Source organism: Coenobita brevimanus, chromosome 98 (genome assembly GCF_032717465.1).
Source record: "Coenobita brevimanus isolate Jiangsu-jjx chromosome 98, ASM3271746v2, whole genome shotgun sequence".
NCBI classification, from domain to species: domain Eukaryota; kingdom Metazoa; phylum Arthropoda; class Malacostraca; order Decapoda; family Coenobitidae; genus Coenobita; species Coenobita brevimanus.
This window is the reverse complement of record NC_137051.1, coordinates 38,448,661-38,592,839: the sequence shown is the minus strand read 5'-3', so window position 1 is coordinate 38,592,839 and position 144,179 is coordinate 38,448,661. Positions and strand designations below refer to the sequence as shown.

At 41.7% G+C, this 144,179-nt stretch overlaps 2 protein-coding genes across 2 annotated transcripts; one reads left to right on the top strand and one right to left on the bottom strand.

The window, feature by feature from the left end:
• Positions 1–707: 707 nt before the first annotated feature.
• Positions 708–19,155, bottom strand: LOC145414039 (uncharacterized). The gene is made up of 10 exons (XM_080283603.1): positions 19,109–19,155; positions 17,311–18,832; positions 15,884–17,184; positions 7,386–7,542; positions 5,296–5,522; positions 4,826–4,908; positions 4,074–4,208; positions 3,521–3,697; positions 2,553–2,758; positions 708–920 (listed from the first exon to the last, which is right to left on the bottom strand). Exons 1-10 carry the CDS (start codon positions 19,153–19,155, stop codon positions 708–710), a joined length of 4,068 nt encoding a protein of 1,355 aa, XP_080139729.1.
• Positions 19,156–42,942: 23,787 nt separating this feature from the next.
• On the top strand, positions 42,943–138,195 carry Prp4k (Pre-mRNA processing factor 4 kinase). The gene is made up of 17 exons (XM_080283824.1): positions 42,943–43,001; positions 54,273–54,437; positions 58,024–58,276; positions 74,029–74,190; positions 75,571–75,821; positions 88,466–88,670; positions 94,139–94,407; positions 94,643–94,832; positions 96,481–96,581; positions 96,800–97,498; positions 98,976–99,092; positions 100,436–100,589; positions 101,327–101,464; positions 109,075–109,189; positions 111,418–111,524; positions 118,172–118,303; positions 134,580–138,195. The coding sequence occupies exons 1-17, from the start codon at positions 42,997–42,999 to the stop codon at positions 134,781–134,783; spliced, it is 3,267 nt and encodes a 1,088-aa protein (XP_080139950.1). The 5' UTR covers positions 42,943–42,996; the 3' UTR covers positions 134,784–138,195.
• Positions 138,196–144,179: the final 5,984 nt, after the last annotated feature.

Genomic DNA, 144,179 nt, shown 5'->3' with positions numbered 1-144,179 from the left:
GCTTCGTTCTGTCAGTTTCTCATATTTTTTTTTTATTTATACACCGTCTGTCACTTCACTTGCAACACCCCCCCCCCCCAAACGAAAAAGAAAGAAAGAAAAAAAAAATGTCAGTGTCAAAGGATGGCCTGCTGTCTCACGTTTGCTTAAACAACATTATCAGTGTTTTTTTCTTCGTAGTTAAGACCAGGGCACGCTTGCTTGGCCGACTGTGTGTATTTCCTAAGGTTTTGGCGGGAGAATCTTGCGTAACCTTGTGTGAGCTCCGTGCCATCAGATTTCACAGACTTTGCACCGTATAGAGGGTTAGAAAGCTTTGTAACACTTTTTCCTAGGCGATTTATTTTGTATATGGGACTTGATACCCTCCTTGGTAGGCTAATAATCCTAGCTTTTCAGTACGGGTAGAGTTAGTGAAAATATCAGAGATGAGAACATTGAACCTGTCATATGAAGAGATATAGAACTGTGGTAGAGAAGAAGTGCCTGAGAGCTTCCTCAAGTAAGGAGACGAGAGGACCCTTGTGTATGATAAAGACTCACTCTGTCTCTCTCCTGACCGGTCGTGGAGGGGCAAAACTTGGCCTGTTATACCCAAATGAACGTCCACTCTTCACGCGAACTATATGGGATGGTGAGGAAAATACGTTCAGCGTCTATCCACATTTTCTTTAGCTTCTTTGATGAATTTGCCTTGACACCTCTGTTTACATGGTGCCGTAGGTGGTCCAGTAGGAGATGTTGAGGACGAAGAAGGCGAAGGGGAAGAAGCCTCGTGAGAACTTGTCGATGTAGATGGCGATGTCCTTGCCCGTGCAGCGGTGGACCACGTACTGCGGCACCCCGGGGCTGTGGGACCTCACGCGGCTCCTGCTACGGCTCCGGCTGCGTGAGTACCCGTTGAGTCGCCCGTCTTCAGCCTGGATTTAAAATGCAGTGGAATATCAGGAAATTTTACTTTGGAATAGATAACTTTTACATGCTCAGCCTTTGTTTCTTTTATTTTGCATTAACAAGGTGAATACATTAGTTTTTCTAAAGGAAATTAGCGACGCAGATGTACTGAATAAAATCTATCTATCTGTCTGTCTGTCTATAGCCCGACGCCCTGATCCCGCAAAGGGTGACTGCAGACAAAACGCCTCCAAGTCGCTCTGTCACCCACCATTTGACAGCCCTCCCCAACTCACTCCCCCCTCCCTCATATACCTCTCAACTCCATTCCTCCACCTCATCCTCGGTCTTCCCCTTCCACCATTACTAAAATTTATCTAATAACTCCAACCAAACCTTAGTTCCTATCAATGAAATTTTTACTTCCCTCCCTCCCTCCCTCTCTCTCTCTCTCTCTCTCTCTCTCTCTCTCTCTCTTTTTACTTTTTCTCTCTGGAAATAAAGGATGTATAATTATATCCCAAATCCTAATTGTTCCTATTCAAACCTATTTCACATTTGAACTGAACATGGAATCATAAACACATTTCCGATCACTTCCATGCCGTACCGTAGAAGGACTAGGAGAGTTAGATTCTCCTTACGTCTTTTGCTCTTGCTATAGGATCAGATCTCGTTTATTTGAAAGACACTTATAACTTTGAAAGAACAAATAAGTGACAGTTCAGAAGCTTTCCATGTCTAATATATTAACTTCTACTTCTCACATTCCCATAGCTGGTTTATTTTCCTAGGCTGAGAAAGACTTAGGTTGGTATCGTCGGTTATGTAAAATCCCTAACACCTCTACACTAGCGATTTATTTTTCGATAGGGCTGGTTAATATCCTTTTGTACGTTATGCAGAGTATGGTGAGATTGCAAGGATTTACGTAACAGATGAGGACAGTGTGGCGAAACTGGAAGGATTTACGTAACACAGAAGAGGACAGTAATGAGTAATAAACAAAACTCGCTTAGGAAAAGGTGTTAAGGAGCTTCATCAGCCGATGGGACGGGCCTTAATATGTTTTTCTTGCCATAAATACGATGTTGTTTGATATACGGCATCGGGGCGGGAAGTGGCGGCCATGTTTAAACGGTAAAGCAGACGAAGTGGAACAACAAGCAAAGTTTTGTCCCTGTACCAAAAATTCCCCGCCATTTTCCTCCCGATTGTGGTGATGGGGGGTTTGAGATGACTTTTTTTTTTAATGTGATGGCAGTATGAAGCAACTAACATGACAGTATGAGAAGGGTATGAGAAGGAAAGTTACTGTCTGATGTCCAGGGAGGAATGAGCTATGTGAAAGGCAGGGCACAGTGTTGGTAGGAAATTGTCAACGTATATTTGCCCGCCATTGTACCCTCACCTCAATGCTGCCATAGAATCTCGCCTCCTGTTTTATGCTAATTTTATCGAAACTGTAGGCGCCAAAGTGTGAGCAAGCAATATGTATCTAACCTTTCTTTATTTTTGATGGCTACTCTCCGTAAAATGAGATGGAGGCTAATCACATCAAACATTTATAAAGTACATTAGTTTTCCATAAATCGCCGGAAAAACTGGGGGATTTGTTTACACCCTCGCGCGCCCAGTTTAAATTATTCTTGTTTTACCTTTTTCTCATCCAGATCCGTGAGGTCTTCGACGGAGTAGCCAGTCATGTCCTTACTCAGCGGCTCGGCGTCCATGAAGTAGTTGACGAGGCCGAACTGGAGCAGGGAGGCGAAGACGAACACGGTGCAAGAGGACATCCACACGTCTATGGCCTTGATGTAGGACACGGGCGGTAGCGAGGACTGGGACTGTTGGTTCTGCGTAGCTGGAGAGACGAGTACGAAGAGTTAGAACCAACGAACCACAACTACAATCAAGCTGGACTAACGAACCACAACTACAATCAAGCTGGACCAACGAACCACAGCTACAATCAAGCTGGACCAACGAACCACAACACCAATCAATTCACACCTCACGATTTCATAAACGATCAACAATTAGCTGCAAATTTAAGGAATCGGTTAATACTTTCAAGCTCCTATGGCTCTCTGGTGGTTTTGCGTCGCTGAAGAGGGCAAGGAAAGGGGTTGATGATGAAATGGTTAAGTATGGAACGGTTAATATTGGACCTAATGCATCCTTTTAAGCTCCTTTGGCTCACTGCTGGTTTTGGGTGGCTTAAGGAGAGTAAGAAGGGTTGATTATGGAATGGATTAGCACTCCCATTTCCATACCATTTATTTTGACCTTTTCATATCCCCATCTAGGTAAATATTGAACACCTATGGGGACATCACACACCCTAGTCACTCTCCAACTCATTCACCTACTCTCACACATGCTTCACTCTTTATAGCATTCGAGAGCTGTCCATCCACGTCAGAAAATATATCTAGTACCTTCTATAACCCCTCTCTCTTCATCCTGTCCCACAACTATATAGAAAATACCCACAAACTTCATAAAAAAAGTTACTGAAATGGAAGGTGCAGTTTACCAAATGCTCCCTAGCCTCCAGAAACAAGTATAAACCCTTTCCCGGCAATTACTGACGTCGACAACAACTTCGTGAGACGTTCAGTACCTAATGTGAGAAGTGAGGTGACGCCGAGGGTGACGCGGGCTGGGATAGCTTCGGGTTTGATCCAGAACGAGATCCAGGACATGACGACAGTGATGGCGGAGGGGACGTAGGTGTGGAACAAGTGGTACCCGAGGCGGCGACGTAAATTAAACACCACAGCCAAGCAGGTGAAGTTGCCTGAGAGAGAATTTCACCATTAGTACGGCAGAAATACAGATGAAATACAGATGAGATACTTACAGACGATCCTGGCATCTCGTAGCGAAAATATCAAACTTTGCTAACAGTATTTCAACCATACCAATACTGTAACACATTTTGATTTTTCATACTCTCTTTCATTTCGATGACGTCTTTTCATTTCGTTAGTGCTTTCTTTAGTTCATTATTGTTCTCAGAATGTAGGGGTTAAATACTTACAGCCTTTAACCCCTTCACCACGAGAGGGCGCTTCTAGGATGTATAAACTCTAGAAATGGCAAGCACAGACGAATAAAAGACGTCCTCTGGCTGAAAGAGTTAACGGCTACGTGGTAAAGGGTTTGACTGAGACCTGTGGAGTAGGTAAGGGTGCAGTCCTCGGTGTTGTTCCGGGAGATGTCCAGCTGAGGCAGTTCTATATCCGGGTTGACCACCAGCGGGTCCGTCTCGTTCCACTTAAAGACCAGGTCGTGGGTCGTGTGGGATACTGTACATCGTCACCAGCACAGAAAGGCAAAGTACAGCGTTTAAGTGTACAGAAAATTACTTACTCACATATATACTTTACATCAATGACAAAAGCCTTTATTGATAGTTTTTATGATGGTACAGCATTTATGAACACCGAAAATCACTCATATATACTTTACATCAATGCCAAAAGCCTTTATTGATAGTCTTTGTGGATGCTGAGTCTTGCTGAAGTATATATATTCAGTGTTTTGCTGTTATAAAGGAGATTGCTATAACATCATATACAGAACAATGATAGTATGAATTTGAAAAGGGTATATGGAAGCAAAAAGTGTGAGTAACGGTGAAGCAGAGGGCATGGAAAGGACAATGGGCAGTATGGAAGGGTGAGGATGGCAGCAGTATGGAAGAGTGAGGGTGGCTGCAGTATGGAAGGGTGAGGATGGCAGCAGTATGGAAGAGTGAGGAAGGCAGCAGAATGGAAGGGTGAGGGAGGCAGCAGTATGGAAGGGTGGGGGTGGCTGCAGTAAGGAAGGGTGAGGATGATGGCACTATGGAAGGGTGAGGGAGGCGGCAGTATGGAAGGGTGAGGGAGACAGCAAATGCAGTGAAAGTCTTCCTGCAACTCACGGCTCTCAATCATCATAGAACAGATTTGCGTGTCGTGGGGGTATGCCTCAAATTTCATAGCACACGACAACACCAACGTCAACCTGAAGGAGGGGGTAAAAGAAACTGTATTATCCTTCTGCTGTTTTAATACATTCGTTATCTTGTTGTTATAGACGGCCTGCAGCGACAGTATAGTTCCCAGACCCCTTATTTTTCAGTATATGTGATGATAACTAACCTCCCCCAATCCCGTGACGTTTTTTTACATTAATTTGGGGACTAAGATATTTTTGGTAAGATTAGGAAATATCTCTCGCACTGAAGGGGTTAATGAAAGCTATATCTCTAGTTCAAAAGCCTCTCCAAAGCTGGATAATATCTTCATAAGTCGCCACGAAATAAAATATGAATGAGATACTCGCGTTGAAAGGGGTAACATGGCAATTATGGCGGGAAAATGAACCAATATAGCCCAGAAGCAGACTAACTTTGCCATATAGAGGAGCGTCTTGTCGTGGTACAGCCAGAGGTAGTGGTTGGGCACGGACATCTCGTGGAAGGTGACTCTCTTGGCATTTTTGAAGAAGCAGTCCGGGCGCCAGATATTGTTGAGCCACTCCACGTCCAGGATGCGGTACTCCTCCGTCATGTTCTCCGGCAGACGCAGACGATGGTCCCGCCAACTCTGAGCCAGGAAGATGTCGGCAACGTAGGTCTGAAAGGAAATTAAATTCATATATTTAACACATGAAAGATTCGGTAGCATATACAACAAAGATTTACTGCTACACTCGAATGACTTTTTTCCTTTTATCCTATTTCTTTCTTTCTTATTTACTCTTCCTGCTTCTAGACGATCATATTCTGCTTAGTAAATACTTTTCGAAATGAAAGGGTGAAATACGGTCTTCGTTAACCCATTCAGTACGAAGTCTTTCTTAAACTGAAAAAAAAATAATAATAATTGCCAGGAAATAACAGAACTAAAATGGAAAAAAGCCGTCATTTTGAAAAGATCCATCTCTTAAATCCGGTGATGCATTTTTTGATGTTCTCGCTATCTCCTGGAGGTTGTATAAATTTTGGATAGACTTTTTGAACTGAAATATTTAGGTGGTATAGCCTCCATTAACTCCTCCATTGCACGGAATACACAACAAGTTAAATAAAATCGTTAGGTAGTGGCAGGAAATAGGGATGTTTGTCGACCTCGTGATCCCCTTCGCTCCATGAAACCACGAGAGAGAGAGAGAGAGAGAGAGAGAGAGAGAGAGAGAGAGAGAGAGAGAGAGAGAGAGAATGGTTGGACCGGCTGGAATGTTGGCAAATGTGGAGGTGAAGCAGGAAAGTAAACCCTGTGAAAACGGATGCTGCTCAGTGGTTTGAGTTCTGCGAAGGTTAATCTCAAAATATAATCTAAGAACAAATATCGTAGGACGCAAAGAAAGGCCAGGGAGGACAATAAATGGATGAGTGTTGATGGACTTGAGGTGGTGATGGGGGCGGTCATGATAGTATCCCCTGAAGAATGGGGTAATAAAAGAGATACAAGGTAGAGCAATGGATGTTGGAGCGGTCCTAATGAGAGTGGGCAGTGTTTGGAAACTCCCCGTACTGTTGTTTGCAGATGATACTGTGTTGTTAAGTGAAGACAAAGGGGAGCTGAGAGGCTTGGTGGATGAGTTTGGGAGAGTGTGTAAGAAACGGAATTTAAAGGTGAATGTAGGGAAGAGTATAGTCATGGTCTTCGAGAGAGGTGAAGTCAGTGAATGTACAGTGAGGTTGGATGGTGAGGAATTGGAAAATGTGAGTACGTTTCAGTACTTGGGTAGGGTGATGAGTAAGAATGGAAGTTTAGAGGGTGAAGTGCTTGAAAGGGTACAACAGGGAAGAGAGGTTGCTGGTTCCTTGAAAGCAATGATAAGAAACAGGGAAGTGAGCATGGAAGTGAAAAAGTTACTACATGACAGTATTGCGATACCAACTCTAACGTATGGAAGTGAAGCTTGGACCTTGTTGGAGGGACGGAAGTCAAGAGTGAGAGCAGTGGAAATGATTTATTTGAAAGGAGCATCTGGAGTCACATGGAGAGACAGACTGACAAATGAGGAAGTGCAGGAGCGTTGTGGTGCTGATGTGGATGTGATAGGAAGCGTTAGGAGAAACACATAAAGATGGTTTGGCCACGTGGAGAGGATGGAGAAAGAAAGACTGACGAGGAGAGTGTATGTGAGTGAGGTGAAGGGGGGGAGAGGGAGGGGGGGGCCAAGGATGAGATGGAGGGATGGAGTAGGGAGGTATATGAGAGAAGGGGGTGTGAACTGGGAGCAGGGCAGTGAAATGGCGGGGAGACATGGAGGCGATTTGTTTGTGGTCACCCCTTACGGGGTTAAGGCATCTGGCAATAGATAGATAGATAGAATTAAGGGTATGAGGGCTAACCGTAACAAAGAAGGTTAATTTCAAAGCCTTCTCCAACAACAAGAACAAGAAAAAGATAACCTCGCATTGCTCTCATGTGCCTGGCGTCTTGTGAGTGGAGAGGTCAAGGAAAACAGAATTTTTGGCTGCAGCTCACCATGGATTCCTCATTGATGGAGTCGACGGAGAGGACTGTGACGTGGAAGTACACGATGGTGGCGTGACCCTCGTATTTGGGCGGTCGGTTCTTGTCGTACTCCTTCAGGCCCAGGGGCAGGATGTCACGCAACACCAGCCCCGTCTGAGCTCGGACTCTGTGAACAAACACTCAAGGTATAAATAGCCTGATTCACAAACAAATTACGATCGCGCAGCACCAGCCACTCTGCGCGCGCACCCTGTAAACAAACATACGTCATCAGCAGCCAGATTCACAAATAAAATTACGATCGCGCAGCACCAGCCACTCTGCGCGCGCACCCTGTAAACAAACGCATGTCATCAGCAGCCAGATTCACAAACAAAATTACGATCGCGCAGCACCAGCCCAGTCCGCGCGCGCTCTCTGTACACAAACACACAGATTATTAGCAGCCAGATTCACAAACAAAATTACGATCTTGCAGCATCAGTCCAGTCTGCGATATGCAATAGTTCATCCATCTTAACTTGGGGGAGAGTTTCATTTTGCATCATATTTACCGTTGCTCAGTGACAGAAGAAGACAATGCTCACGGCACCACATCCACCCCATAGCACTTCTTCATGACTAGTACCGTATTCTAACGTTGATCCGTTGTTACAGTTCAGCTTTCAAGATGGAGAGCTGGCAGTTTAGACCATCTTAACCCTTTCATCCTGTGGCGTGCTTTGTTTTTTTATTTTTTCTCCCTCCAGACGATTTATGCAAACCCAATTAATGACAGTGTAATCAGGCGAAGCATAGGAATGGGGTGGAGGGATTTTGGTAATTAACTACATGAAGGAAAAGTAATTAGCGTTTAAAAGACTGTTTTATAATTAGTGTGTCCTTCCTTCTCTCTCTTATGAATCGAGAACGAAGGGAAATAGAAAGAGAGAGAGAGAGAGAGAGAGAGAGAGAGAGAGAGAGAGAGAGAGAGAGAGAGAGATTTTCTTTCGAATCTGTGAGTTTTCCCTAAATTTCTGAACTCTTGGTTCCCCTGAGTCGAATCGCCTCATCCATGCCTTACCCTCAACCCTCCCCCCAAGTTTGGTGTAAGTCGGATCGAATGTATTTAAGCTGACCTTGCCATGTGACTTTAGCTTTTGGCCTACTGTTCTAAAAAAAAAAAAAAAAAAAGAGAGAGAGAGAGCGAGAGATCAGCCCTTAGGAAGACCCTCAACTCGTCCACCAAGTCTGGTTTAAATCGGATTAATGCTGTCTCGGGTATTTTGTTTACGAACACACACACACACACACACACACACACACACACACACACACACACACACGCACACGTCTCTCGTTAGATATTCTTTACAATACAAAAAAAAATTATGTCCGTCTCAGAAACCTCACAGATGTACACAATACGATAAGGGTTTCACTAGGAGCATCTGGAAACCCATTTATAAAGGATCGAAACTCATTATTGTGATAAAAGAGTTTCCAGAGCACTTATTGTTGTGAGAAATCGTTTTGCTGTGTTTTTTGTTACATAATTGTTTGCTGTTGTTTGGTTGTGACGTGTTTGGGGTGTTTGGTAGTTGTGTGAGGTAAGGTGAAAACAGAATTATTGGTTTTGTTGTCTTTTGTACGCAATCGCTTGGTGTGCGTGTGTGTGTGTGTGTGTGTACGCGACTATTCATTCTTGGTTGAGTGTGAAGTGTTCGGTTGCTGTATGAATCAAGATTTATAAAAAGGTAAACAAACGTAACTCAGCCTCAAGGAAGATAATGAATATGAGGCCTATTTATAAAGGATCTTAACTATTTTCTAGGATAAATCTTCATACTAGTTCACTATTATAAGAGGTGAACATCCAGTCATTTGGTTATGGCTACCACCCAACGTAGTAAAATGGCTTCTTGGGTTGTGGGTACTCGTTTGGCTTATCACTCAATGCAGTCACCCCAAGGCAGTACAACATCAACTAAGTGGATAGTAGGCGCCCCCATCTACCATTATTTCCTGTTTTTCATTTATTATTCATTCTCGTGTGCTTTTTTTTTTCCTTTCTTTCTTTCTTTATGAGTGAAAACAAAGGCGTAAATTAACTTTGCCCTAACGCGCGTTCTATTTCTTGGCTTTGGAGACTTTGCAAGGTCTCTTCTCCGGCGATTTACTCCGCACATACACCTCAATATCCTCTTTTATGTTAATGATGCAAAGCTATATAAATATAAACACGATATAAACAGCATACAAGACAATGTTAAGGTGTAGTATGAAAATAAGTCGCCGAGGAAGAGTGCCGCGAAACCTCCAAAGTCACGTAAACAGAAAGTAGCAGAAAATAAAAAGAAGAAAGCCATTTAGAGGTGACGTTACAAAGGCAACTCCTCAACATCACATCACATCACATCGTTACATCACATTCCCGCGCCACGCCAGCTCGCGAGTGTTTATTGGTTTAGAGCGGCTGGTAATGGGATTTGGCAGCCTTAGTGGATTCGCCATTCAGCTGACCTCCTGATGTTGAAGGCTGAATCAGAGCGCAAAATTCTGCATCCAGTGACGGGTAAGTTTCATGGTCGACAAGGAAACAAGGTAACTAAGAATGCATCCAGAAAATTCCACCACACTATGTCACCCAGTCATCTAATTTACAGTCCAGGTCCCTAATTCGTATGCAAAATGGGTCGCTAAGGCAGGTGTTTTACGAAGCCTCCTATGCCACGTGAACGCTGCCTGATAAACAAAACGAAAGTCCATATTCTCGTCTGCTAAGGAAGCTCCCTAACGCCTTTTCCTAAGCCATTCATTTTGTTTATTACACCTTCCTGTCCTCTTGTCACAAAAATCCCTCCACAATCGTCATACTCTGCAAAAATAACGTACGCAATGATATTAGCCAGCCATATTCAAAACTAAATCACTAAGGAGCAGGCGTTAGGGAGCTTCCTTAACCAACGGGAATACAAGCCTAGGTAGGCAAGAACTACAAAATGGGAGTACAAAACAGCCAAGGTCACCAGTGTCTTTGTTAACTCTTCAAGGTCAGAGAAATAAGTTCAAACAGCTGAGAGTGGGTCATGGAAGCCTGGGAGAGTTCGGACTGTCACATTAACCCTTATATGGCCATGACAACTCTAGTATTCCATTCTGACAAGGGCATGACAACTCTAGTATTCCATTCTGACAAGGGCAAGGCGGTTTTATTTATCAGAGTGTCATTTGGAGCCTCAGAAAAATCAGAATATTAGCATTACCCGTTCGGCAGTTTGATTTCCGAAATGTATAATAGTAGTGTTATATTTTGAAATTAGGACCCACAAGCAAATCTACTTCCGATTTAATCCTAACCTAACCTAACCTAATGCCTCCCTTATATAACATTTCGAAAAACTGAATCCGTGAAATATAAATCCGGTAATCAGTAAAACTCACAATGCCAATTAACCGTCTTATGCTCGGAAGAACTCTAGTATTCTAATCCAGCTAACACCAGATTATTATTATTATTATTATTATTATTAGTAGTAGTAGTAGTAGTATCAGTTGAGAAGAGTGTCTAGGAGTGTAAGAAGGTAGAGCTGCAATTTAAAGCTACATTAATATCCATGAAGGTGATATGCAAGTTCCCTTCATTTGCAGTACCAGTTATGTAAAGAAAAAGAAATTATTATTTTTTTTTTCACACCCGCCATATAACGAGAAGACACCACTCCTTTGGCACAGCAGTTGTTTAATTTTGTTTGTTTATTTTTATTTTTTTTTCCGGAACTGCTCAGTGAATATAGCAGAGGACCAATAGTTTTATATTTTGGCTTACTCAAAGTATTATATTTTTTACGGGAAGATTTTTACATCATGACAAAACTATCTCATTTACGTTTTCCTTTTTTAACAACTTCCTTTCTTCCTCCCAACACCATAGGTCAAGGATGTTAACACTCAGACTCCTATGGCTCGTCCTTAACTAAACTGAATGGTGTTGGGGCTTGTAGTAATTAGGACTTGCGTCGATGTGAGGGTTAAATTACCGGAAGCCCCCCTCCCTTGCAGTTCTGGATACACCCTTGCATGCTGTATTTACCCGTCCGCTTCTGTCTCACCATTATCATCATCATCATCCCTATCCTCCTCCTCCTCCTCCTCCTCTAACCTTATTTCCCACTGTTAAAACCGGGGTGGGGAGGGTACAGAAGACAGGAGAAGAGAAACGCAAAATCGGAAATATTAACAGTACCTAGTCTTGCAAAGAGTCAAATTAACGATATTCTCACCTCCACCCAACAGCCTGTCATCAGAATATCATCAATTATATTCAGTCTAGCAATACCAGTCAAGTAGGGTCATTTTATCGACCGCGAGGTTAAGCAAGGAGTGTAAATATGGCCATGCGTGTTGCCTGTAATCTTCAAGCACCCATTTCTCTCCTTCGTCAGTCAGTATGCTTCCCCTTCGTCCATACGTCGCTTTCTCACAATTATTCCTCCTATCAGATCATCCTCTTAGCGATCCACACTTCCTCCTGCCTTCAGACTCGCCAACATCCATACCACCAACTTCTAATTCAAACTGAGCATACGGTTTAAAACATCAAGAAACACCCACCCATGCCTTTTGAGCTTGAGACTACTTCTATATTTTTCTGGATTCTCTGTTTACCTATCTATCTATCTGAATAAAGTTTGGGTTGAAGGTGTAACGTGCAGTGTGACGTGGAGGCGGCGCTGACATTCGCTCACGTACGTCACTCGAATCCCACTGCCAATACTTCTGACCAAGGCACGTTCTCCTCACAATTTTACCACCTTCAGACCCACGATGACATTCCCGCTTTATTCGTGCTGTTACGAGGCTATTTTATTCGGCTTAAGGGAGGTTATTGTAGCTAGGAAGGTTAGATACGGCCTTCATTAACCCTTTTACTTCTTGGGCGCTTCGCTAAAACGAATGAAAACGTGCGATGACAGTCAAAACAAAATGAAAAGAAAAGGACAATGGTACGGCTCTCATTTCCATAGCACTTCTTCGTGACTAGCACCATATTCTAGCGGAGAGATGACAGTTTTAGGCCAAGTGAGAGTGAAATGAGTATAGAAGCGATCCCGCCGTCAAGAAAATGTCTCCCTCAGGTATATTATACGGGTCGCGCGTAAATCCACCTGTATCGCGTTTACTGCACAGCCCGGGCTTCTCTCTCTCTCTCTCTCTCTCTCTCTCTCTCTCAGTCTATTACATAATCATCACTTTCAGGTCTATACATATACTCATCATTTTCTCAATAGTTCTCTCTCTCTCTCTCTCTCTCTTGTTACGTCAGCAGGTGCGGGTTTTTTCCAGACCAGCCAACAGAATGAATAAGGACCTGTGTAGAAATTAGATGGTTGTGCCTCATATTCTAGTGGAAGACTGGGACTTAGAAAAATGTAAACTATATATCTTAATGGCCGTCGTGCTGGTGATAGGCATTATATTCAGTCTAGTCATAGTTATTTGGCCTAACGCATACAATAGGATGTTAGGGTGTTGTATGCAAAATAAATCACTAAGGAAGGCTCGTTACGGAATCTCTTTGAAGGAGGTGGGAAGATTTGTGCTTTATATAGTTTTTTTTTGTGTGTGTGTGTGTGTGTGTGTGTGTATTTGTTGTAGCAAAGTTTAATGCATGTTTATGAAGTACACTATCATTATTTCCATACCGTAGCGCACCTCACCTCACATACCTGTAGAGGATATATTCCAACTCCAGGTGTGTAATGTACCTCCACTAAGGAGGTTATGTTTTTGGCGGCGTTGGTTTGTCTTATTGTTTGTTAGCACTGCTTCTCAAAAAAATTATGAACGGATTTTACTGAAATTTTTTGTAGGGGTAGGGTGTGGCCCAAGGAACAATACATTCGATTTTGGTGGTGATTTGGATCATCATCCGGATCCAGGAATTTTTTGTTTGTTTGTCCACACGATATCTCCAAAATTCTCAGTGAATTTCAATTAAATTTTGTGGAAGAGTGGGCCATGGGCCAAGAAAGAATTGATTAAATTTTGGAGTGGATCCGGATGCGGATCCGGACCCGGCAATAGCACTGGCCGAGGTTTGCGCTCTCTGAATGCATTCTGACTCATAATTCAATAAATGCAAGTGTAAAGTGTGCCCCATCCTGACTTGGAATATAAAATGATGCTTACAAATTTTTTTCATGAATTCTAATTACCCAAGACATCGTTTAACCACATGAACTTATGAAGAAAATTAACTTACAGCCAGATCGCTACTGCACCTTAGCAACACTGCCGCTAGAGAGAGAGAGAGAGAGAGAGAGAGAGAGAGAGAGAGAGAGAGAATACAAGCTCTAGGGGTGTTATTCTCTTGCAGTTAGGAAGCTTAGTAACACCTCTTCCTTACCGATTTATTTCTGATTCTGCTGCAGTACTGTGTTCTTGTGTGTTATTCATGCTTTCTATGTTGACATTAAAAAGATATTAGAAGAAAAGAAGAGGATATTGGTAGGTAGTGCACTTTGAAAACTAAATTGCTAAGAAAGAGGTGTTAGGGAGCTTCATTACCTGACTAAAATACGAACCAAGGTATTTTGAGTCCAACATAATCGCGTCATTACTATCTACCTATTTATCTATTGCCAGTCACCTTAATCCCGTAAAGGGTGGCCACAAACAAATCGCCTCCGTGTCGCCCTGTCCCCCGCCATTTCACTGCCCTGCTCCTAGCTCACACCCCCCCCTCTCACATATGCCTCTCCACTCCATCCCACCACCTCATCGTTGGCTTCCCCCTCCCTCTTCCCCTCCACCTCACTCACATACACTCTCCTCGTCAGTCTCTCGCTCTCCATCCTCTCCACATGGCGTCACTGCATTTTTATTCTATGCAAGGATAAAGGAACCAAAGGCCAGGATCCCACCAACTGTTCCCTCAAAAAAAAAAAAAAAAAAGATAACAGAGCCAAATTCAAGACCCAGAGAGAGAGAGAGAGAGGCCTCCACGCGCTAACATAGATATGGTTGGTGGATCTGTCGTGCGGTTATACAGACGTCCCTCTTCTTCTTCCCTCTTCCCGGAAGGGAGGATGGTGTAGTGCAGAATAAGGGCATTTCCAGTCTGCAGTCCACTGGGTTCACGTACAGATGAACCTAGGGCAGCAACAGCATAAAGAACAACAACAACAACAACAACAACTACTACTACTACTACTACTGCTACTACTACTACTACTACTATTACTTCTACTACTACTACTACTACTACTACTACTGCTACTTCTACTGCTGTTATACTACTACTACTACTACTGCTACTTCTACTGCTGTTATACTACTACTACTACTACTACTACTACTACTGCTACTTCTACTGCTGTTATACTACTACTACTACTACTACAAACCAGTCAACTGTGAACTGATCGAATCATTACAATGGCTGTAAATAGAATAATCAAGCAATACTTTATGCAGAAAACTAACGTGGATGCACCTACTCCCCCTTCCTTCCTCCCTTCCTTCCTTCCTTCCTTCCTTCCTTCCTTCCTTCCTTCCTTCCTCCCTTCCTTCCTTACCCCTTCTCTTACACCGAGACATGATGTAATGGGTGTACATCATGTGTGCTCTCTCCTGCAGACACTAAGTACATTTGCGTGCAGGATTAATTACGGTGTGTGTGTGTGTGTGTGTGTGTGTGTGTGTGTGTGTGTGTGTGTGTGTGTGTGTGTGTGTGTGTGTGTGTCTTTCCTCCCATGAAGAGTGTGTTTGCAGGACGTATATGACTGTGTATTCCCTTGTACAAGTGTGTGTGTGTGTGTGTGTGTGTGTGTGTGTGTGTGTGTAGGAGAGTGACGATGTGAAATTTTAAGTGTGTGTGTGTGTGTGTGTGTGTGTGTGTGTGTGTGTGTGTGTGTGATCATACTATATACGCTTCATGCACAGGCAAAATAGATGTGCACTTCTAGGCAGGTCAGAAATTAGACCTACAAGCAAACTTACTCTCAGTTCTTTCTCGTAACCATTATTATTATTATTATTATTATTATTATTATTATTATTTGCAGGAAGGGCGAGGAGAAAAGAGTACAGAGTCTTATCGCATCTCGTCTTCCTTCAGTAGACACGAACGTTAAAGACGTCGAGGTTTATATTTGAATCTCAGCTCAAAACAGGTAAGGACGGCGTGTGTGCTTGGATTATAATGGCCAGGTAGTGTAAAAAAATAAAGATAAAAGGAAAATAATATGCTGGATATGGCTAAATGGAAGGAACAGGAAATTGAATGAAAAATACGAGAGACTGGAAGAAAATGACAAGTGTGTTCGTCTCACATGCAGGCAGAAGGGAAATGAACACGTCAGATCAGGGTATAGCAGTTAAGGACATGACTCCAGTGACAGCAGAAGATGGGCAGCAAAGTAGGCTAAAGCATATGTCAGGACAAGATAAAATGCCTCACTGCATAACGAGGAAGATATAATTACAGAAAGCAGAGCAAGAGAGGATTTGCCAGAATTCCTTACATTATGCTCTCCTCTTTAGCGTTCTCCCAGGCGGCGTCATAGTCAGGGGAGTTGTACGTGGGCAAGTAGGCCTCGAGTTCCAGCATCATGTGGTAGTCGGATCTGCAAACAGCTTCCACCAGGTTCTCCAGCTGCTTGTCGACTCTCGTCATCTGGCTGTTGGTGCCATTGACCGTGAGGGCGGTGATGGTAGAGTCAGCAGGACTAATGGTGCCACATATCTCATTGTGAGAGCAATCCGGAGCTTTGTGGTCACCCTGGTGGTAGAGGTCCAGACCGCTGTCCTTCTTGTAGGTGCGGTCCAGGGAACGTAACACTGGCGTCAGGTCAGGGGTGGTGCTGCAGGCGGGGTACACCTGGGCACAGTGATCTAGTGCTGAATCCGTCAGCTTCAGTAAGTGTCCCTTCAGCTCCTCAGTGTAGTTGCCAATGAAATCATCGTCGCTCAAAGGGATAAGGTTGAAAACTATGACGCCACCATTGCTCCTTGCTAGATGGTCTAGTAAATGGCGGGTTCTTTCTGCCACCATGCTGTAGCCTTCAAAGTTGATGCTACGCAGATTAAGATATACCAGTAAGTGACGCAGTGGGTGATGCGTCTCGGCCAGTATCTGTCCCAGGTCATAGTGCTCCACCAACTGCACCTTCTGGTACTCTGTGCAGTCCCTCAGTCGATCCATAATGGACTCATCACCAACTGACCCAAAGATGATAAGATTCTGTCCAGTGGCTGCATCCTGGTCTGGCATTTTGTGGGACTTGTCTATGAAAGCAAACCCACCGTGAATCTTGTTGCTGGCCACTTCTCGCTCTCCGTCTGAGTGGCCAGTAAGGAGAGTAGGGTAGGTGTCTGGAAGGAGGCCACGCTGCCCGGGTAGTGGGATAACTGTGCCTGACACCCTGTTATAAAGCTCCTCGCTGCGGCTGTGCTCCTGGTCGTACCCCAGCACCTTGACTCCCGTGGCCTTGGTGCGGTGCTGCTGGAACGGCCCGGACAGCGGCGACAGCATGTTTACCATCAGGTCACCGGAGTTGGGTAGATGTTTCTGGGCCTCGTTAGTGAAAAAGAAAGGTTGGAACTTGGCCAGGATACCACGGAATATCCCCGCTCCAGTCTGCTGTTTGGCGTGACGCAAGTTTGGAATGAAAGGACCAAACGGTAACTTGGCGGGGATATAGGCGGGCTTCCCTTTCCTCGTCCCATTCTTTTTAGGCGATGTTTTGGATGCTTCGCCCTCGATCTCAGTTTCACTCTCGTCTCCATTCCCGTTTTCTTGGACATCCTCCTCCACGTGGGTGCCCTGTTGGCTGTCATCAGTGGCTTTGTCTGTGGATGACGTGTTGGGGGCCGGAGATTGAGTGGCGACAGTTCGAGGACGAGGGGTGGTGCTGGTGGTAGTGCTAGAGGTAGTAGTTGTTGTAGTGGTTGAGGTGGTAGTTGTTGTTGTTGTAGTCACTGTAGTAGTTGTAGGTGCGGTAGTTGTTGTTGTAGTTGTAGGTGCGGTAGTTGTTGTTGTAGTTGTAGTTGTAGGTGCGGTAGTTGTTGTTGTGGTAGTTGTAGTTGTAGGTGCAGGTTGTGTTGGTGGTGGCTCCAGTTGTGTAGGTGGCGCCTCGCTGGTGTAGCTCTTCACTGGAACCTCGATATAGTTAGAAAATTCCTCAGAGTCCCCATCTGTACCGAGTCGACTCAGATCATTTGATATGTTATTGGCATCAGACTGGAAGTTGAGGAACGACTGTGGCATGATAAAAGGACTTCCAGTGCTCTCATCTTTCTTATTATAGCCACCGTAATTGGTCCTCCTGGCTATGGTGTCGGGGCGGAAGTTTTTGTTTTGCGTATAAAGTGTTTTGCTGGATTTTCTTCGGAGGAATTTCGGTTTTGGATCATCTTGGGTACGAGGAATGAACTTTGGGGGGTTTAAAGAAGTATGGCGGCCCAGTTGTGTGTTGTCGCCACCTAGTGAATTCGACATGTGGTTTCCGTCGTCCCTGTGGCCGTACTGTCGTCCCCCTTTCTTGGGTCGGGCTGGGGTGGCGCTCGGTTGGTTGTAGAAAGAATCATCAGCCAACATACGCTCCTCCTCCCACAGATCCATATGTTTATCCTGTTTATCATTTAAAAAGTCGTATTCGCTGTTTTCACCGAAGTATTTTCTTTGGTTGAAGGTACTATCATTTTCATTCTTCTTCTTTTTGTTTGTCATCACTTCTGCTTTGTGTTTACTGTGCCGAATCCTGGTGTGGGAATCGTGCAGTACGGTGTGGGTGTAGGAGGTATGGTGATGGTGGTGACGGTGACGGTGACCGGTGCTGCTGCTGGCCTCTCCACTCACCCACACTGTATCTCGCTTCACCACGCTGATCACCATCCTCTCCACATTCTCCAACACTGTCTCGCTGTTCTCGTCCTCCCGGGATCGAGATGGGTCCTCGTTTCGACTGGTTTTGTTTACATTCGATTCCGTCTTGCAACCCTTTATTTCGTCTACCGTTATTCGGTTCTCTTCAGGTAAGCCTTGTATTTCCTTCATGGTAATTCCTATATCAGTAGTTTGCTTCTCATGACCCATTGTTTTTTCAGTGTCATCATTTTTGCTATTTTCTTTCCGTTTTAAATCGTTCTGTACTTGCTTTGCACTTACTTCACCAGTCATCTCATTTACTCTGCTCTCTTCACTCATATCTTTGTGTCCTATTTTATCCGTTTGTGCTTTTCCCTCTGTCTCGGTTATTCCCATTATTTTATCGGCAATTTCTGTCTGACTCTGCAGCCACGCAATGCTGTTCTCCTGAATTTTTGAGCCACCCATTCGTGTCGGTCTCTCTTTTTCCCTCGGCTGGACGCTGGCCTGGGGTGTGGGTGAGGTAGGGGGTGTGTTCTGGACGTGTTCTACTCCCTCCACCACTATTCCCATCCCAATCAATGCCCTCGGTACCACGACGGAGCTGGAAAAAGGTAAAATGAGGTCATACTTGGGTCACTTTTGTTCATTACGTAAATATGCAACTTTCTGTTTTGCAAATGAAAGCTAGAAAGAAAACAGCAGAAACAATTTTGCCTCTGAATTATATCACTTCAATGAAACTGCCGTCATAAATGACGTATGATTTATAATTTCATTACTGATAAAAATGTTGACCCAAATTTAACCTCATTTCACTAGCCAGGAAGTTGCATATGCCGCACAACACGGCAGGAAAAATACTACGATTTCTAGTAACCGAATAACCGACACAGCAGTACCAATGAACTCCGAGGTGTTTTGCATGTTGATAGTGATATAAAAAAAAATAGTATTATTATTTAGAATTCCTTTTTTTTTTTTTTTTTTCTGGAATGTAGGTTAATGCGGTTCCTACACCAAACTTTTCGGCTGTTCACTCAGAGGCGTAGCTAAGATTTGTAAAACAGAGTGAACGAGGGGTGGCTAAGTCCATTTACGAGATGGCTCAAGGAGAACTCTTCAGAGGGGACGGGAGATAATTTCCCGGAAATCTAGAGTGGCCGCTAGAGGGTTAGGCATATTTGAGTGTGGCCTGGGACACGCTGGCTTTCCCTCTAGCTACGCCACTGTGTTCACTGTAGTCTATCTATCTATCTGTTGCCAGACGCCTCACTCCCGTTTGGGGTGGCCACAAACAAATCGCCTCCAAGTCGCCCTGTCCCCCGCCATCTCACTGCCCTGCTCCCAACTCACACTCCTCTCTCATATACCTCTCCACCCCATCCCTCCATCTCATCCTCGGCCTCCCCCTCCCTCTTCCCCCCTCCACCTCACTCACATACACTCTCTTCGTCAGTCTTTCACCCTCCATCCTCTCCACATGGCCAAACCACCTCAGTGTGTTCACTATAGACAGAGATTAAAAAAAGATATGTTGGAATCTGTAAATTACGTACCTATAGCTACTACTAAAATAATGATGATACTACAAAAGGTGATAGTGGCTGCCTGGGGGATAATTTTTGGTTTTGATTGGTGACGGAAGGATGGAGTAAATACCTAAATGTGCTTCAACCATGGATGGCTTCACCTTTTCAGTATGATGGTCTTTTTTTTTAAATCGGTTTCCCAAATAAAATGAGAGGATGGTATCATTGTGTGGAGAGATTCGTAGCGTCTGTCGTCTGTCCGAAAGTCTGTACGTACATCATGAAACTCCTCCTACATGACTGGACAGGATGCAGTGAAAGATGGCGTGGTAAAAAATGTGGAAAACACGAATGTTGGTGGAAATTAGGCTTCAACTTCCTTACACCCTTTTGTGGTCCCTCCTCCTCTTGACAACCCTCAAAAGAAGAAGAAGAAGGAGGAGAAGGAGGACGAGGAGGAGGACGAGGAAGAGGGGGAGGAGGAGGAGAAAGGAAGATAGAAAGAACGAAAGGAAAAAGAAAAAATCATTAGAAATTAATCCTTCCATTTTGAAAAGTCTATCTTGTGGTGAATAAAATCGTCTGGATGGAAGGGACAAAAGAGACGGTAAAAAAATATAAAAAAGGGTGGGAAGAACATCGAAAAATCAACCCCTTCGGTGCAATAGGCCTTTCCAAAGATGTATAAAATCGATTTGAAAGGAAGGAGAAAAAAACAAAGCTAGAATATCTAAGAAATTAAACTACTAAAGATAATAATAACAAGGAATAAATACGAGGTGAAAGAGAACCGAAACCGAACTAGTAGTAAACAAAAGGATTTTGAAATGTGCTAAATCGCTAATAATGACTTGCTACGAACTCTCCCAGGCCACTGAGGGTACGGCTGTGAGGGGGAGACTGCCTTGTACTCACGCATTGTTTGTAGATAGAGGGGGTGTTGCTGAAAGGAGCCAGAAGAGACACACGGAGCGTAGGAGCCACCTGGATGACGTCACTGCACCGCCCCCCACCCGACACCACAACCTGCACGTACGCACACAGTTATTGTTAGATATCTTAGCAATCCTACACACACACACACACACACACACACACACACACACACTATTAGTCATCTTCATAATCCCATGGTCATAACACCTGTAATTGTTAAGATGTGCTTAGCCTGCATCCTACATTACAAAGTGCAGTCAGCAATGATACCGAGAGGCAAGACATATTCCTTCGTCATCACATGCTTCAGAAATTACCGTAAAAATAAAAAATCGGGTCTTGTCCTCACCTCAACACTCGGTTTTAATACTATGATCAAGTTTGGTGTCCATGAGAGGATATGAAGAGGCTGGTTGGAGTAGGTTTGCACAGTGTCTTCATTGCTCTCTCTCTCTCTCTCTCTCTCTCTCTCCATAAATCTGTAACTCTGAAGACGAGCCTACAAGTGGTGTGTGTACCCTCGGTGGAATGGTGTAGCTGCGGCGTTCACCCAGGAGCCAAACCATCTCATAATTATTTCCCAGCACCTCGCCGTGTGGAACGACCCTAAATACAAGCTGGTGCCGGTTCCCTAAACGGTGTATGTACTGTACTATACCTGTAGAACGCCCCCCCCCAAAAAAAAAAAAAAAAAAAAAAAAAAAAAAAAAGTTACTTGCCTGTGGTCGACGGGTCTGCTCGGTCAAACGCACCGGGATTAAGCAACATCAGCAACAATAGCAACAACAACAACAACCATGAATCTATTGAAAGGTATAACAGTATGCATATAATGATACACGATTTCCTTGCACTAAACAGTTCTAACATCATTCAGTTTTTACACTGTTTCTGTCACCCTTCTAACTGGACAGATTCTTCCTCTCATTCGGTATCTGTTCCAAAGATGCCGTCTTCTTTGCTATCCTTGTCATATCCTCGTACCTGAGCTGTCCTTCAACAGTGGGTGCCCAGTGTGAGTCAGTCGATCTGCTCAAGTTCTTAATCTCAGCGGTTCCCAAACTGGGGTCCGCGAGAGGGCCCCAGGGGGTCCGCGACACGATGAAAGAGAGTAATATTATTTTTAGCGCTCCTAAAATAAATAATAATAATAATTAAAATACAAAATAAAAACAAATATTCCAGATATTCCAGCATCTAAATGTACTAAACAAGAGCATGCAAGGCCTTGAATGTGCAGGACAAAGTACGTGCATTCATGAAAAAAGTTTCCTTGTGGGAAAGCAAGTGCCAGGAAGGAGCCACTGAAATGTTTCCACTTTATCACCAGGAATGTATGACGTCCAGTGCAGACTTGAAAACTCTCACCTGATCTGGATTAGAGACCCTTTTCCAGCCGGGATAGGTGCACATCCTGATCTGAAGTCGCAAGAGGAACTCGTTGAAATGTTACATGATGGGGGTATGAAAATCAAGTTCTCTGCCCTTCCACTGTTAGACTTCTGGATCTACTCAAGAACTGAATGTCCTGTCCTGGGTGAGAAGGCTCTGAAATGCCTTTTGCCCTTTGCCACAACCTACTTGTGTGAGACAGGATTTTCTACACTCAAACTACTGAAAACCAAGCACAGCACGCCAACAGGTAAATAACGACATGCGTCTGGCACTCGCTAATATCAAGACCAGTGCTGATAAATTATGCAAGAGCCACCAAGCCCATCCATCCCACTAGACAGGATATGCCTGATAGCCTGATTTGTGTTTAGTTATGCATTTTTTTTATGAAGTTAAATTTGTTTATTTTGGTTTCTGGTGGTGACACAATGTTGTATTTGTCTATTGTGGTAAGATTTGTACAAAAAAATTACATTGTCTTGAATTTAAAACAATGCAAAAATATTGAAAAGAAAAATGGTTTATTTATTAATACTTACGTCATGTAAGAATAAGTAAATATTGCATGTACACTGTACAGGGTACGGTAATGATAACTTTTGTTTAGTTGGGGGTCCTCGGCTGGGGCACATCGTGTTTGGGGGTCCTTGGTATGATAAAATCTGGGCACCTCTGCTCTGTCTCATTCATCACCACTCCCTCACTCATATACTCATCAGAGGCGGTTTGGTGTCGGTGTTCTCGCTCTCTCGCCTCTGTTCACCCCGCCATCTACAGGTCTTAGACAACCAAATTACTAACGCTCTCTCACTCCTCAACTTCCGTCCCACTTGCCTTGACGCCACTCTTCTCTTGGAAACCTTACATACTCTTTTCTGCTTCTCATGATGTATATTCATTTAGCGAAAACTGTAACTGCTGTGCTGCTGTTGACTGGTTTCAAATCATGTTCTATCTGTCTTTCTATCTGTCTATCTATTGCCAGACGCATTAATCCCGTAAGGGGTGGCCTCAAACAAATCGCCTCCTTGTCGCCCTCTCCCCCGCCATTTCATTGCCCTGCTTCCAGCTCACACACCCCTCTCTCATATACCTCTCCACTCCATCCCTCCATCTCATCCTTGGCCTCCTCCTCCCTCTCCCCCCCTTCACCTCACTCACATACACTCTCCTCGTCAGTTTCTCACTCTCCATCCTCTCCACATGGCCAAACCACCTCAGTGTGTTTCTACTAACGCGTCCTATCACATCCACATCCACGCCACAACGCTCCTTCACTTATTTTACTTATTTCACTTTAGCAAATTGAATAACTAAAAAATTAATGTTATTTATTTATTTACATCGATATAACTGTAACCCCTCCATAATTTGAACCTCCTGCCAGTTCATAATCGTAAAATGCCCGACAAGGATATGAAAAACAAAAAATTTCGTTACTATCCACAGCAAGGAAGCCCTAAGCCGGTATTCTGATCGGGTGAGGAAGATCCCTAACACCTTTTCATAAGCGATTTATTTTGTTTATTACACCTCACCCTTCTCTTCTGTGTTACGTAAATCCTTATAATGTAGTCATACTCTGCATAAATATCGTACTAAAGGATGTTAACCACCCATATCCATAAATAAATCGGTAAGAAAGAGGTGTTAGGGAGCTACTTTAACGACGTGAATGGGAGTCCTAGAGGCCCCCCCCTCAGTGCAGGTTATTATGATGATGATGATGATGATGATGTCAACAGCACATATGGATTGGTGGGGGTTTAGTGTACATCCCCGTTAAACAACTACCAGAGAAATGCTAGCCACCCCTTACGGGGCGTCTGACAATTATTATTATTATTATTACTACTACTACTACTACTATTATTATTATTATTAATATTATTATTATTATTATTAATGTGGCCATGTGGAGAGGATGGAGGGTGAAAGACTGACGAAGAGAGTGTATGTGAGTGAGGTGGAGGGTGGAAGAGGGAGGGGGAGACCGAGGATGAGATGGAGGGATGGGGTGGAGAGGTATATGAGAGAGGGGGGTGTGAGTTGGGAGCAGGGTAGTGAAATGGCGGGGGACAGGGCGACTTGGAGGCGGTTTGTTTGTGGCCACCCCAAACGGGATTGAGGCGTCTGGCAATAGATAGATAGATAGATAGATTATTAATGACTGCGATTCTAATACTTTTATACGAGTACTATGGCGGATATTTACACTTGCGTTGTTAGCAGCCGGATTTCAGGTAACAGTACTGAGATATAACGTACGATCCAGCCTTTCCGAGCACGTTTTATACGAAGGAACCTCAATATACTTGCTTCATGGCCACAAAAAGCCTTTATCCCTGTTCTTTCCTCCGTTTCTCAGCTTAACGCGGCAGAGCATCGGTTGAAAGTGAACGCAGGAAGGCTCTTGTTGTGGAGTGTGATGTTCAGTGCCCATATGGTGTGTGTGAGAGAGAGAGAGAGAGAGAGAGAGGGGGGGGGCTCAAACGTGTAATCCTTGTCCATCCATCCATCACACAATCCCTTTTTTCTTTTTGGTCCATGAGTGACATAAGAGCCCGGGGATAGCCTACTCGGTACCGACGTTCAAGGAGAAGGAGACCAGCCTTACTTCCCTAAGTAGCATTATGTAAACAATAAACCCTAATCACCCATCAAATATTATTAACCCTTACAGACTCAGCCCATGTGTAGCGCCGTAATTCACTAAACCACCAGGCGTAATTTGTTTGTATTGTTTACCATCCAGCGTAGTAAATGGTTTCCTGGTATACAAGAAACGGTTTGACTTGCAGCTTCGTGTCGAGTCACCTGAAGGCATCGTATGAGTGGATAGTGGCCGCCCTTATCTACCTTGTATTTATTTAACCTATTTATTTTTTATTTATGCATATTTTCTATTGATTTATTTATTTGTTTATCTGTGGGTTTATTTGAGCGTGGCTGCTAACGTCTCATCAGCCTTTAACACTCGGTAATGCTAGATAATTTTATGTGATATGTATGATCTCGGAAACTATCAATCATTACTTTAAATACTGTGTGGGCAATGAAGTGATTTGTGTGCGTTTTGTAAGATATATATATTCAAACATGTATGGATTTCGATCTGTGCTAATTTTACAAGTTGGTAATTGACAGTGTGGTAGTGCAAATTTAAATTTTCTTTATTTTTGGTTTCTGTATTATTGTTGTATTACCTGACTCTGATCTGTAACCTTTGCAGTGTCTTAGTGATTTGTTTATCCTTAGAAAATATTTAAGTTTATATTCCAGCTAACACTAGATACTCTTAATCATTTTAAGTGAAAGCTGGTGTTCAGAGAGGTCATCGGGATCTTTTTTTTTTTTTATATCACCTAATCAACCCGCCCTTTTTTATTTTATTTTATTTTTTCAGTCTTGGGATCACTCAAAAATTTATTCCAACTAATGCCAGTGGATTATATTCAGCCTGGAAGAATGCCTTACTCTAATTAATATATATATATATATATATATATATATATATATATATATATATATATGTGTGTGTGTGTGTGTGTGTGTGTGTGTGTGTGTGTGTGTGTGTGTATTCGATATACTCGATGATGGTGTACTTTTCTATTTGTGATAACCTTACTATGGTAAAGTTAACCCTTTCTTTCTATTATAAGACTTTTTACCATGCAATTGTTTATTTTGTCAAACAAAGTGCACTAGAATCTACCAGCGTCACAGCTGTCAGCTAGAGTGGTCGTCAGTCATTTGTTTGTATTTTGTTATAAAATTGTCAAAAAAATTATTTGAATGTATACTCTTATCGTGTTTACCCTTTGCCCTTATGTATGAAGACCGCGGAACCCAGGTCATCTAGGAAATGGTAAACTGCGTAGCCCCGCACCAAGTCCATCCCATCTTCCCAACCATAGATGTTTCAGTTTTACGTTGTTGTCGCTATTCCCTCTGCTGAGAGATGGCAGAATACGTCTTCATTTAATCAGCATTTTAACAATTGCATTTCTTCCTTCCCCAGAAATTACTCATCCTGCAGCCTGCGTCGTAAGTATGCTATGATAAAACGCTCCGTTGTATGGTTGTGACAAGAGATGTTTTGAAGAGGCACCAATTTCTCTACGATATTTGTATTCTTTTTCATCTAAAAGCTTCTGGGGCATTTTTTTTTTTTTTTTTTTGCTATGAGAAGGCCTATGCATAACCTTCCGATCTATCACCGATCTTGCATCAAAGTTCAGCTCTGGTATTGGAAGATGCATTTCTCACTCGGAGCTTACCTTCAGTCTACTGCACGCACAGAAACTTGAACCATATCCTACAGACGGTTCATTTATACATCTACGAACTCGTCTTGTACAATGTAGTTCCCCACAGTTAAAATTTCCAAGAGAGTATACCTCCAGATCACTCCAATTTATCCTTACACATCATAACAAGGTGCACAAAGATTACAAATACAGGTCACTTACGTACAAAAACAAAATTTCTTACTAATTAAAGCCTGAGATGATTAGAACTCGATCGTACACAAAAGCATTCGACCCCACATAACCTGTTCATCGTATCCTAACCTCTACCAGACAGATTCAGGAAAATACCCCCCCTGTTTGTTACTACTTCCATCAGTACCAAAACCCATCACAAATTTCCAGTAACACGAGAGTCATAAAACACATCCATACACAAATTACGAAGCACACACACACACACACACACACACACACACACACACACACACACACACACACACACACACACACACACACACACACACACACACACACACACACACACAGATAGATAGAAATAGGTACAGACATAGATAAAGATTCCGTTTAATATCGGAACCATTTGTTACCCTGTCATCGTGAAGTGTACTGGCGTGTGTTCCGCCTTTGTGAGCAGACATTGAGCGAGGCAGCAGCAGGAGATGGCACGACCCTCACGTCACCATCCTCCCTCGTGCACACACCACCAGAGCCATCCCAAGCAGGCCTAAGGTGCACGTCACGTCACTCTACACTAGTTCACCTTCGCACCGCGCCTCACACCGTTCAATTAAGCTCCAGGTGAAAGAAAATACCTGTGTGCACCTGAAGGCTAATTAAACACCTGGAGTCTCGCTCACTTAGGTAAATAAAGACTGTCTGATGTTGTTTTCATGTGGATTTTTGTTAATTTATCTCACTTGGGATGAATTTTTTGTTTTCGTATTTTTCGAATGAGAGGTTGACGTGGATGTTGGTGTGTGTAGGGTCAGGTGTGGCGGGCCCTGTGTGTGATGCCACCTACTTCGTCTGTCACACTGTCGCTCCCCCCCACACACAGACATAAAGACTTGTGCACACATTCATACATACACACGCACACGTACGTACATATTTTTACTAAGGCTTCCCACACCCGGACACACCACACTAACACACCTCGTCCTTCCATCTGTCTTCCTTCTTGCTTCCCTCCTCCCTCTCTCTCTCTCTCTCTCTCTCTCTCTCTCTGTATGTATATATATATATATATATATATATATATATATATATATATATATATATATATATATATATATATATATATATTATATAGATAGATAGGTAGATAGATATAGATATAGATATCCAAATTCTGCCACTCTTCTCATTTTCAGAGAGAGAGAGAGAGAGAGAGAGAGAGAGGGAGGGAGGGAGAGAGAGAGAGAGAGAGAGAGAGAGAGAGAGAGAGAGAGAGAAGACCCGACCCGCAGGTTAAGTAAGCTACAAAAAAATAGAGAATGGGATACAAATAGAGAGAGCGGTAGAGAGAAAACTGTAAGCACGGAAGAGTAGAAGAAGGAAAGCAATGGGGAGAGGGAGAGAGAGAGAGAGCTTTTTGTTTTAGTAACTCACAAAGAATTGGTTCAAAAGAATTAAAATGTTGTGTTTAATTAAGCACATCACTAACACCCTTGCCGTAAATGTTGCCATATAGCAACTTAACCCTGATCCCATGCCTTGTTATATAATTATACACTATACTGTATATATATATATATATATATATATATATATATATATATATATATATATATATATATATATATATATATAGTCATCATAGTGAAGGTGTTTAAGACAAAACAACTTCTTCGTCCCGGGTACATTTAATGAACAGTATCGTACAGGATAAGGTCCCGCCACACCCTCCGTCTATAAGCAGCACAGGGCGACGACACTTCTGGCAGGATTGCAATATACGAGAGTAATTTGACAAGAATAATACAGAGGAATGTTAGGATTTAAACTGCTGGTGATGTACTTTTAGAATAATCTTCAGTGCCAATTTACTGAACATAATTTCTTTTGTCGTAAGAAAGAATGATGAAGGTATCACTCTTCATCATCACAATCATCATCACTAACCTAAGCCACTGCCCTACAGAGTGAAGGCCTCTTTCATCTTATTCCACTTCGGCCTGCTGACTGTCATCCTGCTCCACCCAGTTCCATTATGCTAATTACTTTCTTTTCATCATATTTATTGTCTCTTCCTCTCACTTCATCTCTGGCTTGCCTATGAACTACCTTTGTTTTCCATTACTTATCCGTTCTAAGGAGGAAGTGATCTACCCATATCCATTTAGGTTCTTTTCTTCCTCCTCCTCCTCCTCCTCCTCCTTCTTCTTCTTCTTCTTCTTCCTCATCAAATCATTGTAGCTTCGCCCGTCCATTTTTTTTTTTTTTCTTTAAGTCCTAAACATATTTCCTTACCCATGACGCTGTCTTTTTATCCGTCCACGTGACACCCAACCTAATCCCCTCCATTCCCCTGTGAACACTTCTAAGCTTCCGTTCCAGTGGGTTTACCAGCCTACACGTCCCGATCAGTAAGTCAGAACGGGAATGACACGCTGGTTGTATACACTTCATTTCTGACACAGGATCCGTTTCTTATCCTTTATAATGTTGATTTATTTACTAAAAATCCTCCTATTTCTGTCCATGTCAAGTTTTCCGTGTCATAAGCTGGAGCTGTATATACATTTTCAAGTTCTATCCATTTATCTATTTCTTTTCTTTCTTTATATATATATATATATATATATATATATATATATATATATATATATATATATATATATATATATATGCCCAGAGTCGGACACATAAAAAAAAAAAAATATATATATATATATATATATATATATATATATATATATATATATATGTGCAAGGAAGAAGGTACCAAAGTCTAGAAGCCCACAAATTGTTCCCTCCAAAAAAATAAATAAGTAAATAAATAAATAAATAAAAACAAGATGATAGAGAGCCAAATTCAAGATTCGTTCATTTCGAGATGTCTGGACACACTGCGTTGAAAAGACTGGAGGTCATAGGCAATAGGATACACAGACCGAGGGAGACTATTCCAAAATTGACCTGTTGCACACATTAAGGACTGGGAGTAACGGTTAACTCTTGCATTGGAGAGTTGAACAGAGAACAGATGAGAGTTTGTTGCAAGACACGTGCGACGAGCCTGCCGTAGTTGTGGAGGGATGCAAGCAGACAGTTCAGAGGAGCAGTGACCACTGAGGTAGCGATAGAAAGGAGATAAAGACGCAGCAGTGCAGAGAAGAGATAGATGTTGAAGGAAGCCAGTAAGAGGAGGAGAGTTACTGAGACGAAAAGAATTGTATGTGGGGAGCCTCGCCACACATGAAAGTTGTGCAATACACAAGAGCGAATAAAACGCGTGTATAAAGTCAATAACTGAGCAGGGGTAATGAAGGCAAGAAGTCGGCTTAGCCTACCGAATCGCTTAGAAGCGGATTTTACAAGAGAGGGAATATGACCTTTCCGAGATAAATCTCGAGAAAATGAATGTTCAAAGATAATGCAGGATTGAGTTGTGTCTTGTTAAAAATTAGAGGAGATTCCTGTGGCAGATCTCGACCGGTCGAAAGATGTAAGAACTAAGTTTTTGATGCATTAAAAACAACAAGATTTCTTTTACCCCAATCAGAAATATGAGCCAAGTCAGACATTATGTGTGCCATAGCCTCATCCATTGTCCGCTGAAGTACCGTAACTGCTGAGATGGACGCTTTGGGAAGTGAATAGAAAGATGAAGGGCAACGTCATCAATGTATGAGTAAACAGAGTTAGAAGTACAGCGTAGGTCATTGATGAATAGAAGGAAGAGAGTTGGTGAGAGGACAGAGCCCTGAGGAACACCAATATTGATAACCGTAGGAGAAGAACGGTGGCTGTCTACAGCTGCACCTATGGAACGACTAGAAAGGAAGCTAGAGATGAAGGCTCAGATAGAAGGATAGAAACCGTAAGAGGGTAGTTTGAAAATGAAAGATTAATGCCAGACTCGATCGAAAGCCTTTGAGATGTGAAGTGCAATGGAAAAGCTTTCGTTAAAGTCCCAGAAGGAGGATGACCAGGAGTCTGAAAGGTAGGTGAGAAGATCGCCAGTCGAGCGTCCCTGGCGGAACCCATACTGACGATCAGAAAGAAGTTGTGGTAGGAAAGATGCTTTAATAATATTTTTGTTAAGAATAGATTCAAAAACTTTAGAAATACAGGATGTTAAAACAACTGGACGATAGTTAGAAGGCTGGGAATGGTCACTTTGGGACAGGCTGAATGAGAGCAAACTTCCAACTAGAAGGAAAGACGCAAGTTGACAAACAAAGGCAAAAGAGTTTACCAAGGCAGGATGTGAGCAGAGAAGCACAGTTCTTGAGGACAACAGGAGGGACTCCATTAGGCCCATATGCCTTGTTAGTATTGAGGCCAGTGATGGCAGAAAACACATCTGTTGAAGATATTTTAAGGTCAGCCATGAGGAAGTCAGAGGGGGAAAGTGATGGAGGAACAGCACCGAAATCGTTTAAGGTAGAATCAGAGGAGAAACTCTGAGCAAAGAGTTCTGCCTTATCAGTAGAAGAAACAGCTACAGAGTCATCAGAGTGGAAAAGAGAAGGGAAAGATGATGAAGTAAAATTGTTAGAGAGGTTTTGGCAAGGTGCGAGAAGAAGCTGGAAGAATTCGAGTTGGAGGGTTCAGAGCATTTAGTATGAATGAAATTATTTTTAGTAGAGCGAAGAACAGACTAATTAGCACGATTCCAGTTAGAAACAAGGGATGAAATTTGGGGTTGGGTTGGCTCTAGTACCTTTTGAAGGCGTTCTCCTTGTTGTGGGCAGCATTAGAACATGCATAATTCAACATTAGTCACAGGAAGACAGAAATGCATCCGTGCCTGAGAATAACCTCCGTAATGCGCAAGGCACACTCAGATGGCTTCCGGCCATGGAAACAATAATCATTCCAGGGAAAATCAAAGAAGTACTGCCTGAGGGCCCCCATATCAGCTGCCTCAAAGTGCCACAATCGACGTTTCTTTGGAGGGTCCACAGACTGTACTGAAGTGATAGGACAGGTTAAGGTGATAAGGTTTCGGTCACAGGAGCCCAACGGAGAGGAAAGATTAACAGTGTAAGCAGAAGGATTAGTTGTAAGGAAGAGGTCAAGTATGTTGGAGCTCTCTCCAAGGCGGTCAGGGATACGGGTAGGGTGCTGTACAAGCTGCCCTAGGTCATTAAGGATAGAAAAGATGTGGACTTGTTCACCAAGTGGATTAGTGAAAGAAGAGGAGAGCCAAAGGTGGTGGTGAACACTGAAATCACCTAGAAAGGAGATTTCAGTGAAAGGAGAAATTGACAGATGTGTTCCATCTTACAAGTATGATAGTCGCAGAATTGTTCATAGTCAGTAGGATTAGGGGAAAAGTAAACAGCACAGAAATATTTACTCAGAGAATGACAGGATATATGTCTGTCTGTCTGTCTGTTTATAGCCAGACCTCTTAATCCCAGTAGGGGTGGCCATGAACATATCACGCTGTCCTCCGCCATCATGCTGCCTTCCCTCCACTTCACACAACCCTCATTCTTCATATCTTTAATTTTTAATGTGTCGATAGCTGTACTGTACTCTCCACAAAATGTTTAAGAGAGAGAGAGAGAGAGAGAGAGAGAGAGAGAGAGAGAGAGAGAGAGAGAGGGAAGACCCGGGTGGTAGGTCAAGTCACTGATAGGATTGATGAGTGTGAGAGCCAGTAGGGGTCACGTGCAGTCCCTCCCCTTTCTCTTTCTCTCTCTCTCTCTCTCTCTCTCTCTCTCTCTCTCTCTCTCTCTCTCTCTCTCTCATTATGTGTGTGTGTGTGTGTGTGTGTGTGTGTGTGTGTGTGTGTGTGTGTGTGTGTGTGTGTGTGTGTGTGTGTGCGTGAGTGTTCTTACCTAATTGTATCTTTACATGAATGACTGTCCCGTGTATTAAACCACTTTTATTATACATATCTTTAAATTTATGATTTGTTTTGGCACACACAGGTTCATTCGGTAGTGCATTCCACTGATCAGTTGCCCCATTTGGGAAACTGCATTTCCTTACGTCTTTATTATCTCTCTTTTTATGTAGTTTTTTGCATCATATTGTGTTCTAAATGATTTACCCAGACTTTTCTTATCAGTTTTTCTAGTATCTTACTTATAACACTGGTCAGTGATACAGGTAGGTAGTTGAGCGGATTCTGTCTATTCCCTTTCTTGAATAGGGGAACAGTGTTTGCTTTCTTCCAAATATCAGGTAGTTTACCTTGACCTAAGGATTCCTTAATTAAACACAGTGGTCTGCATAACTCTTCTGCACATTCATGTAGCACCCAACATGAAATTTCATCAGGACCATTTGCTTTTCCTTTCTCTAATTTACTTAACTCCTCCTGTATTTCTTTTTCTGATGTTTGTATATCTGGTAATATGTGTGGATATGCATGTTCCATATCATCTCTCTCAAAATTATTTTCTTCTGTAAAAACTGATCGGGGATTTTTATTTAGTGCTTCACAAATACCTTCTTCTTGTGTATAGATGATCCCCTCGTCCGTAATGGACTGTATTTTAACTTTGGTTTTGTTTCGGATGTAGCTGTAAAATAGCTTCGGTTGATCATTACTTTTATCTATAATGTCTTCCTCAAACTGTCTTTGAGATTCTTTCCTTATCCTTGTATAATCGTTTCTTGCCTGTTTATAGTTGTTATATACCCTCTCATTATTGTGTGTTCTGTATCAGCACTTTTTTCTTTTGATTTTTTACATTCTGTATTAAACCATTTCTTTATTTTCATTTCTGTTTCTTTGTCCTGAGGAATGTAATTTTGGACTCCTATTTCATAAAATTCACAGAATGTTTTTTCTCTCTATATATATAACATTTAAATTTTGTCCTCTAAGCTCCTTTTCCCAATCTATTTCTAAGAAGTACTTCTTTAGGTCATAGTAGCAGCCCTTTTTGTAGTTTAGGCTCTTTTTGTAACTCTCATTATTGTTATCTATGTCATATGCAATCATGAAGTTGCAATATAATACTGCATGGTCGCTTTTGCCGAATGGAGGGTGATACATTATATTGTCAATATCATTTTCTTGCCTAGTAATGATAAGAGCTTGCACTGATGGATCATCAAGTCACTTTTTTCTGATGTTTTCCTTTACATGTTGTTTGGAAAAAACTGCACGAGATCCAGGAGCTTTTGATTCCAACAGCTTTATGGCCTTTTACATCTAGAGTATTCCAATTTATATTTGTGTTGAAAACTCCAGTTAATATAATTCTTTCATATTTCTCTTCCATTCTATGAAGTAATGCTCTTAACCCGTCGCATCCCGAGCATTTCGTACCTCCGACACCCCCCAATCCCGAGGTATTTTCGATTTTTTTTTTTTTTTGGCTAAAACCTCCACTTTTGGTGAGAAACATCGAATATTCATAGAGAAATCGCTCACCTGAGGTTTAAAATACTCGATCCAGGTAGCAGTACCTCCTTACCCTACTGGGTTTTCTAACAGGCTGGCACCAAAGAAAACGAGTTCTATGGGAGGGTAACTATTTCACATCAATCATAAACAGTATTTATTTATTTACTTGGTACGAATTTATATGTAGTACGAGAGTATATTGGTTTTCAAACAGTAATATAGGCATTATAAGCATTGTTTCACTCACTAACTCATCACCATACCTGACCTTTTTTTGCCTCATTACCTGATCATCATTTCTGACTGTTTCTTCCTCTAATGCTATGTAAACTTTGTCCTCCACATTGTCATCGATTGGGGAATCACTCTGGCCCTGAATGTCTTTATTGGCCAGGTCACTGGTAACAGGTGAATTGCTGAGACAATGGCATGCAGGGGGGGGGAGGTTATGCGGTGAAAGGCATTGTCCCTGCTTGGCATCTTGTAGAGGAATAGAGGAAGGTGTCCCGTGTATACATACGAAAAATCACGTGCGAAAATTGAAAATTGTGCAAATTATGAACCTTGCAATTGCGCGACGTACCAGTACATCCTCGGGACTGGTAAATGCAAAATGTTGCAATGTATCCATACGTCGACGGGACGCCTCGGGTTAAACTCTGAACTGTACTTACTGCCAGGTCTTCATATTCGCCTGTTCCCCAAGCGTTTGTTTTGGGTGGCATGTACAGTATACATTTGCCACAGTTACTTCCTTTCAGGTGTGTTAATCTCTGCTGCAATTAATTCTGTTTGTGAGGGTATTGTCTAGTTCCATTTCTTTTACTTGTAGTTTTTTCTCTGTTAATATTTTAATTCCTCCTCTTTTTTTTTTTTTTTTTCTATCTCTTCTCAACATATTGTATTCCTCTAAGTTTGGGGTATCGTTTGATATCTTTGTGGTTAATTTTATTTGTTAGGCAAATAATATGTGGTTCTTTTCTTTGGTATACTGTTTCATCTCTAATAATTTAGACACCATTCCATCTATATTTGAGTACATCAACTTAATCATCTTGTTTACGTACTTGCCATAGCCTGAGTCTACTGCCTTCCTTCTTTTTCTTCCCTGCTGGTTATGTAGGTTACCACTTTCGTACCTGCTATCCAATTACTTTGTAAAAAAAATTACTCTTCTCTTCCTCTGATCTTTCCTCGTTCTTTGTTTTTGCTCCCTGTCTCTTCTCCTTTTGTAATCCCCATTCCTCTCAAGTTAGGCATTTTTTTATCCTTTTTTTTTTTCAAATATATATATATATATATTTTTCCATGAGTTTGTTGGCATTTTTTAATATTTCCCCTACAGTGTTATCACTCTGGAAGGTTACTTTCAGGGGCCTTGGCTTGCTTCTCTCATAATTCCATAGCCTTTTATGTACCTCTGTATCTTTATCACAGATATCCTCTGATACTTGCTTCAGTATGTTCATTATATTTTCCATCTTTTTCCCCCCCGAGAGACTGTGTTCTTTATTACTTCTTAACCTATGCCACTGATTACTATAGATTTGTTAATCTCCACAGCTTCCGTAACAAGTTTTGGGTTGTTTTGTATTATTTCTTTCACTTCCATTCTTACGCTTTTTTCATCTACCGTTGTTTCTAAATAATCCTTTACTTTCACCATTTCATCGTACATAGTTTGTACCTCATCTTTGCAATTTCTCATCATTTCATTAACCTGTGTTATTTTTTCTTCAGCCAGGGCCGGATTTATCAATAAGCCAAGTAGGCCATTGGCCTAGAGCCCACCGGTATCTGGGGGCACACTGAAACTAATTTGTGGCGCAGTGTGCCAGTGTATAGCCTTGTTTCAAATGTACACCGAGTATTTAATCATATAATATATCCACAACCAAAAGGGCTCCAGTAATAAGTATAGGGCCTGGAGTATGAGGCCCCTGTACAGTAAGTATAGGCCCGCAGTGGTATTCAACCGGTGGGCCACGGACTAGACCCTATAGTAAAATGAAGAAAATAAGATAAAACTTTATATATATATATATATATATATATATATATATATATATATATATATATATATATATATATATATATATTTTAATGTTCGTGCCCCACCAAAGACCTATCTATCTATTTATTTCTGTCTATCTATTCCCATATATAAGATGTACAGAACATGATATAAAACTAATTTGATTAAAAGTAATGATATGTTACATTGTGTTGAAATTTTTATTTCTTACATTACACTATGATATGTACTAGTGGATGACATGGCCATTGCAAAATAACTACAGTAAATGTTATATATATATATATATATATATATATATATATATATATATATATATATATATATATATATATATATATATATATATATATATATATACTGTATCTATTGATCATTGAAACATGCAATCTAATGTACTATAACACTAGCCATGTGTGTGTGTGTGGGTGTGTGTGGGTGTCTTTTGGGCAGCCGAAACTACTCATTCAAATCGCACCAAAATTGGCACAAAAATCACACACACACAAAAAAAAATCGCTGATTTAAAAAAACTTGGTCCCATCACGACTGAAAAACTTTTACTATATTTAATGAGCGATCACATTTTGACCAGAAAACGCCACTCCTGGCGCTCGGCATAGGATCTCCGTAGATTTTTTTGCCCAGAGGTAGAACTAAAATAAACTGGGTTCCATTACCGAAGCTGCAAATAACACGATCAGTTCGTTAGCTGCAAAAAATCCAAGTGACAATGTTACACCAGAACAACACATAAACGCGAGAGCCCTCCGCAGGAGCAAGTGCGAGGGGCCCGAAGGGCCCACGAGCACTTGTTATTTCTGTAAATTTGGGGGCCCACTGATGAGTTTGGCCTGGGGCCCAGACGTAGGTAAATCCGGCCTTGTCTTCAGTATTACTACTTTGATCTATCAGACTGCTTGCTTGCCTGATTTTCTCCGTGTCATTTCTGAAATCATCCATACTGTGTGTGTGTGTGTGTGTGTGTGTGTAATTCACCGGGTCGGTCAGGATCACTTGATGGTCGTGATCGTCAGCTTTTACCCTCCCGGAAGGGAGCTGAGAGCTCATATAGTCCGATCGAAGGGCAAAGCTGTGACCTTCACACACGCACACACCCGTCCCCTTGCTCCAGGGAGACAGTAACCACCCACTTCGTCAGTGAAACTTTTCACACCCTGAGCGAGGCGCGAACTCCCGTCTACCAGATGGCAAGCGAGAACGTTACCACTGCACCAGCGAGCGGTGTGGTGTGTGTGTGTGTGTGTGTGTAACATACTTGACTGCTGAAAGACGTTTTACATAATATTTTTTGAATATTCAAAACATTTTCCAGTATACTATACAAAAACATGAATGTCAAAGCAAAAGCTTACGAAATGCACGAAGTATATACGTATTGTAAATGGTGAAGGGTCATTGTGTGTGCCACGTGCCAGTCCCTAGTGACCAATATACCTCAGTGGTGTGTGTTTGTACCAGGTGTCTTTATAATTAAGTTACAAATGTGTAATTAACAAGTAACTTAAACTGGTAATTAATATAAAGGAAAAGTACAAAATCAACAGTATTTAAGAAAACAGAATGCTTAAACTAAAGCTACAGTAGTGGTGTCATGAAATCAAATGGCGGGAACATTGAAGGACGTTTTCCTATTGATAGCGCCGGTCTTCTTCCCATGGAGTGTTCTGGCAAAGCAGGTCCCACTCCTTAAGAGGGGAGGAAGGTAAAAACAAGGAGGTGGATTAGTGAGTGGTGAAAAGAGAGGGACAAGGAGCACAAAGAGAGAGAGGGTGGTATAGAAGAATGATAAGGACTGCGAAAGACTGGTGACCAAAGTGAGAGACGAAACAGAAAGGATGAGAAAATAAGAGTAAATTAATAGAATACCAGATACAGAAATAAACTGGTGAATAAAAGGTGTTAGGTGCCTCGGTGTTGTGTGTGTGTGTGTGTGTGTGTGTGTGTGTGTGTTTTTCGGTATGTGGTCGTTGGGGCGTGGGTCGTGGGGTTGGTCGTTGTCTTGGTCGTGGTGGGTGGTGCTGGTGGTACTGGAATGTTGGTAGTCGGTGGTGGTGGTTGTCCTTGGGGGTCGTGTCGCCCTCGGTGCTTTATTCCTGACGGGGCAGGGGCCACCGATGGCAGAGTTACCAGCGCCACACACAGCACACCCAAATACAACAGTGCACTGAGTGTGAATGTGTCCCTCACTGGCGCTCTTCTTGGTGCAGGTCTGAATGTAGTGGTCATAACAGCAGCACGTACTTCAATGCTGGTCATGGTATCACTACTCCCTCTCTATGGCTGCCTTACATTCGCCTACCTAAATTCAATTCTTCTCGTATCTAACCTGCCTGTTCCACACCATTCAGCTCCTGCCATCCCTGTCTGTCCTGTTTCTTACTATCCTGTTGATATGCCTACCCTCTCCCAACTGCCTTACCCAACCTACTATCCTTCCTTCTTTCCTGTCTGCCTTCTTACATGTCTCACACACCAAGCCCATATCTGGACTTGTCCTTCCTCCATTCTCGTCTCTGTCCATTTCTCTATGCCCTCTTCACCGAGCAATAAAAGACAATAGACATAACTTCGAGTTGCAGTGTATGAGGCACAGCAGTCATGCTGTGGTATATGCACAACGGAATCTCGGCTTTCCTTTCATCTCGAGTCTGAGTAGCAGCCGACTGACCCCCTATGTCCACCCAAATAAACCACTGTGGGACTGTTATAGAAGCGATGCCCACCTGACAAGTCAAGGCTATGCTGCCACGCCTTGAGTTTCACCCCATTGACAAGGATGAGCAATGTGAGAACGCAGACTAATGAGGAACCCAGCTGGAGGTGTACTTTCCCCTACAGTAAAAGTTAAAATATAGTCACCATGAGGACCAGGAGTTCAAACTTCCAGAACATATAGAATTTGATTTAAAAATATAATGACCCTAAGTCTTTCCGTAGCCGCTCACCAGACCCACAGTTAATGAAAGAACATCAGATGAGAAAAGAATAAATAATAAGAAATAAAAAGTCAATATAAAGATATTAAGACTCATTCCACTACTGATTCCACTGATTTGCCCCCTCGGTGGTATAGTAAAGTTGGGGTGAGATTTGGATCAAGAGTGGTTTATTTCTGTGGCCTGTCCTTGCTGTTTACATCACGAGTGCCATAACGAGGTTCTGAAGTGCGCTGATACGATCCTCCGGCTGCATTCCGTTCAGTCATATAGAGGGGATGAAGAATGAAGCTAATTAAGAATGTATGTGAACGAGGTGGATGAAGTTTGAGATGATAAATGTGTGGAAGGGTAACTCGTATGAGAACGGTGGGTCGGGGGATGGGGGGTGAGCTGGATAGGACAAACTGATGGCAGACGACAGGGTGGCATGGGGGTGATTAGTTTGTGTCCACTCCTTTCTGTATTAAGGAGATGGATAGCTGGATAGACAGGATGAAGTTGAGTCTGAATAATGAACCGCAGTTCCCGTACCTTTGTGCTAGTAACTTCAGGACAGTGTTTCTTTACCTTTTTGCTTCTTTTACCCCATGGCACAGTAAGTTAGGCTGATACTACCCCATCCTTCTGAAACTGAGAGATACAGTAGAAAAACATAATGGTACAAGTAATGTATTTTTCCATGTGATTATAAAGGATATAGAAAGAACTCAGCATACGGTTTTCAGCTACTTAAGTGTTTTCAGTGGAATATACACTTGGTTAGACTACTAGTGTGATGGGTGAAACACTATCTTTAATATTTTTTTCTTTTTTTTTTATGAGTGGCACAGTTAGAGGCAATAGCATCACGTGTCATAGTCTATATGCAGCCTGTTATATATATATATATATATATATATATATATATATATATATATATATAACAGAAAAGCGTACCTCACAGTGGTATGTAGCTGCAAAACGCGTCAGGGTCCTGCTTACTCACAATGACAGAGTGGTATTTTTACCAAGCCTTATCCAAAAAGTAGCCGGATCCTGCTCATGGTAAACTCTTATTGTCTTATAGAAAAAGAAAAAAATAAACATTGCTGAGCAATGTCTTACCGATATTCCCCCATTGAAAAGGCAAAATTACCCCTTTGGGGGTAATTACCTCCAGGTTAAGAACCATTTGTGCCGGGATGGGGTTGGTGATAGCCAATACCCTCTTCAGGCACAAAATGATCCACAGGTATACGTGGCGAGTGATAAGAAGGGTGGGTGGTGAACTGAATGAACGAAAGGCAATGATTGATTATGTGTGTGTGGATGATAGAATGAGAAGGTGTGTAATGGATGCAAGAGCATATAGAGGTTGGTGGATTGGACTTTCTGACCACCACTTGGTGGTGGTGAAATGAAGTTGGGGAATAGAAGAAGGGAAGGACAGGAGGAAGTAGTACTTACAAGGAGGGTGGAAGGGTTCCAAAAGGATGGAAAAAGGCAGAATATAAGAGAGAAGTGGAGGAGCGATTGGGTAAATATGTTTTGGAGCAGATGGGGGACGTGGAAGGTGTGTCCAAGATATTCACAGAAAAAATCTGAGCAGCATATGAGGTGTGTGGTGTGTGGGGTGAAGAGAAGACGAAAAAGGGTGCAAGGAACAGCATGGTGGAATGAAGAGATGGGACAAAGTGGCGCAAAACAAGAAAGCATATAGTGAATGAATGAGAAACAGGGACGTGGAAGAAGTTGCGAGACGGAAGAGAAAGTTATATGAAGAAAGGAAGAGAGGTGAAAAGATTAGTAAGAGAGAGAAGGAAGAGAGTGGACGAGGAATTTGGAAGGAATTTGAGTGTAAAGTGAAGGGAATGTAAGAAAATGTTCTGGAAAGAGGTAAAGAGAATTAGACCGGGTGTTAAAGAAGTTAGTCGGGGAGTGAGAGGTAAAAATGGTAGATTACTAGTGGGAATGGGAGAAAAAGCGAGCAGATGGAGGGAACACTTTAAGGTACTATTGAACATAGAGAATGAAAGTAGAGTATAAGTGGCTGGGAGAAGGAAGGATGTGAGAAGAGAGGAAGAAATCCGTAGGATGGAAGTTGTGGAAGCAAAGAAGAAAGTCAAAATGGGGAAAGCCCCAGGAAATGATGGACTGTGTGGTGAAATGTTGAAGCATGGGGGAGAGATAGTAGTGGAATAGATGTGGAAGATGTGCGCTGTGCAGATTGGACTGGGAGGAAGGTAAAGTCCCTGCGGATTGGAAGTCAGGTATAATTATTCCCCTGTAAAAAGGAAAGGGGGGGGGAGAAGAAGTGTATGGTAATCATAGAGGCATTTGTCTTCTTAGTGCAATAGAAAAAATTTATGGTAGGAAACTTACTGGCTGAGTTAGGGAAATAACAGAGGAATTAGTTGGAGAAGAACAGGGAGGTTTTATAAAGAGCAGACTTTGTGGATATTCATTCCTAGATCTTTAGTGGAAAAGTTTCTAGAGGAGGGAAAGAAGTTGTCTGCGGCCTTCATGGATTTGGAGAAAGCATATGGCAGGGTGGATAGCCATGGATTGTGGAAAGTATTAAGAATATATGGAGTAAATGAGACGTTAGTGAATGCCGTGAAGAGTGTGTATGAGGGTGCTAATTAGGCTGCAGTGTTTGTGGATAGTGATCTGAGTGAATTTTTCAATTTGAAGGTTCGATTGAAACAGGGATGTGTCATGTCTCCATGGTTTTTCAATCAATTTATGGCTAGGGCTATAAAAGAGATACAAGGCAAAGCGACCCTAATGAGAAAGGATAGTGTTTGGAAACTCCCTGTATTGTTGTTTGCAGATGATACTGTGTTGTTAAGTGAAGACGAAAGGGAGCTACAAGGCTTGGTTAATGAGTCTGGGAGAGTGTGTAAGAAACGGAATCGAAAGGTGAATGTAGGGAAGAGTAAAATTATGGTCTTCGAGAGAAATGAGGTCACTGAAGGTACAGTGTGGTTGAATGAGGAGGATATGGAAAATGTGAGTGCATTTAAGTACTTGGGTAGTGTGATGAGTAAGGACGAAAGTTTAGAGGGTGAAGTGCTTGAAAGGGGTATGACAAGGAATAAAGGTTGATGGTTCTTTGAAAGCAGTGATAAGGTACAGGGAAGTGAGCATGGAAGTGAAAAAGTTAATGCAAGACAGTATTATGATATCAGCTCTAACGTATGGGAGTGAAGCTTGTACCTTGTTGGAGGCAAGGCCCGGAGGAACATACGTCAAGAGTGAGAGCAGTGGAAACAAGTTATTTGAGAGTAGCATGTGGAGTCACATGGAGAGACAGATAAATTAGGAAGTGAAAGAGCGGATGTGGATGTGATAGGAAGCGTTAGGAGAAACACATTCAGGTGGTTTGGCCATGTGGATAGGATGGAGAGCGAGAGACTGACGAGGAGAGTGTATGTGAGTGAGATGGAGGGGGGAGAAGGAGGGGGAGGCCAAGGATGAGATGGAGGGATGGAGTGGAGAGGTACTGCTGTAGAGGGCAAAACCATTTTGAAGACTAGCAGTGATAGCATATATATTTTGATGAGCCAAGAGAAGTGTGCCTGCCTATAAATACTAGGATTTAATTACATACATATTTTAAAGGAAAAAAAATAACCTGCTATTTTTTTATAGCTTACCCTCCTTTTATCACACAACACGAATGCAGTCAGCGAAGATACAACATAGTGGCGTACGTCAAAAATTATCGCAAAATTCTAGAGATTTACTCTCCCTTTGGAATTTATGTTTTAAGGGCAGTAAGCCATGTAATCAATTACAGCACAAGACGGAAACGTTCTCATGAAGTCATCTATGAATAAACTACAGTACAACATTTCTATTCAATCCTATATTAATTTTTGCTTTTAAATTTTTTCTTGTCCGTGTGGATGTATTAATGTCTTATGTTTTATTTTTCAATACCAATATGCATTTATAAATATTGTTTTACGAGGACTGTAGAAATGCTCAAGTAAAAAGAACCTACGGAGAACAGGATATCGATGTACAACAACATCGTGTCTTTAGTGTAGGCGACGGGCAGTGCGTCCGTGGCAGAGGACGGAATTTTCTAATTTATTGTCACGTCACAATGAGGTAAGAATTTCTGGGAAGGAACTGGGACTGCGTCTAATACATACCAATACTCAAGAAGCCTGTCAGTATTGTAAAGTGGCCTGGGATGCTATAAATTGAGTTCAATAAGAAACACAAAGGCAGACGCGTATCGTTTACCTTTTTCTGTACTGTTAAAGGTGGTTTTGTATCATGAATTGACTAAAAATTGCCATACGTAAAGCACGGTTCGTTTTGACAATCCAGCCATTTTTTGTGGGCGTTAAACATTTGCTATTGTACCTTCTAGAATGCCATTACAAAGTTAACCATCAGCATTGAGAGGAAGTAGTTCAAGTGGAATAGATAAAAATTTGTCAAAGGAATGTGCAGCCGATACCAAGGCTAGATTCAGTCGGTATCATAGCTTGGTTCTGGGATCTCAGGGTTTCATTATTTCGTATAAAGGATGTAGCTTTTGCGCGGTTTAGTGTGGTTAGTCAGTTTGGGTTTGGATGCTGTTGATTCTTTTATCATGATGCTAATGTTAGGTAAAGTCTGAAGGATGCTACGATGGTATTATTGCATCTTTTGCCGATATTCTTTTGTTTATTATTGTTTTGAGCAGTCTTGGCACTCAGGATTTTTTTGTTTTAACTTGCATTGACTTTATGAGGGGATCTTTTCTATGGCTTTTCTGTTGCTGATGCATCATTTTGTATTTGGTGAATAGTGAGGGAAGATTCTCTGGCTCCTACATTGTTTGGTTATCACAGAAGCACAGAAATTTGTATCCCAGTTTAGACCTAGGAACTGGAGAATCCCCACCATTTGTATATATATGCTGCCGTGTAGTAAATGAAGCATTTCCTTTAGAAAGGTCTTAATTATAAAGAGATCTGCCCCAAATTGATCAGATAGTGTAAAAAACTGCCCCCCCTCAAAAGAAAAAAAAAAAAAAAATGGAATAAATATGGGCATTAGTCTATCTATCTATCTATCTATAGCCCGACGCCCTAATCCCGCAAAGGGTGGCCGCAGACAAAACGCCTCCAAGTCACTCTGTCACCCACCATTTGACTACCCTCCCCCCAACTCACCCCCCCCTCCCTCATATACCTCTCAACTCCATCCCTCCACCTCATCCTCGGTCTACCCCTCCCTCTCCCTCCCTCCACCTCACCCACATACACCCTCTTAGTCAGTCTTTCACTCTCCATCCTCTCCATATGTCCAAACCACCTCAGTGTATTTCTCCTAATCTTCTCAACCACATCCACATCTACCCCACAACGTTCCTTCACTTCTTCATTCGTCAACCTGTCCCTCCACGTCACTCCACATGCTCCTCTCAAGTAACTCATTTCCACTGCTCTCACTCTTGACTTGTTCCCCTCTTGCAAGGTCCACGCCTCGCTTCCATACGTCAGGGCATTAGTGTACTGTCAAAAACTGCAAATTTTGTCTTATTTTTTATACAGTATTTAGTTATGCCATACAGGTATACTTCAGTATAGAGTACCCCTAGATGCGATACCCTGGCTTAACAATGGGGGTAGAAATACCACCATTCCCCACCTAACGATGGCCAAACCCTGGTTTAACAATGGGTTTTTATTTTTTAAAACCAATTTTGATGATATTTTAGATTAAAACTGTTTAGGTTGATTTATAAACTGTTTTAGACTTAGATTAATGTGTTTTTGCCGTAGGTGGGGTGAGCATTGTCATTTTCGGGTACAGTTTACTAAGCTTGATTTTTTCCAGACGTATTTGATGATTTTCAGATCTTATTTGTTGGTTTTAGTGAGTTATTTACAGGTGTTAGGCTTAGGTTTAGCTTCATTTACAGCTGTTAGGCCTTTTAGATTGGTTTTAAACTTGTTTTTGGACTCATTTGGGTGAGTTTTGGACTTGGTTGGGGGAAACCCAGGGCTGAAAAATGCATCCAATTACAGTACTTTACATGTTAAATCTACCCAGTTATATGATACCCCACTTAATGATCGGTTTTTACCTAACCAACTGCATCATTAAACCAGGGTATACCTGAAATATATGGTACCATGATATATGATACCCCTAGGTGCGATACCCCGGCTTAAAGATTTTGGGTAGAAATACTGTACCACCATACCCCTCCTAATGCTGGCCAAACCCGGTTTAATGATGGGTTTTTATTTTTTTTTTAACCGATTTTGATGACATTTTAAACTAAAATTGTGTGTTCAGGTTGATTTATAAACTGTTTTTAGACTTAGATTAATGTGTTTTAGCCATAGGTGAGGTGAACATTGTCATTGTGCGGTACAGTTTACTAAGCCTGATTTTTTCCATACATATTTGGTGATTTTCAGATTTTGTTTGTTGGTTTTAGTGAGTTATGTACAGGTGTTAGGCCTAGGTTAGCTTCTTGTACTGCTCTTAGGTCATTTAGATTGGCTTTAAACTTGTTTTGGGGCTTGTTTGGGTGGGTTTTGAACTTGGTTGGGGGTGAAACCCAAGGCTAAAAAATGCATCCCATTACTTTATATACATGTTAAATCTACCCCAGTATAAGATGCCCTGCCTAATGATGGGTTTTTACATAACCAATTGCATCGTTAAACCAGGGTATACCTGTATGTACTGTATCTGTAGGATGACCACACTGAAGCAGTTGCTTACCTGTAATCAGCAGGTTGCTTGGCCAGACAGCTTAGGATTAAGCAACAGCAGCAACTTGTTCACCACCATTCGACAAGACCGGGTCGACGGCGGTGGCGGTTAACTCATCACCCTGGTACACAAATCCATCAACTTTGCAGATACCAGGGCACACACAAAGTCACTTCTCCCCCCACATGACACCACAACAGAAATACAATCAGTTAAAATACACACCGGTAACAAATCACACATAACAATCGCTAACACATACATTCCCCCCCAGTCGTCCCCCACAGTACCACACAATTTCTCTTCACAGATACACCACATCACTAACATACCCAACATCATTCTGGGTGGTGATTTCAATGCGAAGTCGTCGGCCTTGCATGTCAACAATCTTTACACTGACGGAGGGCTGGTTCTACAATCCCAGACAGATCATCTTTTCATACTGAACAATCTAGACCAACATACCCATATCCCACACCAAGTCCTCTTCCTCCCATCATATCCAGACATCACCTTCTGCTCCCCAAACCTCGCCCCCACTACATCATGGAGAGTGGTCAAAACCCTAGGTTCTGATCACCTCCCAATCATCATCACTACCAAAACGACAATCACCTCAGCTGGCCACAAACACACATACACTAATTATGAGAGAGCCAACTGGGAGGCCTTTGTAACTGAAACAGAACAACATTTTGAAACACTAAACATTATACCCATCACAAACACCAACACCGCTGTGCACACTTTCAATACAATTATACAAAATGCAGACAAAAGACACATCCCTAGAGGCAACAGAAAGAGACACAACCCCAACTTCACACCAGAAATTCAAGGCCTCATCAGACAATGGGACACACTGCGACACTCCCCAACACCCCGTACACAAGACACCATACAACAAATACAAGAACTCAACACTCAAATAAACAATAAAATATCAGAACAGCAAACACTAAACTGGAAAAATTACCTCCAAACACTTGACCACAAAACAAACATCAGCAAACCCTGCAAAACACTAAACAGCATTACACTTTCCATCAGCAACACCACACAATCACATGCTGCCATCACAACAACAGACAACATCCCCTCAAACAAACAACAAGCAAACACTCTCATCAACCACTTTTCACAAGTCAGCCATCTAAACCCCCATCCCGAAGACCGACGTATCATCCGATGTAAGAGACAGTTCCCCACAGACCCAGACTACGCACCTTTCACTTACAACTAGACGAAGCACATCATTAACAGCCTCAAGCACTCATCTGCCTGTGGACCAGACAACATGAGCAACATTCACCTTAAACACCTTGGACCACAAGGCATACAAGCGCTCACCAACATACCAGACTACAGCTACTCACACAACATAGTACCCAACATCTGGAAGCATGGCATTATCATCACTATCCCTAAACCCAAGAAAGATCCCATGTTACCCTCCTCACACCGCCCCATCACACTCCTCTGCACCCCCTCTAAAGTACAGAACGACTGGTACTACAACTAGTCACACCTCACATTCCCCTAGCCCAGTCACAACATGGCTTTAGGCCACTACACTCCACAAACACCCTTCTTACGGACCTTACATAGAGAGTTTTCGATGGCATGAATTCAGCTAGGCCACCACACAGAACACTCCTAATCATACTAGACTTTAGCAAAGCTTTTGATGCCATCCCCCGCCACAACCTCACAAACATGCACAATAACACAAAAAGATGGCTGGCAAACTACTTAGCAGGCAGATTTGCACATGTAACATTTGCCGGCCAGTCTTCTAACATCAGAAACTTCACAAACAGCATCCCCCAAGGATCTGTTTTGTCCCCTACACTCTTTAACCTATACATGCACGACATTCCTACGCCACAGATACACATAGCTTCCTATGCAGATGATATAACACATGTATGCACCAAAATGCAAACACAGCTGCACACATCATTCAACCTTACCTCAACACACTACACGAATGGTTCACTACAAACAGGCCCAAATTAGCCCCAACCAAATCTACAGTGACCCTTCTCACAAACTGGACAGCAGAACACAGTCGCATCGCACACCTCACCAAAAACAACACTCCCCCTCCCCCCCACACACACACAAAGTAATAGGATTGCAGGTACGAAAGTGGTACACAAACAGGATGGAAGAAAAAGGAGGAAGTTAGTAGAACCATGTCATGACAGGTATATAGACAAGATGATAAAGTTGATGTACTCAAATGTGGATGGAATGGTATCTAAATTACTAGAGATGAATGATTATGTCAGAGAAAATGAACCACAAATAATATGCCTAACTGAGACAAAATTAACACCAAGGATATCCAATGACATACTAAACTTAGAGGAATACAATATATGGAGAAGAGACAGAAATTTAAAAAAAGGAGGAGGAATTATAATATTAACTAAGAAAAATTTAAAAGTCAAGGAAATAAACCTAGATATACCATCACAAGTAGAACTGATTGCAGTAGAGATCGACACATCTGAAGGTAAAGTAATTGTAGCCAATTTGTATATGCCACCCAGATCAAACACATGGGAAGGAGACGAATATGAGGACCTGGCAGAGAGTACAGTTCAGAGTATAAGATCCTTGCTACATAAAATGGAAGAGAAATCGGAAAGAATTATACTAACTGGGGATTTCAATACAAATATAAATTGGAATACTCTAGATATAAATAGCCAAGAAAGCTGTTGGGACCAAAAGCTCCTGGATCTCATACAAGAGTTTTTCTTAATGCAACATGTGAGGGAAACCACTAGAAAAAGAGGACTTGATGTACCTTCAGTGCTAGATCTAATATTTACTAGGCAAGAAAATGACATTGACAGTTTAATATATCACCCTCCACTCGGCAAAAGCGATCATGCAGTACTAAATTATAACTTCAGGATAGCATATGACATAGTAAACAGCAATGACAGTTACAAAAAGAGACTAAACTATAAAAAGGGAAATTATCAAGACCTAAAGGAGTATTTCTTGGAAGTTGATTGGGAAAATGAGCTTAGAGGACAAGATTTAAATGCTGTATATAAAAAATTTTGTGAATTTTATGAAATAGGAGTCCAGAAGTACATCCCACAGCACAAAGAAGCAGATAAGAAAATACAGAAATGGTTCAGTACAGAATGTAAAAAATCAAAAGAAAGAAGAGATTTGTTGTGGAATAGATACAGAAGACACAATAGTGAACGGGCGTATAATAATTACAAACAGGCAAGAAACGACTATACAAGAATAAGGAGGGAAGCCCAAAAACAGTTTGAGGAGGATATAATAAATAAAAGTAGTGATCAACCAAAGCTGTTTTACAGCTATATCAGAAGCAAAACCAAAGTAAAAGACATAATACAATCCATCACGGACGAGGGAATCACTTATACACAAGAGAAAGATATTTGTGAAGCACTAAATAAGAATTTCCAATTAGTTTTTACAGAAGAAAAAAATTTTGAGAGGGAATATGTAGAACACGCATGTCCACACATACTACCAGATATACAAATAGCAGAAAAAGTAATACAAGAGGAGTTAAGTAGATTAGACAGAGGAAAAGCAAGTGGTCCTGATGAAATTTCATGTTGGGTGTTACGAGAATGTGCAAAGGAGTTAAGTAAACCATTATTTTTAATTTTCAAGAAATCCTTGAGTCGAGGGAAACTACCTCTATCTATCTATCTATCTATCTATAGCCCGACGCCCTAATCCCGCAAAGGGTGGCCGCAGACAAAACGCCTCCAAGTCACTCTGTCGCCCACCATTTGACTCCCCTCCCCCCAACTCACCCCCTCCTCCCTCATATACCTCTCAACTCCATCCCTCCACCTGATATTTGGAAAAAAGCAAATATAGTCCCCTTATTCAAGAAAGGAAATAGACAAAATCCTCTCAACTACCGACCAGTATCACTGACCAGTGTTGTAAGCAAGGTATTAGAAAAACTTATAAGAAAAGCTTGGGTAAATCATCTAGAAGAACACAGTATGATAACAGAAAGACAGTTTGGTTTCAGAAAAGGAAAATCATGTTACTACTCTGTTGAGCTACTATGACAGAGTAACAAACACAATACAGGAAAGGGAAGGATGGGTGGACAGTATCTATTTAGATTTCAAGAAAGCTTTTGACACAGTACCACAGCAAAGACTTTTATGGAAGCTGTACCATCAAGGAGGAATTCGAGGCAAACTGTTTTGTTGGATGCAAGACACTCTCATAAAAAGAGAAATGAGGACAGTACTAAGAGGAAACTACTCATCATGGAAAGAAGTGACTAGTGGAGTACCACAGGGTTCGGTGCTGGCACCAATCATGTTTCTAGTGTACATAAATGATGTAAACAGTAACACTGGAAATGAGAGCTATCTGAATATGTTTGCAGATGATGCAAAACTACAAAGGAGAATTACTAGCACAGACTCTTGTAGGGAGCTACAAGAAGAATTAAATAAACTTCATGAATGGAGTAGTACATGGCAAATGGAATTCAATGTGGACAAGTGTCATGTAATCAAGTTTGGTAAAAGTGGAAAAAGACCTGATTAGGATTATAAGTTAGGAAATAAAACCCTATACACATCAGAAGGAGAGAAAGACCTAGGTGTGATTATCAATAACAGACTATCTCCGGCTGACCACATCAGCAAGAAGGTACGGAACATGTATACACTGCTTGCAAATATGAGAATAGCATTCACATACATAAATGAAGACATGCTAAGAAGGATAATAACATCATTCATTAGACCAACCCTGGAATATGCATCAATAGTCTGGAGTCCTCATCTCAAAAAGCATATAGACAAGATTGAAAAAGTTCAAAGGGCCGCTACAAGATGGATACCGAGCTTAAGGGACCTAAGCTACGAAGAAAGACTAAATAAACTGAATCTACCAACACTACAGGAGAGAAGGAAAAGAGGTGACATGATAATGCTATATAAGTGCATATCAGGAAAGGAGAAAATAGACAAAAATGATTACTTAACATATGGAGAAGCATCAGCAAGAGAACACTGCAAAAAACTGCATAAGAAGAGAGGTGATAAAGACGTAAGGAAATTCAGTTTCCCAAACAGAGCAATTGATCAATAGAATGCACTACCGAATGAAATAGTGTGTGCCAAAACAATTCACAAATTTAAGGATATGTATGATAAATATGGTCTAAGACACAGGACAATACGAGCTTGACTCATTCCTGTAAAGATACAATTAGGTAAGAACAATTAGGTAAGAACACACACACACACACACACACACACACACACACACACACACACACAAACACACAAAATCCTTGGTGTAACATACAATACATCAATGTCATTTGAACAACACATCACAAACATTAAAAATAAAATAACACCAAGACTAAATATTTTGAGGTCTCTTGCCCATACAACATTCGGACACAACAAAGAAACCACCACCACAGTATACAAACAATACATATGTTCAGTGATGAATTATGCCAGCCCTGCCTGGGCTTCTAACCTCACCAAAACACACTACAACACTCTACAGACCATACAGAACAATGCCCTAAAGGTAATCACAGGCTGCACAGCTACTACACCCACAGACCACCTACATCAAGAAACCAAAGTCCCTCAAAGTCAAGGATCACCTAATCTCGAGAGGCACCCAATTTTTTGCTGCAGCCTCCACAAACCCACAACATCCACTATATTACATGGCAGCACATCCACCTGCACCAAGGAACATCAAAACAACACCCAGCACACGATACCATACACAAATACTGTCATCTCTACCCCCTCGCCCACCTCAGACCAGCTTCCAGAAGCATATCCACACTCAGATCACTCGCCACTCCATTCAGTCACTTAAAGACAACACACAGCTGCATGCACGGCCTCCTGACATCCACCCTTCTGAATCCTATCTCCCTCGTGAGGACAGGGTCCACCTGGCCAGGCTGAGATGTGGGCACCATCCAGCCCTCTTAAGCTACCAGAAGAGGCTGGATGACTCTGTTGCTGATGCCTGTCCAGGATGCAATACAGCACCCCATACTATTAAGCACATTATGGAAGACTGCATTGCACACAATCACCTACGCTCTTTGAGAGCTTTGTGGGAAAGCCTGGTCTCGGCCATGGCCTTCCTAAGGGACTCGGGGCTGTTCAGCCAGACTACCTAGGGAACAACTACTACTACTACTACTACTTGTTCATGTCTCTCCCCCTTCCAGATTCCTAAATGGCTATAGTTTTAGACCATTTGTATCACAGTTCATGCATCCCCCTTCCCCTTAAAAGAAGAAGAAAAAAAGAAAAAGTCCTCATGGGTTTGGGACCAAGTTCCATGTTCATGTCAGCTTAAGAGGCTTGTAACACCTCTTCTTAACTTATTTATATTACCTGTTTCATCATAATATTGTCATGTATGCCTCTTAGAGCTTTTTAATATTAACTTCATATAAAAATCACAGATGAGACTATTAACCTGTCTTGTGCAGAAATAAGCTTGTAAGGAGGAGGTGTCAGAAAACCTCCCCGGTGACAGGTTTATGGGCTCAGATCTACAGTATCGGCAAAAAAGATTGTCACATTGGCCACTACAGTATGTGAGCCGTATGATGTGTCTGAGTTATTTGCCATTACAGGCTACAGAGAGTTTAAACAGGTTAATCCTATAAGGTACTTAGCAACCAACAAGGGTAGCTATGAGACAATGCTTCCCCACCACCCCACCACTTCAGTGCCTCTGTTTGTGGAGGTAAACGTTTGATTAGCCACTGCTATTATAGGACTCATTTTTTAAGTTCTCCCTACGTGTCAAGTGGGGTTGGTGGAGGATTAGTGCCCCTCCCTGTAAAAACAATTAACTCTAAGCCCTTGGCCACCCCGTTTGGGATACATGGCGTCTGGCAATGAATGAATGAATTTTTTAAGCCAGTGTCTTACCATGTCACTCAAGTATCTCAGCTTGGAGGAGAGAGTTTGTCTATTTATCCTCAGAGAGCAGAAAGTGCAGATATATATAGGAAATTTGTGCCTGCACCAGACACTTAAAGTCCGTCATTGCCACCACTCGCAAACTGCCACCCTGAGTCATCCGCACCCATAAACCTACCCCTGGATATCCTAGGAAGACTCCTCTTTCATGAACATGGTGAGGTACAGGATAAGAAATGAGCCTGATGACTGCTTTCACTTGAATGTTTCAGGTGGTAAAAAATCAGTCTTCCCCTGGACACAGTCAGAGAGGGGCACTGAGGTGAGGGGGAAGCATTGCCTGATACCCTTGCTGGCAGCCAAATGCAAGATTAACCTGCCTGAACTCTTGGTTGCCTGAGAGTGGCAAAAACTCAGACAAATTAAACTGGCCCTTTTAGTGGCCACTGTAGCTTTTTTTTTTTTTTTTTTTTTTTTTTTCTCCAAATACTGCAGGAATTTGAGTGATTTATAGTTTAAATGATTGTCAGAATCATTTGATTTATAATAATAAACCATTGGCAAAACTCAAGTCATGGCAAGCTGTTGCACCATATACTAAGGTTAGGTTTGTTGGATACGGTATATATAATTTCCAAAATATATGCTTGTGTTGGAGGATATGTAAGCCATTTTGTCATTTTGTATAATTTCCTTAAAAACAGTGTTTTTGCTTATATGAGAGGATAAATTTGAATACAATATGCTAGAAATAATTGCATTTACGTAATGAATCTCTGTGAAAACTCATATCTGTTCGCCATACGATGGTGTGGCTTTGTTTAGATTTTGAGGTTAAATTCTTAAAAGCCCAAAGCTGTAATGCAGAACTGTAGTGGAAAGGTATGATGTTGGGCTGGCCTGATGACGTGCTGTATGGTACTTGTGCTATGTGGTCCTTTCCTTTGATAATGTTTGTGTGGACTGTGTCGGTAAGTACAGTGCTTTAACCCCTTCACGCTGATTGTATAATTACCTCCTAGCATATTCCTGCTAGTGGTAGTTGGTGGCGACCATCATCCACTCACTTGATGTAGTGCTGCCTACTTCTTCCTTAGTTTTTATCATTCTTTTTCTGTGCCTGCCCTCCTCTCTTCCTATTTCTCCCATCTTTCCTGTCACTACTTACTGCTTTTCTTTCCGTTACAGGTGGCTTTACATTGAGTGACAATCCAAATGGTTTCCTGTAAGCCAAGAAACCATTTACAACGCTGGGTGGCAACCATATAACCAAACCATACGTGCTTCCTACGTGTCAAGTGGGTTGGTGGAGGGTTAGTGCCCCTCCCTGTAAAACAAATAACTCAGAGTCAAATGGCCACCCCGTACGGGATTATGGCGTCTGGCAATAGATAGATAGATAGATAGAAATTCCTGCTACAGTACTGACTCTCCATATCATTCAGCTTAAGAGAGGCCTGTCAAAGTACTGTAGACTTGTTAGATATAACCTTCATCAATCCCTTCACAACTAGAGCACTCTTTTAAGTTGACTTTGATCATTTGGTGATGGCTAGAGTACACCTTAAAAATATAAGGTATATGTCATCATTGTCAAAGAGGTAAACCTGTATAATAATATATGATACAGTAATGACTAATTGTTTGATTTTTGATAATTTGATAATATACTCCTGCTATTTAATTTCAGTTCCGATGAATTGACTTTATCCAGCATATCAAATGATGAGCTGAAAGTTGGTGAAGAAAAATCCAGGTCACGGTCAAAGGAACGTCGCCACAAACACAAGAAGAAGCACAAGCGCCACTCTCACAAACACAAACACAGGCATAAGTCATCCTCCAGGAAAGAAAGGTGAGGCATACATGCTAGATTTTATGCTGCGAAATGAATAAATAGTGTAATGGTTCAGGAACTTATACAGAAGTCTGATTTCTGTCATACTGGTATCAGTTTCCTGGAACTGGAGAATACATACCGGTACTGGTCCTAGCAGTCCTATTTGTAAGTTGGGGATGTGTTCCATTATAGACCTTATGACTTTTTCCAAACAACTGGTGATGTAAATGGTGGAGAAACTGGTAGATAAACTTCTTTGGGATTATAATATCCAGTTTGTTTTGAAGCTACTGTGAACATCAGATGAAAAAAGATAATCAAATAATGTTGTGCAATGACTTACTTTGCTGTCCATGTATTTCCTGCATGTTAAGGGGATAGGGGGGTGAGATATACAGATGTTTCAACTTCCTGTAGCATGAATGAAGGAGGACAGACTACAGAAGAAGGGCATCTTTAGCCTGTAGTAAACTGGGTTCACATTCAAATGAACCTGGGACGACAGCAACAATATTACTATACTATATTATGATCAACATCGTATTGTTTATAATGGCTCCAGCGTGTTTGCATGCATCAACCTCGGTCACCTGATGGTGGCTTTCCAGTTTGAGTGTGACCTCAGGGGTAAGGGACTGAATAGGGATGCTGCCAGAGATCAACCAGCAGGGAGAGCCGCCATTAGGTGACCAAGGCCAACGCACGCAAGCATGTTGGAGTCTTCAAAAACGAAATGAAACGAAGAGATGACTTCATTAGCTACCTGGCATAGCATGATTGACAATGGAAGCACTGTTTAGCAGTGACTTTGAGCATTAATCTAACACTAGCTGCATCACACCACGTCACTTAGTCATCAAAGTAGACACACTTGAATGAACGTGTGTTTAGTGCACTTAGCGATAAGTTTCAAGTTGAACAATGAAGGATCTTGATGAAAATGTGTTTGCATGAAATTCTGTTTCAGATTGGGAAAAACTTTTACAGAGATTATTCAGATGTTGCAACAGGCTTATGGGGAGAATTATTTGTGCAGTACGCTATGTCACAAGTGTTTACAGCTATTCAAATCAGGAAGAACATGCACCAAAGATGATCCCAAATCTGGATGGCTTTCCTCATTAAGAGTTTTACCTGGACTTTCTGAAGCATTTAAGGGAGGCAGTGTGAAGAAAGAGGCCAGCGGTGTGGACAAACAAAACCTGGATTCTGCTTCATGATAATGCGCCTGCTCACGTGTTGCCCTTTTGCGTGACCTTTTGCGAAGCACAAGACAACTATTGCTCCCCATCCACCTTACCCTTTGGATTTGGCCCCTGCAGAATTTATTTTGTTCCCAGAGTTGAAATCCTCCCTGAAAGGTTGCCGATTTCAGATGATAGAAGAGATACAGGGAAATTCGCCAAGTGCACTAAGTACATGTTCACTCAAGTGCGTGTACTTCAGTATCTAAGTGACATGGTGTGATGTGGCCACTGTTAGACTGAAGCTAGTCACCACTACACAGTGTTCCCATCACGATCACACTACGCTGGGTACCGTAGCTAGTTGGTGCACTATTTAAAAAGTTTGGTTTCTTTTTGGACAGACCTCATGTGTGGGTGTGTATCTATCTATCTATCTATTGCCAGACGCCTCAATCCCGTTTGGGGTGGCCACAAACAAATCGCCTCCAAGTCGCCCTGTCCCCCGCCATTTCACTCCCCTGCTCCCAACTCACACCCCCCTCTCTCATATACCTCTCCACCCCATCTCTCCATCTCATCCTCGGCCTCCCCCTCCCTCTTTCCCCCTCCACCTCACTCACATACACTCTCTTCGTCAGTCTTTCACCCTCCATCCTCTCCACATGGCCAAGCCACCTCAGTGTGTTCCTCATAACGCTTCCTATCACATCCACATCAACACCACAACGCTCCTTTATATCCTCATTCGTCAGCCTGTCTCTCCATGTGACTCCACAGGCTCCTCTTAAATAACTCATTTCCACTGCTCTCACTCTTGACTTGTGTCCTTCCAACAACGTCCAAGCTTCACTTCCGTACATTAGAGTTGGTATCACAATACTGTCATGTAGTAACTTTTTCACTTCCATGCTCATTTCCCTGTTTCTTATCACTGCTTTCAAAGAACCAGCAACCTTTCTTCCCTGCTGTACCCTTTCAAGCACTTCACCCTCCAAACCTCCATCCTTACTCATCACACTACCCAAGTACTTAAACGTACTCACATTTTCCAATTCCTCACCATCCAACCTCGCTGTACATTCACTGACTTCACCTCTCTCAAAGACCATCACTTTACTCTTCCCTACATTCACCTTTAGATTCTGTTTCTTACACACTCTCTCAAACTCATCCACCAAGCCTTGCAGCTCCCCTTCGTCTTCACTCAACAACACGGTATCATCTGCAAACAACAGTACAGGGAGTTTCCAAACACTATCCTCTCTCACCAGGGCCACTCCAACATCCACTACCCTACCTTGTACCTCTTTTATTACCCCATCCATGTACAGATTGAACAGCCATGGAGACATGACACATCCCTGTTTCAACCCAACTATATGTATATATATGGAAAGTTTTTGATGCTGTAGCTGGGAATTGAACCTAAGACCTCCAGATAGTAGTCAGGCACCTTTACCACTACACCATGGCATGATAAAAGCCAAGCCACCTGAATTCTATGAAGAACCAGGTAAATCCATTATGGGAGGATGTTTTTCAATCCCAACCGATATGATGATACATATTTCTGACACGTCAGAATTTTTGCATAGCCTGATGCAGCCCGGCATCTTGTGACTGAAAGACTGGAGGTCGTAGGCAGAAAGACAGACTGATGAAGATGCCTCAGAGTTGAACAGCCAGACATTTTGAATTATGTCTTCCAGTAGAGAGTTAAGCAGAAAAAGAATGGTTGAAGATAGATGGGTGGTTTGTGCCCAGACACAGACCTAAAATTTAGAAAATCTCAGCCTATTGTATTTTATCATTAAAGAATGTTGCAACATCACAGCAGATAGGGACTGCAGAATGTCAGTAAGATGAGGGGAGTTGTTGAAATGAAAAATTCATTGACTGAAGTGACCTGAACGAACCGGAAATGACCCGATTGGACCTGAGTTAACCTGACTGGACTGAACTGGATGTGAGTGAGCCTGCACTGTCCTGCTTGAATGTTGAGTGGTCAGAATGAAAGATATTGGTGAATGTTACTGGATCTAGATAGACCTGGAGTGGCCTCAATTGACCAAATTTTGACTGATTTTCTCAGCATTGGCTCTGAATTGACCTAATAAAAAGCACCCCCTCATTCATTCATAAATTGACCACTAGATGACCAATTAGTAGATGATAAAGGAAAGGTAAGCATTTCATAAGCAGTTTTCATTATTACATTAATGATGTTATGCAGCAGTGCAGGTAGGGAGTTGAAGCTCATGGGTGTGTTCGTAATATATTGAATTAATTCAGCACTGGTATCAGAGTATTATATATTTTTTTCCCAATGAACCAGTAGAAATCTCATCTTTTCAGGTTCTGTCTAGAGTAGATCTTCCGAGTACTCATTTTAAAACTAAGATCATTATCTACAGGAAGCACAAAAAGCACCGGTCAAAACACCGTCAGAAGGACTCTGCAAGTGAAAGTGGGGAGAGTCAGGATGGCGTTGACCTTGAGCTTCTTGATGACCTTTTGGAGGCAGGACTGGAGGAGTCCTCTGCCGGTACCCAGGCAGTTGGTCGACCAGGTGGGCGAGATGTTGAAATTATGCGAGCATCTGCCGGCAATGGGGTGGTGGAGTCCATGAAAATTGTTGTTAACAATCGTAATGGTGCCAGTGATCAGGTGAGTCTCACTGATTACATTAACTTTAACCACTTCACCTAAATGACATGCTTTTATTCTATTCCTGCAAGAGAGGGATGCCTTCACATGGTGGCACCAGTACCGTATAATCGGGTGACTGCACTACCCAGTTGTACGGAGATCTGTCAGCTCCCTCCCAGTCCCCATAAAGGAGGATGGTGGATAACAGAAGGGCAGGGCAGCCTCATCCTGCAGTCCACCAGGTTCACATTCATATAAGCCTGGAACCAGAGCAGTAATGACAATGTCACCTCCAGATAAGACTATTCGGCTTAGGAGAGACTTAGATACAGCCTTCATTAATTTCTTTAGTATGTCTTTCCCCGATTGCATACAATAAGCCTTCCATTTGTGTGGGTACAGTATTCATTATTTCAGTTTGTATGGGGAGCCAAGCCTATACACAGGCAGTCCTTTACATGGTCACAAACATTGTTTTCATGACACTGGAAGTGGAAGAGTAAGTTCGTTTTCGTTTTTAAAGGCTCCAACATGCTTGCATGTGTCGGCCTTGGTCACCTAATGGCGGCTCTCCACGCTGCACGATCCATTGCAGCCTCCCTGTTCAGTCCCTTTACCCTAAGGTCACACCTAATGACCTCGTCCCATGTCTTTCTCGGTCTACCCCTCATAACCCCACCCCCAATATTAACACTTCTCACCTTCCTCACCCAATTATCATCCCCCATCCTCTCCACATGTCCAAACCACCTCAATATACCTCTCCTCATCACAACACCAATACACTCCAGTCCCATCCTACCTCTCAACTCTTCCATTGTAAACCCAGCCCCTTCAGGCCTTGGAAGCAGGGACGCACTGCACATCCACCTAATCATTGTCATTTCTGTACGTCTGAGCCGGCGAATATCTTCCTCCTTCACTGCCCAGGTCTCACTACCATACAGGATTACACTCCTAACACATGCTGCATACAAAGACCCCTTAGCACGTAGGGAGAGCCCTCTCAATGTCAGGAGAGGCAAGAGCTCCCTGAACTTCTTCCAACCACTTCTCACCCTAGCCACAGAGCTAGCTCCAACCCCACCTCCAGCACACAACATGTCTCCCAAATAACAAAACTCTTCCACACACTCAAGAGATTCACCAGCAAGTTCAATCCTTTCACGTCTGACAATCGCCACCTGCTCACCCCGGCACGCCGTACACATAAAATCAGCATTATCTCGCAGTCTACCTCTGATACCACTACATCTCTTATGCACCCATTTATCACACACACCGCACAAGATGGAATTACTTCCCACGCCCTTGTGGCAAACTGCACATGGCCACTCTCCCTCGTCTTTGACAGTACCGCCACCAACCCTAGATATCATCACTTTTGTTTTATCTGCATTTACCCTTAAACCCTTTTGCCCCATACCATCTCTCCACTTCCTAGACCTTTCCTCCGCCTCCCTTTCGTTCTCTGCAATCAGCACCAAATCATCAGCATACAACATCTCCCACAGGAGTCCGTTTCTAAAGTCACGTGAAAGGGCTTCAAGTACCATGATAAACAACATGGGACTCAAGACTGACCCCTGATGCACACCAACATTCACGGAACACTCATCACTCAAATCTCCATTCACTCTCACCTGGGTGTGAGCTCCCACATACATGGCCATAACCACCCTAACCAGCCACTCCTCCAAGCCAAGCTTTCTCATTGCCCACTTCACCACCTCCCAAAGGACTCTGTCAAAGGCCTTTTCCAAATCAACAAAAACAAAATAAAGATCCCTTCTCCTACCAATATATTTTTCCTGAAGCTGTCGAACAATGAATATAGCATCAGCGGTCCCCCTACCTGGCATAAACCCAAACTGCATCTCATCAATATTCACTCTTTCTCTAATCATACCTTCTAAAACTCTCTCCATTACATTCATTTTCTGATCTAAAAGCTTTATACCCCTATAATTTCCTCTTTCCAGGGCATCGACCTTCCCTTTATACACAGTTACAGTTACACTCTTCAGCCAATCATCTGGGACAACACACTCATAAATAATCTTGTTTATCAAGTCAGCGACTAAACTCACCCCTATATCGCCTGAGGCCTTCAACATTTCGGCAGTCAACCCAGACACACCTGCTGCCTTCCCCACCCTCATCCTGCCTATTGCCTCACTCACAGTAGCAGTATCAATCAAAGGCCAAGGGCCAGACACTGGATCTGCTGGCTCCAAACCTTCCCTGTCCCAGTCAAACTCCTCATTCAACAACCGGTTATAATGCTCTCTCCATGCATCTTTAATATCCTCACTGTTCACCACTTCCCTTCCTTCATCATTCTTCACACACTGCTCACCTATAATATCTCGATTATCCCTCTTCACTTGACCTGCCACCCTAAATATATTTTTCTTTTCCCCATGATTTAGGTTATCAAGTAATTGTCTCTGTGACTCAGACTTTGCCCTGTATACCTCTCTTCTAGCCCAACGCTTGGCAGCCAAATATTCCTCTTTGCTACCACCCCTCTTCCATTCCCGGAAAAACCTTCTTTTCTCCTTAACTGCAGCTTCTACACCCTCATCCCACTCCCAAGTTCACTTTATGTCTTGGTGGTCCTCTTGTCCAACCACATGTTACATCAGTAACTCTCAAGAAATTGTTCTTGAGGGCTCTGTACTGTTCATTTACGCCTCTGTCTACAGCTCCCTTTTCAGCCACCACTCTCCTCAACTCGCCATAGAAGGCATCCCTTTCTACTTGGTTTTTCAGCTTCCATATTTTCCTCCTAGGTACATAAGTCCTCTTTTTCATCACTTGTTCTTTAAGCACCATATCACAAATCAATAGTTTGTGCTGCTGCACATACTCCTCACTTCCTATAACTTTAACATCCCCCACTTGGTGACATTGTACCCACATCATGGGTAGATGGGCAATAATAACCCACCACCAAAGCAAACATTACATGACTAGGTCATGGTGTTCCATAATTATTCTCCACATGATCTGTGCATTACAGTTCTGAAGAACATTTTTTTTTTTTTTTTTTAATTTTTTTTTTTTTAATAGCTCAAAAATGACAGGCGTTGAGTGATGAGTGCAGACAATATAAAAGCACCAAGGTCTCTGAACAGGTGATCACTGGACAGGAATAGCCCACCATGAAGACTAACGTTACATTATCGTGAGTCAGTCAGTGCAGTGATACAGCGATCTCTTGTTTATCGCTTGTAATTGGTACCGAACATAGTGCACGATAATGGATTGCACAAAAACAGATACACAGAAACTATGGGATTTAACCAAATTGGTCGCAGACACCTGAAGCTCAAACCCCAGTTTTCCCTTTTACAGGGTGACCCCCCAAAAAACTCCCACATTTCGAAAGGCTGTAGCACTGGCAGTAGTGAGACGGGAGGGGCGGGTCTAGGGTCTGTTGGTAGCCCAACCCCAACCGTCCTCAGTCGCCAACATGGCATGGTCGGGAGCACACCGTGCGTTCGCTGTTGAAGTGTTCTTCACAAACAACCGTTCCGTGATCGCCGTGGAGAGGGCTTTTCGAAGACATTTCAGTATTCCACAGAACCAAAACATTCCAGATCGGAAAACCATCTTGCAGTGGGTTGAGAATTTCAGGGCAACAGGCTCGGCTTTAACAAGATGGAGCTATGGCACACACAGCTCGAAGATCATTGCAAGTGCTGAGGGAAATGTTTCTGGATCAGGTGATCTTTTTACATCATGATGTTGGGTGGCCGGCCCATTTTTCTATGGGGCTACCTTAAATCATGAGTGTATACTCATCGACCCCAAACTCTTGAAGCCCTTAGGGTTGCTATTCAGCAGGATATAGCTGCTGTTCCACCTGACATGACCTGTCGAGCCATGGCAGCCTTCAGAATTCGCCTCCAAGCGTGTATAGACAATGACGGCCACTATTTGAAGGATGTCATCTTTAAAACATGATGAATAAAAACTGTATTGAATGAAGTTTCGTGTGCAAATAATATTTTGATTATCTTGAACCATTTTTTTTCATTTACCTTTGAAATGTGGGAAGTTTTTCTGGGTCACCCTGTATGACAGTTTAGACCCATTAAATACAGTACATAATGTTTACAATCCTTAACTCTTTAACCGCGGGCTTGATTTGCTCTTTCTTGTGGCACCCGCAGGTATATTTGCTCTCTGACAGACTCTCTAAAAATATTTGCCAAAAATCAGTTATTAGTCCTAGAATATTAAAATCACATATGCTTATGGCACATACCTTCAGCTTTCTCCTGCGGTGTTTTTTGAGCCTTCGTCGAGTACCGTAGGACTTGTGGAGACCTCTGAAGTTGGGTAATGAAGTCTCCACTTTACACTTCCCGACAACCCATAATATGATTGCCACAGCCTGATATTATCACTAGAAACATTATTCTATGATTCTCAATTAGTTTGGAATCCATATTCCAAAAAAAAAAAACCCACTGTGAAAGCAATGAAAATTACGAGGGCGTATGACCTTCCCACTTGCGCTAGTTCGCCGCTGGTGTTGTCAATTATTATTCATGAAAACACAGTTTCTATTTCTATTACTATATAACACATATATATATCTACAGTCTTTATCCATAAGTTTCCTTCAGTAATGTCACTGTAGGCATTCAATTTCTTTCAGTAAAATATGTAGCATTCACTTTCTCGTCCTGTATACTAGCATTGAGAGTGAACGTCACTTTCACCTTCACTCTCATAACTCATAGTATTCATACATGCTAGAGTGAAACTTTCACTTTCATTACTCCTAGTATATATATATACTCGTATTCTTATAATACTACTCAATTACATTTCTATTTACGTTCTCTATTTTATTTACGTTATTTACATTTCTATTTTATTTACACTGTGTTATGCACTGTCACTTGAAGTAACTTATAAAACTATTTTCCACTGTTCACTTATATTTATTCATTGCTCTCATTTGCTGTTTACACATTATTTACAATTCCACTTGCACTGTTTTACTCAACAGAAAGATCGTAGTCACTCTCTTTGAATTGTCAGCCCTTTACCTCTTTCCACACGAGGTTTAGTAGGGGGTAAAGGTCACAGGGCCCTTTGTATGGGGCTAAAAAGTGGCTGAAGTTAGCAGGAGCAAACAGACGTACTTTCACCTTGGAAGATGACAGTGAACTGATAGGGGTGGGCCGGGTTGGCCTACCTAGGGAAATGCATTACTGCCAATGTCAGCCTCTTGACAGCTGCTAATATATAGCAGTGAAATGATTGGCAGGAAATCTAGACAATACATTATAAATTAGGTAGTTGCAGGTGAATGTAAATATCACTTAGGCTTCTCCCTTCCCTTCTTATATGTATTTTTAGTACGAGAATAGATTATACGGCATATTTCAAGGGGAAATAAACAGTGAAAATTAGCGAACGGGTGCACGTGACGGGTTGTCAGGTGATAATTAGCCAATTCCAGGTGTATGGTACTCTCACTTACCTTATTTCTTTTTGGTATATATTATTTGGTATAAGAATAGGGCGTAGAGCTTATTTCAATGGATGAAATCAGTGGAAAATTCCAGGGAAGATTTACTTAGCGTAGCACGGCCAGGCAGGCGAGAGGAGAGGGTAATGGAGGGAAGGTAGGGAAGGGAGTCAAGAACGGGGAGAAATTGCTAAATTGTCAACAATGGATGGGAGTACAGATGAGATTAGGAGTGCTGACTAGTGTTGGACATTGGCAGTACTGATAGATGATACAAGCTACCACTTGAAAGCCCGGGGGAATTCAAAATAACACAGAATCGCAAAAGTGACGCCCCGCGGCATGATCCCTTGCTCCCAAGCGTCACGAAAGTGACGCCCTGCAGTTAAGGGGTTAATGCCCCCTAAGAGCGCTATTTTTAACGAGGAATTACCCTTACCACTGCTAATATATCCAAACCTAACCTAAATTTTTGTACCATAACCAAACGTCTTATATTTCCTGCCATATAATGCACACTTCTAAAAAAATTTCCTTAAAAAATCGCCCTGTGTATTTTACCATGGTCATGGTTTGGTTTAAGCCTGCATGTTGAGGTGACTGGTATGAAGGCCACCAACAGTCAGAAGCAAACCACTCGTTGGCCTTACTAATTATTAATTATAATTTCAGTAATGCAGACTTAGATGAGTGTGTATTACCACAAATACATCATAAATAAACAGTAAACTAAGCATTTTGTGGGTTAGATATGCACACACATGGAGCATCAAGTGATTGCACCATGCCAAGCACATCCGGTAGGTAAATTGTAAACAAAGTCAGCCGATTTCTTGCTAGTGAACATAAGACAGCGATGAAAGATTTGAATTGTATGTTTTTATATTTCCTCTTTAAATAAATAATTAATGCACAATTATAAATAATTTAAAGCAAAATTATTATCCTAGCCTTACCAAACCTAACCTATTTTATGCAATTTCAGCATGTTTGGTTAGGTTAATATTGGTTGGGTTAAGTTAGATTGGTCTGGGTTATGGTTTAAGTAAAGTTAGTTTAGACTGAGCTAGGTTAGGTGTGACTGGGTTGAGTTTAGTTTGGTTAGGTTATTTTTGGTTCTGTTGGGTTACGCAAATTAGGTTATGTAAGGCTAATGTATAAATACGTAAAGTTAAGCTTATAATAATAAATTTTGGTAGACTGGAGTAGGTTTTAGAAAGTCTGCAATTATGCTTCATAAACAATTGTAATTGGGATGAACAGTAATAAAAAGAGTAAGGAAAACATTATCATCCATAAACAACCATATACCACCATAAAAATGAATTAGAGTAATACAGAGAATAACTAGGGAAAAAAGGAAGAATTGGTAAAGTATATCTGCTGCTTAAACTAACATGATGGAGTGTATGACCTTGAGTGTTGGGTTTGGTTGTAAACAAACCATGGTCAGACCAACATCAGTTGTATACTGCTACTGTGTTTTTAAAATTATTATTATTAGTAGGTGGGGGCGCTCACCATCCACTCACTCGATGTAGTGCTGCTCTCGGGTGTCTGCCTTTTCCTCTCCTCCATCCTTCTTTCCTTCCATCCTCTTCTGTCTTCCTTTCCTTCATTCTTTCCTTGTCCTTCTGCCTACGGGTACCTTTACACTCTCTCTTCTGTCTTTCTGTCCTTCATTCTTTCCTCTTCCTTCTGCCTGTGGGTGACTCGACACTGAGTGATAAGCCAAATGGTTTCCTGTACACCAGGAAACCATTTACTACACTGGGTGGTAACCATATAACCAAATTTTGGTGCCTGGTGGTTTAGTGGGTAATTATTGCGCTCCAATCGGATTGAGCCGGTGAAGATTTATAACCAAGGGGTAGTTGGGGTTGATTGCTCATGTAATGCCACTCAGGGATGAGTGAGGTTGGTCACTCTCATCTTAAATGTCAGGACCAACTTGCCTAGCCCTGGGTTCCTACGTTTCTCTGTGGGGCGACATAGGATTGGATGATGATGATGGTGATGATTTATTATTTACTTTTTTTTATGTTTCCAACTCTGGGCATAGGCTTCACAGCCTGCTACCAAGGCCCAGTAGTCCTCCTTCATGCCATTCACCTCTACATGTCACCACTTCGGCGTTAACATCCACCGTCCTTATTGAATACATGCTAGGGCTGTCTCATACAGGACTGGTGTAGCGGTATTAGCGGGGGTATTTTTACAACATGTCGGCATGTCTTCTGGTAGATCAGTCAAGCCTGATTTAGTGAAATTCAAATCCATAAACTGTTCTCTGCCCCAGCGGGGATTTGAACCTGGGTCCGGTAGGACCGCAGGCCACCTCTCTACCGCTTGAGCCACTGCTTCCCCCACTCACTTGACATAGTGCAGCTCTGGTGACTTTGCTTTCCTCTCTTCCTTCCTTCTTTCCATCCTTCATTTTATGTCTTTCTTTTCATTCTTTCTTTCCTCTTCTGTTTATGGGTGACCTACACTGAATGACAAGCCAAATGTTTTCCTGTACATCAGGAAACCATTTACTACGCTGGGTGGTAACCATGTAACCAAAATATGACGCATGGTGGTTTAGTGGGTAATGAAGGCACTCCAACCGGTTTGAGCCCGTGTCAGTTTATATCCAAGCGGTGGTTGGGGTTTATTGTTCACGTAATGCCACTCAGGGATGAGTGAGGCTGGTCACTCTCATCTTGAATGTCAGGACCATCTTGTGTAGCCCCAGGCTCCTACATTCCTGATGGGGCAACACAGGATTAGATGATGTATGTATAGATGTAGAAAATTTTGTACAAAAGCAATTGTGAGCCCCCCAAACACCTCTATAGCCCACCACAAGGCCCTCCTTATGTTTGGTTTACACTCTGTTCCTGTCTTCTGCAAACACAGCAAATGCTTTTCTTTGGGGGGGGGGGAGGCCACTACCGTAAGTCGGCAGTTCAGTTTAGTCAGCAAGGCTTCCACCCCTATTGTGCCGACTTAAGGAGTTTTACTGTAATGAGCATGACAGTTGGATTACACTAGTTGAAAATATTAGCTTGCATTTGACCACAATTACAATATTGCTGTTCATGACTTGGGTGTGAACAATGCACCATGAAATTCACCTTCAACCCCAGCTGTGACAGTGTTGGCTAATGAACAGAGAGTATTCATGGCTAAAAGGTCCTGGCAAGAGAAGACAGCTTACTCATATGATGATATCATAAGCTGATGTGCCTGGCCTATGTTTGTGAGTCTTGGCTTTGGTCCAGCTCAGGCATGTGGTAATGATGTTTTTGAATCAAAAAATGCTGTAAAATGGTAGGAATGGAGTTTCACCTGCAAGTGATTAAAAAAAACAAAGAGCTGTAACCAAATACGCAATAGCCAAGGGATCACTGTGTGTGCCATAATTATCGTCAGTTTGGTCTGTGCGTTACAGCTCTGAATGGCAGTTAATACAGCATGCCCTCATTATACAATAACGATGTTTGAAAAAAAAAAAAAACGCATAATGATTTATCTTGTATTGAGTCAGTGACAACATGAGTTCAGTGAAAATGTTTTTTAACAATGGGTCACCCACCCAACAGAGTCAAAACCAGTTTTTGTCCTACCTGATGTGGTTGTTATTTTGCTTGACTGCACTTAACTCTATGCTATCTATCTATCTATCTATTGCCAGACACCTCAATCCCGTTTGGGGTGGCCACAAACAAATCGCCTCCAAGTCGCCCTGTCCCCCGCCATTTCACTCCCCTGCTCGCAACTCACACCCCCCTCTCTCATATACCTCTCCACCCCATCTCTCCATCTCATCCTCGGCCTCCCCCTCCCTCTTTCCTCCTCCACCTCACTCACATACACTCTCTTCGTCAGTCTTTGACCCTCCATCCTCTCCACATGGCCAAACCACCTCAGTGTGTTCCTCATAACGCTTCCTATCACGTCCACATCCACACCACAACACTCCTTTATATCCTCATTCGTCAGCCTGTCTCTCCATGTGACTCCACAGGCTCCTCTTAAATAACTCATTTCCACGGCTCTCACTCTTGACTTGTGTCCTTCCAACAACGTCCAAGCTTCACTTCCGTACGTTAGAGTTGGTATCACAATACTGTCATGTAGTAACTTTTTCACTTCCATGCTCACTTCCCTGTTTCTTATCACTGCTTTCAAAGAACCAGCAACCTTTCTTCCCTGCTGTACCCTTTCAAGTACTTCACCCTCCAAACCTCTATCCTTACTCATCACACTACCCAAGTACTTAAACGTACTCACATTTTCCAATTCCTCACCATCCAACCTCGCTGTACATTCACTGACTTCACCTCTCTCAAAGACCATCACTTTACTCTTCCCTACATTCACCTTTAGATTCCGTTTCTTACACACTCTCTCAAACTCATCCACCAAGCTTGCAGCTCCTCTTTGTCTTCACTCAACAACACAGTATCATCTGCAAACAACAGTACAGGGAGTTTCCAAACACTATCCTCTCTCACCAGGGCCACTCCAACATCCACTACCCTACCTTGTACCTCTTTTATTACCCCATCCATGTACAGATTGAACAACCATGGAGACATGACAGATCCCTGTTTCAACCCAACTTTCAAAGAGAAAAATTCACTTAGTTCACCATCCACACGCACTGCAGCCTTCGCACCATCGTACATACTCTTCACAGCATTCAACAACTTCCCATCTATTCCATATATTCTTAACACTTTCCACAATCCTAGTCTATCCACCCTGTCATATGCTTTCTCCAGATCCATGAAAGCCGCATACAACTTCTTTCCCTTCTCTAGAAACTTTTCCACTAAAGATCTGAGAATGAATATCTGATCTACACAACCTCTTCCCTTCCTAAAGCCTCCCTGTTCTTCTCCAACTAATTTCTCTGTTCTTTCTCTAACTCTGTCAATAAGTATCCTACCATACACTTTCCCTATTATACTAAGAAGACAAATGTCCCTATGATTACCACACACTTCTTTTTCCCCTTTTCCTTTGTACAAGGGAATAATTATACCTGACTTCCAATCCTCCGGGACTCTACCTTCCTCCCAGGCCAATCTGCACATCTTCCACATCCATTCTACTACTATCTCTCCCCCATGCTTCAGCATTTCACCACACACTCCATCAATTCCTGGGGCTTTCCCTGATTTAACTTTCTTCATTGCTTCCACAACTTCTATCCTACTGATTTCTTCCTGTCTTCTCTCCTCCCTCCTTCTTCCAGCCATTCCCCAGCCACTTATACTCGCATTGCTTCCATCCTCCACATTCAACAATTCCTTAAAGTGTTCTCTCCATCTGCTCACTTTTTCTCCCTTCTCCACTAGTAATCTACCATTTTTATCTTTCACTCCCCTGCTAACTTCACTTCCACCCTGTCTTACTCTTTTCACCTCTTTCCAGAACATTTTCTTACAGTCCCTCCACTTTACACTCAAATTCCTTCCAAATTCCTCATCCACTCTCTTCTTACTCTCTCTTACTAATCTTTTCACCTCTCTCTTTCTTTCTACATATAACTCTCTCTTCCGCCTCTCAACTTCTTCCACGCCCCTATTTCTCATCCATTCATTGTATGCTTTCTTCTTTTGTGCCACAGCCCGTTTCACCTCTTCAGTCCACCACGCTGTTCCTTGCACCCCCCTCTGTCTTCTCTTCCTTCCACACACCACATCACATGCTGCACATATTTCTTCTGTAAATATTCTACACACACCATCCACGTCCCCCATCTGCTCCAACTCATATTTGCCCAATCGTTCCTCCACTTCTCTCTTATACTCTGCCTTTTTCTCATCCTCTTGTAACCTTTCCACTCTCGTTGCAACTACTCCTTCCTCTCGTCTTTCCCTTCTTCTATTCCTCCATCTTACTTGAACTTTAACTCTGGCCACCACCAAGTAGTGGTCAGAAAGTCCACTCCCCCAACCTCTATAAACTCTTGCATCCAATATACATCTTCGCATCCTTTCATCCACACACACATAATCAATCATTACCTTCCTTTCACTCAATTCACCACCCACCCTTCTCATCACTCGCCATGTATACTTGTGGCTCATTTTATGTCTGAAGAGGGTATTGGCTATCACCAACCCCCTCCCAGCACAAATGTCCACTAACGCAATCCCATTCTCATCTATCTCAGCAGGCACACCCCACTCACCAACTATTCCATCCACCTTCACATTCCCAACTTTACCATTCATATCACCAATCAAAAACACTCTATCATTCCTTCCAAACTTTTCCATGCACACTTCTACATTTGTCCAGAACTCTTCTCTCACTCTTCTAGCACGATCTTGCATTGGCGCATACACACACACAATCGCCCACATTTGTATTCCAGCTTTCAACTTTACCCACACAATCCTTGATCCAACTGATCCATACTGTCTTATGCTCCTCTTCCATCTTTTACTCACAACTATACATACTCCTTCCTTTGCCCTCTCATTCTCACCTACTCCTGCACATATACCCCATCCATACTCCCATTCTCTCACACTTTCTCCTCTCCATTTTGTTTCAGTTATTCCACATACATCCACTTTCGCATCCTCAAGCACCTGGACAATCTCTCTCTCTTTCACCTCATCATTTGCTCCCCTTACATTCCACGTTCCAATTGCAATGTCCTTTGTCCGGTCCTTGGTCGTCAACGTTTGGTCAGTCCTTGTCCGAGGCTTATTGTTTGTTTTTTTAGTTAGTTGTTTTCCGGGGAGGGGCACTAACCCTCCGCCAACCCTTTTAGTCGCCTTTTACGACAAGCAGGGATACTGGGGGAGTATTCTTGACAAACCCCCTACCTCCAAAAACAAGTCCTAAAATCAAGTTTCCAGTTCAGCTGGTTATTATTTTGCATCACTGCTCTTCACATGCCACTTGAACTCCAACACCACATTGTTTTTCCATCACTAACACAGCTGATAGTGATGAGTGCAAAGACCATCTTTGAACAAATGATCGTATATTGACCAGTGAGGCTTCATATGGGATCGTAATTATCGTATAAACAAAGATTCTATCATCAAAAAAAAAGTCCAGACTTTTTTTCATCATGTAAGCAGATAAACACATTTTGGTTCATTGTATAATGAGGATATGCTTTTTTTTTTTTTTTTTCTTCCTCCAGTAGGTCAGAAGTGACATAAATTGGGTGGTTGGTGTGAACAGTAATTCTGTATAAAATCACACCTTGACTCAGAGTGATGCAAAAATAGCTTTGTCCACATGGTGAGCTATTCCCACCAAGCTCCTGTACAGACATGTCTTTCAAATTTTTTGTACTTTGGTTCATGTTCTTAAGGCCTCCCAGTACCATTTCCATAATACAGCATCCAAAATGAAATTTTAGCATTTTTCATTTTTACTTTGATTTCTTAACATTGCGTGGGCAATTGTATGTGTGTATGCCCCGACAGAGGATCGAGTGGCAAGAGTGAAAGATGAGTTTTAGGCGAGAGTAGAAGCGTGTATGGACAAGTTTGAGAGGAGCGAGAGCGTGCTGTTGATTGGAGACATGAATGGCAAAGTTGGGAATGTACAAGTGGATGGAGTGGTTGGTCAGTGGGGTGTGCCAGCTGACGTAGATGGGAATGGAAGTGCCTTGGTGGACATCTGTTCTTGTAAGGGGTTGGCATTAGCCAACACCTACTTTCGACATAAGATGATCCACCGGTATACATGGAGAGTAATGAGGAGGGCGGATGGTGAACTTGTTGAACGAAAGGCAATGATAGACTACGTGTGTGTGGATGAGTGAATGAGAAGACAAGTGTTGGATGCAAGAGTGTGGAGAGGGTGGGGGAATGGAGTCTTGGACCATCACTTAGTGATGGCCAAGGTAGAGCTGCAAAGAAAGTGGTTGAGGAGACGAAGGGGAAGACAGGAGGAAGCAGCTCCTGTGAGAAGAGTGGAGAAATTGCAAGATAGCGAGAAAATGATAGAGTATAAGAGCATAGTGGAAGAAAGATTGGGAAGGTATGAGCTAGAGCAGATGGAAGGGGTGGAAGACGTATGTAAGATATTCACGGAAGAGATAGGCGCAGCGTGTGAGGCGCTTTGTGGAGTGAGGAGGAGATGCAAGGGTGTGCAAGGGACAGCATGGTGGAATGATGAGGTGAAACGAGCTGTGGAACAAAAGAAGAAGGCATATAGTGAATGGTTGGCGAGTAGAGGTAGGGGAGAAGATGAGAAGTAGAAGAGAGAGGTATATGTGAGCAGGAGAAGGGAGGTTAAGAGACTGGTGAAGGAGAGTAAGAAAAAAGTGGATGAAGAGTTTGGGAGGATTCTGAGTGTGAAATGGAGGGATAGTAAGAAATTGTTTTGGAAGGAGGTAAAGAAAGTAAGGCAGTTTGAAAGGGGAAATAATAGGAGAGTAAAAGTTACGAATAATAGATTGTTGGTGGAGAAGAGAGAGAAATTGAGGAGATGGAAGGAGCACTTTGAGGATTTGTTGAATGTAAAGAGTGAGAGCAGTGCGAGTATAAGTGGTTGGGGAATGGCTGGGAGAAGAAGAGATGAGAGGAGTGAGGAAGAGATCAGTAGGACGGAAGTAGTGGAAGCGATGAAGAAGATTAAGTTGGGAAAGGCCCCAGGAATTGATGGAGTGTGTGGTGAAATGCTTAGGTATGGGGGTGAGATTGTTGTGGAGTGGATATGGAAGTTGTGTAGATTGGCATGGGAAGAGGGAAGGGTTCCAGAGGACTGGAAATCAGGTATAATTGTTCCTTTATACAAAGGAAAAGGGGAGAGAGAAGTATGTGGTAACCATAGGGGTATTTGCCTTCTTAGTGTGACTGGTAAAATATATGGTAGAATACTCATTGATAGGGTTAGGCATATGACAGAGGAGCTAGTTGGAGAAGAACAAGGGGGATTTAGGAAGGGAAAAGGATGTGTAGATCAGATATTTGTTCTAAGATCTTTAGTGGAGAAGTATCTAGAGAAGGGAAGGAAAGTGTATGCTGCCTTCATGGACTTGGAGAAAGCTTATGACAGAATAGATAGGCAAGGTATGTGGAAAGTATTAAGAATATATGAAGTGGAGGGGAAATTGTTGAGTGCTGTGAAGAGTATGTACGAGGGAGCTAGGGCTACGGTGCGAGTGGATGGTGAGCTGAGTGAGTTCTTTGATCTCAATGTGGGACTGAAACAGGGTTGTGTGATGTCTCCAAGGCTGTTTAATATATACATGGATGGGGTTGTAAATGAGGTGCAGGGTAGGGCAGTGGATGTGGGGGTGGCTCTAATGATTGAGGGTGAGATTTGGAAGCTCCCGGTGTTGCTGTTTGCTGATGATACAGTACTGTTGAGTGAAGATGAATTGGAGTTGCAAGGTTTGGTGAATGAATTTGGGACAGTGTGTAGGAGGAGGAATCTGAAAGTTAATGTAAACAAAAGTAAAGTTATGGTGTTTGAGAGGAATGAAGTCACAGAGTGTGCAGTGAGGTTGGATGGTGAGGATATGGAGAATGTGAGTGCATTCAAGTACTTGGGTGGTGTGATGAGTAAAGATGGAACTTTGGGGGATGAAGTGCGTGAAAGGGTACAGCAGGGAAGGAAGGTTGTTGGTACACTGAAAGCAGTGATGAGAAATAGGGAGGTGAGTATGGAAGTTAAGAAGTCACTGCATGATAGTATTGTGATCCCTACCTTGACGTATGGAAACGAGGCATGGACCTTGCAAGAGGGGAACAAGTCAAGAGTGAGAGCAGTGGAAATGAGTTACTTGAGAGGAGCATGTGGAGTAACGTGGAGGGACAGGTTGATGAATGAAGAAGTGAAGGAACGCTGTGGGGTGGATGGTGGATGTGGTTGAGAAGATTAGGAGAAATACACTGAGGTGGTTTGGACATGTTAAGAGAATGGAGAATGAAAGACTGACTAAGAGGGTGTATGTAGGTGAGGTGGAGGGAGGGAGAGGGAGAGGTAGACCGAGGATGAGGTGGAGGGATGGAGTTGAGAGGTATATGAGGGAAGGGGGGTGAGTTGGGGGGAGGGTAGTCAAATGGTGGGTGACAGAGCGACTTGGAGGCGTTTTGTCTGTGGCCACCCTTTGCGGGATTAGGGCGTCGGGCTATAGATAGATGGATAGATAGATAGTATCTCTATTCCCTCTCACTTACTCCTCTGGCATACATCAAAGTTTTTTGCTAATTCTTAGCAATTTTGTTGTACAAATGGATCAGTTCTCTTCCTTTGTTAGTGGTATTGGTTATAATAATCTATACTGTATGTTTATTAGCCTTTGACAGTGTCAAGCAGTGAGGAAGACAATGGGGAACAGTTGGCCAGTGAAGAAAACTCGAGGGAGGCATCACGCAAAGCAGAAGAGTTCACACTAGATTCATCAGACTTCCTCCACATAGATGAGGATCTTAACTTGGAGGAACTCATGAAACAAAAGGTAATAAACTGTAGGAGTGAATTATGAGTGTTTAACATTAATGCCTCTTGTTGTATTTAGGTTTGGTTTGTAAAATGATACTACTGTGATGTGTGACTTATCTTTTTATTGCCAGATATGTAATTTCAGTGTTTTGCCATTCTATTGGAAGGAGCCAAGAACATCAAAACTTTGAATGATGGGTAATTGGATATACATTATATCTCAGGTACTGGGTAGCTACTTCTTATGTTGTAGTGTTATCCCCACAATAGACTCAGTGTCAGTTTGTGGGTCAAATTGAAACTTTGGGGACAATTATTCAGCATATTCTTGAACACCAAATGGAAGTTTCATAGGTAACTGAACATTTTTAAACTATTAAGTATCAGAATTCAAATTCCAGATATGTTTGTACACATGATCAGGAAAGTATTGGCGCACATTCTGCACGAAACAAGCTAACATCACAGATTACGGATATTACAAAATGCCTGGTATTCCTTGCCTTGTTGTCATGATAATGCACAATATTGCCTGCTAGAAACATTTGGTGTCATATCCTTAGCAAGTATTTTCATCATTTGCTCACCTGCAAGATATAATGTTTTTATCTTCCTTAGATGTGGTTGAGATTTATTGCTCACGTTATGCCACTCAGGGATGAGTGAGGCTTGTCACTCGTCCTAAACATCAGGACCAACTTGCCTAACCCTGTACTTCTCCGCTCTTCATGGGGCAACATAGGATTGGATGATGGATGTATGGATGATGGACATCATGAACTATATTAAACCAATCATCATTCATCATTGTTCATATATAAACACTTAAACAAACTTGCATGTGTCAACCATGCTGACCTAATGGTGGCTGTTCATGCTGCTCAGTCTCATGCGGCAGCCTTTCTGTTCAGTCCCTTATCCCTGAGCTCATACTCTGTGACCATATCCTAGGTCTTTTTCAGTCTGCCTCATCCATCTTTGCCCCCAGTGTTCACACCTCTCACTCACCATACCCATTTGTCATCCTCTGTAATGTAGATCAGACTTCTCCAACACAATGCTTTTTTAATCAGGTGTATGTGCTTTCAGTTTTCAGTGCACTTATGCATTTTGTTCAGTGAACTTGAGCAGCTGTATTTATTACAGATTCATGAAACAGTTTTGCTTCTTTCACTCTCATAATTACATTTTGGTTTTATTTTTGCTGTCTCTTGATGATTTTAACTTTTGGGAAAGCTTGCAATGAAAGGGTTAGAAGCAGTTTATTAAACTCCCTCTCTGTGAAAGATCTCCCAAAATGGTGCATCAGTTGGTAGCCAAGAGTAAGACAAAATTTAATTGCATGACTGAGGAAGTTGAAATAAATTTGAACTCTGGTTTTCTGGTTGCCCATCAGGCAGCTCTGCAGGCTTGTTTAGGAGCATACATGAGTGACGTGGAGGATGAGGATGAAGAGCCGATCATAGTGGAGCCAGAGAAGAAGACCACTGTTGCACCACCACCACCTGCTAAACCACAGGTGGCCCCACCAAGGCAACAGCCAACACAGGAGGTGGTCACCATTGAAGACTCAGACGATGGCGAGGTGAAGAAGAAGGAACGTAAAAAGGATAAGGAACCCAGATCAAAGAAGCGAAAGAGAAGCAGGTATCTGATTGGTTCTACCCTACCTCACACTTGTTTACAATATTGGTCCTATTTTCTGAACTGCATTCCTGAAACTGGTAACGAGAGATTTTGAGTTTTGTTCTAGATTAATGTACTTGTTTAAGAAGTTCAGCAAATTTGCCTGGATATATTTTCACCTTAGTAAATGGGCTTGACTTGTGTATGAAGATTTTTATAATATATTATCAGTATTGTAACTAAATACTGTAGTTATGATGCTCATATTCATTGGTTCATAAGGCAAGGATCTTTTATTTCTCATGTATTGGGGCCATGAGCTGAAAGCAACAGCTAAAATGATTAAGTGATATCTGTTAGAAGTGATGTAGCAGAACTGTTGTAAATTGAAACAAGTGCCATTATGACCGGTAAATGACATGTGTTTGAGCGTTCTAGCCAGCCTACGTTCGTTGGGTGTTTTGGAGCTGCAGGTGCCAGAAGGGTTGCCTCTCCGCAGTTCTTAGGTCCTCCTGGCTGAGGGGCATCTGGGTTCCATAAAGTATGATCAGGTACTGATGAGTGTGTGGTTAATCCTCTACCCTCTTATTGAACCCTTACACAGTAGTCAGATGATTGTCCAGGATTGACGATGGTTTAATTGGTAATTTCCTAAATATGTTAAGTTGGAATAAAAATACTGTAATTTAATTGTATAGCTTATGATCAGATATTTGCTGTTTGCATTCATCTTTCCATATGTTCATTACATCATGTTGGGTTTTGTCAGTCAACATTGACATCCAGTAATTCATTTTTAGATTCTTCATTTGTCCGTTCCTTCCTCCTTTCATACATCTGTATAAAGTACTCTTTAGACTGCACCTTTATTGTTATTACAGTCAAACATAGATACTATATATAAAATATGGAGTACAAGTGTATTCAGTCTGAATAGATTATTACAGGATGAGAAACGTTCTTTAAGAAATTTAGAGGCTTTTTATTGGAAGTTCCCTCTTAATGGTGCAGTTTTCCTCTATGTGCTTTGTGAGAAGGTATTGTTGCCAGAGGAAATACTTGGTAGAATCTGGTGTTTTAGGCTCCTGACAACTATAGGTAATATAGCAGATTATGTGTAATAACCCATTCTGCTAAATATCATTAATTACTGGCTGCGGGCTTCACTGTTTACAGGCTTAGTATGGAGCTGAGCCCACACCAGCTCTGCCCTGTCTTCAGAGGCGTAAGTACCAGGGCAAGGGTAGTGACATGTGGTGGGTGACATATTCACCACAGCCTCTCAGCCATTGGCAAAACAAATGCAGTCATTGGTCACTTTGGTTCAGTGTTTGCAGTGCCAGCTAGGATTATTTTTTGTAGCATCACATTATACCCTACATCAGTAGCTGAGTCAGTTTTGTTCATTGTCATTCCTAATACACTTCTCATCTTCCCATTTAATATTATGAAGCCATGAAGGATTGCTGTTTCCTCATAAGAGAAATGAAATGTAATGTGGAAGGAGGCTGTCAAATAATAGTTGGACTGACAGTCTTAGGCAAGTGTTCCACAGTTCAGAGGATTTTTTTCATGATGTTCATGTGGCTGTCATTGTTACTGATGTGACCCTAGGCTCATCTTATATATGAAATTGGTGGAATGTGGCTTAAGTTGCCTTTCTCCTGCAGTCCACCTTCTTTTGAGGAATGAAGAAATAATTGAGAGACATATGTATAATCAGGTAGTTGAGCCATCTGGTTGTATCAGTGCCACCACATGAAGGCATTCCTCCCCAGTATGTGGCTGTTTTTAGGTGTAGGTTTCAAAACTGTTGGCAAATTGAAATAAAGGCATCTCAGTTTGGGAGTATTACCCAGTTAATACATGCACGAAGGAACATCACTAATTGTTGTACAGAATTAATTATGAGCTTGATAGAGCAAGATATGATTGTAACCTAATACCCTATGCTTAATTTATTTTTAATACTGATATATGTTTAAGTTAGGAAAAGCAAAGCATCTCTCCTGCTTCTTTGCATTCATAGCTTCTCATGGTTATTCATATATGTTACCTTACAACCCCAAGTCATCAACAGCAAATAATTGAAAATTGGATTTTTCAGTTTATTGATTTTAATGAGATATTTAACTCTCTGGAAGTACTATGTTGTAACAGTTTAAATAGTGAGTATATTACATGGGTGGCATTATGTGAGCATTAAATCATAACCTTCCCTTGGAAGTAAACCTTTATAGGCCACATCTGGTCAAGCACCTCAACTCGCTAGACCACTGTGTCTAAAAAAATTGTGTGAAGGTAATTGGGCTAATGCACAAGCACAAAGCCCATGCTTGATATCCCTGCATGTATCAGAAAAGTGTCCCATAAAGAGGAAAGTGCCCAAGTGTGGTAGGGGATCTTTGTACTACTGTATCGTACCTTTGGAATTTGCTCAGGAGAAACATCTTGATACCACCGTACAGTAACTCATGGATGAAATAACAGCATAGTACTACTACAGTATTAAATATGTACAGTAGTAGAGTGGCGTCTGTTGCATGGAAGGGTATCATTCAGTATGACAGGTGGTGGATTACTATTGTGGTATAGTGTTAACTCCATGGTAAAATGAACCTGGGGTCATTATATTATATGGTATTTTGACCCTGGGGTCAATTTGCCATTATGATGTTCTGACCTCCTCTATGGTAGTTTGACCTTCTTGGTCTATCTATCTACAGCCAGATGCCATAATTCAGTAAGGGGTGGCCATTTGTCTTTGAGTTAGTTGCTTTACGGGGAGGGGCACTAACCCTCTGCCAACCCACTTGTTGACATATAGGGAACACATACAGATTGGTTATATGGTTACCACCCAGCAGTGTAAATGGTTTCTTGGCTTACAGGAAGCTATTAGGCTTGTCACTCATTGTAAAGCTACCTGAAAAGGAAAGAAGAGTAATAATAACTGACAGGAAAGATGGGAGAAGTGGAAGAGGGAGGGCAGATGCAGAAAAAGAATGATAAAGGTGAAGGAAGAAGTAGGCAGCACTACATCAAGCCCGTTTGTAACTGTGAATATTTGTTAATGAAATGTAATAAGTATATTACTTGACTTTGGTGATAAGTTGTTTAAAATTTGTTTTTATATAATGACATTGCATCCGTTTGTTTGCTTAGTTTCCCCCTATTGGTATGAAAAGTGTGAAATAATGACTAATCATATAGAATATAATTTTTTTGTTTTGTATTAAGCAGGTATACTCACTTTAGATTAGTTTAGGGTAGGTTAGGATGATTATAATAATTTAAGAAAACAATTGTAAAATGAAAAGTCACTGACCTAAAGAATTTAGATGGGGGGTCTTTTCACTGTGAGGGGGGTCAGAATACCACTATAGTATATTGACCTCAGGATCAATCTACTATGGGGATCAGAATGCACTCTCACACTGGTAGTAGCTGCAATTCACTCTGTGTGTGTGTGTGTGTGTGTGTGTGTGTTATATTTGATCATATCCGGTAAATCCCAGGTTAAATGAACATCGGATAATTTTTTTTTAAATTTAGAATTTTTGTGCATTCTTCTGTTTTGTAAGTTGAAAGCAAAGCTAGATATTTTCCTTTTCCCTGTTATGATGATGAATGTATGAATCTTCATTATCTTACTGATTTGGTTATTATTGTAATCATCATCATCATTATCATCATCCTCTTTCCCCAAAAATAAATTGGATAGGCAAGAGCCAAAAATATGAAAAGGAAAGCATATAAGCTGAACTGTCAGCATAGTACCAGGGGAAGCAGATCATACATCCCGGTTTTAAAATTCTCAGTTCCTCCCCATGTAGTTAAACCTCCCAGATTATGTGTTTTATTTAATTAAATTAATCTTGGAACAATTGTGAGGTAGAAACCATTTTGTTGACTGCCATATTTAAAAAGTGGTGCATCCCTTGTCCTGTACATCTCTTCATTCATTATTTTCTTACTTTTGTCATTTTTCTTTACTTCCTCACCAGCCGTCACCAATCATACCTTAGCATATTACAGTGTCATCCTGGTCTTCTGTGCCTTCCATCTTCAGTTCCATCTATATACACCATTTTTGCTACAATGCTCTTAGTCTTCATACACTCTTGGAACATATTGGTACAGTAGTAGACATCCTTACTTCACATCTTTCATAGATATGTACAGCATTTCTTATCAGTGTCACACAGCTCATGATATCTGTTATATTGTATTCCCAAGCATTCTTGATTCTGCAGCTCACACTGTGCTTTCGTATACTGTGTCATACCAGTTTTTCATGCTAAGCACACTTCCCTATAGTCACTGTATTTTCCATCTTCTCTACAAACTTTCCTCATTCTTATACGGTACCAAGGTACTTAAGACTTCCACCATCTTAGCCATTTTGGAGTCCCTAGTGCATCTTCTTATCAGTCATCATCTTTCCTGACAGTCACAACTTTTATCGACATTAGCCTTCAGACCTCACTGGTTCTGCATATTCAGAAAATTCTAAGCCAGTCAGCATAGATTCATTCACTGTTAAAAAGCAGTACAGTATCAGCATATTTCTGATGTGAAACATCACACCTCGAACCATTATCATCAGCTTGCCCTCATTCCGGAACACAGTATGCTTTACATACAGGAGCCATAGTGATGTTTTACATCTTTGTCACAGTCAGTCCATCATCAGTCAGTCAGTTAATCAGTCATTTTGCAAATGATGGCATGCTTTCATTTAAGGAATACCCATATGAGATTGCTGATAGTATAGTTGATCTATCTATCTATTTATTGCCAGATGCCTCAATCCCGTTTGGGGTGGCCACAAACAAATCGCCTCCATGTCGCCCTGTCCCCCGCAATTTCACTGCCCTGCTCCCAACTCACACCCCCCTCTCTCATATACCTCTCCACCCCATCCCTCCATCTCATCCTCAGCCTCCCCCTCCCTCTTCCCCCCTCCACCTCATTCACATACACTCTCTTCGTCAGTCTTTCACCCTCCATCCTCTCCACATGGCCAAACCACCTCAGTGTGTTCCTCATAACGATTCCTATCACATCCACATCCACACCAGAACGCTCCTTTATATCCTCATTCGTCAGCCTGTCTCTCCATGTGACTCCACAGGCTCCTCTTAAATAACTCATTTCCATTGCTCTCACTCTTGACTTGTGTCCTTCCAACAACGTCCAAGCTTCACTTCCATACGTTAGAGTTGGTATCACAATACTGTCATGTAGTAACTTTTTCACTTCCATGCTCACTTCCCTGTTTCTTATCACTGCTTTTAAAGAACCAGCAACCTTTCTTCCCTGCTGTACCCTTTCAAGCACTTCACCGTCCAAACCTCCATCCTTACTCATCACATTACCCAAGTACTTAAACGTACTCACATTTTCCAATTCCTCACCATCCAACCTCGCCGTACATTCACTGACTTCACCTCTCTCAAAGACCATCACTTTACTCTTCCCTACATTCACCTTTAAATTCCGTTTCTTACACACTCTCCCAAACTCATCCACCAAGCCTTGCAGCTCCTCTTTGTCTTCACTCAACAACACAGTATCATCTGCAAACAACAGTACAGGGAGTTTCCAAACACTATCCTCTCTCACCAGGGCCACTCCAACATCCACTACCCAACCTTGTACCTCTTTTATTACCCCATCCATGTACAGATTGAACAACCATGGCGACATGACACATCCCTGTTTCAACCCAACTTTCAAAGAGAAAAATTCACTTAGTTCACCATCCACACACACTGCAGCCTTCACACCATCGTACATACTCTTCACAGCATTCAACAACTTCCCATCTTCTCCATATATTCTTAACACTTTCCACAATCCTCGTCTATCCACCCTGTCATATGCTTTCTCCAAGTCCATGAAAGCCGCATACAACTTCTTTCCCTTCTCTAGAATCATTTCCACTAAAGATCTAAGAATGAATATCTGATCTACACAGCCTCTTCCCTTCCTAAAGCCTCCCTGTTCTTCTCCAACTAATTTCTCTGTTCTTTCTCTAACTCTGTCAATAAGTATCCTACCATACACTTTTCCTATTATACTAAGAAGACAAATGCCCCTGTGATTACCACTTTAAGGAATTGTTGAACAAAGAGAATGAAAGTAATGTGAGTATAAGTGGCTGGGGAATGGCTGAGAGATGGAGGAATGTGAGAAGAGAGGAAGAAATCAGTAGGATGGAAGTTGCGGAAGCAAAGAAAGTCAAAATGGGAAAAGCCCCAGGAAACGATGGAGTGTGTGGTGAAATGCTGAAGTATGGGGGAGAGACAGTAGTAGAATGGATGTGGACTATGTGCAGATTGGCCTGGGAGGAAGGTAGAGTCCCGGAGGATTGGAAGTCAGGTATAATTATTCCCCTGTACAAAGGAAAAGGGGAAAAAGAAGTATGTGGTAATCATAGTGGCATTTGTCTTCTTAGTATAATAGGAAAAGTGTATGGTAGGATACTTATTGACAGACTTAGGGAAATAACAGAGGAATTAGTTGGAGAAGAACAGGGAGGTTTTAGGAAGGGAAGAGGTTGTGTAGATCAGATATTCATTCTTAGATCTCTAGTGGAAAAGTTTCTAGAGAAGGGAAAGAAGTTGTATGCAGCGTTCATGGCTTTGGAGAAAGCATATGACAGAGTGGATAGACAAGGAGTGTGGAAAATATTAAGAATATATGGAGTAAATGGGTAGTTATTCAATGCGGTGAAAAGTATGTATGAGGGTGCTAACGCTGCAGTGCATGTGGATAGTGAACTGAGTGAATTTTTCTATCTGAATGTTGGATTGAAACGGGGATGTGTCGTGTCTCCATGGTTGTTTAAGCTGTTTATGGATGGGGTTATAAAAGGGGTACAAGGTAGGGCAGTGGATGTTGGATTGGCCTTAATGAGAGAAGGCAGCATTTGGAAATTTCCTGTACTGTTGTTTCAGATGGTATTGTATTGTTCAGTGAAGACAAAGGGGGACTGCAAGGCTTGGTGAGTGAGTTGGTAGTTAGTAAGAAACAGAATCTAAAGGTGAATGTAGGGAAGAGTAAAGTTATGGTCTTACGGGAAGTGATGTCACTGAATGTACAGTGAGGCTGGATGAGGAGGAAATGGAAAATGTGAGTGCATTTAAGTACATGGGTAGTGTGATGAGTAAGGGTGGAGGTTTGGAGGATGAAGTGCTTGAAAGGGTACAACAAGGAAGAAAGGTTTGTGGTTCTTTGAAAGCAGTGATAAGAAATAAGGAAATGAGCAGGGAAGTAAAAAAGTTACTGCATGACAGTATTGTAATACCAACTCTAACATATGGAAGTGAAGCTTGGACCATGTTGGAAGGACACAAGAGTGAGAACAATGGTTATCAGTTATTTGAGAGGAGCATGTGGAGTTACTTGGAGAGACAGACTAGCAAATGAGGAAGGGGAGGAACATTGTGGTGTGGATATGGATGTGATAGGAAGCATTACCGTAGGAGAAATATGCTGAGGTGGTTTGTCCATGTGGAGAGGATGAAGAGCAAGAGACTAAGGTGAGTGTATGTGAGTGAGATGGAAGAGGGGAGAGAGAGGGGAAAGCCAAAGATGAGATGGATGGAGTGGAGAGGTGTATGGGAGAGGGGTGTGTGAGCTGCGAGGAAGGCAGTGAAATGGCGGGGGACAGGGCGACATGGAGGCAATTTGTTTGTGGCTGCCCCTTACCAGATTGAGGCATTTGGCAATAGATAGGTAGATAGATATATGTAAAGACAGTAAGTTTTCATAATGCCTCTTTTTTCACCTTGTCATTTTTTTTCTCTCCCAGATCTATAAATACCTTAAATATCTTCCAGTCCTTCACAGTTATGATGTTCGCTCCACAATGTGTCCTCATGCAACTACCTGATCCACACATCGCCAACCCTTATGGGAAAACATGATTAGAAAGAGAGTAACAGTTGACAAGATGCTATAGTAATTTGTGCTGGGTTGAGTTAGGCCTTGAACACAAAAAAATCCATCTTTACATTCGAAAGTGGATGAAGCTTTTGAAATTATTCTCCTGTTATTTCTCATGTATATTTATACGTGGTGTTTTTTTTATAAATATAGCAGTGTTACAACACATGAAATACACCATATGTTTACAGTTAGCTCTTTGCTTTGGGGGGAAAAAAAATCCAAACAGCAGTATTTCCCTATTTGAAACCACTGACCACCTTGGTAAAGATACTCTTGTTTGAGTGTACAAGAGATGTTTTTAAATCAGGTGGTTTCATAGTGGCTGGAGAATAGATAAGTCTTCCACATTATGTGAGTGAAAGTTGGAAGTGAAGACTGGCTGGTATGTGTGACAGTAAGCATGTATGATACCATAAGAACAAGATTTAAAGTGAGTGGTGTAGAGAATTTTTAATTAAAGATTGGAAGTTTAATATGGGTCAGTCTTGTGTTCCATTTTGTATATCCTAGTGCTTAAAGTGCTGTCATAGGACTTCTGGCGAGGGTTGCCATGGGAGTTGCTTTATGCAAATTACAAACTGCTGTAGAAAAACATAGCAAGGAGGTACTCTGGAGAAATTTAGGAAGTGGAAAGAGGGTGTACAGTATAGAAGTCTGATATTGAGTGTATGAAATCTGTTTGTCCTATTACAGTATTGCCAGGTGTCTTAATCCCATAAGGGGTGGGCACACACAATTCACCTCCATGTCACCCAGTCCCCTGCCGTTTCGCTGCCCTCCCCCCAGCTTACATCCACGTCTCTCATATACCCCTCCACTCCATTCCTCCAACTCATCCTTTGTCTACCCCTCCCTCTTCTCCCCTCCACCTCACATACACTGTCCTATTTAGTCTCTCGCTCTCCATCTTCTTCACATGGTCAACCACCTCAGTGTATTTCTCCTAATGCTTTCTGTCACATCCATATGCACACCACAATGCTTCTGGACTTCCTCGTTTGTCAGTCTCTCTCCATGTAACTCCACATGCTCCTCTCAGATAACTCATTTCCACTGCTGTTACTCTTGGTTTGTATCCTTTCAACAAGTTCCAAGCTTTGCTTCCAAATGTTAGAGAAGGAATCACAATACTGTAATGTAGCAACTTTTTTTTTTTTTTTTTTTTTTTTTTTTTTTTACGCTCACTTCCTACTTCTCATCATTGCTTTCAGTGAACCAGCAACTTTCTTCCCTGCTCTACCCTGTCAAGCACTACAACCTCCAAACTTCCACCATTACTCCTCACATTACCCACGTACTTAAATGCACTCACATTTTCCATTTCCTGATTATCCAGCCTCACTGTGCATTCAGTGACATCATTTCTGTTGAAGACCACAACTTTAGTCTTCTCTACACTCACATTCAGATTCCATTTTTCACATACTGTCCCAGACTCATTCACCGAGCCCTGCAGTTCCCCTTCGTCCTCACTTAACAGTAAGTTTCCAAATGCTGCCCACTCTCATTAGGGCTCCTCCAGTATCCACTGGCCAACCTTGTACTGTATTTCATTTATAATTCATCCATGTGTTAGGAGTGTAATGCTGTATGGTAGTGTGACCTGGGCAGTAGATTAAGAGGATGTTCGTTGGCTCAGATGTTCAGAAATAACAATGATTAGGTGGATATGCAGTGTGTCGTTGCATGCGAGACCTAGGAGGGGCTAGGTTTACAATGGAGGAGTTGTAGGGAAGGATGGGATTGGAGTGTATTGAGGTTGTGGTGAGGAGGGGTAGATTGAGATGGTTTGAGCATGTGGAAAGAATGGGGAATGACAATCGGGTGCAGAAATTGAGAAATGTGAACGATGGAGTGGGGTTGCGAAAGGCAGACTGAAAAAGACCTGGGACGAGGTCATAGAGTGTGACTTCAGGGATATTGGACTGAATAGGGAGGCAGCCAGAGGTCAAGCGGCATGGAAAGCCACCATTAGATGGTCAAGGCCGACGCATGCAAGCATGTTGGAGCCTTTATATACAAAACGAAATGAAATGATCCATATACAAATTGAACAACTGTGAAGAAATCCTGTTTCAATATGGCATTCAGATGGAAAAATTCACTCAGCTCATGCACATGCACTACAGACCTAGAGCCCTCATAACAAACTCTTCGTGGCATTCAGCATCTTCCCCTGTATGCCCTATATTTTTTATATTTTCCACAATCGTCTGTCCATTCTGCCATGTGCTTTCTTCAGATCCATGAAGGCAACATACAACTTCTTTGCCTTCTTTAGAAACTTTTCCATTAAACACCAAAGGATGATTATCTGGAAGATACATACCGGTACATATATTGTAGACATTTGGTGAGGCAGTGGTTTGATTGCACTTGTCAGCCCTCTGACCCCCCCTTTATGTTCAATGCATTCCGAGTTGCATGGTCTCCTGTTTAGTCTGGTCAGTTCCCCTTACCCTGAAGTCCCTATCAGGATTTCATCACAGGTTCTAAGTTTAACTTGACCAACATGCACAGAACTACCCTCTCTTGTGTTCAAATCCATTTCTCTTCTCCAGCGATCGTTTGTCAGTAAACCGACTCCATCACATCTTCCATATTCTTGTACAGGTACATATCACAACTTCGTTGTCTTCCACTTCATGCATTGTACCTTCATTTCACTCAGTCTCATCGTGTCATACATTCCTTCCATGAAAACTCTCATGACACCCTTTTTTGTTTTTTCCGCACTTTCTCACTGAACACTGATACAAGTTTGCATCACTAACGTTTAAGGCATATGTGACTTTATTCTTGGGTATATCATAATGGTAATGAGATTCGCAGCCCAACAACCCTCCACCTTCTTCAGTCTTTTGGAACACATAGGGAATATGTGGGTACAGGTGTAGGATATTCATGTGATCCTTTGGGATACCTGAAGAAAAAGAGGAAGTACATTTAATTACCTGTACAGGATTATTCTTTTCCTTTGTGTCAGTTTTAGTTTGTTGGCTGATAATCTGCTTTCTTTTAGTGTTGATCAAGCTAGCAGAAGTCATGGTAGATGAAAAAAAAAAAAAAAATCATTGTACAGGATGGTGCCCTGCATTGAATATCATCTGTGTCGTGGAAATGGCTCATTTAGCTGGTGTGAAGAGTGTAGACATTTTGGCTTTCTCTTGGCTTTATTTCAAACTTGCAGTCAGTGACTGTAAAAAAGAAGCCGGCACAGTAAAAATGAAAGGGTTATGGGAAGTAGAAAATGTTGCTGGGTAGATATCAGTAGTACTGACTGAACAGTCCTCATAACATACAAATATGCCAAATAAAGACCAGTGGGGACCATCATATACTGTACATCGTTAATGGGTATGTCTTATCTGGCAGATGGTACTAGTTCCCTAGGTCACTCTCGTACTCCAGACAGAAATGCTTCTTATTTTTCATTACAGAAATTCAGTCATTCTCGTGTGTGGCGAGTTAGGAATGGCAGTAGGCCGTGAGTTTGAAGAAGTACTGTACATGAATACTGTACAGTCATACTACAGGTTTATGAGAGGGACAAACCTTGTAATCACTCTGGCTAATGCTAGACAGTTACACATATATTCTACTTAAAGAAGCTCCTACAGCTAAAGTATTAAGAAAACAACATGTGTCCTGTGTGGGACAAGTTTTGGTAAAATGAAAATTTTTTTTAGGGAAATGGAAGCAGATGGACTTTATACAACAGTTATGTCATTTGGTTGAATGTCTTGGTTCTTATTATTTTATTAATGAACTTAAAGCCACATCTGTTGGATGACGTGTAGCTACCTTTATATTAGCACGGTATTGTCCATGGTCATTCTGATAGAATGATACAGGAAAGAGAGAGAGAAAGATATTTTTGACAAAAAAAAAAAAAAGGAAGAGAAGGGGAGAAAAATGCAAGCTTTAATATATAAATACAATTGAAAGATTAACTACCAGGCTACAAACTAAACGCTATCAGTATAGTGTGAGGCATTCCCACCCCACAGAGATGTTGAATGACTTGGGAAGTGTAAGATGTGGTGGTGTTGTCACAAAACTCAGCTCTTATTTGTTGCCAGTTTCAGAAAATGTCTAGTTTTATCTGCTTCATAGATGCAGTAATTGAAAGTTTGAATATTTAGAGTTAGTGACAAAATCTGTGCAAATACATGCTTTTTATTGGAGTTTTCTTTGAAAGAACCACGGTGGTGAATTTACCTGAGAGGTTGGTTAAGTCTCATTTACTATTGAAAAATATAATTGGGAAATAGTCAGGTACTGTATTTTGATTATATCCATTGCCTCAGCAGATCGCCTATTTTAATTACGCTGTTGAGTTCTGATCTAATGTGTAAAACTTTCAAAAAATGTAATACAGTAGTTTTGTCAGTACTGTATATGGAAGTCATAGGACCTTGTAATATTGCTATTGTTTTACTTGTTGGTTTTATTTAAAAGAAGTACAAATGTAGAGTAAAAGTTCGGTACAAAATTGTTAGTTGTACATTTTTATTGAATAAATTTCATTTCTAACTTACAATACAGCATTTTTGGAATGAGGAAATAAGTTGATGATTAACTGTAATTTAATACAAACTTCTCATTTTCAGATGAACAGGTGCAACCAACGACAAAAATGTCAGTTTCCAGTTCAGACATATGACTTAAAGCAAATTTTGTTTTTCCTGAATCTCCTTGGACAGATCAAGGAGTGGGGTGGATGAAAAGAGGTCACGTCGGGATAAAGAACGTCGAGACCGGGATAGACGAGAGGATGGGTCAAACCGCCGAGATAGCTATCGAAGTCGTGACAAAAGTTCTGCTCGTGAGCGATCAAGGGCAGAAGAGAGGGACCGCAGGGAACGCAGTCGAGAAAGGAAGGAGAAGGAGAGGCAACTGCGAGAAAAGGTACTTAAATTTAGATCATTGTACATGGTTGCCAAACTGTTGATAAAAACCGAGACAATATAAACAGAACATAGATGATGCATTGCACGTTGTGTATGTATGCGAGACAGAGATGAAAGGGAGGGAAATGGTTGTGGGAAGGAGTGAAATATATAAGGTCAGATGTGAGCATGTATGGGTAGGGTAAAGGAGGAGATGATGATGTTGATGAATGATGAATGGCAGAGTGGAATGGAGGATTTGAAGTGTATCAGCTCTAAATGCATCTACATGGTGGAATTAGAACCGATTATTGTGGGTGCACCATGTAATGACGGAGGAGGAAGCAAAGGACAGGTTTTGGGACCAGCTAGGTGAAGTAGTAGGATAAATACTCTGAGTTATAGAATGTTTGTGATGGGAGATCTAAATGTGAGAGTTAACAGCAGTCCTGTGAATGATGTGTTATTTTTGAGAGCTGTTGGAAAATATTAATGGAATGGCAGTTGCAAGATATGTATAGAGAGAAGGTAATGCATTAAGTAATTCATATTTCAAATGCAAGGAAGCTCACAAATATGTATGTTATAGCAAGATTAAAAAGAATGTTGGAAGGAACCAAACTGATAGCATTCTTGTAGAAAAATGCTTGGGAGCATTGTTAACCTGATAGCTGTGCGAGAAAGGTAGCGGTATCATATTTTATAATTTATAAAGGCTTCAACATGCTTGCATTTGTCAGCCTTGGTTGCCTAATGGCAGCTGTCCACACTGCCCAATCTCTGGCAGTTTTCCCTATTCAGTCTCTTATCCCTGAGGTCACATTCTATGACCTCTTCCCAGGTCGTGTTTGGTCTGTCTCTCACAGCCTTACCCCTAACGTTAATACTTCTCACCTTCTGTACCCAGTTGTCTTCCTCCATTCTTTCAGTGTGCCCAAATCGTATCAGTCTACCCCTCCTTATCACAACACCAACACGCTACAGTCCCATCCTTCCTCACAACTCTTCTGTTGTAAACCTAGCTCTCCCAGGCCTTACATTCAAGGATGCACTACACACCCATCTAAGGTGCAGAGTTTTATTTGATCATATAATTGTGGTATGTGGGATGAAATTGAAAATACTTTGGAGATAAAGGAAGTGGTAATATTCATAGTGAAAGATTGAAAGTGGAAAAGCTTAAAAACAAAGTGGTGAATAAGTATAAGCTTTAAGGTAGTGGAGGAGTTAGGGTCTACAGTTGGGAGCAAATTTTATTTGGAAAAAACATGGAGTGTATACAGGAAGTGTTTGGTAAGGAAGTTCTGTGTGGTGTTGCGAGGTTAGCAATAAGAAAGAAAAGTATAGCTTGATGGGATAAGGAAATTGATGGAACAGTGGAAGAAAAGGGGAAATAGTGGCTAGAGTGAATGAAAGAAGGAGGTTCCAGTGAAAGCAGGGACTACATTGAGAATAAGAAACGTGAAGACTAGTTAGGAAAAGAAAAGTATATGATTGTTGATGATTAAGGAAGAATATAAGCTACTCTGAAAAACAGGATGTGGAAAAAGTGTATGACAAAGTGAATAGAGAAGGTTTGTTGAAAGTTTAACATAGTGTACATACAGTATGCATGGAAAGCTCTTTAATGTTGTAAAGAGTTTTCACAATGTGTATGAGTAGATATATTTCTAAGTGAGTAGTTCAACATCAGTTCAAGAGCAAGACACGAATGTATAATGTCTATGGCTCTGCAATGTGAGATAGGGTAAAACTCAAGTTGTTGTTTTTGTAATTGTTGTTGTTCAACCCAGATCCATCTGATCAAGCAGATCTGTCAACTGCAGGTAAGCAGCTACCCATGTAGGGTTGTCTCACAGGTTCCATACACTGCTTGTGTCGTGTCATTTTAGTGTGGTATGTGCTGTGCAGTACTCCATTAAGTGTGTCATGTTATGTGGGCCTAGTCTGCAAGCAGGGCACATGTCATGTGTTATTCCATCCAACCCAAATCTAAGCTGGTAGCTAGGGAGGGCAGAGTAATGTCCTGAACTAAGTCTAGCTAGATGAACTCGATCATATCTATATGAGGAATACCTCTGATGGGTGGATGACAGGAGGGGGGACTTGGGTGTATTGCCCTGTGCCTGGAGTAGGTATGAAAGTGTTTCTTCATGACTGGTGTTGGAGTGTTTGGGGGTGGAATGTTGTTGTATAGGTTTTGATGTTTGTGTAATGATTGTTTTATGTGCCTAGTTGTGTTACCGAATGTGCCTTGTGTAATTAATAATAGTTAAAAATAACTTCATCTGTACTAAATGCTCTGAACTCTCCAACTCGAATTCTTCCCCCTCCTTCTGGCGCCTTGCCAGAAACCATTCTAACAACTTTACCTCATCATCCTTCCCTCCTCTTTTCCACTCTGATGGCCCTATAGATATTTCTTCAGCTGATAAAGCACAACTCTTCTCTCAGACGTTCCCCTCCAATTCCACAGACAATTCCGGAGCTGTCCCTCTATCTCTTCCCCTCTCTGACTCCCTCATGGTTGACATTAAAATTTCTTCAGCTGATGTATTTACTGCCATCACTGGCCTCAATACTAACAAGGCATATGGGCCTGATGGGTCCCTCTTGTTGTCCTCAAGAACTGTGCTTCTGTGCTTACACCTTGCCTAGGTAAACTCTTTCGTCTTTGTGTATCAGCTTGCACCTCTCCTTCTTGCTGGAAGTTTGCTCTCATTCAGCCTGTCCCAAAGAAGGGTGACCATTCCCAGCCCTCTAACTATCCCCCAGTTGCTTTAACATCCTGTATTTCAAAAGGTTTCGAGTCTATTCATGATGAAAAAAATTTTAAAGCATCTTTCCTATCACAACCTTCTTTCTGACTGTCAGAATGGGTTCCAGGAGGGATATTCCATTGGTGATCTTCTCACCTACCTTTCAGACTCCTTGTCATCCTCCTTTCGGGACTTTGGCAAAAGCTTTGCCATCACACTTGACATCTTAAAGGCTTTTGATCGAGTCTGGCTTAAATCTTTTATATCCAAACTACCCTTTTACGGTTTCCATCCTTCTTTCTGTGCCTTCATCTCCAGCTTCCTTTCTGGTCGTTCTATAGCTGCCATTGTAGGCAGTCACTGTTCTTCTCCTAGAACTATCAGTAGTGGTGTTCCTCAGGGCTCTGTCCTATCACCAGCTCTCTACCTTTTTTCAACTTTCTTCCTTTTTTTCATCATTGACCTTAGCTGTACATCTAACCCTATCCACTCATATGCAGATGACTCCACCCTTCACCTTTTCATTTGCTTCCCACAGTGTCCATCTCAGTAGTTGCTTCAACAAACAACGGATGAGGCTATGGCACACCTAATGTCTGACTTGGCTCATATCTCTGATTGGGGTAAAAATAACGCTTGTTGTTTTCAGTGCATCAGAAACTCATTTCTTACAGCTACCAACCTGACAGAGTCTTCCACAGGATTATCCTTTAATTTTTAACAATATCTAGCTCAATCCCACATCACCTTTAAACATACCTGGGGTTTCATTCTCTTGGGATTTATCTTGGAAAAAGCATATTACCTCTCTTGTAAAATCCACTTCCAAGAGATTGGATGTGCTGTGCTGACTCTGTACCTTCTTTACCTCTACACAGTTGTTGGCTTTATACATGGGTTTTATTCGCCCCCGTGTAGAATACAACTCTCATGCGTGGGGAGGCTCTCCACACAAAGCTCATCTCAACAGGGTGGAGTCGAAGGCTTTTTGTCTCATTAACTCTCCTCCTCTTACTGGCTTCCTTCAACCTCTGTCTCTTCACGGCACTGTTGCATTTTTATCTCTCTCTCTCTCTCTCAATTTTTTTTTTTTTTTTTTTTTTTTTTTTTTTTTTTTTGACCACCTCTGAACTGTCTATTTGCATCCCTCCACCACTATGGCTGGCATGTAGAATTCTATTTATCTATCTATTGCCAGACGCCTCAATCCTGTTTGGGGTGGCCGCAAACAAATCGCCTCCAAGTCGCCCTGTCCCCCGCCATTTCACTGCCCTGCTCCCAACTCACACCCCCCTCTCTCATATAACTCTCCACCCCATCCCTCCATCTCATCCTTGGCCTCCCCCTCCCTCCCTCCCCCTCACTCACATACACTCTCTTTGTCAGTCTTTCACCCTCCATCCTCTCCACATGGCCAAACCACCTCAGTGTGTTCCTCATATCGCTTCCTATCACATCCACATCCACACCACAACGCTCCTTTATATCCTCATTCGTCAGCCTGTCTCTGAACGTGACTCCACAGGCTCCTCTTAAATAACTCATTTCCACTGCTCTCACTCTTGACTTGTGTCCTTCCAACAACGTCCAAGCTTCACTTCCGTATGTTAGAGTTGGTATCACAATACTGTCATGTAGAATTCGCCAAGCAGTAAACTCTCATCTCTGTTCTGTCCAACTCTGTAATGCAAGAGTTAACTGCTACTTCCAGTCCTTTTATGCAACAGGTCACCTCTGGAACTGTTTCCCTCTGTCTGTTTTTCTTACTGCCTACGATATCCAGTCTTTCAACCGCAGTGTGTCCAGGCATCTCAAAATGAATGGATCTTGAATTTGGCTCTCTGTTATATTGTTTTTGTTTTCTCTTGGAAGGAGGAATTTGCTGTCCCCTGGCCTTTGGTTCCTTATTCTTTGTGTTAAAAAAAAAAAAAGAAAAAAAAAAATCCTGGAGTGTTGTGTACAGGTATTAACAAATGACGAGTGTTGTGTATTGGCATGGGCTCTATGTAGGATTAAGTGTCTCTTAAATCATAGTAGTCTTTGACAGGGAGGACTTTAGTTTCAGAATGTAAGTGAGCTCTGGAAGTGGATTTGGTGCAGCTAGTGGTGATGTGTAAGACATTGTTCTGTATGGTTTGCAAGCTGTTTTAATAAGTATTAGGATGGGAGCCCATGCCAAGCATAGATCATCTCTGATTTAATGAATTGTTTGTAGAGTAAGGAGAGCTTCTTATTGCTGCCCTGAGTGCATTGAGCCTGGGCATGCTTCCCCTCATGATGTCTTGTATGTGGTCCTGGAAGATAAATCATGTGTCACTCCAAGGATCATAGGAGAGGGTGTGTTTGTCAGTGTGTCACACATACATTGTTAAGTGTGATAGGAGAGAAGTACCTGTGTTCTTGTGTACTGCTGATGATGAGTGTGGTGGTGGATTTGACTAGGGCAGTTGTCAACCTGTTGTCCTTGACCGAAGTCAGCAGTTTGGCATGTGGTTATGTGTTTGTGAATGGCTAGGGTGTGATGCATGTATAGGTTTGAAGAGTGTGAATGAGAGAATGGATTCTAGTGGAACTTCATTTGATTAATTTCATGTTTGTGATATAGACAGTTAGGCTGAACCATATGTTCTCTTGGTTCCATCTGAAGTAAGACAGTGATTTGATTATTGCAGTGTGTGTTGTCGTTAACTTCAGGTGTGGTTTTTAACCATTTCCCCCCCCCCCCCAGTTACAGCAGGAGAAGGAGCAAAGAGAACGGGAGTGGAAAGAAAGAGAGGAACGCCGGAAAAGGGAATGGGAGAAGAAGATGGAGGAAAGGAAGGAGAGAGAGAGACTGCGAGAGGAGAGGCTCAGGGAGCGGGCTGACAGCAGGGATAAAGAAAGGGAGCGGCGAAGAGATGATACCTACAGAGATCGTGACAGGGACAGAGACAGGGAGAGGGATAGAGACAGAGATCATGACAAAGACAGAGAGAGAGATAGAGACAGAGATAAAAAGTGAGTACAGTATTTTTGTCTTTCTGTATAGCGTTTGCAATAATGAAGCAATAGCTATAACAGAATTGTAACTCGTCATCTTCTAGAAAGCAAGCTGATTGTGCTGTATTAGTGAGTTGTAATGTGCAGTTTTGACTGTAAGAAATTTAGCGACCCCATAGACTATGTTTTGTATGTTTATTCACAGTTGGCCAGTGGAAAAGAAAATGACTAAGAATGACTCTTTGATTCTCAGGCCAGAAATTGACTACAGTCGAAACCGTGAAATTGACCGAGAGAGGGAGCGCCAGAAGGAGCTGATATTTGGGAAACCACAGGAATCTACCTCAGAGAGTGAAGTGGGTGACATTGACTTTGAGGAGGATGAAGAAGAAGAGGAACAGAAGATTGAGCGCATGAGGAAGCAGAGGGAAGAGCTTTACAAAGTTAGTGAGTTTAAGCTTGGTAGTATTGAGGTTTGAAGTTTTATCTTTATAAACAAATACAGTTAGGAAAAAATATATATTACCCCCATTGTTGTCATCATCCTGACCTTGTTTTATTTTTTTTGCCACCTAAGGATGTGATGAGGAAAACATAATCTCAGGTGAACTATCAACAGCATGCCTAGTGAAGTAGGCAAGTCTTGCAGGAATACAAAGAATTCACCATCATTGTAAAGACTCCTTATGGCATTCATCACTTTCCTGTTCATTCCATTCATACATAAGTAAAAAATAAATGATCTGAACAGGAATTGAAAAATACCCCATAATTGGAAATACAGGTACAGTAATTGGAAATGAAAATCACATAAACTGAACTAACTAGAATCAATAATTTATATATTAATTCCGATCTAGGATTTGAATTGGAATTGATAAACATGAAAGTGATGCATCCCTGACAACAGAGAGTATGTGGCATAATTTAAAAAGGATGTTCAGAGAACACTGCTGCACAGTTGACAACATTGGAAGGTATAATTCCTTCATTTGGACAGAAGTGTATTTATAACTTTCTGTCAGTATTACTGGTACATTACATTGTGAGGATGATGATAAGGAAAGGGGAGGTGAACATGGAAGTAAAGAAGTTGTTCCATGATAACGTTGTGATCTGTACTCTAACACGTGGAGATGAAGTGTGGATTTCAGTGAAAAACCATGGGTCAGGAATGAGAGGTGTGGATATGGGTTAGCCGAGAGAAGAATGTGAAGTTAGGTAGAAAGACAGACAGCCTAGTGAATTTAATGAGTATTGTGATGTTAGAGTAGATATACTGGAAGGTGTTGGGAGAAATATCCTCAGATGGTTAAACCATGTGGAAAGATTGGAAAATGAGAGATTGAACAGGAGAGTGTATGTGTGGGAGATGGAGGGGCAGAGGGGGTGGAGACTGAGGTTGAGATGGATGAATGAGGGGAGAGGTGCTTGAATGAGGGTGGTGTGAGTTGGAGAGAAGGCAGCTTGATGTCTGAAGCCAGAGTGACAGAGACAGTTGGTCGTGACCACTCCAATTGGTACAATGGTATTCTGCTGTAGATAGCACTCATACACATTTACAAAACTCTAAACTACTCTTCAGTGGATGCATTCATACTGTAATTAGTGGGCAGCAGAACACAACATTATGGGTGTTAACATTACCAAAGATAAGGAGGAAGATATGTATACAGTAATTTAGAGGTGGAAAGTACTGTAGAAGCTGTTAGTTGGGAGTCTTGGAGCCTCTGGTTGTGAATGTATTGCTTGAACCAATAGTACTGTTGTAGTAGTAATAGTAATAGTAGCTCCAGGCTGATCTTAAACATGAACCTAGTAGGCTACAGGCTAAAGTTGGTCTTCTCCAGCAGTCCACAGCTGCTCTTGGAGTAGAGGGAAGGAGTTGAAGGATGTATGTATACAGTAGCTGGGTAGCCCAGCTATATCATTGCCACAGCATAAAGGCATCCCATTCCAGGACTTGCTTGAACCAGCTGTTGCTGTATAGTAGTCCCCCCCCCTCTTTTTTTTTTTTACATTGTCATTCACATCTTCAAACAGTTGTAGTATTTTTATTTATTTATTTATTTTTTTTTTTTCCATTTTCAGAAACTAGGGTTAGAAAAGGACTCATCACAGGGGACGCCTGGTAGCAGTGTGGTTCCGTCCCTCACCAACACTCCTCGGGATTCACCAGCACCAGCCTCAAGGTCAGTGTTTGCATAGTTGTAGATTATGTGTTTACTTTAGCAAAATATATTTGTATAATTCTTTTCAAATGCCGTTTATTTGTTAGTCAGGTATTGCATATTGGCCTCTCACTCACTTTGAATCATTTTATTTCATATACCTGTACTAGTATTTATACTGTTGCTTTTATAATTTATTCCTGTGTATATCATATTAATAGATGTTTTTCCCCTATTAGGCCACCATCACAACTGCAGTCAGCTGAAGAGAGTAGGGAGAAGTCTCCCTCAAGGTCCCGGGAAAAGTCTCCGTCGAGGTCCCAGGAAAAGTCTCCCTCGAGGTCCCGGGAAAAGTCTCTCTCAAGGTCCCGGGAAGAGTCTCCCTCAAGGTCCCGGGAAAAGTCCCTCTCAAGGTCCCGGGAAAAGTCCCCCTCAAGGTCCCGGGAAAAGTCCCCCTCAAGGTCCCGGGAAAAGTCCCCTTCAAGGTCCCGGGAAAAGTCCCCCTCGAGGTCTCGATCTCGTTCTTTGCACTCCCGTGCATCAAGTAGTCGTAGCAGAAGCAGAAGCACCAGCAGGAGTAGGAGCAGAAGTAGAAGCAGGAGTAGTAGTGAAGACAAGGAGAATCAGAGTAATAAACAGACTGAAAACAAGGAGAAACAAGATAATGAATCATCAAGTGAAAGGAACTCTAAGGAATTGCAAGACCAGTTCAAAGCAGGGGAGAAGGAGAATGAGGAAGAGTCTGCTCACAATAAGGGCCTTACAGAAAAGGACAGGAAAACCAAAGACATGTTTTCAGACATGTTTGGGGACAACTTTGCAGTGGATAAGCTTGGGGACATCCACCAGGGAGCTGCAGAGAACCCCAACCTGATGGACAACTGGGACGACGCTGAGGGATATTACCGTGTACGCATTGGTGAAATACTGGATGCAAGGTGAGTTCATGGTTAGTGTAGTTATTTAATGATTGTTGTTTACTTATGTGGAGAGAATGGGTGTTAATAGAGTGGTAAAAAGGGTTTACTTGAGCAAGTTTGAAGGTGGGAGGAGGTATGGTAGATCAAGAAGGTCGATAGGTATGATAATGAGTGTTTGCAGAAGAGTTATGGAGAGTGATGAGGTTAGGGAACTGGCAGTGGATTGAGCTGGCTTGAAGACTTTTGTACGAAGGAATGTATTACAAGTTTGGCACCCCTGTTCTTTCCCAGTGAAGTGATAGTCATCAGATTGACTCTGGGTGATAGGTAGTATGAAGCATTTTAGTATGCATGTCTGTGAAATGAAGTCAGGATTCCAGGGGTTTCATTGGTGAGTGAGTGATGGTGGCCTATTCGTTTGATCAAACGTTGGTTGATTTCTATTACCGTATTTAAACTTCTGGCTCTTAGGGACCCTACCTCAACCCCATCTTAATGTGGGGGAAGAGGTATAGATGATGATGATGTTTACTCATCCAGACATTATCACAGCTACTCCTGTATATGCTGTATGTTTACATCTCGTTATGTGAAATGCAATCTTGCTTCCAGTAACACCAAGCCACCTTTAACCAGTTGAGTTGAGGGACCTCTTTTTTGTAAACCGGTTTAATACAAGACACCTTCCCTAAGTTATAGTATTACATGGTAGCATTGATTAGCTAAAAAGGACATCATCTGGAATAGAGTTAAACATCAGTTAGGGATGTACAGAGGGTGAAACTGTAATATTTTGAATTAATCTGAATTTGGGAGGAGATGTGGTATATCAGCAAAAAGGTGAATGGATTGGTAAATAAATGTATGGAAGTTTAGGAAGCTCAGTAGTTTACAGGGGATTCATTTGATTGTATGAAGCTCCAGGATGTGTAAAAATATATGGAGAAGCACTGACAGGGGTTTGACATCCTTTTTTAGCGTGATGGTCAACAGAATGACTACTTGGCAAATGTGTGTGAAGCATATGTGTAAAGATAAATTTTTAAAAATATGCACAAATGGTTAACCTTGTGAGATGTAGTCTAGATTCAGGGGTTTGAATGATTGTGGGAGCCATTTTTCTGGACATGCGGTTCCCATTTATTCCACCTCCACACTTTTCCTTACCTTGTTTCTGGATCTTACCTCCCTTCCCCCCCCCCCCCTTTTTTTTTTTTTTTTTTTTTTTTTTTTTTTTTAACCAAGAAACATGTTTTCCAAATGCTGAAGTGCAATTAGAGGAATGTTATCATGCTCATGGATAGCTGCAAACATCAACCCATCTCTTTACTGGGCAAGTGATCACTTTGGTACTGTACCTTATTCTGGCTAATGCCAAAAGTTTTATTAAGCTCAAGACAAAAGGTTTAATCCATAGTGGCTGGACTTTTTTTTTTTTCCCCTATGTTCAGATATTGGTGGATAATTGATATATGGCTGTACTTTTCCCATGCAGGTACACTGTGTATGGGTATACTGGACAGGGAGTGTTCAGTAATGTTGTGCGAGCCAGGGATGCTGCGCGAGGAGGCCAAGATGTTGCAATCAAGATTATCAGGAACAATGAAATTATGTTAGCATCGAGTGTTATGTATTATATAATCTTCATTGACATTTGGTAGATGATGCATGCATAGAGTTATGTGCAAGAATCATAGTTTAGTCTGTATTCAGGCTAAATTTGTTCAGTAGGTGCATATTAGCCAGGTAAATACAACCAGTGCTGCTCATCAAACAGATGGACACCATCCCTGACATAACCCAACCCTACATGTTATTAGCTCAGTACCAGTAGCATAGCTAGGTCTTCATAAATGGGGCAGCCAAGGTAGGGCCAAGCCTTAAAGTTGGTGAGGGGTGCACTGTAATGTAGTGTGCACACATTGAATAAACCAGATTTCAAATGGGAGGGCCAGTGGGGAGGGCCAAGGGTCTGGCTGGATGCCATCTGCTGTGTATGCTCATCATTTTGCCGTATAGTCTTTGCTTTATACACAGCTTATAGTTCCACTTGGAAATCACCTGTAACATGAGTAGTAACAAAGATAGATTCTGTCCTTAGCGGCATTACACTCACTTGTCTGCAACTCTTTCGTCATTCATATTGTACCATTCTGGAGGGGATCTGTGCTGCAGTGGAGTTAGCTGATGCTAACGCACCAGTTGCACTTACAGTGTGATATTTCTCTCTCTCTCTCTCTCATTTTAGTCAGCCAGACATCCAGCAGCAGCATGAAATATTTTAGCGGTTACGATTATTCTTTGAGCAGTGAGCTCATACTTTGTCTTTCTCATGTAACACTCACCACCATGTCCTACTGATCTTTGTGTTGCATATACATCATGATGTATTCCTATTAGGGGGCTATGCCTATTCCTACACTGCTGTCGTGAAACGTCCATTGCAGTCAAAGGAGCCTTAGGAGCAGAACATGCATGACCACTCTGACCATCAGAGTGGTCACTTAGGTGGATGTAAATATGGCCTCAAATGATTTACTTGTATTTTAGATCCACATATGATATGCACTGCATCAGCTGTGTTCATGTTTGTTGTCACTACCTGGGCAGGTTGGCACTCACTTTGACTGCAAGTGTCGTGTATTATGATTGGCAATGTGGTGAAGTGGAAACTTTGACCTTGCCTTATCAGATTTGCAGATGCAGTGGTATATAAATCGTGTATATTTGAGAATTAGATGGGAGAGAGAGAGAAATTCCTGTCTATTTGAAGGTGGTTGAGACAGAAGAGGGAACTGTTGCTGATGTAGAATTATGTTTTTACGGAGTTACATTTGTGATATCCTTACTCAGATGAACTGATCAGGTGTTGTTAAATTGTAGTGATCCTGTTTCTTTATGATGATGGTTATTGTTATATTTTATTTTTCGTCTTTTTTTTATTGTCTTTTGCAGGCACAAGACTGGGAAGAGAGAACTGAACATCTTGAAAACACTGAATGATGCAGACCCTGATGACAAGTATCACTGTCTGAGGCTGTTCAGACATTTCTTCCACAAAAATCACTTGTGTATGGTGTTTGAACCACTCTCCATGTCTCTGAGAGAGGTAAGTGTCACAGAACATGAGAAAATTATTCGCATAGGTGTACTGTCACAAGGAAACATACACTGACACTCCCATGCAAGCATTATGTTAATGATCTATTCTTATTCCTCTGTGAATGTCAGGTAATATCCCTCTTTATACTTTTATAGGTAGGCACCATCATCATCTCACTCATTGTAGTGCTTCCTTCTTGTGACCACATTGAGTGATGAGCAAAATGGAATTATTCACTATGTATGGTGCTTACCATATCACTAACAAATAGACATTTGGTGTAATAGTGATTTAAGATGCTCATGAATTTAGTCCCTTGAAAACACCTATGGGCATTACCTTTGAACAGCGGAAAGAATCCTTGAAAACATTCTATAAACAGTTCATCAGAACAGTAATGAATGGCACTAGCCCAAGTTGGGCCTACACCTGAACCAACACAAACATTGATAAGCCAAAAAAACACAAGACAAAAACTTAAGAATAACAACAGGGTGCACTAATACCACAGATACAGATCACGAACATCAAGAACAAAAGTACCTCTAGTCAGGGATCATATGAAGACACATTCCACCCATGTAACTTGAGGTTGCATCTGAATCCTCCACAAAGGAAAATAAATAATCAGTGGCCTAAGACTACACAGTATCTCAGTTAGTCATGAATAACTGTTGACATTAGCTAGATGAAGAATAACTTTTTTCACTTTCAGGTGTTAATGGAATTTTTTCTTTTTGCAGGTATTGAAGAAATATGGCAAAGATGTGGGTCTGCATGTGAAGGCAGTACGATCATATACCCACCAGCTGTTTTGTGCCCTGAAACTGTTGAGAAAATGTAACATACTTCATGCTGATGTCAAGCCAGACAATATTTTAGTAAGTGTTGTTGAATGGTATGATCATTGAAATACCCATTGTTCACTGATTAAAAAACAAATGCTTGAAGTGAGTAGAATCATTAATAATATTGAAATTAATCTGGTATTTATAGCATTTACGAATCTGGAAAAAGTGTATGACATGGTAAATAAGGTTAGATTATGGAAGGTTTTTTGTATGTACAGTGTGGATAGATCACTGCAAAGAGTTTTTATAATGGTAGTGAAGCAATTGTAAGAGTAGATTGATGGTTGAGTTAGTGGTTTAAATGTACAGGATACTGTATATAGAAGGATAACATTATGAGAGGTTAAAATTCACGTTGTGGAAGGAAGAGTGAAGACATTAATTACTGGTGAGGGATGGAGTATCTCTAAGTAGATGATGATGATGTGCATGATGCTTTCTGATAGCAAAGAGGATTTTTGTTGTTTGATTTGTAGTTCTTTGCATTTCAGTAAGTGAGTTGTAGAGGGAAATGTAGTGAAAAGGTGATAGTTGTTGGAAGAGAAAATTTCTGTCTGTGTGAAGTACTTTCGTTATAAGATGATCCACCGGTATACATGGAGAGTAATGAGGAGGATGGATGGTGAACTTGTTGAACGAAAGGCAATGATAGACTACGTGTGTGTGGATGAGCGAATGAGAAGACAAGTGTTGGATGCAAGGGTGTGGAGAGGGTGGGGGAATGGAGTCTCGGACCATCACTTAGTGATGGCCAAGGTAGATCTGCAAAGAAAGTGGTTGAGGAGGTGAAGGGGAAGACAGGAGGAAGCAGCTCCTGTGAGAAGAGTGGAGAAATTGCAAGATAGTGAGAAGAGGACAGAGTATAAGAGCATAGTGGAAGAAAGATTGGGAAGGTGTGAGCTATAGCAGATGGAAGGGGTGGAAGACGTATGTAAGATATTCACGGACGAGATAAGCGCAGTGTGTGAGGCGGTTTGTGGAGTGAGGAGGAGATGCAAGGGTGTACAAGGGACAGCATGGTGGAATGATGAGGTGAAACGAGCTGTGGAACAAAAGAAGAAGGCGTATGGTGAATGGTTGGCGAGTAGAGGTAGGGGAGAAGATGAGAGAGATAAGAGAGAGGTATATGTGAGCAGGAGAAGGGAGGTTAAGAGACTGGTGAAGGAGAGTAAGAAGAAAGTGGATGAAGAGTTTGGGAGGAATCTGAGTGTGAAATGGAGGGAGAGTAAGAAATTGTTTTGGAAGGAGGTAAAGAAAGTAAGGCAGTGTGAAAGGGGAAATAGTAGGGGAGTGAAAGATAGGAATAATAGATTGTTGGTGGAGAAGAGAGAGAAATTGAGGAGACGGAAGGAGCACTTTGAGGATTTGTTGAATGTAGAGAGTGAGAGCAGTGTGAGTATAAGTGGTTGGGGAGTGGCTGGGAGAAGAAGAGATGAGAGGAGGGAGGAAGAGATCAGTAGGTCGGAAGTAGTGGAAGCGATGAAGAAGATTAAGCTGGGAAAGGCCCCAGGAATTGATGGAGTGTGCGGTGAAATGCTTAGGTATGGGGGTGAGATTGTTGTGGAGTGGATATGGAAGTTGTGTAGATTGGCTTGGGAAGAGGGAAGGGTTCCAGAGGACTGGAAATCAGGTATAATTGTTCCTCTGTACAAAGGAAAAGGGGAGAGAGAAGTATGTGGTAACCATAGGGGTATTTGCCTTCTTAGTGTGACTGGTAAAATATATGGTAGAATACTCACTGATAGGGTTAGGCATATGACAGAGGAGCTAGTTGGAGAAGAACAAGGGGGATTTAGGAAGGGAAAAGGGTGTGTAGATCAGATATTTGTTCTAAGATGTTTAGTGGAGAAGTATCTAGAGAAGGGAAGGAAAGTGTACGCTGCCTTCATGGACTTGGAGAAAGCTTATGACAGAATAGATAGGAAAGGTATGTGGAAGGTATTAAGAATATATGGAGTGGAGGGGAAATTGTTGAGTGCTGTGAAGAGTATGTACGAGGGAGCTAGGGCTACAGTGCGAGTGGATGGTGAGCTGAGTGAGTTCTTTGATCTCAATGTGGGACTGAAACAGGGGTGTGTAATGTCTCCATGGCTGTTTAATATATATATATGGATGGGGTCGTAAAGGAGGTACAAGGTAGGGCAGTGGATGTGGGGGTGGCCCTAATGAATGAGGGTGAGATTTGGAAGCTTCCGGTGTTGCTGTTTGCTGATGATACAGTATTGTTGAGTGAAGATGAACTGGAGTTGCAAGGTTTGGTGAATGAATTTGGGACAGTGTGTAGGAGGAGGAATCTGAAAGTTAATGTAAACAAAAGTAAAGTTATGGTGTTTGAGAGGAATGAAGTCACAGAGTGTGCAGTGAGGTTGGATGGTGAGGATATGGAGAATGTGAGTGCATTCAAGTACTTGGGTAGTGTGATGAGTAAGGATGGAACTTTGGGGGATGAAGTACGTGAAAGGGTACAGCAGGGAAGGAAGGTTGTTGGCACACTGAAAGCAGTGATGAGAAATAGGGAGGTGAGTATGGAAGTTAAGAAGTCACTGCATGATGGTATTGTGATCCCTACCCTGACGTATGGAAGCGAGGCGTGGACCTTGCAAGAGGGGAACAAGTCAAGAGTGAGAGCAGTGGAAATGAGTTACTTGAGAGGAGCATGTGGAGTGACATGGAGGGACAGGTTGACGAATGAAGAAGTGAAGGAACGTTGTGGGGTAGATGTGGATGTGGTTGAAAAGATTAGGAGAAATACACTGAGGTGGTTTGGACATGTGGAGAGGATGGAGAATGAAAGACTGACTAAGAGGGTGTATGTAGGTGAGGTGGAGGGAGGGAGAGGGAGGGGCAGACCGAGGATGAGGTGGAGGGATGGAGTTGAGAGGTATATGAGGGAGGGGGGGGTGAGTTGGAGGGAGGGTAGTCAAATGGTGGGTGACAGAGTGACTTAGAGGCGTTTTGTCTGCGGCCACCCTTTGCGGGATTAGGGCGTCGGGCTATAGATAGATAGATAGATAGTGAAGTTCTGGTAAGTGTAGAGAGACATGAACTGATGAAAGAATTAAGTTCTTTGATGTAGTACCATGATAGAAAAGTAAATGTGCAAGAAAGTGGCACAGGGACAGAAAGTGGCCACCTCTCTGAAGGCTTTGGTATGAAGCAAGTATGATTATGGAGGCAGTAAGAGGGTTACCTGAGGTATGTTAAGTGCACACCTTAATATAGAGTGTTTTTGTTCATGTGATCCCAGGCTCATTGTTCGACAGTTTTAGGAAAAATATATTGGTAGAAGAGATCTGAATTTTGTTTTTGTTGATTTGGAAAAGGCTTTTGACAGAGTCCCTAGAGAGGTGGTGAAGTGGGCAATGAAAAAGCTTGGCTTGGAGGAGTGGCTGGTTAGGGTGGTTATGGCCATGTATGTGGGTGCTCACACCCAGGTAAGAGTAAATGGAGATTTGAGTGATGAGTTTTCCGTGAATGTTGGTGTGCATCAGGGGTCACTTTTGAGTCCCATATTGTTTATCATGGTACTTGAAGCCCACTCATGTGACTTTAGAAACAGACTCCCGTGGGAGATGTTGTATGCTGATGATTTGGTGTTGATTGCAGAGAATGAAAGGGAGGCAGAGGAAAGGGTTAGGAAGTGGAGAGATGGTATGGGGCACAAGGTCTTAAGGGTAAATGCAGATAAAACAAAAGTGATGATATCTAGGGTTGGCGGCGATACTGTCAAAGACGAGGGAGAGTGGCCATGTGCAGTTTGCCACAAAGGCGTGGGAAGTTATTCCATCTTGTGTGGTGTTTGTGATAAATGGGTGCACAGGAGATGTAGTGGTATCAGAGGTATACTGCAAGATAATGCTGATTTTATATATACAGCGTGTCAGGGAGAGCGGGTGGAGATTGTCAGGCATGAAAGGATTGAACTTGCTGGTGAATCTCTTGAGTGTGTGGAAGAGTTTTGTTATTTGAGAGACATGTGTGCTGGAGGTGGGGCTGGAGCTAGCTCTGTGGTTAGGGTGAGAAGTGGTTGGAAGAAGTTCAGGGAGCTCTTGCCTCTTCTGACATTGAGAGGACTCTCCCTACATGCTAAGGGGTCTTTATATGTAGCATGTGTTAGGAGTGTAATACTGTATGGTAGTGAGACCTGGGCAGTAAAGGAGGAGGATATTCGCTGGCTCAGACTTACAGAAATGACAATGCTTAGGTGGATGTGTAGTGCGTCCCTGCGTGCAAGGTCTGGGGGGGCTGGGTTTATGATGGAAGAGTTGAGAGGTAGGATGGGACTGGAGTGTATTGATGTTGTGATGAGAAGAGGTAGATTGAGATGGTTTGGACATGTGGAGAGGATGGGGGATGATAATTGGGTGAGGAAGGTGAGAAGTGTTAATATTGAGGGTGGGATTGTGAGAGGTAGACCGAGAAAGACATGGGACGAGGTCATTAAGTGTGACCTTAGGGTTAAGGGACTGAACAGGGAGGCAGCAATGGATCGTGCAGCATGGAGATCCGCCATTAGGTGACCAAGGCCAATGCATGCAAGCATGTTGGAGCCTTTAAAAATGAAACGAAACGAAACCCAGTGAACTGCAGAAAACTGGCCATTTCAGTTGAGCTTACCCAGAGATATTTTGCTGAGTGCTAAACCTGCTCCTGGGGGTTCCTCAGGGCAGCATACCATGTGTGAAAGCTGACTTTGATTGAGGACACACGGAGTAAGAGAGCTCAGTTATTCCAAAAGATAGCCACCGTTGTTTGGGTAACCCATGACTGACAAAATCAACTAAATACCTTCTAGTTTTCGTTTCGTTTTTAAAGGCTCCAACATGCTTGCATGTGTCGGCCTTGGTCACCTAATGGTGGCTCTCCACGCTGCACGATCCATTGCAGCCCCCCTGTTCAGTCCCTTAACCCTAAGGTCACACTTAATGACCTCGTCCCATGTCTTTCTCGGTCTACCCCTCATAACCCCACCCCCAATATTAACACTTCTCACCCTCCTCACCCAATTATCATCCCCCATCCTCTCCACATGTCCAAACCACCTCAATCTACCTCTCCTCATCACAACACCAATACACACCAGTCCCATCCTACCTCTCAACTCTTCCATTGTAAACCCAGCCCCTCCAGGCCTTGAACGCAGGGACGCACTGCACATCCACCTAATCATTGTCATTTCTGTACGTCTGAGCCAGCGAATATCTTCCTCCTTCACTGCCCAGGTCTCACTGCCATACAGCATTACACTCCTAACACATGCTGCATACAAAGACCCCTTAGCACGTAGGGAGAGCCCTCTCAATGTCAGGAGAGGCAAGAGCTCCCTGAACTTCTTCCAACCACTTCTCACCCTAGCCACAGAGCTAGCTCCAGCCCCACCTCCAGCACACAACATGTCTCCCAAATAACAAAACTCTTCCACACACTGAAGAGATTCACCAGCAAGTTCCATCCTTTCGCGTCTGACAATCTCCACCTGCTCACCCCGCCATGCCGTACACATAAAATCAGCATTATCTCGCAGTCTTCCTCTGATACCACTACATCTCTTATGCACCCATTTATCACACACACCGCACAAGATGGAATTACTTCCCACGTCCTTGTGGCAAACTGCACATGGCCACTCTCCCTCGTCTTTGACAGTACCACCACCAACCCTAGATATCATCACTTTTGTTTTATCTGCATTTACCCTTAAGACCTTGTGCCCCATACCATCTCTCCACTTGGTAAACCTTTCCTCCGCCTCCCTTTCATTCTCTGCAATCAACACCAAATCATCAACATACAACAACTCCCACGGGAGTCCGTTTCTAAAGTCACGTGAAAGGGCTTCAAGTACCATGATAAACAACATGGGACTCAAGACTGACCCCTGATGCACACCAACATTCATGGAAAACTCATCACTCAAATCTCCATTCACTCTCACCTGGGTGTGAGCACCCACATACATGGCCATAACCACCCTAACCAGCCACTCCTCCAAGCCAAGCTTTCTCATTGCCCACTTCACCAGCTCTCTAGGGACTCTGTCAAAGGCCTTTTCCAAATCAACAAAAACAAAATAAAGATCCCTTCTCCTACCAATATATTTTTCCTGAAGCTGTCGAACAATGAATATGGCATCAGTGGTCCCCCTACCTGGCATGAACCCAAACTGCATCTCATCAATATTCACTCTTTCTCTAATCATACCTTCTAATACTCTCTCCATTACCTTCATTATCTGATCTAAAAGCTTTATACCCCTATAATTTCCTCTTTCCAGGGCATCACCCTTCCCTTTATACACATTTACAATTACACTCTTCAGCCAATCATCTGGGACAACACACTTATAAATAATCTTATTTATCAGGTCAGTGACTTAACTCACCCCTATATTGCCTGAGGCCTTCAACATTTCGGCAGTCAACCCAGACACACCTGCTGCCTTCCCCACCCTCATCCTGCCTATTGCCTCACTCACAGTAGCAGTATCAATCAAAGGCCAAGGGCCAGACACTGGATCTGCTGGCTCCAAACCTTCCCTGTCCCAGTCAAACTCCTCATTCAACAACCGGTTATAATGCTCTCTCCATGCATCTTTAATATCCTCACTGTTCACCACTTCCCTTCCTTCATCATTCTTCACACACTGCTCACCTATAATATCTCGATTATCCCTCTTCACTTGACCTGCCACCCTAAATATATTTTTCCTTTCCCCATGATTTAGGTTATCAAGTAATTGTCTCTGTGACTCAGACTTTGCCCTGTATACCTCTCTTCTAGCCCTACGCTTGGCAGCCAGACTAATACTAGCTTCTGATGGAAAGGGATAGTCCCTGAAAAAGTTCCTTGTTACTCAAACTGTGTGATATATGGTACAGGTTCCAAGTGTTTCAGAATAGTGATATCTTACATCTTAGCTAAGATGATTATGTTTTGGAATAGTCCCCTCTTCCTTTGCTAATGTGCTTGTTTGAGAGAGTGATTCCTGCCCAGGAGGCAAACATTCCTTAAGTGAAAGTTGCTGTGCATGGGAGTGAAAAATATCCCCTTAGATTTAGATAAGTCTGTCCATTGGGAGGTCCAGGGATCGCACTGCCGATTGCCAGTGTCGCAGTTTGTGATAAAAAATAATTTTACGCGATAGTTTTTTGAGAATTTGTTTGATGTTATGTAAAATAATTGGAAATAAAAAAAATGCTGTGTCATGCAGTGTACCATATGGAAGCTTTTGAAAAAATGGCTACACTATTTTAGGGGTCAAGTAACCTTGGAGGTCCCTAGCAACATATGCAGAATTTTTCACTCTAGTCCATTCTGAATAGCAGAGATTTGTTCCTGATAAAAGAGCCATATTTGAGCAAAGGGATCAGAGCCACTGGAAAATTTTTGTTATTTACATGCAGCTGTCAAAGATATTAGGTGTTATGAGAATGACAAATCAAACAAAGTATGTAATGTGGATGATTTTTGCCTTTTAGATGGAGCTGTGAAATATTAAGGATTGTAGGTTCAGGATGATGATGATGGATAGTAATCTGTTTAGTTCACAGATAAGAAGGGAACTTACTGTGAAATTTTTGTACATCATTCATGCTGTACAGAAAAATTACTCAAGCTTAAGTAATATCTCTGTTCCTTAGGTAAATGAGAAGAAACTTGTCCTGAAACTGTGTGATTTTGGGTCTGCTTCCAAAGTGACAGAGAATGAAATAACTCCATATTTGGTGGCCAGGTTCTACAGAGCTCCAGAAATTAGTAAGTACTGGGTGTGGAGAGAGAGTTACAGAAAGTGCTTTACTTTAGGACTATTGAATTTCTCAGTTTAATTCAGTTTGTGGTGGTATTTTCCTGTTTACTTTTCTTTTGCTTAGGTCTGTAGTATTCTATGTACATAAACATGTTTTTATACAACAGGAAACTGCATAAAGTAAGCACTGCTAAAGATACAAGATACTACAGTCATCCCTTAACATCCATGGGGGTTAGGTAACAGAGACACCTGCGAATGTTAAAAATCCCCAGATATCTGCTGCCCCCCCTTAAAAACACCTCTGGACCCCCCATTTCCTTATATAACTAAAGAAAAACCCTGTGTGCATGTTTACAATCACTTTAATACAAGAACACTAAACAACTACTTTATTTAATACAAGAACACTAAAAGTTAAAAATAATGAATAGTGTACTTCTGTATGGCCTCTTCTGACTACTGTGCTCATCCCAGCACTCTCCAGAAGGAAGAGTGTTACAGTATATTTCATTTGCTGGATAAAGCCATTACCGTACTAAAACGGCCATGAACTGTGCCTGGGATAATGTTAGTGTCAGCAGAGTTCAATGAGATTTTTTTTTTTCTTTTTTCTCTATAGCCATTTGTGGATATTCAAAACCGCAGATGTTAAAGGATGACTCTATAGCTTTTTGGATTCCCCCCCCCCCCTGAAATATAGAAACAGATGATTTGTAATGACATTTTTGTCATAGTGTCATATCACATTATAGAACATTTGCATATGAAAGAACCTGTGTAAAAATATTTACCTGTTTGTGTGTATATATATATATATATACAGTAGAACCTCTTTAGTCCGGACCCCTTTAATCCGGATTTCTGTTAATCCGGACAAAATTTAAAAATAATAAGCTCCAAAAATATGTTGAAAGTAATTCTAAAGGCATTTTCAGTATCGGCGCAGAAAGCGATTGTCATTCGTTTAGTCTCGGATCACACTAGGTCGCTATATGGGCACCTGTTTAAACACACACTAACATTCGTTCCATCAACTAGTTCACCAACCATTAATATTTTTACGCTGTATTTCAAAAGTTAATCCTCCTTACCATGCCCCTTAATGCAAGTGTAGCTTCTGCAATGAATAAAGGTGTTAAAAGGAGGAGTTTGCTTACACAAAAATGGGTCAGAATATTCTGCAGTGTTTAATGATTACTGTAGGTTATTTTTTGTACTTAAATGTGCTTTACTTGTACATCAAACATTAGCTTCTTGCCCATACGGGCAGTATCAATATGCCAAAGATGACAATGTATTTTCTGCCTACATAAGTTTTATTTTTATTCCAAATATTACAGTTAATTAATTAATTTTTTTTTTTTGCCTACATGGGCCTTAGTCACTTACTACAATTTAAAACATGGGCTAGTTTCTTATCATGGCCTTACCTGTAAATTATGCAATACAAAACTATCGTACATGATTAGTTTGGTTATTTTAGTACCGGTATCCTTTCATCTTTTGCAGTTACGTAGGGTTGACATATGCCACATATGTTAATAATTAACAAACATACCATATGTAGATAGAGTTTGGTATGAACTGAAGATTACCCTGATGGTCCGGACAATCTGCTACTTCGGACAACCCTTCCCCCCATATAGTCCGAATGAGAGAGGTTCTACTGTATATATATATATATATATATATATATATATATACAGTATACTGTATATATAGTGAATGAAACAGGATGCTCCAGACTTTATTCAAACTTAGTAGCAAGGCAGCAGACAAGGACTTCTGAGGAATACAGTGAAAACAGAAAAGTTTAAAAGTGGAAACAAGAAGTTATGATGATGAAAGCACACCACCAGTACGAGTTGGCTCTTGCTATACTTGGGAGTAAATATGTAAAGTGTCATAGAGTGCTCACTTTGGATGAGTGAACAAGACAGTGTCTCAGGGGAAGGTCACTGTGTCTTATGAGGCATTTAGTTGCATACAAGATATACAGTAATGCATCCTGTTCTTAGATCTCCGAGTTTGTCACGATTCCTGCTATAAGTTTAATGCTGTTCTGCTGTATGTAGGTGGTGGTATAAGATGGCTGACAGCCTTTTCCTTAAGATTCCTCCAGGTTCACATACCGTGAATGAAAAGTGGGTCTTTGAATTTGCAATACCCTGTTTTCCACAACTGAAATACTATTTTTTCTACTTTTTATAAATTATGGTTTATATTTTCACAGTTCTGGGAATGACATATGACTTTGGAATAGATCTGTGGTCTGCTGCTTGCACCATTTATGAACTTTACACAGGCAAGATAATGTTCCCAGGCAAGACCAATAATCAGGTAAGAGGACAGTGTTACATCTTCCTCATCTTTTACCGTTGTGTTTTTTTTTTTTTTCCCCCGAATTATTTAAAGTTGGGTGAGCTATGCCTGTCTTATCAGTGCATCCTGTATCTGGAAGATGAATGTGAAATCTATCTATCTATCTATTGCTAGACGCCTCAATCCCGTTTGGGGTGGCCACAAACAAACCGCCTCCAAGTCGCCCTGTCCCCCGCCATTTCACTGCCCTGCTCCCAACTCACACCCCCCTCTCTCATATACCTCTCCACCCCATCCCTCCATCTCATCCTCGGCCTCCCCCTCCCTCTTCCCCCCTCCACCTCACTCACATACACTCTCTTCGTCAGTCTTTCACCCTCCATCCTCTCCACATGGCCAAACCACCTCAGTGTGTTCCTCATAACGCTTCCTATCACATCCACAACCACACCACAACGCTTCTTTATATCCTCATTCGTCAGCCTGTCTCTCCTTATGACTCCACAGGCTCCTCTTGAATAACTCATTTCCACTGCTCTCACTCTTGACTTGTGTCCTTCCAACAATGTCCAAGCTTCACTTCTGTACGTTAGAGTTGGTATCACAAAACTGTCATGTAGTAACTTTGTCACTTCCATGCTCACTTCCCTGTTTCTTATCACTGCTTTCAAAGAACCAGCAACCTTTCTTCCCTGCTGTACCCTTTCAAGCACTTCACTGTCCAAACCTCCATCCTTACTCATCACACTACCCAAGTACTTAAACATACTCACATTTTCCAATTCCTCACCATCCAAACTCGCTGTACATTCACTGACTTCACCTCTCTCAAAGACCATCATTTTACTCTTCCCTACATTCACCTTTAGATTCCATTTCTTACACACTCTCCCAAACTCATCCACCAAGCCTTGCAGCTCCCCTTCGTCTTCACTCAACAACACAGTATCATCTGCAAACAACAGTACAGGGAGTTTCCAGACACTATCCTCTCTCACCAGGGCCACTCCAACATCCACTACCCTACCTTGTACCTCTTTTATTACCCCATCCATGTACAGATTGAAATACCATGGAGACATGACACATCCCTGTTTCAACCCAACTTTCAAAGAGAAAAATTCACTTAGTTCACCATCCACACGCACTGCAGCCTTCGCACCATCGTACATACTCTTCACAGCATTCAACAATTTCCCATCTACTCCATATATTCTTAACACTTTCCACAATCCTTGTCTATCCACCCTGTCATATGCTTTCTCCAAATCCATGAAAGCCGCATACAATTTCTTTCCCCTTCTCTAGAAACTTTTCCACTAAAGATCTAAGAATGAATATCTGATCTACACAACCTCTTCCCTTCCTAAAACCTCCCTGTTCTTCTCCAACTAATTTCTCTGTTCTTTCTCTAACTCTGTCAATAAGTATCCTACCATACACTTTTCCTATTATACTAAGAAGACAAATGCTCCTATGATTACCACACACTTCTTTTTCCCCTTTTCCTTTGTACAAGGGAATAATTATACCTGACTTCCAATCCTCTGGGACTCTACCTTCCTCCCAGGCCAATCTGCACATCTTCCACATCCATTCTACTACTGTCTCTCCCCCATGCTTCAACATTTCACCACACACTCCATCAATTCCTGGGGATTTCCCCGCTTTAACTTTCTTCATTGCTTCCACAACTTCTATCCTACTGATTTCTTCCTGTCTTCTCACCTCCCTCCTTCTCCCAGCCATTCCCCAGCCACTTATACTTGCATTACTTCCATCCTCTATGTTCAACAATTCCTTAAAGTGTTCTCTCCATCTGCTCACTTTTTCTCCCTTCTCCACTAGTAATCTACCATTTTTATCTTTCACTCCCCTGCTAACTTCACTTCCACCCTGTCTTACTCTTTTCACCTCTCTCCAGAACATTTTCTTACAGTCCCTCCACTTTATACTCAAATTCCTTCCAAATTCCTCATCCACTCTCTTCTTACTCTCTCTTACTAATCTTTTCACCTCTCTCTCTCTTTCTGCATGTAACTCTCTCTTCCGCCTCTCAACTTCTTCCACGCCCCTATTTCTCATCCATTCATTGTATGCTTTCTTCTTTTGTGCCACAGCCTGTCTCGCCTCTTCAGTCCACCACGCTGTTCCTTGCATCCCCCTCCGTCTTCTCTTCCTTCCACACACCACATCACATGCTGCACATATTTCTTCTGTAAATATCCTACACACACCTTCCACGTGTCCCATCTGCTTCAATTCGTATTTGCCCAATCGTTCCTCCACTTCTCTCTTATACTCTGCCTTTTTCTCATCCTCTTGTAACCTTTCCACTCTCCTTGCAACTACTCCTTCCTCTCGTCTTTCCCTTCTTCCATTCCTCCATCTTACTTGAATCCTAATTTTGGCCACCACCAAGTAGTGGTCAGAAAGTCCACTCCCCCAACCTCTATAAGCTCTTGCATCCATTACACATCTTCGCATTTAAAAAAAATGGTTTGTGGAGCCTGAATTGCAGGGACTTCAGTGATGTATGAATGATTGTGTGGTTCATTTCAGTAGGCGTCTCTTTACCAAGCCTCGGAGTCCGCAGGGGGGGGGACCATAAATGCCCCCACCATCCGCCCCTCTCCCGGTGATGACTCGAGATGCCTCGAGCCACTGTCTGACCCTCTTCTTCTTCATTTCTGCAACATTCACGGCCTTTCCTCTAACTTTCGCTCTGTTGAGCACCACCTCTCCTCCTCTAAACCTCACCTTCTTTTTCTAACGGAGACTCAGCTTTCTGAGGCAACTGACAGCAAACCCTTTTCTGTATCCTCCTACTTTCTCTATACTCATTTCAAAGCCAAAGGTGGCTGTTGTGTATATATACGCAACGACTTATCTTGCTCTCGTGTTCCTGAACTCGATTCTTCTGAATTCTCTACACTCTGGCTTCGGCTTTCCTGTCATTCTCTGACTAAATATATCTGTGCGGTTTACTTGTCCCCTAATTCTACTGACTATCAAAGATTCTTTGACTATCTTACTTCTACGATGGAACAGATTCTATCCATTTCTCCTTTCTCTGAAATCTCCATTCTAGGAGATTTCAATGTTCACCACCACCTTTGGCTCTCCTCTCCTTTCACGGGTCCACCTGGTGAACAAGCCTACATCTTTTCTATCCTTAATGACCTAGAGCAGCTTGTACAGCACCCTACCCGTATCCCTGACCGCCTTGGTGAGAGCTCCAACATACCTGACCTCTTCCTTACAACTAATCCTTCTGCTTACTCTGTTAATCTTTTCTCTCCGTTGGGCTCCTCCGATCACAACCTTATTACCTTAACCTGTCCTATCATTCCAGTATGGCCTGTGGACCCTCCAGGGAAACGTCGTCTGTGGCATTTTGGAGCCGCGGACTGGGAGGCCCTCAGGCAGTACTTCTTTGATTTTCCCTGGAATGATTATTGCTTCCATGGCCGTGAGCCATCTGAGTGTGCCTTGCGCATTACGGAGGTTATTCTCTCGGGCATGGAAGCATACATTCCTTTCTCATATCCTTTGACTAATGCAAGAAAGCCTTGGTTTAATCACGCTTTTTCTAATGCTGTCCGCAACAAGGAGAGGGCCTACAAAAGGTACCGGAGCCAACCCACCCTTGAATCACATCATCTTTACGTTTCTGTCCGGAATCGTGCTAAGTCTGTTCTTCGCTCTACTAAAAATGATTTCATCCATACTAAATGCTCTCAACTCTCAAACTCAAATTCTTCCCGGTCCTTCTGGCACCTTGCCAAAAATCTTTCTAACAACTTTACCTCATCATCCTTCCCTCCTCTTTTTCTACTCTGATGGTTCTGTAGCTATTTCTTCTACTGATAAAGCAGATCTCTTTGCACAGACTTTCTCCTCCAATTCCACCTTAGACGATTCCGGTGCTGTTCCTCCATCACTTCCCCCCTCTGACTTCCTCATGGCTGACATTAAAATTTCTTCAGTTGATGTATTTTCTGCTATCACTGGCCTCAGTACTAACAAGGCATATGGGCCTGATGGGGTCCCTCCTGTTGTTCTCAAGAACTGTGCTTCTGTGCTTACACCCTGCCTAGGCAAACTCTTTCGCCTTTGTCTGTCAACTTGTACCTTTCCTTCTTGCTGGAAGTTTGCTCTCATTCAGCCAGTCCCAAAGAAGGGTGACCACTCCCAACCCTCCAACTATCGTCCAATTGCTTTAACGTCATGTATTTCAAAAGTTTTCGAGTCAATTCTCAATAGAAAAATTTTAAGGCATCTTTCCTATCACAACCTTCTTTCCGATCGTCAGTACGGGTTCCGTTAGGGACGCTCCACTGGCGATCTTCTCACCTACCTTTCAGACTCCTGGTCATCCTCCTTTCGGGACTTTGGCGAAAGCTTTGCCATTGCACTTGACATCTCAAAGGCTTTCGATTGAGTCTGGCATAAATCTTTAATTTCCAAACTGCCCTCCTACAGTTTCTATCCTTCTATCTGTGCCTTCATCGCTAGCTTCCTTTCTGGTCGTTCTATAGCCGCTGTTGTAGATGGCCATCGTTCTTCTCCTAGATCTATCAACAGTGGTGTTCCTCAGGGCTCTGTCCTATCACCAACTCTCTTCCTTTTATTCATCAATGATCTTCTAAGCTGTACATCTAACCCTATCCACTCATACGCTGATGACTCCACCCTTCACCTTTCCATTCGGTTCCCGCAACGCCCATCTCAACAGTTACTTCAACAAACAAGGGATGAGGCTATGGCACACCTAATGTCTGACTTGGCTCGTATCTCTGACTGGGATAAAAATAATATGATTGTTTTTAATGCATCTAAGACTCAGTTCTTACACCTATCAACCCGACAAAATCTTCCACAGGTATACCCGCTAATGTTTAATAATATTCAGCTTAATCCTGCATCATCCTTGAACATGCTTCGGGTTTCATTTACTCGGGACTTATCTTGGAAAGATCATATTACATCTCTTGTAAAATCTGCTTCCAAGAGATTGGGTGTGCTAAGCCGACTCCGCTCTTTCTTTACCCCTGCACAATTGTTGACTCTATACAGGGGTTTTATCCGCCCCTGTGTGGAGTACGACTCTCATGTGTGGGGAGGCTCCCCACATACAGCTCTTCTCAATAGGGTGGAGTCAAAGGCTTTTCGTCTCATTAACTCTCCTCCTCTTACTGACTCCCTTCAACCTCTGTCTCTTCGCCACACTGTTGCATCTTTATCTCTTTTCTATCGCTACTTTAATAGTCACTGCTCGTCTGAACTGTCTGCTTGCATTCCTCCACCTCTACGACGGGCGCGTAGCACCCATCTGGCAGCAAACTCTCATCCCTTTTCTGTCCAACTCTCTAATGCAAGAGTTAACCGTTACTCTCAGTCTTTCATTTATGCAACAGGTCAGCTCTGGAACTGTCTCCCTCTGTCTGTATTTCCTGCTGCCTATGATCTCTAGTCTTTCAAACGCAGTGTGTCCAGGCGTCTCAAAATGATTGGATCTTGAATTTGGCTCTCTATTGTATTATGTTTTCCTCTTGGAGGGAACTGTTACTGCAGGCTCATGGCCTTTGGTTCCTTCTTCCTTGCATTTAAAAAAAAAAAAAAAAAAAAAAAAAAAAAAAGGCACGCTATTGGTGATGATATGGTAATTTGTAGAATAGGAAGAATATAGTGAAAGAAGTCTGAGGTACTAATGGTTTGTATAAAGTGGATTCATTATATAATATAGCATCATGAGTCCTTGCATGGTGCTAGATTGGCCTGTGTCCCAATGGCGTGTTATATCAACCTAGTGGTGTGTTATTACGTTACAGTGCCAAAAGTACAGTACATTAATATTGATGCATTAGTCACCTTGGGCATATGCGACAAGAGAGATGATGTGCATAGAGAACTGAGCTGAGCCCTAATTATTTGTTCTTGGCTGTTGCTTTATGTAACCTCAGGTATACTTATTTTGTTATAAGGGTAAAGAACCTTGTGTTATGATGCTTTTGGCTTCAATCAGTCCTTCATTGAGGTATGTTTTTGTGATATCTATCCAGATTTATTTATTTTTTAAGGTAATTTGAATTGTAATGTATTTCCAACGCTTCACCATTTGTAATCCTAGGTGACAAAAAATGATATTTTTAATAGGGTAGTAATTGGGTGATGGATGGATGGATAGTAAATAAGTTGTGGTTCTTGGGAGAGAATGGGTGTTACTTTAGTGGTGAAGTACAAGTATTATATATATATGAGTGAGGTTAAAGATGGAAGGCAGCATGGAATTTCAAAAAGAGTGTATGATAAGAGTTGCAAGTGTGTGAGAAAGAAAAGTATGGACATTAAAGAAAGAAAGGAATTGACAAAAGTTAGGAATGGATAGCTGAATGTTTGGGGGTGCACATAGGGGTTGTGCATCTTAATTAAGTGAAACAGGTACTGTGAATGGGTTTTGCCTGGGATGTGGACCCAAGAACTTTGAAAGCTTAAATAATGAGTTAATGGATGTATGGTCCATTTCACTTGGTTCACTTTTGATGATTTTGCAATGCATGGATTCAGGTGATGCAAATAGTATTCTACAGTAATCATGCAGCTTGTTCCCTTATAATTGTAAAGCAGGACATGATTGTAAAATACTTTTATTATCCTTACAGATGTTGAAGCTCTTCATGGACCTAAAGGGAAAAATGCCCAATAAAGTTATCAGGAAAGGAGCGTTTAAGGACCAGCACTTCGACAACGCCTGCAATTTCTTGTATCGAGATGTGGACAAAGTTACAGAAAGGGTTAGTATTGTGTTATGTTCCATCCTAATATTCACTGTATAGTAAATAATCAGTGTATTGAAAAAATTCGGTTTTATATGAGAGAGATTCAGTCTACTGAAGGGCTGGAGATATTGGATCCAGCTATAATTCATTGTGTAGAGCCTAAGTCCAGTACAGCCACATGAGTCAAGGACACTGTAAGGTGCGTATTCATACAGTATGATGCCGAACACAGCTGTATACATAATGAAATGTATAGGTATGTTCCAACCAGAAGTCCCGCAACCTTAACGATTGGGGATAGTTGCTGGGGTTAGGCAAAAAGTAAATTCCTAAATGGTAGAATAAGAAATCTAAGTGCCCCACCAGTAAAGGATCTTATCCAGTTTTGATGATGAAGAAACCTCAATAGCACTGAATTATTATTAGAAATCATGTTGCTTGCTGTAAGTCATCACCTTATTTTAAAATCTAGTTTGATGGAGATGTATTTGATAGCTGTAGGAATGAAGATAAAAGTATAAACAAATGCAACTTAGTTCTGGATACTAAAAAGAACCATTTGGCTTATGGGTAAGTGAATGATGGATTCTTGCATAAAGGTAAAATTTTAGAAGGAATATCAGAGTTTCTGTTTTATTTTATCGCCATTACATACAGGCAGCTGATAGTGGAGATTGTATTCACATTGTGTACTGGTGTGTGTGTGTTAGGAGCCAGATTCACAAACCAACAGTTGCTTACTAAATTTTGTTTTTGTACAGTTTATTGAGACATGAAAAAGAAAACAGTGTTCCCATATCTCTTTTTCTTTCTACAAAATCATATTGCAGTTACCATGGGGATTTTATCATTAGTTTGTAGGTGAACTGGCCTTTGACCAGTTAAGTCCACCTGCTATGTCAACAGTCACCTTTGCCCTTGCTTCTGGGCTTGCATGCACAAACTCCACCTTCGTCGTTCAGCGTACTTCCTCTGCACTGATGCAGTTTGTAAAAACTTGATGTGAACATTCACTAAAAATTGTGGTCAGTATCACTTCCAGCACAAAACTTCAAATTTTGATCATGCTGTTTCTTGATGTGTTTGTTCATACACAGGTTATGCACATAAATACCTTGGTCTTATCATATGATTTAGTCGAAAACAAAATTGTTAAAGCAGTACATTTTATATATATATATGTATATATATATATCCCATTGGATCCCAGGGGTGCTGGGCGAGGCACTGCACTGGGTGGGTACTAAGCGTACCGCCCTCCGCCTATCAGCTCATAGTCGCGAAGCTCATAGGTCCCTACGTGGGGGTTCCCTACTTTATAAAGACTTGAAAAATCCCAGTTGTGTCCAATACTCAGGACACCGGGCTCCAATGGGATATATATATATCTATATATATATATATATATATATATATATATATATATATATATACACACACACACACACACTCAATGTAGTGCTGCTGTCAGGTGTCTGCCCTTTCCTCTCCTCTCTCCATTCCTTCCATCCTCATCCATCTTCCTTTACTTCATTCTTTTCTTGTCCTTCTGCCTATGGGCAACTTTACACTCTCTCTTCTGTCTTTCTGTCCTTCATTCTTTCCTCTTCCTTCTGCCTGTGGGTGACTCTACACTGAGTGACAAGCCAATTGGTTTCCTGTACACCAGGAAACCATTTACTACACTGGGTGGTAACTATATAACCAAATTTTGGTGCCTGGTGGTTTAGAGGGTAATTATTGCGCTCCAGTCGGATTGAGCCAGTGAAGGTTTATATCCAAGGGGTGGTTGGGGTTGATTGCTCATGTAATGCCACTCAGGGATGAGTGAGGCTGGTCACTCATCTTAAATGTCAGGACGAACTGCCTAGCCCCGGGCTCCTATGCTCCTCATGGGGCAATGTAGGATTGGATGATAGATATATATATATATATATATATATGCAATAGATTCACCATGGGGGAAGCGTAGTCTCAATATGAAGATAAACACCAATGTAATCAGGAACATCTATCTATCTATCTATCTATAGCCCGACGCCCTAATCCCGCAAAGGGTGGCCGCAGACAAAACGCCTCCAAGTCACTCTGTCACCCACCATTTGACTCCCCTCCCCCCAACTCACCCCCCCCTCCCTCATATACCTCTCAACTCCATCCCTCCACCTCATCCTCGGTCTACCCCTCCCTCTCCCTCCCTCCACCTCACCTACATACACCCTCTTAGTCAGTCTTTCATTCTCCATCCTCTCCACATGTCCAAACCACCTCAGTGTATTTCTACTAATCTTTTCAACCACATCCACATCTACCCCACAACGTTCCTTCACTTCTTCATTCGTCAACCTGTCCCTCCATGTCACTCCACATGCTCCTCTCAAGTAACTCATTTCCACTGCTCTCACTCTTGACTTGTTCCCCTCTTGCAAGGTCCACGCCTCGCTTCCATACGTCAGGGTAGGGATCACAATACCATCATGCAGTGACTTCTTAACTTCCATACTCACCTCCCTATTTCTCATCACTGCTTTCAGTGTGCCAACAACCATCCTTCCCTGCTGTACCCTTTCACGTACTTCATCCCCCAAAGTTCCATCCTTACTCATCACACTACCCAAGTACTTGAATGCACTCACATTCTCCATATCCTCACCATCCAACCTCACTGCACACTCTGTGACTTCATTCCTCTCAAACACCATAACTTTACTTTTGTTTACATTAACTTTCAGCTTCCTCCTCCTACACACTGTCCCAAATTCATTCACCAAACCTTGCAACTCCCATTCATCTTCACTCAACAATACTGTATCATCAGCAAACAGCAACACCGGAAGCTTCCAAATCTCACCCTCATTCATTAGGGCCACCCCCACGTCCACTGCCCTACCTTGTACCTCCTTTACGACCCCATCCATATATATATTAAACAGCCATGGAGACATTACACACCCCTGTTTCAGTCCCACATTGAGATCAAAGAACTCACTCAGCTCACCATCCACTCGCACCGTAGCCCTAGCTCCCTCGTACATACTCTTCACAGCACTCAACAATTTCCCCTCCACTCCATATATTCTTAATACCTTCCACATACCTTTCCTATCTATTCTGTCATAAGCTTTCTCCAAGTCCATGAAGGCAGCGTACACTTTCCTTCCCTTCTCTAGATACTTCTCCACTAAACATCTTAGAACAAATATCTGATGTACACACCCTTTTCCCTTCCTAAATCCCCCTTGTTCTTCTCCAACTAGCTCCTCTGTCATATGCCTAACCCTAACAATGAGTATTCTACCATATATTTTACCAGTCACAACTCGTTTGTCATTTTCAAACCTATAGAAAATACAATAAAATCAAAGTAAACACCATGTCTATGATAAAAATACGAAAACTAAAGTAAAAAACCAAAGTAAAACACCATGTCTAATAAAATACAAGTGAAGAATTATTATGATAAGATGAGGAAATGAATTATACATAGCTAACGTTGGTGGGATGCTACTAAGTACAAGGAAAATTTAAACAGAACTACATGTAATAAGACAATACATAAGTCAAACCTTAAAAACAGAGAAGGGGCGTGGAGCAGTCGTGTGTGCCCAGTGTGGGCTGTAGGTGGTGAGTGAGGAGTGATTCAGCCAGGAGGCGTGTTACCTCGTCACGACAAGCGTGGACAACAGAAAAATCAGATTCGCTTATGGGATGGCCTAAGGCTTCACAGCAATTTCGGATGGCAGAGAAAGGTGGCTTAGCCATAGGTAGACCGGTTCTATATGACCGTCCCCGATGCTCTGCAATTCTTACTCGTAATTGCCTCTTTGTCTGTCCAATATAAGACGCATTACAGCGACTACAGTTATAATTATAGACAACAGAGGATTGCAGAGCGTCAGGGATTCGGTCTTTATGTTTGAACCATTGTCCAATGGTGTTGCTGGGTTTGAAAATTGTTCTAAGACATACTTGAGGGTAAAATTCCTTAACTAAACTCGATATATTATTACGTATGGAAAAACTTTTTGGACCTAAAAATGGCAAGATACAATATACAGGTGATTTGTTTGCTGTGAGTTTAGGAGTAGGTGGGTTACGGATCTTATTTAGTTGTCTTCCCATATGGGTTTGTGTGAAAGACATTGGGAAACCATTAGACAACAATGTTTTCGTAAGAAAACTCAATTCCGAGTGTAAAGCAGAATAGGATGAACAAATATTATAAGCTCTGGTCAGCAGGGTCGACACCAAATTGCGTTTAAACTGAATTGGGATTGCTGAGTTGAATTTCATGGTTAATCCTGTGAAAGTGGGTTTGCGGTATACTGAAGTGATGAAGGAATTAGTAGTTTTTTGGACTAGTATATCAAGAAAGGGAAGTTTGTTGTTTTCTTCAATATCAGAAGTGAAATGAATGTTAGCATGCCTCGAGTTTAAATAGTTTAGAAAAAGAGGGATGTGGTCTGGAGAACTAAACAATAAAAATGTATCGTCGATATATCTACGGTAGAGGAGAGATTTGAAATGGGAGGGGCATTGCTGTAGTCAGTTTGTCTCATGGTAACACAAAAATGCGTTTGCTAAGCAGGGACCTAGGGGATTCCCCATCGCCACTCCATCAATTTGCTTATAAGATTTTCCGTTGAAAAGGAAAAGACAATCTTTAGAAGCGAGAGACAGTAATTTACGGAACTGGTTCATATTAAATCCATCTATTATTTTCTCGTGTTTAAATACTTGTTTGGTGCAAATGTCTATAGTGTCATAAAGAGGAATATTAGTGAACAGGGACTTTATATCGAAAGAAGCCATAGTACAGTGGTCAACATCGTAGTTACAAATCTCCTTAGCGAAAGTAAATGAATCTTTAACCGTATAGCAATTTTTAGTGATGAGGGTAATCATAGGTACAAGAAATTTAGATATGTTATAGCTAACAGTCCCAATGGCAGAGAGAATGGGTCTGACTGGACAGTTCTGTTTATGTACTTTAGGGAGCCCATACATGACTCCTGGTGTAGCGCCAGATATGTATAATTTTGAGTACACTTCATTACTAATTACTCCATCAGACTTCAGCTTCCTTAGGAAATTGTTTACTTGATCTTCACGTTTCAGGGTCAAAGAAAATTCATCATCATTTACGATTTTGAACTTTGAACTATCATTAAGAATTTCAGACATTTTACACAGATAATCAGTCCTGTCCAGAATTACTACACCATTTCCTTTGTCTGGTTTAGTTATGATAATAGAATCATCATCTTTTAAACTTTTCAACACATTAATTTGCTCTCGTGTGACATTACTGCAAGAATAATTTAAAGAATAAAAACTGGTAAAAGCAATGTGCTTCAAGCTATTCTTTAAAAAATCATAAGTTCTACCACTACCTTGATAAAAAGAATGAGCAGACAAGTTCTTAAAAAATCGTTCAAATCCAAGAAAATGCGGGAGGAACCTGGGCTTTGGGGTGTGAATGGCATACTTTAAACCCTTACACAAATTGGATTTTTCTGCACTAGTCAGCTGTCTACTAGAATAATTAAAAATCACTTTATCATGGGGTACACTATCGGGGTTAACAAATCCTAATGTCCGTAATTTACGTTGCTGAGTGAATTTAACACGAGATATAGAGTTCCCATTAGTTCTCTCTATAAGATTAGTCAAATGGGTAAAGTCAAAAAATGATACAGATTTTTTCAGTGAAGATAATGAACATGTTAATTTGTTTTTATGAACCCTAAGTAGACGTTGTTTACTCTTCACCTCGTATGTAAGAATACGTCTTTGGCAACTTCTGTAGAGTCTTGACGACCTTATGTGGGCATTGGGAACTTTAAAATTAAGAAAAGTAGGGGTGAGGTCATGTTGTTCACAGGTGGTGAGGAAATCTAAGTCCAGCTGGACTTTCTTGACCTTGAAGTTGAGCCGTTCAGCTGCTCGGTAGGCCTGTAGCGTTGGAGGTCCATAACGTCTTGTTAATACAGATGCAATAGATTCACCATGGGGGAAGCGTAGTCTCAATATGAAAATAAACACCAACGTAATCAGGAACATCTTTAATAAATTGGTGACGTTTCGACAACTCGTTTGTCATTTTCAAACCTATAGAAAATACAATAAAATCAAAGTAAACACCATGTCTATGATAAAAATACGAAAATTAAAGTAAAAAACCAAAGTAAAACACCATGTCTAATAAAATACAAGTGAAGAATTATTATGATAAGATGAGGAAATGAATTATACATAGCTAACGTTGGTGGGATGCTACTAAGTACAAGGAAAATTTAAACAGAACTACATGTAATAAGACAATACATAAGTCAAACCTTAAAAACAGAGAAGGGGCGTGGAGCAGTCGTGTGTGCCCAGTGTGGGCTGTAGGTGGTGAGTGAGGAGTGATTCAGCCAGGAGGTGTGTTACCTCGTCACGACAAGCGTGGACAACAGAAAAATCAGATTCGCTTATGGGATGGCCTAAGGCTTCACGGCAATTTCGGATGGCAGAGAAAGGTGGCTTAGCCATAGGTAGACCGGTTCTATATGACCGTCCCCGATGCTCTGCAATTCTTACTCGTAATTGCCTCTTTGTCTGTCCAATATAAGACGCATTACAGCGACTACAGTTATAATTATAGAGGGAATTTTACCCTCAAGTATGTCTTAGAACAATTTTCAAACCCAGCAACACCATTGGACAATGGTTCAAACATAAAGACCGAATCCCTGACGCTCTGCAATCCTCTGTTGTCTATAATTATAACTGTAGTCACTGTAATGCGTCTTATATTGGACAGACAAAGAGGCAATTACGAGTAAGAATTGCAGAGCATCGGGGACGGTCATATAGAACCGGTCTACCTATGGCTAAGCCACCTTTCTCTGCCATCCGAAATTGCTGTGAAGCCTTAGGCCATCCCATAAGCGAATCTGATTTTTCTGTTGTCCACGCTTGTCGTGACGAGGTAACACACCTCCTGGCTGAATCACTCCTCACTCACCACCTACAGCCCACACTGGGCACACACGACTGCTCCACGCCCCTTCTCTGTTTTTAAGGTTTGACTTATGTATTGTCTTATTACATGTAGTTCTGTTTAAATTTTCCTTGTACTTAGTAGCATCCCACCAACGTTAGCTATGTATAATTCATTTCCTCATCTTATCATAATAATTCTTCACTTGTATTTTATTAGACATGGTGTTTTACTTTGGTTTTTTACTTTAGTTTTCGTATTTTTATCATAGACATGGTGTTTACTTTGATTTTATTGTATTTTCTATAGGTTTGAAAATGACAAACGAGTTGTCGAAACGTCACCAATTTATTAAAGATGTTCCTGATTACGTTGGTGTTTATCTTCATATTGAGACTACTCTTCCCCCATGGTGAATCTATTGCATCTGTATTAACAAGACGTTATGGACCTCCAACGCTACAGGCCTACCGAGCAGCTGAACGGCTCAACTTCAAGGTCAAGAAAGTCCAGCTGGACTTAGATTTCCTCACCACCTGTGAACAACATGACCTCACCCCTACTTTTCTTAATTTTAAAGTTCCCAATGCCCACATAAGGTCGTCAAGACTCTACAGAAGTTGCCAAAGACGTATTCTTACATACGAGGTGAAGAGTAAACAACGTCTACTTAGGGTTCATAAAAACAAATTAACATGTTCATTATCTTCACTGAAAAAATCTGTATCATTTTTTGACTTTACCCATTTGACTAATCTTATAGAGAGAACTAATGGGAACTCTATATCTCGTGTTAAATTCACTCAGCAACGTAAATTACGGACATTAGGATTTGTTAACCCCGATAGTGTACCCCATGATAAAGTGATTTTTAATTATTCTAGTAGACAGCTGACTAGTGCAGAAAAATCCATTTTGTGTAAGGGTTTAAAGTATGCCATTCACACCCCAAAGCCCAGGTTCCTCCCGCATTTTCTTGGATTTGAACGATTTTTTAAGAACTTGTCTGCTCATTCTTTTTATCAAGGTAGTGGTAGAACTTATGATTTTTTAAAGAATAGCTTGAAGCACATTGCTTTTACCAGTTTTTATTCTTCAAATTATTCTTGCAGTAATGTCACACGAGAGCAAATTAATGTGTTGAAAAGTTTAAAAGATGATGATTCTATTATCATAACTAAACCAGACAAAGGAAATGGTGTCGTAATTCTGGACAGGACTGATTATCTGTGTAAAATGTCTGAAATTCTTAATGATAGTTCAAAGTTCAAAATCGTAAATGATGATGAATTTTCTTTGACCCTGAAATGTGAAGATCAAGTAAACAATTTCCTAAGGAAGCTGAAGTCTGATGGAGTAATTAGTAATGAAGTGTACTCAAAATTATACGTATCTGGCGCTACACCAGGAGTCATGTATGGGCTCCCTAAAGTACATAAACAGAACTGTCCAGTCAGACCCATTCTCTCTGCCATTGGGACTGTTAGCTATAACATATCTAAATTTCTTGTACCTATGATTACCCTCATCACTAAAAATTGCTATACGGTTAAAGATTCATTTACTTTCGCTAAGGAGATTTGTAACTACGATGTTGACCACTGTACTATGGCTTCTTTCGATATAAAGTCCCTGTTCACTAATATGTGAAGAGTATGTACGAGGGAGCTAGGGCTACGGTGCGAGTGGATGGTGAGCTGAGTGAGTTCTCTGATCTCAATGTGGGACTGAAACAGGGGTGTGTAATGTCTCCATGGCTGTTTAATATATATATGGATGGGGTCGTAAAGGAGGTACAAGGTAGGGCAGTGGATGTGGGGGTGGCAATAATGAATGAGGGTGAGATTTGGAAGCTTCCGGTGTTGCTGTTTGCTGATGATACAGTATTGTTGAGTGAAGATGAATGGGAGTTGCAAGGTTTGGTGAATGAATTTGGGACAGTGTGTAGGAGGAGGAAGCTGAAAGTTAATGTAAACAAAAGTAAAGTTATGGTGTTTGAGAGGAATGAAGTCACAGAGTGTGCATTGAGGTTGGATGGTGAGGATATGGAGAATGTGAGTGCATTCAAGTACTTGGGTAGTGTGATGAGTAAGGATGGAACTTTGGGGGATGAAGTACGTGAAAGGGTACAGCAGGGAAGGAAGGTTGTTGGCACACTGAAAGCAGTGATGAGAAATAGGGAGGTGAGTATGGAAGTTAAGAAGTCTCTGCATGATGGCATTGTGATCCCTACCCTGACGTATGGAAGCAAGGCGTGGACCTTGCAAGAGGGGAACAAGTCAAGAGTGAGAGCAGTGGAAATGAGTTACTTGAGAGGAGCATGTGGAGTGACATGGAGGGACAGGTTGACGAATGAAGAAGTGAAGGAACGTTGTGGGGTAGATGTGGATGTGGTTGAAAAGATTAGGAGAAATACACTGAGGTGGTTTGGACATGTGGAGAGGATGGAGAGTGAAAGACTGACTAAGAGGGTGTATGTGGGTGAGGAGGAGGGAGGGAGAGGGAGGGGTAGACCGAGGATGAGGTGGAGGGATGGAGTTGAGAGGTATATGAGGGAGGGGGGGGTGAGTTGGGGGGAGGGTAGTCAAATGGTGGGTGACAGAGTGACTTGGAGGCGTTTTGTCTGCGGCCACCCTTTGCGGGATTAGGGCGTCGGGCTATAGATAGATAGATGAAACTATAGACATTTGCACCAAACAAGTATTTAAACACGAGAAAATAATAGATGGATTTAATATGAACCAGTTCCGTAAATTACTGTCTCTCGCTTCTAAAGATTGTCTTTTCCTTTTCAACGGAAAATCTTATAAGCAAATTGATGGAGTGGCGATGGGGAATCCCCTAGGTCCCTGCTTAGCAAACGCATTTTTGTGTTACCATGAGACAAACTGGCTACAGCAATGCCCCTCCCATTTCAAATCTCTCCTCTACCGTAGATATATCGACGATACATTTTTATTGGTTAGTTCTCCAGACCACATCCCTCTTTTTCTAAACTATTTAAACTCGAGGCATGCTAACATTCATTTCACTTCTGATATTGAAGAAAACAACAAACTTCCCTTTCTTGATATACTAGTCCAAAAAACTACTAATTCCTTCATCACTTCAGTATACCGCAAACCCACTTTCACAGGATTAACCATGAAATTCAACTCAGCAATCCCAATTCAGTTTAAACGCAATTTGGTGTCGACCCTGCTGACCAGAGCTTATAATATTTGTTCATCCTATTCTGCTTTACACTCGGAATTGAGTTTTCTTACGAAAACATTGTTGTCTAATGGTTTCCCAATGTCTTTCACACAAACCCATATGGGAAGACAACTAAATAAGATCCGTAACCCACCTACTCCTAAACTCACAGCAAACAAATCACCTGTATATTGTATCTAGCCATTTTTAGGTCCAAAAAGTTTTTCCATACGTAATAATATATCGAGTTTAGTTAAGGAATTTTACCCTCAAGTATGTCTTAGAACAATTTTCAAACCCAGCAACACCATTGGACAATGGTTCAAACATAAAGACCGAATCCCTGACGCTCTGCAATCCTCTGTTGTCTATAATTATAACTGTAGTCGCTGTAATGCGTCTTATATTGGACAGACAAAGAGGCAATTACGAGTAAGAATTGCAGAGCATCGGGGACGGTCATATAGAACCGGTCTACCTATGGCTAAGCCACCTTTCTCTGCCATCCGAAATTGCTGTGAAGCCTTAGGCCATCCCATAAGCGAATCTGATTTTTCTGTTGTCCACGCTTGTCGTGACGAGGTAACACGCCTCCTGGCTGAATCACTCCTCACTCACCACCTACAGCCCACACTGGGCACACACGACTGCTCCACGCCTCTTCTCTGTTTTTAAGGTTTGACTTATGTATTGTCTTATTACATGTAGTTCTGTTTAAATTTTCCTTGTACTTAGTAGCATCCCACCAACGTTAGCTATGTATAATTCATTTCCTCATCTTATCATAATAATTCTTCACTTGTATTTTATTAGACATGGTGTTTTACTTTGGTTTTTTACTTTAGTTTTCGTATTTTTATCATAGACATGGTGTTTACTTTGATTTTATTGTATTTTCTATAGGTTTGAAAATGACAAACGAGTTGTCGAAACGTCACCAATTTATTAAAGATGTTCCTGATTACGTTGGTGTTTACCTCCAAACCTCCATCCTTACTCATCACACTACCCAAATACTTAAACGTACTCACATTTTCCAATTCCTCACCATCCAACCTCGCTATGCATTCACTGACTTCACCTCTCTCAAAGACCATCACTTTACTCTTCCCTACATTCACCTTTAGGTTCCGTTTCTTACACACTCTCTCAAACTCATCCACCAAGCCTTGCAGCTCCCCTTCATCTTCACTCAACAACACAGTATCGTCTGCAAACAGCAGTACAGGGAGATTCCAGACACTATCCTCTCTCACCAGGGCCACTCCAACATCCACTACCCTACCTTGTACCTCTTTTATTACCCCATCCATGTACAGATTGAACAACCATGGAGACATGACACATCCCTGTTTCAAACCAACTTTCAAAGAGAAAAATTCACTTAGTTCACCATCCACACGCACTGCAGCCTTAGCACCATCATACATACTCTTCACAGCATTCAACAACTTCCCATCTACTCCATATATTCTTAACACTTTCCACAATCCTTGTCTATCCACCCTGTCATATGCTTTCTCCAAATCCATGAAAGCCGCATACAACTTCTTTCCCTTCTCTAGAAACTTTTCCACTAAAGATCTAAGAATGAATATCTGATCTACACAACCTCTTCCCTTCCTAAAGCCTCCCTGTTCTTCTCCAACTAATTTCTCTGTTCTTTCTCTAACTCTGTCTATAAGTATCCTACCATACACTTTTCCTATTATACTAAGAAGACAAATGCCCCTATGATTACCACACACTTCTTTTTCCCCTTTTCCTTTGTACAAGGGAATAATTATACCTGACTTCCAATCCTCCGGGACTCTACCTTCCTCCCAGGCCAATCTGCACATCTTCCACATCCATTCTACTACTATCTCTCCCCCATGCTTCAGCATCTCACCACACACTCCATCAATTCCTGGGGCTTTCCCCGATTTAACTTTCTTCATTGCTTCCACAACCTCTATATATATGTATATATATATATATATATATATATATATATATATATATATATATATATATATACATATAAATTTATATATATATATATATATATATATAATGTATATATATTTTATATATATATATATATATATATATATATATATATATATATATATATATATACAGTAACCCCTCCAATATCCGGATCAATAGAGCCATCGGTAGGTTCGGATATTGGTTTCGTCCGGATATTGGGCCCCAGCTTATGGACTTGTACTTACGGACCCTAACACAGAGAAACACCTATACAACTCCCTCCGGATATGTATAGCACCTATTTAACACCCAAATCACACCAATAAGGCACATAAATGACTAAAATAAATGCAATAGAAACATAAAATGTGGGTTTAGAAGTATGTTCATACATTAATAAACATTCTGGTACTTATGGACTCTAACCGAACCTAACCTAACCGAACCTAACCGAACTCTGAAAAACACATTCCTACTGCACATGCATGAGGTAAATTTAGCATGGAAAGAAGTACAGTATGACACTTTCTGGTAAGTATAGTATGGGAAAAAATACAATATGAAACATTCTGGTAAATATAGTATGGGAAATAGTACAACATGAAACATTTTGGCTACTTACAGCAAGTCCCTGGCCACCTCGATGAATAACCGCCTCCTCTCGGACTCTGACAGTAAGAACGATTTCCTGAAGCACTTGCACTACACTCTTCCTGAAGTCTTGCACTGAACTTAGTCACTAACACACAGAAGTCCGTTCTTTTCACAGTGTTCACTTTAGTCCAAATAATGTTCCATTAAATTTAAGTGTTGCACATTAACTTTTCCCAAGTTTTTTTAAGTTTCCAAAGCCAAAACAAAGAAGGTTAGTTACGTTAAATTTCTTTTCTACTTAGTCTTTTCTCCCAACTTGAAAACCTTAACACAACACACCGTTTTTTTCACTGCACAACACTCAAAATTCCCGTGTGGTCTAGTGGAGAAGTTCTTGCTGTTTATTCACTGTCAGAGCCCTAGAGTATCACTGGCAGGCGTCCAAGGGGTGCATCGGTGGGTAGTGGTGATGGCGTACCGACTACAGAAGACTCTGAAGACAGCCGCAAACTCACGTCGAGCGGTGACTCCACTGTAGCTGATGTGCTGGGCTGTGGCTCGGAGCATGAGGGCCTGTCTTGGGGAGGCAACGGAGTGGAACCAGGGCTTGGCACAGCGGAGGTCACGGGCCTGAAAAAACTGTCAATCGTTGACTGACGCAAGGACCGACGATTCTGGCGATTGATGATGCGCTGCCGGAAAGCACGCACTTCCTCCACAAGTCCCAAGGGCCCCATCTCCCTGTCGCAGTCCGGGTGTTCCAGGTAGTCTAGGACGAACTCTAGATGTTCCCGGAGTGCGCTCAGCTTGGGGATGGCTGGAGTAGTGTCCTGCTGGGCAGAGTCTGCATCATCATCGCCTTCGTCGTCGGAATCTTCAAGTTCGGGACTGACACCAGCAACCGAAGACGTGATCTCGATATCAGACAACGTCTGATACCCAGGATCGCCCTCGTCGTCGTCCAACCACTCACGAACATCGTCCACATCAACATCGTCGCCGTGCGTACGTAGCCGTGCATGGAAGTCATCCACGTCAAACCCTAGGAAATCGTACTCCACATCTGTTCCTAGAAGCAGACGAGACCAACCATTTTCAAGAGTTTTCACAGGGACTTCCTTCCATGCACTAGCCCAGTTGTACAGCGCAGACTTGATGTTGTAGCGGCGAAGGTTTTCCAAAGTCCGCTTGCCTCGAGTGTCACGTCCTTCCCTGCGCTCGTCCTCGTCCTCGAGAACCACCATCACCTCGTCCAGGAATTTCCGACGGTACAGGCGCTTTGTTGCCACGATCACTCCTTGGTCCATTGGTTGAATGAGAGCAGTCATATTAGGTGGCAGAAACATGCACCTAATACGGCCATTCTCAGCAACCAAGTCCTTGTTGCACGGGTGGGCAGGTGCATTGTCGAGGAGCAGGAGAGCCTTTACCTGGTCGCGAGGAATTCCCAGTGTCTTCGTCTGGTAATGTATGACCTCCTTGACGAAGTGATGGTGAAACCAGTCTTTGAAAATCACAGCTGTGAACCATGCTTTCAAAGAATGGTACCATACGACAGGAAGGACATCCATCACCCCACGAAGGCACCGAGGCTGCTTTGCACGGCCAACAATAACGGGCTTAAGCCGGTGCATGCCGTTAGCATTGGCACAACACAAAGCAGATATCCGTTCCTTAGAAAGCGTGCGGCCAGGTACACGCTTCTCCGTCTCATCGGTGAGAGTGTTCGTTGGCACCGAGCGATAGAATAGGCCAGTTTCGTCAGCATTATAGACTTGACCGAGAGTGAGGCCCTCCCTGTCGATCAAGCCTTTCACCTTGTGCCGAAACTCGTCCACTCCATCCTCGTTAGCGTCCAATGCTTCGCCATGTGCTTTACGGTTAGTAAGGCCATGTCGTAACTTGAACGCGAAGAGCCAACCCTCGGATGCCTTGAAGTCAAGGGCGTCGTGAAGCCTTGCAAACTTCTCAGCAGCAGCCTTCAGCTCCGTTCTACGTACCATCACACCAGCTGCACGTTGCTGTCGATACCAAATCAACGTGGAGCGGTCGATCTCTGCATACTTGGGGGTAAACATAACCTTCCTCTCCACGTTGCGTTTGCTTCTCGACGAGAAGTCAGCCGTGTGCTGCATGAGCTTGTCTCGGGAACGCTTGATATCGAACAAAGTCGACCGGGCCAGGTTGAACTCGCGGAGAATGCGAGAGGAAGACCAACCCGCATCAACCTTCTCCAATATCTCCCGTTTCTTCTCCGGAGTCAACACCACTCTCTTCCTTTTCTCAGGAGGCGGGGCCATCATCACACACACTAAGAGTATGGCAGAGAGCAGCAGGAGGCCTTGCAGCAAGTACGGCACCAGCACAAAAGCGAGCACGTGGGCAGCCATGGCGAACAGCGCAGGTCTTGTCGCGGTGAGAGACAGGCGGGAAGTGGGGAGGATGCAGCGGCGCTCTATCGGACGTCGGAGGAATGACGAACCAAAACAATGCTCTCACGCGGCGCGCGCGGCAAGTTCAAATTACGGACGGCAAAAAATCGATTTTTTTTTCCAATTTTTTTGGATTTTCGGACCATTTTGGGAATGTTTGATCCCAGGACGATAAGGTTCGGTTAGTGGGGATGTTCGGTTATTGGGCGTCCGGATATTAGAGTGATTACTGTATATATATATATATATATACCAATGTTTTTATGGTAGGTGGGGGCACTCACCATCCATCCACTCACTCGATGTAGTGCTGCTTTGGGGGTCTGCCCTTTCCTCTCTTCCATCCTTCCTTTTCTGTCTTTCTTTCCTTCACTCTTTCCTCTTTCTTCTGCCTACGGGTGACTTTACACTCCCTCTTCTGTCTTTCTTTCTTTCATTCATTTCTCATCATTCTGCCTGTGGGTAATTTTACACTGTGTGACAAATCAGATGGTTTCCTGTATACCAGGAGACCATTTACCACGCTGGGTGGTAACCATATAACCAAATTATGGCGCCTGGTGGTTTAGTGGGTAGTTTAAGTACTCCAGTCAGATTGAGCCTGTGCAGGTTTCCATATCCAAAGGGTAGTTGGGGTTTATTGCTCACGTATTGCCACTCAGGGATGAGTGAGGCTGGTCACTCTCATCTTAAATATCAGGGCCAAGTTGCCTAGCCCTGGGGTCCTGCACTCCTCATGGGGCAACACAGGGTTTGATGATGATGATGAAAATTTTAATGAGTTTAGGAGAGGTTTATCTGGTAATTTAAAAATGTCATATAAGATCAGAGTTCAGTTTAGCAGTGTCAAATATGTATTGAGGTTTTACTGCATAATTGAAGAAAGGTATTGCTGAGTAATTTCATTATAGCACCTTTCCCAGCAGTATAGGCGTTATAAGATGATATGTCATTGGCATGCACAGTTACCTTATTCAGTTATAAAATAATGATTTTGAGTATTCATTATCTTTTTCTTTTTAACTTATTTTGAGATGTAATAATGTGTAAGGTGTGATGTTTCAAGTGACGGTAATGTAAATTAATCATTTGGCACTGCTCTTTATCCCAGGAAAAAGTGGTGGTGATGGCAACAATCAACCCAACCCGGATGCTGCAACATGAAATGCTGGGTGAAGCCAGCCTGCCAGAGGACCATGCTCGTAAGGTGGCCCAGTTGAAAGACCTCTTAGAGAAGTGTCTTATGCTGGATCCTGTTAAGAGGGCCACCATAGACAACTGCTTAATGCATCCCTTCATCAGGGAAAAAATGTAAATCCTAGAAGAAGTTAGGTGAAATTTTAAAAGTTGTTAAATTTAGTAATAAATTTATTTACTTCATGAAGTGTGCATTTCTCATTCTGTCATAAAGGATACTTATTAGATGTTCGTACAGTTCAGTAGTACGGCACACAGAGTTTTGAGGAAGAGCTTTATAATTATCTTGATAAAAGATCTTATTGGACTGATGTGCTTTGTTTGTAAAGCAATAGAATGATAGTCTTGAAGTGCTCCAGATACACCAACTGTCACTTATGAGATAGCGATGGTGTGAGTTTTGCAGAAGTGTTAAACATCTCTGATTTGACAGTGAGCCGTTACTTGTGACAAACTGCAAATAATGGTGTGGGGGAATGTGTGCAACTTTGTGTATTATGATGGAAAACTGACAGAAAAGATATTAGGCATCCGTGACTGGAATTTATTGATATAGATTTTACCTCAGTGGCTGAATTTTATGTTGACTCTTATTACAAAAGAGTAATTAGGAATACAGTATATGAAATTTCATCAAGTAGTATAGCTGAAGGGCCAATGAATGGACTTGAATAAGTTTATATTGTGGCATATGTGAAGCTACAGAACATGGTGGAATTTTTTTGGCCTATCAGATGGAGCCAGGGTTCCAAGAGCTTGAATGATGAATGGATGGAAGCATGGCCCATTGAAGTGGGCAAACTTTGGCTGTCTGGATGTTGCTACTCATCACCCTGCCCTAGGGTGGGAAAGGAGGCCCAGATGATGATGATGATGATGATTGAGTACCAAAAATTGTTGTGGCACACTATTGCTGTGGTGTATCCAATTGTATCACATATATGACACTTTAAAAAATTGGTAATTAATCCCGTGAATCCGATATTGTATTTTGTAATGTGCAGTATTCTTGTTACTTGTATGCAATTTTGTTCAACTTTGCGAAGGCCTGTCATACTGAAGGGTTAATTGATGCATAGTCTTACGCTCTCAGTTAAATAGAAAATCTCATAAATAGACTAAAATAGTCTGTAAATTGCATGAATAAAATGGGAAAAGGCATTGTTGGACCAAAGGAGTTGTTTTTTGTGGTGCATTCACATAAATAATTGTCCTTAAAATAACATATCACAGACAATGAAGGTATTTAACACCAATGGCTGTAACCCTGCACTATGATGACACTTTTTTGTAGTTTATTTTTGCTTCAGACAGATGATTTTCTTCAAATTAGGACACTCCCCTAGTAGAGAAGGAGTTAGTGAATCCTGTACCTAACCCCTCTGGTTTGAAATGTGTCATAAGCCAAGTAAAATTTTCAGGAGATAGCAGGAATAAAGTAAAAAATACATCCTGCAGTTGGAAGGGTTAATGTGTTAGGTTATGGAATTATTATTATTTTTATTATTATTATTATTATTGTTATGCCTTGTATGTACAGGATGTAACCAGCAGTGGTTGGAGAAACTGCATAGCTACTTCAGTACATTGATGTAAAATATTTTATTCTTGCTGCTTCCAGACAGTTTTATTCAGCTTCAGAGAGAGATTTCTAGCTGGAGTTGTTTGGTAGACATTCCTTAATCCTCTTAGGACTAGTAATCTTTCAAAGCTGAATACTGTGAAGTCATCATGATGTAGAAGAATGAAACAAAAATAAGTACAGTAATTGGATTGAAGGGGTTATATATTTTGGTTAACGACAACAGGTAGTTGTCATTCCAGACCAAGTACAGTCATTCCTCCCTTAACACGGTTTGCCGTAGCGCGATACTGCCCTAATGTGGCACGATTTTACGGAAGGAAATAAATATTCTAACGTGGGCGCTGTCAGCGTAACTCGGTAATTTGAACCGGGTGGGCTGTGATGTGGTGAGAGTTGCACAGCCTCACAATACTTGACGTCATTTCCTGCCAATCACACTTCACCTTTCTCGTTCTCCTAGCCACCCAACCAATCAGGACCCCCCTACCTCCCTCCCGCCTCCTGCGTTCCCGTCTCGGCCCACTCCTAAGCACACCACCCTCCTCAGCCTGCCTCATGTACTCCCCCACTACCTCATATCCGGCGACATGTCTGCTGTTCTCCTCACATAAGGTACAGCAAATAAAAAAGTCCTATTGACCTAATGTATTTTGTATAATGATATTAATGCTTTTAGGAAGTTTAAATTTGGGGGTATAAAAAAATTTTGCACCACAAGAGGGGGGGAAAGTGGACTTTGGACAAGGGTGAGGAAGGAAATAGGGGTTTCCAAGAGTCCCTTTAACGCAATATTTGCCTAACGCTAGGTCGGTGCATAAGAAATCACCCACGTTAGGGGAGGAAAGACTGTAGAAGGTATTTTCTGGATTATTGTTAATTTTACTGTTCATATATTGTTGAACACTGCATTTATATACTAATTGTCTTCACTGAACTGTATGTGTGCATGTTCAGTTACCAGTACGTGTAGAACCAGTACATCCAAACAAACATTCACCAACAGTCCTCTACCAGCATTATGCATATGAACATTTCTCATTCCTCCGTCTCTGTCAAAGTATCCTTCCGTATATAACTGACTGTTCCACATACAGTTTTTCATGTGACAGCTTAACAGTGCTGGCAGGGAGGTGTTGGTGTATTTTCAGTCTTAACCCGTACCACGCTGGGGGAGGGGGGAGAGAAGCTGATACCCCTCTTTGGTAGCCAATTTTGGATTTTTTTTTTTTTCATGGCTAAATTGGCCTAATACATCAATATAAGATCCCTGGCACTAATAAAAGTAGAGGCAGGTTGGTGCCACCACCTCTTAAATCTTTGTGGTTACTGAGAGAGCAGAGTTACTGTGAGGTTGTGAACCTATTTTGATCATTTCTTTTCTCACTAAATGGGCTTAATGCATCAATATAAGATCGCTAGCACACACAAAAGTAATCACCAAAGCCAGAAAGTTGGTTGAATTGAGTCAGGTTGGTGCCACTTGACCTCTGAAATCTTGAAGGTTACTGAGCACAGAACGGCTGTGAGCCTGTGAAGAATGTCACTCACCTTCTGTGCTCCTAAATCAGTGTTGTAAGCATAGCAGAGAAATGTCTGAAGTTAGCAAGATATGTTGTTACCTTCCATTTTACTTCAGTTGCTTACAATGACTTCTCAGTGCAGCAGGGAGTAGATCTATGTCACCGGTGTTTTAGAGGGGGACGTAGATCTATGTCGCTAGTGTGGTACGGGTTAATAAAGTACAAACTCAAATCTGAATTTCTTTGATCCGGATACTTTATGGAAACTGGAAAATTTTAGAATATAGAATCACATTGATAACTATGAGAAAATCATGTAATAAATAGCCTGCAGCATCATGGAGTGTTAAAACATTGGTATGCTTTGTGTTAGTTATTTATCTGTTCTTCTACATGCCCATTAAAAAAAATAAAATAAAAAGTGAAATTGTCTTCAAATATTCATTGATTGTGTAATAACAGGTGATATCAACAACCCCTTGTTATATGAAAAAACATTTTGGAAAGTGGAGGCTTTTGGATTAGATTTTTTTTTTTTTTTTTTTTTTTTTTTTTTTTTTTTTTTTTTTTTAAATAAATGAAACTTTGTGCAGTAAGTCATGTGGTGAGTTATAACATAATACATAGTCTGTATGTGTGTAAACCTTCATAATAGTTAAGTGAAAATGTTCCCAGATTCCATCAGTTTGGTGGCATAATCTACATTTTATTCGTACTGTTGCCAGATGATTAACATACATACAAACATCTAATCCTGTGTTGCACCATGAGGAGCATAGGAGCCCAGGGCTAGGCCAGTTGGTCCTGACATTTAAAATGCGAGTGACTAGCCTCACTTATCCCTGAGTGACATTACGTGAGCAGTAAACTCCAACCACCCCTTGGATATAAACCTACATGGGCTTAATTAGGTTGGAGCGCCTTAATTACCCACTAAACCACTAAACACCATAGTTTGGTTATAGAGTTACCACCCAGCGTAGTAAATGGTTTCCTGGTGTACTGGAAACCATTTGGCATGTCACTCATTGACAGAAAGAAAAGGAAAGAAAGAAAGAAAGAAGAGGAAGGAAAGAAAGAAGGAATAGAGGAAAGGGCAGTCACCTGAGAGCAGCACTGCATCGAGTGAGTGGATGGTGAGTGCCCCCACCTACAACTAATATGATTAACAACCTGAGTTATTGAAGGATCAGTTTAACTTAAGTATTTCAAAAAGACTATCCTAAAGAAAATAAGATTGTCTGAAAATTGCAAACCGGAAAATTTAATAATTTACGTCACCGGACCAAAGGAGTCATTCATTCATTGCCAGACGCCATGTATCCCAGACGGGGTGGCCAATGGCTTAGAGTTAATTGTTTTACAGGGAGGGGCACTAATCCTCCACCAACCCCACTTGACACGTAGGGATGCCAACAGCATCTGGTGTTCCCAGGCGGTCACCCATCCAAGTACTAACCAGACCCAAAGGAGTCAAGACGTTTAATTTCAGGACAATATCTGAATGTTCATCTCCTTTGTGTGTTTTTATTTATTTATTTATGTATTTATTGTTTTTTTAACCAGATTGGAAATTATATCTTGTCCAAAAAAAAAAATGAGTGATATCCCTTAGCACTTTCACTACGTGTACTCTCCCCAAGCCAAAGAAAATCATTTGGGGGTAGCAAGAACAGAGTTGGGAAAAAAAAATCATTGTTGAAGGTGGTTAAAACATGCTGGGACTTATGTTGTCTGGTGCATAGTTGGTTGGAGCACAAGTGGATAGTATGGTATATAGTGAAGTAATTTAATTACTGGTAAAAAATTAATTCATCCAAGCCATATTATTATCAGAAATCATTCAAGCTGTATGTGAAAGAGAATGCAACTTTGTTTTAAACTTAAATTTTTTAATGTTTTTTTTAATACAGTTTTATTACAGTTTAATAGGCTCCATTGGAAGTATCCTGCATCCATTTTGCTGTCAAATGGAAAAAAGTCATGTTTCTCTTTGGGGATGTGCTGTGTAACAATACACATTGAAATACTTGTAATCAGTAACAAAGCTGCATCCACATACCTTCGTAAATTACTAATTCAGCTGAAAAATGGGACATGTGAGTTATCTTTTTGCATAAGTGTGTAGTATAATATAACAGTCTCCTGGACCCTGGTCAGGCTGTTTGCACACTTGAATTTTTGTTGAAATATTATATTTGTGTACAGTTATGTGCCGGTATCCGGCCAGTTATCAATGAGGATATGTAAAAATTTGTACCGGTAGCCCATTATTAGCTGTGTAGTGAGACACAGGTTTGATAAATTTAATTATGGTTACAGCGTGTTTGTAATCTTATTGGGATTAGTCATCCTCATTGTCAGTAGGAATATTTGCACTGTACCTCAGTAGTTGATCTGGGGCTTGTCACTTCATCATTACACAGTTTATACTACATAGGTTTTTGAAGTTTATATTTTTGATGGTTTGGAAATTGCTAACAGATGCAAATGTAATATTTCTTTGATTTATTTTACAGATAATTTCATTTGTACCATTTCAAATCAAATTTTCAGTATTTTCAGGAAAAGTTCTCAAGCAGATCACAGTTTAATTTTATATGTAAATGTTAAAACAGTTTACTGTTGATATATTGTAAAATATATTAACTATTATACTTGGTTTTTAATGCCACAGTTATAGATAGGACGATAGTAAGAAGGTAATGAGGATATTGTTTGGCGAGTGATAAACGGAATGGTTCCAGCTGTGGGAGGAGATATGTAGATCAGATATTTGCAGTCAGGCAGATAGTGGAGAAAGCATGTTAGAAGGCCTGTAAGATATGGCATTCATGGATCAGGAAAGATACTTTTAGAAAGTGAGTAAGGAGTAATTGTTTATGGTCATTGCTGGCTTAAGGTTTGAGGGTCCCCGCATGCCTAACCAGACCTCTGTGGGTTCCTCATACATCATCTACAATTAGCCTAAACCTGACATCCCATGAGGCCTCCTTCAGCATGGTGAAAGTACCCACCTACATCAGATATGAGAATAGTGAGAGGATGATGAAGTTTTTCTGACCATGTGGTTGTGGTATGGAAGTTGAAATAAGAGAATGATTGGGTGAGAAAAAAAAATTATGTATATCGTTTTCATTTTCGTTTTTAAAGGCTCCAACATGCTTGCATGCATTGGCCTTGGTCACCTAATGGCGGCTTTCCATACTGCATGATCCATTGCAGCCTCCCTGTTCAATCCCTTAACCCTAAGGTCACACTTAAAAGAGCAGTGTCGTTTATTTGTCCATCGATTATGCCCAAACAAAGGGCCAGAGACCCCCAGACCCCTATATATTCTGAAGCAGGGTGACCCAAGGATGGTTTTAGGGGGATCAAAATTCAGATCTGGGTCATTTGAGGCCACCAGTGAAGTGTTCACCTTTTTGGCTCGGGCAGTGTCGGGTATCCCTGCAACCCAGTTTTGGGCATGGAGACTCACATGACCTCCAGTTTGGATATAGGCTGTGTGAGGTTGACCATGGTCATTTGAGGTCATCAGTAGGAGGTCATTTGAGGTCACCAGTAATAATAAACAAGTGCACACAAATCCTGTGCATTAGTTTGCAAAAGCTAAAATAGAAAGTTCCTAGACCTTTTATAATCCCTATTCAGACCCATAAGAAATACATGGTCTTTCTGGAGCAGAAAGAAAGGTTGAACAAGAATAAATGGGAATAGAGTGTTCACCTTTTTGGCCTGGGCAGTGCCGGGTACCCCAGCTAGTATATATACTGTATATATATATATATATATATATATATATATATATATATATATATATATATATATATGTGTGTGTGTGTAGCCTATACACTGTATATACACTGTATATGGCTAGTGAGGGAGTGATCGCCCTCTACCTACACAGATCAAAAGCCCTCGGGAGCAGGGGGGTGGTTGCTTTCTCAGGCAGAGGAGCTCCTTAAGAGTGAAATGGCTGGGAAGCATGCCGGCACGTGACTGGCTACAGCATAGCTGGGTCTTTCGGGTGTGGGCAATCAGGCAAGTTAGCTGCCTACTGCGACTGCAACACAATGGCGAGGTGTTCAGGAAGTTAGCCAAAGAAACCTTGATGGACTCTGAAAGAACAATAATGGCCCCCAGTCCCGTGCAGCCCTTAAATGGGCAGGGAGTGCTAAGAATCTCACGGTTGCCTCAATTACAATCTAATTCCTTTGTCAATGCAAAAAATACAATTAAAATTGGTAACTGGAATGTGAGAACGCTAAATCATGACGGTAAAATCGATGAGTTAGTGAAGGTTTTTCAAAATTACGGACTTGATATTTGTGCTCTGACAGAAACTAGATTAACTGGAGTCGATAAGTTGGATTTGGAGGATGGTATACGTTTATTGATATCTGGTCGACAGGACGGAATGCATTACCAGGGAGTAGGATTGTTGCTGGGTTGTAAGGCAAATAAGGCTTTATGTGAGTGGGATCCTATAGATGAGCGATTGTTATACGCACGGTTTAAATCAAATCATGGCAACATCAGTCTGTTTGTGTGTTATGCACCTACTAATGATGCACTCGATGAAAGGAAAGACACATTTTATGAAAAGTTGCAAGAAGGAGTAGGAAGGGTACCTAGACATGATGTTTTGATCTGCGTTGGAGACTTTAATGCAGTAATGGGCTGTTCAAATGAGGGATTTGAGGCATGTATGGGTAAGATGGGAGTTGGTAGTAGGATGAGTGAAAACGGAGTGAGGTTTGGAAGCTTCTGTCTAGCAAATGACTTAGTCATCGGGGGCACACTCTTTCAGCATTGCAATATACATAAGACAACTTGGGTGTCGCCGTGTGGAAAATATAAAAATCAGATTGATCACATCGCTATCAGTAGGAGGCATAGAAGTTCTCTGCTAGATGTTCATGTTAAACTGGGAGCGGATATTGGTAGTGACCATCAACTCAGCATTGCAAAAATAAGGTTTAAACTTAAAAATCAGAAGGAAATATCTGGTGTTGGTAGATACGATATTGTTAAGCTTAGAAGGGAAGGAGAAGAAAAGGAGGAATTCAGATTAGAATGCAGAAATAGGTTTTTGGTGTTGGAAACGTTGGAAGAGGGGGAGAGAAGTGTAGATGAGATGTGGGAGGATGTGAACAAAGTTTTGCATGAGACTGCTGAATGTACGATTGGAAGGAGACATAGATTCAGGAGAAAGAAATGGATATCAGAGGAAACGTGGGATATGATAAAAAAGAGAGGTGAGGCTAAATTGAGGAGTGAGATGCAATGCGTTGATGAACGAGAGATTGAATTAGCAAGAGCTGCGTACTGGAGTTTGAATTCAGAAGTAAGAAGGTTAGCTAGGAGAGATAAAAGAAGATGTGTGGATGAAAAGGTTGCAGAGACTGAAATCTTAATAAACAAAAATGATGGACAGAGTCAATTAGAATAGCATATGAATCGATTAGAAAACTGAGTGGTAATGCAGGTAAACGCAAGGAAATACCAGTCAGAGACAGGGAAGGAAATTTATTGACCAAAGATGGAGATATTAAAAACAGATGGAAAGAGCATTTTGAGACAGTTCTTAATAGACCAATACCACCAGAAGAGGATATACCGTCTGCTCAGGAAGATTTAAATATAGAAACAGGAGAGTTGAGGCTTGCAGAAGTGGAGAAAGCAGTAAAACAGTTAAAGAATAATAAGGCACCAGGGGAGGATGGTTTATTTCCGGAAATGTTTAAAGTGGAGGGGGATAGATTAATAATGATCTTGACCAAGCTATTCAATAAGATATGGGTGACGGGGTTACTACCATCAGTTTGGAAGAATGGTGTAATTGTTAAAGTTCCGAAGAAAGGAGACCTGAGTGAATGTGGTAATTGGAGGGGAATCTCTTTGTCACCGATAGCTTTGAAAGTTTTCAGTAGAGTGTTGTTAAATAGGTTGGAGCCTGTGGTTGAGGGTATTCTGAGGGATGAACAGGCTGGTTTTAGAAAGGGACGTGGTTGCAATGATCAGATCTTTATAGTTAGGCATTTGATGCAGCAATTAAGTTAATGAAATGAGAGTACCGTTAAGTCTTTGTTTTGTTGATTTTGAAAAGGCTTTTGATAGTGTTTCGAGAGAGACTATGGGGAAGATCATGAGACATTATGGAATACCAGAGGAGTTTGTGAGGGTCATTATGAACATGCATGAGGACACATTTTGTAAAGTGATGGTTGATGGTTGTCTGAGTGATTCGTTTGAAGTCAAGTCCGGAGTAATTCAAGGTGGTGTTCTATCGCCTTTACTATTTATATTGGTCATTGATTACATTATGAAACGCGTTGGAACAGAAACCGGTGCAGGTATACTTTGGGGAGAGAACAGGAAACTTTTGGATTTAGATTATGCAGAT

Bases quoted from the DNA above. Each gene is read 5' to 3' on its own strand.
- LOC145414039 (XM_080283603.1), bottom strand. From the start codon at position 19,155: ATGCAAAACACCTCGGAGTTCATTGGTACTGCTGTGTCGGTTATTCG. The intron at 3,698-4,073 runs GTCTCAGTCAAA...ATTCTCTCTCAG, and splicing joins CACCCTTACCTACTCCACAG to GCAACTTCACCTGCTTGGCT. The intron at 921-2,552 runs GTAAAACAAGAA...TTTTAAATCCAG, and splicing joins CGGATCTGGATGAGAAAAAG to GCTGAAGACGGGCGACTCAA.
- Prp4k (XM_080283824.1), top strand. The intron at 88,671-94,138 runs GTACTTAAATTT...CCCCCCCCCCAG, and splicing joins AGAGGCAACTGCGAGAAAAG to TTACAGCAGGAGAAGGAGCA. The intron at 101,465-109,074 runs GTAAGTGTTGTT...TCTGTTCCTTAG, and splicing joins TCAAGCCAGACAATATTTTA to GTAAATGAGAAGAAACTTGT.